This window comes from Cervus elaphus, chromosome 10, assembly GCF_910594005.1.
Source record: "Cervus elaphus chromosome 10, mCerEla1.1, whole genome shotgun sequence".
NCBI lineage: Eukaryota > Metazoa > Chordata > Mammalia > Artiodactyla > Cervidae > Cervus > Cervus elaphus.
Window position 1 is genome coordinate 41290453 of NC_057824.1, and position 112383 is coordinate 41402835.

General features: G+C 50.3%; 7 protein-coding genes and 1 pseudogene across 23 annotated transcripts; 5 read left to right on the forward strand and 3 right to left on the reverse strand.

Moving 5' to 3' along the window:
- Positions 1 to 6369: 6369 nt before the first annotated feature.
- LOC122701652 lies at positions 6370 to 14211 on the reverse strand (annotated as a pseudogene).
- A 12095-nt stretch (positions 14212 to 26306) lies between these two features.
- On the forward strand, positions 26307 to 53059 carry ITGAD (integrin subunit alpha D). Of its 2 annotated transcripts, XM_043914825.1 has the most exons (31): positions 26321 to 26454; positions 28070 to 28175; positions 29875 to 29968; positions 30294 to 30397; positions 30533 to 30603; positions 30739 to 30853; positions 35018 to 35148; positions 36053 to 36198; positions 36984 to 37137; positions 37236 to 37386; positions 37940 to 38013; positions 39482 to 39611; positions 39737 to 39879; positions 40040 to 40180; positions 40273 to 40482; positions 41318 to 41448; positions 41567 to 41724; positions 42983 to 43137; positions 43345 to 43476; positions 45467 to 45540; positions 45837 to 45978; positions 48238 to 48351; positions 48463 to 48542; positions 48649 to 48732; positions 50643 to 50721; positions 50879 to 50986; positions 51086 to 51163; positions 51354 to 51467; positions 51607 to 51708; positions 52117 to 52227; positions 52673 to 53059. In XM_043914825.1, exons 5-31 carry the CDS (start codon positions 30553 to 30555, stop codon positions 52787 to 52789), a joined length of 3225 nt encoding a protein of 1074 aa, XP_043770760.1. In that variant the 5' UTR covers positions 26321 to 26454; positions 28070 to 28175; positions 29875 to 29968; positions 30294 to 30397; positions 30533 to 30552; the 3' UTR covers positions 52790 to 53059. The 2 variants fall into 2 exon arrangements, with proteins under 2 accessions (XP_043770759.1, XP_043770760.1); XM_043914824.1 differs by lacking the exon at positions 29875 to 29968 and having other exon boundaries at positions 26307 to 26454.
- Positions 53060 to 53930: 871 nt separating this feature from the next.
- On the reverse strand, positions 53931 to 54597 carry LOC122701654 (cytochrome c oxidase subunit 6A2, mitochondrial). The gene is made up of 3 exons (XM_043914826.1): positions 54438 to 54597; positions 54157 to 54293; positions 53931 to 54059 (listed from the first exon to the last, which is right to left on the reverse strand). Exons 1-3 carry the CDS (start codon positions 54508 to 54510, stop codon positions 53976 to 53978), a joined length of 294 nt encoding a protein of 97 aa, XP_043770761.1. The 5' UTR covers positions 54511 to 54597; the 3' UTR covers positions 53931 to 53975.
- A 9069-nt stretch (positions 54598 to 63666) lies between these two features.
- ARMC5 (armadillo repeat containing 5) lies at positions 63667 to 73154 on the forward strand. The gene is made up of 6 exons (XM_043914827.1): positions 63667 to 66815; positions 68839 to 68946; positions 69062 to 69848; positions 70735 to 71231; positions 71837 to 71969; positions 72070 to 73154. Exons 1-6 carry the CDS (start codon positions 66338 to 66340, stop codon positions 72887 to 72889), a joined length of 2823 nt encoding a protein of 940 aa, XP_043770762.1. The 5' UTR covers positions 63667 to 66337; the 3' UTR covers positions 72890 to 73154.
- A 2181-nt stretch (positions 73155 to 75335) lies between these two features.
- Positions 75336 to 81525, forward strand: TGFB1I1 (transforming growth factor beta 1 induced transcript 1). 2 transcript variants are annotated; one of them, XM_043914830.1, is made up of 11 exons: positions 75336 to 75483; positions 76802 to 76902; positions 77027 to 77079; positions 77174 to 77316; positions 77590 to 77677; positions 77794 to 77899; positions 78016 to 78210; positions 79623 to 79796; positions 80061 to 80142; positions 80458 to 80606; positions 80832 to 81525. In XM_043914830.1, exons 1-11 carry the CDS (start codon positions 75471 to 75473, stop codon positions 81096 to 81098), a joined length of 1371 nt encoding a protein of 456 aa, XP_043770765.1. In that variant the 5' UTR covers positions 75336 to 75470; the 3' UTR covers positions 81099 to 81525. The 2 variants fall into 2 exon arrangements, with proteins under 2 accessions (XP_043770765.1, XP_043770763.1); XM_043914828.1 differs by lacking the exon at positions 75336 to 75483 and adding an exon at positions 75701 to 75853.
- Positions 81526 to 86198: 4673 nt separating this feature from the next.
- SLC5A2 (solute carrier family 5 member 2) lies at positions 86199 to 93040 on the forward strand. 3 transcript variants are annotated; one of them, XM_043914833.1, is made up of 14 exons: positions 86199 to 86353; positions 86905 to 86976; positions 87053 to 87157; positions 88194 to 88358; positions 88652 to 88757; positions 89484 to 89564; positions 89716 to 89945; positions 90269 to 90404; positions 90640 to 90747; positions 90875 to 91025; positions 91139 to 91307; positions 91385 to 91600; positions 92363 to 92492; positions 92580 to 93040. In XM_043914833.1, the coding sequence occupies exons 1-14, from the start codon at positions 86228 to 86230 to the stop codon at positions 92804 to 92806; spliced, it is 2022 nt and encodes a 673-aa protein (XP_043770768.1). In that variant the 5' UTR covers positions 86199 to 86227; the 3' UTR covers positions 92807 to 93040. The 3 variants fall into 3 exon arrangements, with proteins under 3 accessions (XP_043770768.1, XP_043770766.1, XP_043770767.1); XM_043914831.1 differs by having other exon boundaries at positions 92363 to 93040; XM_043914832.1 differs by lacking the exon at positions 86905 to 86976 and having other exon boundaries at positions 86210 to 86353; positions 92363 to 93040.
- RUSF1 (RUS family member 1) lies at positions 91784 to 107267 on the reverse strand. Its single transcript, XM_043914834.1, has 13 exons — positions 106934 to 107267; positions 106607 to 106721; positions 102664 to 102709; positions 101048 to 101080; positions 100861 to 100966; positions 98423 to 98524; positions 96071 to 96141; positions 95807 to 95991; positions 95668 to 95725; positions 94699 to 94769; positions 93870 to 94013; positions 93684 to 93761; positions 91784 to 93203 (listed from the first exon to the last, which is right to left on the reverse strand). The coding sequence occupies exons 1-13, from the start codon at positions 107213 to 107215 to the stop codon at positions 93106 to 93108; spliced, it is 1389 nt and encodes a 462-aa protein (XP_043770769.1). The 5' UTR covers positions 107216 to 107267; the 3' UTR covers positions 91784 to 93105.
- On the forward strand, positions 106094 to 112126 carry LOC122701659 (alpha hemoglobin stabilizing protein). 13 transcript variants are annotated; one of them, XM_043914836.1, is made up of 7 exons: positions 107418 to 107440; positions 108093 to 108205; positions 110185 to 110392; positions 110578 to 110690; positions 111156 to 111284; positions 111428 to 111505; positions 111761 to 112126. In XM_043914836.1, exons 4-7 carry the CDS (start codon positions 110619 to 110621, stop codon positions 111962 to 111964), a joined length of 483 nt encoding a protein of 160 aa, XP_043770771.1. In that variant the 5' UTR covers positions 107418 to 107440; positions 108093 to 108205; positions 110185 to 110392; positions 110578 to 110618; the 3' UTR covers positions 111965 to 112126. The 13 variants fall into 13 exon arrangements, with proteins under 13 accessions (XP_043770773.1, XP_043770770.1, XP_043770775.1 ...); XM_043914838.1 differs by lacking the exons at positions 107418 to 107440; positions 108093 to 108205 and adding an exon at positions 106094 to 106854; XM_043914835.1 differs by lacking the exon at positions 108093 to 108205 and having other exon boundaries at positions 107302 to 107440.
- Positions 112127 to 112383: the final 257 nt, after the last annotated feature.

The following is a 112383-nucleotide window of genomic DNA, read 5'->3' on the forward strand; positions in this document are numbered from 1 at the left end:
TCAAAGTTGCTGATGTAGCAAAAGCATGTGCAAGTCACATAATTTCCAAGAAGTTTATAAAACCAACCGTAAGGTTAACGTCTGTATCAGAAGGTTGCTTTTGGCTGCAAGTAACAGGAGCCCAGGAAGTACATAAAGGCATATACTGATAAAAGGCCTTAACATAAGAGGTCCAGTAGACCCCTGGCCACTGAGTCTCAAAATCAATTTGATTTCACATGGGAGGGGCAACAGTGCACCTTTCAAGTGCTCCTCAAGGCTGCCTGCACAGCCTCTGTATGTCTTTGGTAGCCCAAGATCTGTTCCTGTTCTCCTTCCCTACATTAGTAAAATGGGCTCATTACATTGATGATAGACTATCTTTTTATTATTTATTTTTAAAATTTTTGATTGCTCTAGGTCTTTATTGCTGCATATAGGCTTTCTTTAGCTGCATCTCAAGGGCTCAGTAGTTGTGGTACATGGGCTTAGTTGCCCCAAGGCATGTGGGATCTTCCCAGACTAGGGATCAAACCCATATCCCCTGCATTGGCAGGCAGATTCTTATCCACTGGACCACTAGGGAAGTCCCGATGATAGAGTATTAAGAGAGGAAGACTTGTCTCTGCTCAGGACACTCTGCAGACTCTGCTGGAACATGTTTGAGGGAGAGGATGGGTGGTGAATCCACAGAAAAGGCAAGGCCAAGCATCACCATGTAGTTTTGGGGAGTCCTATGGTCAGGTAAACTTCCCTTGTGGCTCAGCTGGTAAAGAATCCCCCTGCAGTAAACCTGGGTTTGATCCTTGGGTTGGGAAGATCCCCTGGAGGAGGGCAAGGTTACCTACTTCAGCATTCTGGCCTGGAGAATTCCATGGATTTTTATAGTCCATGGGGTGGCAAAGAGTAGGACACAAATGAGCTATTTTCACTTTCGGTAAGGTGCATACTGTCCCAGAAGCTGTGAAGGATGGGGAGCAAGCCTTTCCAACCCCTAAGAATATGAAGAAAGTGTAAGACTTTGTGGGGGGTTGAGGTTTGGAGGACTTCTATTCCCCACCTGGCCCAGTGCCTCCATCTCTTATACCACCTGCTAAAGGAAGGATTGAAGGCAGGAGGAGAAGGGGGCGACAGAGGACGAGATGGTTGGACGGCATCACCAACTCAAAGGAAGTGAATTTGAGCAAGCTCCAGGAATTGGTGATAGACAGGGAAGCCTGGCGTGCTGCAGTTCACGGGGATCAGAGTAACGAGCCACCTTTGAGAAGGCAAGACGCTAGTGAAGCAGATTAAAGCTCTGGGCATCCCCCAAGCAAGGCTTCCTGGGAGGTAGATGCCTCTGTGACTCTGGAAGGTATGAGGTGGGGACAGTCGCAGACAGCAAAAGGGAGTACCCCTAGGATTTTGGTCCCAGTTCTGAAAGGAGGCACAAATCCCATAAACCCGCAGAGAGCAGCAGTTCCTGGCACTGCACGCAGCGTTCCTCCAGGTGAAGTCTCTCACGGAGATCAGCAATCATGGTAGGACCCTCCCTTCCTATTGAGGGGCGGGTTGATAACTATGTGTCACCCACCCACGTCTGCTGTAGCACTAACTCCCACTTTGACTAAGGGGCTTACCCCTCTGCAGCAGAGGGGACCCTGTCCTCCAAAATCCCCTGCCCCTAATTCTGCCCCTGTGGTCTATAGGGAGGGAGTGGGGGAGATTCCCTCTGATGCCCCGTGTACTGGTTGGGGTGACCGGTCTACAGTCACTGTTCAGCTCAACACTGACACCATCTGGAGGGAAACAGGCATGAACCACAGCTACCAGGGGGCTGAACTCAAGAGACCTCGTGAGCTCTGGCCGTTAACACTTTGCATTGACAGTTGGACTGTTCTAACCCTACGGCTTAGAAAATGGGAAGCTGGGGGGTGGATGATCATGAATAAGCACTGATGGGATCAGGATATGTGGAAAGACATCTGGGTTTGCCTGCAAGAGCCTGAGTCAGTTCTCACTGTCCTCCATGCGCCGGCTTAGAGGATGTTGACGCCCCTGGCAACCAGGAAGCTGATGCTGTAGCCCGGATATGAGCCCTAGCAATGCACACTTCAGTTGTGGTGTCCACGTGGGATGGTGTGTTGTCAATGATGCTGGATTGCCCCTGAAATACACTGACTTGGTTAATGCAGATACAGCATGTCTTGTATGTTCTAAACAACCAAAGGATTCTAGGGCCATCCACTGGGAGGGAGCTCCCAGCAGGTGAGGAATTGGCAAATTGATTATATTGGCCTCTCCCTCTGAGTGAGGACTCTAAACATGCCTTGGTTTGTGTAGACACTGCATCTGGCCTGACCCAAGTTTTCCCCGGTGGCTGCGTAAACCAGGCATTTAGGGAATTAGAGAGGCTGGGTACCAGGGACAGATACCCTCACTGAGTAGGCAGGGATGGGGGTCACATTTCAAAGGTCATGAAATGCAAGACTGGGCGAAGGAACATGACATTGAATGAGGGTTCTGTCTCCTTTACAAACTGCAGGCAGAAGTGTTGGTAGAAGTGGAAGAATGAAATATTAAAATAGCAGATTAAATTACTAACAGGTAAAACCACCTTGGTCAGGTGGATTAAAGGACTGTCCCAGCCTTCAATACACTTGAATGACAACCAGTAGGGCCTTTCGCCCCATCTGCCAGACCGGGGAACCCTGCTGAGACACCCAATGCCTTAAATGTATGGGAGTCATGAGAGATGGACATCACCCCAATTCTCACCATGGACCATGGGGCGCTGCTGGGTATGTGGGCAGCTGCCCCTCTCAGCTTGGTCAAGACTGGCATGGTGGGGGTATCACCACTCCAGGGAGGGGATTGGAAGGCCCTAAAGCAGTACATTAAGGAAGGACAAGCCAGGACTAGTACTCTTTTATTTTCCTTTTTGTGGAAGTATATTTGATATATAACATTGTGTTAGTTTCTGATGTACAACAAAGTGATTCAGTTTTGTATGTAAGGGTATATATTGTTAGATTCTTTTCCATACAGATTATTACAAGATATTGAATATAGTTCCTTGAGTTGTACAGTACATTCTTGTTTTTTTTAATCTATTTTATAAATAGTGGTGCTTGCATGCATACTCGGTTGTGTCCAACTCTTCGTGACCCCATGGACTGTAGCCCACCAGTAACTCTGTCCATGGAATTTTCCAAACAAGGATACTGGAGTGGGTTGCCATTTCCTACTCCCGGGAATCTTCCCGACTCAGGGATTGAACCCAAGTCTCTTGCATTTCCTGCACTGGCAGGAGGGTTCTTTACCACTTGCCCCACGTGGGAAGCCTGTACAATGAGGTAGCGATGACTAACTCGTGTGTGACCTAGGAACCATATCACTTTATACTTGGATGAAGTCACTGGTGTGGAAAGTCTGAATCAGCCCTGGGCTTTTCTGCAGTGCATTTTTGGGGCAGATGTGCTTGCTAAATTTTTACCACTGAAAACCTGAGTCACTGAGAATGAGATTTGGTTGTTTGTAACTAATGTTCATCCTGTGAATTAATGTTTTCTTTGAGTGGCCGGAAAAGGGTGCTGATGGAGTGCTGGCCTGAAGAAGTTGGTCTACGTACCCTTGGTTGGCAGAGAATCGGGGGGAGGCTGGGGAGGGGGTGCAGTTAACAAGACACCTTTCGACCTTGATTTGGTGCTGAAGGAAAGAGAGAGAATTGTGAATCTGATCAAGTCATGGCCACTGTGTTCATCTTTGCAGTGCTGTGAGGAGGGATGGGTATTTCATATTAAAGGGATGTCAGGGAGAAATATAGTCATTTGAGATTTTATTTTTATTTTTGGCTGCCCTGGGTCTTCATTGCTACGAGCGGACTTTATTGCAGTGAGCTGGGGCAACTGTCTAGTCGCAATGCACGGGCTTCTCATTGCTGTGGCTTCTTTCATCGTGGAGCACGGGCTCTAGGCACGCAGGCTTCAGAGTTGTGGCACATGGACTTAGTTGCTCCTTGACCAGCAGAGTCTTCCCAGAGCAGGGGCTAAACCTGTGTCCCCTACAGCGGCAGACAGATTCTTAACCACTGGACCACCAGGGAAGTCTTGTTTTTATTTTAAATTGTAGTAAAATGCACAGAAGGTAAATTTTACCCTCTAGCTATTTTTAAATGTAAATTTCAGCAGTGTCAAGTGCTCTCTCTTTGTTGGGCAACTGTCACCACCATCCGTCTCGAGAACTCTTTTCATCTTGTAAAATCAAACCTCAATACCCATTTAACCACAACTCCTCATAACTCCCCTCTCCCCAGCCCCTGGCAACCAACATTCTGCCTTCTGTATCTGTGACTCTGACTACTCTAGGTATCTCCCATAAGTGGAGTTACAGCAGTGTTTGTCTTTTTTGTGACTGGGCTTATTTCACTTAGGATAATGTCCTTGAGCTTCACCCACGTTGTAGCAACTATCAGAATTTCCTTCCTTTTAAAGGCTGAATAATACTCCATCATATATATCACATTTTAGGGACTTCCGTAGTGGGCCAGTGGTTAAGACTCTGTGGTCCCAATGCAGGGGGCCTGGGTTCACTCCCTGATCTGGGAACTAGGTCCCACATACCCCAATTAAAAGATCCCACATGCCGCAACTAAGACCTGGTCCGACCAAATAAATAAATATTAAAAATCAACAACAACAGTAAAACAATAGTTCAGGGATAAAACAGAGTCCTTGTCTCTCCTCAAGGAATATACCTAATGATCTGACACATATCTGAGTTGTTCTGCAGAAACTAAGACACCCACTCAGGCAGAGGACGGTGACCACATGCTGACTACAAGCACGTAGATTCCAGCTGGTTGCAACCAGAAGGTTGATGATTAAGATTTCTGAAATATCACCCTGCTATCTCACAGCCAACCAATTGGAGGAAAGTTCAGGAGCTACACCCCTCACCCCAAGTGTTGCCTTTAAAACCCTTCCCTGAACGTCATTAGGGAGTTCACGTCTTTTGAGCACAAGCTGTCCATTCTCCTTGCTTGGTGCCCTGCAATAAATGCTGTACTTTCCCTCTACCACAACCCAGTGTCAGCAGACTGGCTGTGCTGTGTGGTAGATGAGCAGAGAAATCTACCCAGTGGGGACACAACTTTAGCCCCACTCATTTTTTTTTTCTATTAAAACATTTTTTTTTAATTTATTTTTTTTTATTAGTTGGAGGCTAATTACTTCACAACATTTCAGTGGGTTTTGTCATACATTGATATGAATCAGCCATAGATTTACACGTATTCCCCATCCCGATCCCCCGCTCCCACCTCCCTCTCCACCCGATTCCTCTGGGTCTTCCCAGTGCACCAGGCCTGAGCACTTGTCTCATGCATCCCATCTGGGCTGGTGATCTGTTTCACCATAGATAGTATAGATGCTGTTCTTTTGAAACATCCCACCCTCACCTTCTCCCACAGAGTTCAAAAGTCTGTTCTGTATTTCTGTGTCTCTTTTTCTGTTTTGCATATAGGGTTATTGTTACCATCTTTCTAAATTCCATATATATGTGTTAGTATGCTGTAAAGTTCTTTATCTTTCTGTTTAGCCCCACTCATAATCGTGTTGAATGTGAGTACACACTGGTGAAGGCATTTTAACTAGCTTTTCATGCCTTTATCCCCACCCTCCACTCTGCTTTGTTGTTGTTCAGTTGCTAAGTTGTGTCTGACCCTCTGTGACCCCGTGAACTACAGCATGCCAGGTTTCCCTGTCCTTCACGATCTCCCAGAGTTTCGCTCATGTCCATTGAGTCGGTGACACCATCCAAATATCTTGTCCTCTGTCGTTCCCTTCTCCTCCTGCTCTCAGTCTTTCCCAGCATCAGATCTTTTCCAACGAGTCAGTTCTTCACATCAGGTAGTCAAAGTACTGGAGCTTCAGCATCAATCCTTCCAATGAATATCCAGGGTTGATCTCCTTCAGGACTGACTGGTTTTATCTCCTTGCTATCCAAGGGACTCTCAGGAGTCTGCTCCAGCACCACAATTTGAAAGCATCAGTTCTTTGGCACTCAGCCTTCTTTATGATCCAACTGTCACATCTGTACATGACTGCTGGGAAAAGCCATAGCTTTGACTATACAGACCTTCATTGGCAAAGTGATGTCTCTGCTTTTTAATACTGTTTAGGTTTGTCATAGCTTTTCTCCCAAGGAGCAGGTGTCTTTTAATTTCATGGCTGCAATCATTGTCCACAATGAATTTGGAGCCCAAGAAGAGAAAAATCTGTCACTGCATCCACTTTTCCCCTTCTATGTGCCATGAAGTGATGAGATCAGGTGTTTTTAGACAACCAACTTTTTTTTAAAGATTTTTTTTGGATGCGGGCCATTTTAAAAGTCTTTATTGAATTTGTTACAATATTACTTCTGTTTTATATTTTGGTTTTCTGGTTGCAAGACATGTGGGATCTCAGCTCCCTGACCAGGGATTAAACCCATGCCCCCTGCATTGGAAGGCGAAGTTTTAACCACTGGTCCACCAGGAAAGTTCTGATAACCAATGTTTTAATTGCCAGCTCCAATTCTCTGTCAAACTAGCACTCCAAGGTGGGCATCTCTCCGCTCATTGTTGGACATCATAGGAGTTCCTTGGTCTGGGGAAATGACAATTAGCCATCCATATTGATGCAATATTTTCTCTTCCAGTTCTTTCATAATGCTGTAAGCATTTTCATCTACCACCGAGTTAGCAAAGCCCAATCCAGAATCAATCTATTCTTGTCAGGACACATCTGCTGCCCCCAGGGTTACCAGCATCCATCTGATTTACCAGCTATGTTTAGCACCTTCCCACCAGGGAAGCTGTCACAACACTATCTGCGGTCTCTGTCCCTCTTGCTGGCAGACAGAACAATCTTTTTGACATTTTATGCCTTAGAAGGTATGATACAAAGGAGTCCCCAAATGAGTCATCTTTGTTATGTTCCCACATCAGCAAATCAAGACTTAAAACATAACTAATTACAGTTTCAATCTTCCCCAGGAATTCAACCTTTAACCAGCCAAACGAGAATTTCCTAATCAGCGTTAGGAATAAATCTGCTGATAAACTCCTTCTGTTTCCCCTTAGAAGGATGACCTTGCCTAAAACAAGTCTTTCTTTTACGATAATTTCCTTTTTTCTGTTCCCGCTCTGATTTTGAAACCTTTTCTTATCTGCAGCTTGACGAAGAAGCTCCTTTCTATTGCTAGATGAGATGCTGACTGATTCATGAATTTTTTTCCCATTTTAACAGTTTTTAATGAAAGCTATAGACAAGATGACTTTATTCCTGCATCTTCTCAATTGTTTCTTCCTTATATTTACGCTTTTCCTTTGCTACTTGACAAGATTTGGCTTTATGTTCAAGGATCTTTGTGCGGTCTTTGCCAGTTTTAGACTGGTGATAACTGCCTTGCTGGGCTGAATGCCCGCATGGACAGTCCTGCCATTAGCCTTCTCCCACTGCACTTGTTCAGGGTAGATGATGTATTTCTTCCTGTAAGCCTGGACTACTTTGCCAATTTGCTGCCCTTTGTTGTGCCCTTATGTAGCCTGAACTTCATCATCCTTTCAGATGGGTATGGATCGAACGTTGTACTTCTGTCTCAGCTCTTAGAAAGAGAAGACATCATCTCCCTGAGAATGTGGGAAGGTGCACTGAAATGCCTTTTTCAGTTCTTACTTCTGTAAGAAGTCACGAAGGGATTGAACTTCATTTTGGCCATTTTGGTGAGGCCTTAGAAGGGGAAAGAATCATTTTATAAAGTCATTTAGATCTTTAGAATTTACTTGTTTGAATTTTTGTTACTGAACAGCTACAAAAACAGGTCTAGATTCAGCCCATCTCTGCATTGATACAGCGCCCTCACGTCCCCTCATTTCTGGACCCAATGGCCATCTCAAGAGATCACATGGGGATATCTGCTTGTCAATTACAGTCACTTTCCAAACTTGGAAAGTAGTTCTTCCAGGGCATAGACATATCCTGATTTAATGCATTCCTCCAATTTTCATAGGATCACACCCCTTATGAGCATCCCCTTAACAGGCCAGGTTTCCTTTAATCTATCACCCGACCAAACGGGCAGGCCATTGACCACTGCCTATGAGGCATTAAAAACCCAAACGATGGTCTAGTGACTGAGACTCTGTGCTCCCAGTGCAGGGGACCTGGGTTCAATCCCTGGTCAGGGAACTAGATCTCATATGCCACAACGAAGACCTGGCATAGCCAAATAAACAAATAGATAAATATTTAAGAAAACAAAACAAAAACCCAAACATAGGGACTTTTTAACATGGGTCAACTCCTCCATCACTGCCTGGAAAACAGCATGCAATTCAACATACCAGGCTGTTCTCTTACCTTCTTCAATCAGACCGGTAGCCTTCCAACAAGAATCTTGTCCATTTATCTTGGAACGGCCATCCACAAACCAAAGTGCTCTTTGTCTGTCAGTGGAGAGCTGTGTATGGGGCACTGACCAAGAGACAGTAGAATCCATCAGCTCCTCACACGGTTCCAGAGTCAATCCTGGAGCAGTGGGGGTGTGGGAAAGTCTCCCTGCTGGTGAATTTATTTCTTCTTTACATTCTCCCCCAAACTGAGACCCTAGATAAGCAATATCCATTTTACTATGAAGCTATTCTAAATTGGGAAAGGAGTACATCAAGGCTGTATATTTTCACCCTGCTTATTTAACTTATATGCAGAGTACATCATGTGAAATGTCAGGCTGGATGAAGCACAAGCTGGAATCAAGATTTCCAGAAAAAATATCAATAACCACAGATATGTAGAGACACCACCCTTATGGCAGAAAGCAGAGAGGAAGTAAAGAGCCTCTTGATGAAAGTGAAAGAGAAAAGGGAAAAAGCTGGCTTAAAACTCAACATTCTAAAAACTAAGATCATGGCATCCGGTCCCATCACTTCATGGCAAATAGATGGGGAAACAGTGGAAACAGTGACAGACTTTATATTCTTAGGCTCCAAAATCACTGCAGATAGTGACTGAAGCCATGAAATTAAAAGATGCTTGCTCCTTGGATGAAAAGCTATAACCAACCTAGACAGCATATTAAAAAGCAGAGACATTACTTTGCCAACAAAGGTCTATACAGTCAAAGCTATGGTTTTTCCAGTAGTCATGTATGGATGTGAGAGTTGGACATAAAAAAAGCTGAGTGCTGAAGAATTGATGCTTTTGAACTGTGGTGTTAGAGAAGACTCTTGAGAGTCCCTTGTACTGCGAGGAGATCAAACCAGTCCATCCTAAAGGACACCGGTCCTGAATATTCATTGGAAGGACTGAAGCTATAATACTTTGGTCACCTGATGTGAAGAACTGACTCACTGGAAAAGACCCTGATGCTGGGAAAGATTGAAGGTGGGAGGAGAAGGAACGACAGAGGACGAGATGGTTGGGTGGTATCACTGGCTCAGTGGACATGGTCCACTCAAACATGAGTTTGAGCAAGCTCTGGGAGTTGGTGATGGACAGGGAAGCCTGGCGTGCTGCAGTGCATGGGGTCACAGAGAGTCAGACACGACTGAGCGACTGAACTGAACAGAGGAAGCTATCCTGGGCATGGCCGTGTTCGTTAGATTATTTTAACTCTCTAGGCCTAAGTCCCAGTAGGCATTGCTCATAGGGTTTTTCCATAAGCCCCAGCTAGGTTCCATGTAGGGTTATCTCACACAGGGCTATCATAGGGAGAATCTGCCCCCACCAACACCCTGGCTTCTATTGTACAATGTGTGGGCTCAGGGAATCTTCCTGGTTTCCGTTTAGCATGTCCAATTAGCATTACTTGAAGGGAAGATTTATATGTCTTCTATTTTACACAATACTAGTTGGGGAAATATTCCTATGAGATTCAACATGGGAATACAACCCTGGAGGTCCAGTGGTTAAGGATCCACCTTCCAATTTGGGGGATGCTAGTTCAATCCCAGGTAGAGGAACTAAGATCCTACATGTGGGTCAACTAAACCTGCAAGCCGAAACTACAGAGCCTGTACACTCTGGAGGCCATATGCCACAACCAGAGAAGCCTGCACACTGCAATAAAGATCTCGTTTGTTGCAACTAAGACCTGATACAGCCAAATACATACTTTTGGTTTTTTTTTTAAACAAGACTTCCCTGGTGGCCCAGTGGTTAAGAATCCACCTGCTAAGGCCGGGAACATGGGTTTGATCCCTGCTCTGGGAGGATCCCACATGCTATGGAGCAACTAAGTCCATGTGTCACAACTACGGAGCCCATGCTCTAGAGCCTGTGAGCTGCAACTAGAGAGTGGCCACCCCTCACTGCAACTAGAAAAAGGCGGGGAGCAGGAACTAAGACCCATCACAGCCAAAAATTAAAAAAAAAAAGTAATCACTATAAAGACTTCAAACCCACCAGTTCTCCTACAAACTTTTACCTTACATTCCTTTTTTAAAAAATTGTACTTCACTGTGCATTGCAAATATTGAAAGGTTTTTTGTTTGTTTGTTTGTTTGTTTTTTAGCAAATTGAAGGTTTGTGGTACCCCTGTGTGTTATATATTTATCGGCACTATTTTCCCAACAGCATTTGCTCTCCTAACTGCAGCCTCCATTAGGACTTCATCCACAATTCTAGATAGGAGAAGTGTTCTACTGCCAAAGGTAATATCCAGTCCCATAGAGGGAGACACAACTTCTTTATGTAAAGCCTGTTTCAGCATTCCAACTTTCATAATCCTATCAATCATTACAAGTTTACATTCTCATCATCTAATTGCTGCCTGTGTAGGGGCTTCACCAATTGATGTGGTTTCCGTCTCAAGGAGTCCTGGAACCTTCTCCACCCTCTGACCACTTGGCCCACTCTTGTGCCAAAGGCTTTTGGTCATTGGTGAGGGATTGAAGCAAGGCCCTTTTGTCAATCTTTAAATTGATAAACCCATCTAACCACTGTACCAAGCAATGACTGGTCAGGCTTCTCATCATCATTTCTGCAATCTGACTTTTTCCTTTTTCCCTCTTTTCTCTTTTTTCATTATTTAGAGAATACTTTGTTAGTTTCTGTAATCAAATCCATGTAGATAAGACCTTCCATATTTAATACAGATTGAAAAATTTATGCTTAATGTTTCTAGGCCAGATGGTTGCCAACTTTATCAACTTCTCCAAAATCATCTTAGGATTTCCTTCTGCTGGGACGAGTCTCATGACTCTCCCCTTTCTGTTTCCTCTTCATTTGTTTCCTATCAATATTTGCTTATTCACCTTAATTCTTAATAACTGCTTAAATTTTTTCACTCTGTTGGGAAGTCCCTTGAATCTCTCCTCAGCCTCTTCTTATTCTCTTGTTAATTAATTTAATATTTTTATTACCATCTGTGAAACTGAGTCTTCCAAATTCCCTTACTGATTAATCTCTTAATGCAAAACTTTATTTCCCATTTCGTGCCCTCTAGGATTTAGTGACTAAAGAGAGAGAACCTCAATTCTGTGCTAACCGAACACGAATCAGCCAGAGTCACATGACTAAAATTTGGCTTCTGCCGATAACATTGTTAATGTACTTAAATTGTTATTATAGATAAAATCATCAATGTACAAACTCAGGTTGCTTCTCCAGGGCAAGATAAGCTAACAGACTCCCGAGTCATATGGACCTCCTGACCAGAGAATCCTACACCAGAGACATCCCAACTTCCAAAACTATGATTAAGAAATGCCACAAGGGCTCAGTGGTAAGAAACCCACCAGTGCAGGAGACACGGGTTCGATCCCTGGTCTGGGAAGATCCCACATGCCAAGGGGCAATCAGGCCAGGGCTCCACAGCTACTGAGCCTGTGCTCTAGAGCCTGAGAGCTGAAACTACGGAGCCCGTGTGCCTCAATTCTTGAAACCCGCACGCTCTAGAGCACCTGCTCCACAACAAGAGAATCCACCAAAATTCGAAGGCTTCACACACAACTAGAGAAAGTGACCGTGCAGCAGCCAAGACCCAGCACAGCCAAAAATAAATACATTTTTAAAATTATTTTTTTAAACAGAAATGTCAGAAGAAATGATTAATCCCAGCTTCTTTGTTCGTCACCTTAGGGAAAAAAAAAAACAACAACAACAAAACCAAACCCTTTAATTCAAAGACCAGGTTGGAATGGATCTGAGGCTTGTCTGCCATTCCCTCGCTTGGTGCCCTGCAATAAATCCTTACCTTGCTGCAAACACCTGTTGTCACAGCTTGACTTTCTGCGCCGTGGGTACCTGAGCCCTTTACTTGGTTGCATCTGTAAGACCTATGAAGGAAAGCTGGGACAGGAAATTCAATAAAGCTTCCTGCACTGTATTTTGGTTTTGCAACAATTGCATTATATGGGGTGCCCGTGTGAAAGGGTCTCTTCTAACCACAGCATTTACCATGACTTGGGTAATGGGCCTGTTCATCAGGTAAATATCTCAGTCATCACAAAGCCCACCTCACATGGTTTACATTCATATATATCAGCTGCTTCATTTGGGGTGTTCATTTGGCGTCCATGGGCTTCCCAAGTGGCTCTGTGGTAAAGAATCTGCCTGCCAATACAGGAGATGCGGATTCGATCCCGCCACAACTACTGAGCCTGTGCTCTAGATCCTGGGAGCCACCACTACAGAGCCTACATGCCCTAGAGCTTGTGCTCCATAATAAGAGAAGCCATCACAGTGAGAAGCCCGAGTACCACAACTAGAGAAAGCCCGGGTGCAGCGACGAAGACCCAACACAGCCAAAAATGAATAAGTAAAAAACAGTAGTCATTGATCATGTAAGTTTAAGACTGCTTTGCTGGAACTTTTTATAAGGAACCTCAAATGGACTTTAAAAAACTCTCGAGGCCAGGAAGGTCAAGCCAAAGTCCAAGCAGTCCTTCAAGCTATCGGGTCACAGCTGAGTCTGTATCGGGCCATAGCTGAGTCTATGCATCTCTCTCTCAAGTTTATTTATTTATTAGCTAAGTCTTTGGGTATCTCAGAGCCACACCAGTACCTAAAAGGATATGTCACTTGGTTGGAGATCACGCAGTAATGAACAGTTTGCCTCACTGCATAAAAATTTTCTGGACGTTTTGGCAGGTGAACTACTGTCAACCTAACTCGTTCCGTGACCAACTTATCCTGCCATATGTGACACTGGGATCTTTGAGTTAGGCGGCAGGAAACTGCTTGATCCGTTCCCACCATTTTTTTGCAACTTTTTGGCTTCTGAGATTCCCGGCAGTCTTTATCTCTTGTGCTCACTAACAGAAACCGACAGTAAGTGAGGACCTAGAACTGTGGACACCACCAGTAGTCAAAAGACTAGGGACTGGTGGAGGGGACTTTCCTGGTGGTCCAGTGGTTAAGAATCTACCTTCCAATGCAGGGAACACGGGTTCAATCCCTGATCAGGGAACTAAGATCCTACCTCCCAAGGGGCCACTAAGCCTCCTTGCTGCAACTAGAAGACCCAGTACAGCCTTTTTTTTTTTTTTTTAAACAGGCATTCTTTAAAAAAAAAAAAGCTAGGGACTGGGGAAAGGGTTGAACCAGCAGTCTTCAAAGAATGCGGACTGCAAACAGATTCCAAACAAATGGGGAACTAAAGACTAAACTGCCAGCAGTTCCCAGCGTGGAGTCTGAGGTCAGAATGAAGGGCTGAGTTTAGAAGGTACTGCAGGCTGGCCAATCTTGAGCCTCTTTTAATCTCCGGGAGACTCTGGAGCTATCTGAGCCCAAGTGGCATCAAGGCCATGCCCCTTCTTGGGGGCAGGGGCACTCAACCCTCCAACACTGACCAGTCCGTGTTCACGAGTTCCAACATGCAGACATTTCATTCCCAACTCAATTCCGGAAATCTGGACTCAGATTCTCAGCTGAACCGCTTCATTTCATCTGTAGAAATGAAGGTGACGGAGAGGCAAGATGAGCTTATGCTGTGTGCTCCAAAGCCAGACGTTTAGAAAGGGAATTGGATTCCTAACATCAAGTTGGCGAGTTCAGAAGTTACACTTCAAGTGATGGGGAGCCACCAAAGATGGATGAAGATGAGCGCCTGGCTCGGAACTGTATTTTAGAGAGGTCATCAGTGGTTAGCAGACAAACGGAGACTGGAACCTGAGGCTCTTGCCCATGGATTTCTAGGTAGAAATTCCAAGTCAGGTCCTCAGAGGGCACAACAGGGATCCTGTCCTGGGATTTCCAGTTGGAGCCTTGATAAGACCAATGCCCCCTCCCTGGCAAGGTGATTTGTGCAAACACACTGCATCCTCCCAAAGGCAGAAAGCGGTTGATCCCAGCTCCCCTCGCTTGGAATGCTTCTTCCCCATCAGGCCTGACTGGGGTGAGAGTAAGAAGGCCAGGGAACCTCTCAGCGCAGATCCAAAGGACAACAGGAGGTAGTATCTTATTGAACAACTTGGGGGTCTCCTGTTCCATTTTCTAGGACAGTCTGTCCGTTTGCTCCCTTCATTATTTCCTTGCGCTGACGTTTGAAGAAACCAAACTGCTGATGGAGGAAGGGGAAAGAAAATCACTGGGGGTCAGTGTAGGCACCCCACCTGAGGCTGCCCAGGCCCATCTGGAGACCTGGTGACCAGCCTGGCCCCTCCCTGGCTGGCTGGTCTCACTTCTGCTCCACTCACTCCCTTGCCAGCATTATCCAAATTCTAGACCCTCAGAAGGGCTCCCCCAGACACCTCAGCTTGTCCCCTGAGTGTCTCTACCCAGAAAGTCACAACTGAACAATCCCACTGAGCCGTAGACTCACAGGCATGGTGTGTCCCGCTTGTGGGTCCCCTGCAAGCAAGTGTGACAACCCCAGCATACACTCCAGCAAGCAGGCTCCCAGCTTGCACTTGCCTGGGCTGAGGGGTGTGCAGGACTGAAGGAGAGTGTGAAACCCTGGGCGGGAGGATGTCACCCAGGAGGCCTGTGGTGGGACCAGCGGTGGGGGTGGGGTGACCCGGGTTAAGCCACCTGGGCCTGTTTCATGTCACAAGTGCATAGATCTCTCAAAAGCAGGGGTTTGCGTCTGGTGTCGATGACACACAATAGGGGCCCAATATCTCTTTGTTGAATGACAAGTGAATTTATAGAAAGTCATCACAGCACCTTGCCTGGAACATAGCAGCTGCTAGGAAGGTACTTGTTGAAGGAAGGTGTCTGCTCAAGCCCCTGCCTTGACCCCTTAGCGTCACACACCATGTGCGCCCCTCCCTGGGCAGCACAGAAGCCCTTTTCCTTTCACCCAACTTTTCTCTGATCCCCAGCCTCTGCAACCAGCAGGTCATCTCCTTCTGTCCTTCCCAAAGGAGCCTGGGAAAGGAAGGAGGGATGGTTATAAATGTCCCGCCGGGTGTCAATCTGTTCTTGGGATGAGGAATCATCCTGCCCTGATGCCAAGGGTTAAGCCCAAAGCCATAGACCTGTCAATGTTTAGCTGAAGCTTCCCCACCTCCATGACAGGAGGCCCAGGGCCCCCCTCCCCACCTCCTCGGAAACTCACACAGCCTCAGGACACAGAACCTCGGGGAGGCCCCTGATGAGATTCTGCCTTGCATCAGGGTAACACTGCTCCCCCATAAGGCAGTAAGAACCTTGAAAACAAGGTCACATCTCAGGCATCTTAGGGGACCTGGGACAATCTTGAAGCTTTTTAAAAAATACTGATTTATTAATTTGGCTGAAACAGATCTAAGTTGCAGAAGGTGAACTTTTTAGTTGTGGCATGTGGGATCTAGTTTCCTGACCAGGGATCCAACCTGGGTTCCCTGCACTGGGACACAGTGTCTTAGCCACTGGACCACCAGGGAAGTCTAATCTTGAGGCTTTTTTAAGAAAGGCTTCTGAGAACTTTAGCCTCTAATAGATGTAGGATGTATTGATAATAATTTCACAATTATTATTATCATCAATAGCCCACAATAAGCACTTGATTGATGAGTAAGTGCTGCTAGTAGTGACATCTACCAATTGAGAGGGTGGCAATAAAACTTAAACTTGGCCACTGTTCAGCTCCTACAGAAAGACAGAATTCCTCCCGCCCCCACAACGTGATGGGCGAGGACCCCTTGGAGGTCGTGGTGTGGCACCTGCTGATCACGGTGTAGACGGCATACTTCACGGGCAGCTCCAGCTGGAAGGCGGCTTGGGGCTGTTATTCTCACTGGGAAAAGAGGAGAATCCCAGCTGGCAAGCTCCCCAGGGGAGGAGACTGAGAGAGAGGGGGCACTGCCCTGGGCCTGGCCCAGCTCACCTGCTTACATTGGCGGCAAGAAGCAGCTTGTCTCCCAGGGTGGCCGTGGGGGCGTCGTGAAAGCTGACCATGAAGGTGATCTGGGGAGGAGGCAGAAATGGGAGGTGGTCACCGAGGAGGGGGACCGTGTGGGGGCCGGGGAGGAGGTGTGGGCAGAAGTGAGGCTGACCTGGGTCACATTTACTTTATTTCATTACAATCTTAGCCAGTCCTGACCACACATAAAGTCCCTTTCCAAAGATTTCTTTTTCATAAATCTTTTTTTTTTTTTTTACTCAAAACACACATCCTACTTTTCTTGCATATAGAGATGTTTTCTCTATTACTTCTTTTGGCTTTAATCACATATATTAAAATTTCTAACCTTTACAAATCTTTAATTTTTACTGAAAATTAAAAAGTAAGCAATCATGAACTGTCTTCTCCATTAGCATTTTGGGGATTGGCAGACTTATAAGTACTTTTTATAATTTCTAGAAATAGGTGCTTTCTCATAGAAAAGTTCTCAGCACGGCACCCAAATATTGTAAGTTTTCATGTAAAAGGAAGCCAAAAGTATATAAACCTGCGTTCCCTAATCAATGTTTCAGTATTTTATCTTATTTGAGAATGATCTAGATAGTCAGTGACTAGCCATCACTTAGAGTTTCCCAGGTGGCACTAGTGTTAAGAACCCACCTGCCAATGCAGGAGACATAAGAACATCTTTGAACTGGGAAGATCCTTTTGAGGAAGGCAAGGCAACCCACTCCAGTAGTCTTGCCTGGAGAATCCCATAGACAGAAGAGCCTGGTGGGCTACAGTCCATAGGGTCACAAAGAGTCAGATATGACTGAAGCGATTTTGCATGCATCCATCATTTGATTTAACTTAGCATATCTTTAAGGTTTCAGGTTACCAAAAAGATTTGGAGAAACTATTTTAAAAGTTCACCCAGAAACTTTTTGTCTCACTTACAACCATTTAGTTCATTTGTTTAGTTTATCTATGTAAATATTGTCATACCAAGTTATTTTTCTTGCTGACAAATTTTGTGACAAAGAAACATGAACTGTTTTGATTAATAAACCCAGTTGAATGGAATAAAAGTTGTATGTCTACATGATACATGTTGATCACTGTTGATCACTCTAAAGACATGCTTGTTTTAATTTAACCACAAACCATAAACTAGCTTTTGTTTAGTCAAGATTAATCTCACATCAAGTAAACATGAAAGTCATTTGGGCAAGTTTCTGTTAAATTTAAACTCATGTTAGTGCTTTTTATTTTTAAACCAATTAAATAGAGCTCTTTTTACAAATTAATTTTAGTAATACCAACTGCAGGTGAAAAATAGCACATATCTACAACATATATATATATAGATACTTATGAACACACAGACATGCAAGAAGAGACCTTGCAGTTTCAGTTTAATATTTTAGTCATGAAACAGGCATAAGAATGTAAAATGTACTAGTTATAAAACAAGTTAGATCTAAGTCATTTTTCTATCAGATAGAGTAAGTTAAGATTACCAGCTCAGATGGCTAAAGCCTTTCACTAATATTTGTGGAGAAACACTTAAAAGATTTTTTTATTACCTATTTTTCATTCTGTTCTCTTTCTGATAAGAAGTTTCTCCCCACAGTTCTCATTTCAAAGAATTGACTATCTGGTCCTAGAGAAAATGGGGCCAAAAATTTATATTACAAAGGCATAGAAAAAACGTCCAAATTTTCTTCAAGAAATTTTGGGATTTATTTCCTTGTTATCAAAGTCCTAGAGTAATTATTGTTTAAACTTTCCTTCTTTTCTTAAGTGTAGGACACATTCTGTCTCCAGTGTCCCAATCTCTTACAGTATTTGTAAGCATTTAAAGATGACAGACTTCCCTGAGGGTCCAATGATTCAGACTCCACGCTTCCACTGCAAGGGGTACACGTTCAATCCCTGGTCAGCGAATTAAAATCCCACGGACCACTCAGTACTGCCAAAAGGTTTAAAAAATTAAAAATAAATAAATAAAAATGAAAAAGAAGACTTTGAGGGGGTGGTAAAGTTTTCTAGAGTTGCATTCACAGTTTTATAAAGATGTGTAAGATAAAGACAGCTTCTTTCACTTTATGCAGGATTTAGCTCAGGCAGTAAAGAGTCTGCCTGCATTGCAGGAGATCAGGGTTCGATGCCTGGGTTGGGAAGATCCCTTGGAGAAGGAAATGGTAACCCACTCCAGTATTCTTGGCTGGAGAATTCCATGCACAGAGGAGCCTGGCGGGCTATAGTCCATGGGGTTGCAAAGAGCCATATACGACTGAGTGACAAACCCTTCACTTCACTTAAACGATATCATAGCTTGATAAGCCCACCCAACTACATTATCCCCAACTTGTCTACTCCCTCTGGGTATATAGCTTTATTTTAGTTTAGGAGAGAAGGCCTAAAAAAAATTCCTATCAGCCTCTGAATATCAGCTTCTAATCTCTGGCAACTTTAAAAACTTACTACTTTTAATTTTAGTTCCCACTTGGCTGTTTAAGAGAATAATGTAGTAGTTTACCAGAAAATCTCTCAGGGTCTCATCAGCTCTGGATGGGAGCCCTCCTTCAACACCATTAGCTTGGTAGATTTTTGTTTATGGCCTTGTAGTCTCTTCAGAGTGGAAAGATAATTCAGATAGAGGATTAGAATAAGATATCAAATTAAAGGAGGAAAGGGACTCCCCTGGATGGTCCAGTGGTTAAGACTCCATGCTTCCACTGCAGGGGGCACGGGTTAAATCACTGGCCAGGGAACAAGATCCACATGCCACTTGGCCAAAAAAAATTAAAGGCAGGGAAAAGGGAGCAGTAGGATCCATCTCATAGTCTTTTAAGTACATCTTATTTCTTCAATATTTTATTAGTTTCTTGCAATGAAACTTTCAAGGAAGCTATTTGAGGATTTCAAAGTATTCTTCTGGGAATACAAATTAAAATGGGTATCATATTCTGTTTGATTTAAGAACTATTACTTTTTTTAACACAATTTTTAAAGGTTGCACTCCTTTTACAGCTATTTGACTCTATTCCCTCTGTTTTAAAATACATGCTTGCAGCCTTATAGCTGGTAGTTTACGACTCCCACTCTGCCACCCTTATATTGCCATTCCCCCGTCCCCCACACTGGTAACCACTAGTTTGCTCTCTGTATCTGGAGTTTTACCCTCATTTGCAGCTAGTCTTGTTTGAGCAGAAGGCTAGTGTGGTCAGCTGACTTGTGTGGTCAGTTGCTCAGTCATGTCCGATTCTTTGCAATCCCATGGACTGTAGCCCACCAGGCTCCTCTGTCCATGGGACTGTCTAGGCAAGAATACTGGAGTGCGTTGCTGTTTTCTCCTCCAGGGGATCTTTCCCACCCAGGGATCGAACTCATGTCTCTCAAGTCTCCTGCATTGGCAGGCGGATTCTTTACCACTGAGCCACCATCTCATTACATAGACATGATGGATTAAACCATTAGTCATTGGTGACTGAACTCAATCTCCAGCTCTTCTCCCCTCTTGAAGCTGAGGGATGGGGCTGGAAGTTCCAAACCCATAATCATGTGTTGTCTCCACTGGCTACCAGCCCCCATATTTAGTTGCTTTCCAAAAGTTGCCTCATTAACATAAATATCTTTATCTCTCACTATCTTGGCACCCACAGCATCAGGCCTGGCAGAAAGTACTTCCATGGCAACGTGTGGGTGGCAACTCAAACAAATATTTGAGTATCTTTTTGCCAGTTGCCCTAATTGTTGTTTAAAAATGAGTGAAAAACAAAAGACTTCTGCTGAGACAAGTAAGAATACAATTGAAGCAAAATTGGAAATTTTACAGTCGCTGGAGCAATTAACCTCAAGCCTTGCTTGTGAAGAGAAGTCTGAAATTAAAGGTGACATATAAAATATGATACATTCAAGAATGTTTCTAAAACATGAGGTGTGATGGAGATGGAGGAAACGAAGAGAACTTTAGATTTTTTGGATTGAGGAGGATTGTCAAAAAATCATCCCTGGACTTCCCTGGTGGTGTAGTGGTTAGGAATCTGCCTGCCCTTGCAGAGGACGCAGGTTCGATCCTTGGTCCCAGAAGACTTCACATGCTGTGCAGAGCAATTAAACTACAGTGCCTGCACATGCTCTGCAGCAAGAGAAGCCACTGCAATGAAAAGCCTGCCCAGGGCAACTAGAGAAACCCTTGAGTAGCCATGAAGACTCAGCACAGGCAAAATTAAATAAATAAATTCATTTGAAAAACTAAAAAAAAAATTTTTTAAATTATTTTTGTGGTTCCAAACACAGAGAGAAGTTCCCAGGTCTGCAGAAGTGATGACGGGGAGCTGTTTGTTACTGACCCCTCAGCACAAGAGGGAGAAGGCTATTGCTCAACTTGGCCTTGACCATCTTTGCAGGAAGTACAAAGTCAGCACTCATGATCTTCAGCCCCATTCCCTGCAAGGGCATCAGCAATGTCCTTCTTAGCATCTAATTAATTTCTTCCCACTGTTAAATGTCACCTTAAGTAAATAAAGCTAGAATTTTTGTTTAGAAAACTATTTGATATTGTCTCTACAGGATTCCTCATATCCCTGGGGGTTCTGTTCCAAGACCCTCCGTGGCTACCTGCAACCTTGTAGAGTTCTGAGCTCTCTGTATTATATGTTTTTCCTATACTTACATACTCGTTGGGCTTCCCTGGTGGCTCAGATGATAAAGAATCTGCCTGCAATGCAGGAGACCTGGGTTCTGTCCCTGGGTTGGGAAGAGTCCCTGGAGAAGAAAACGACTACCCACTCCAGTATTCTTGCCTGGAGAATCCAATGGACAGAGGAGCCTGGCAGACTATAGTCCATGGGGTGGCAAAGAGTCAGACACTGAGAGACTTTCGCTTTCACTTTACATACCTGTGATAGAGTTTAATTTATAAATTAGGCCCAGTAAGAGATTAACGATATTTCCCCCACTATATAGATAGGACCTCATTAATCTTGTGCCCCAGTGTTTATGGGGGTCTGTCCAAACATTAGATTTTTAATCTTTGATAGTATGATATTACAACAAAATTGCTTTTCTTCTGTTATTGTTCAGCTCAGGCATCTTCACATAGGCTTAAACCTCACTAGTCATTTGTGTTATTTCATTTTCTTCTGTTTTTTTTTTTTTTTTTTTTCATTTCTCTCAGAATAGCAATGTCTTTGTTACTGGTTTCTAAGAACATATTTAATTAATTATTTTTAGATTTTTTTTTATGTGGATCATTTTTTAAGTCTTTATTGCATTTGTTACAATATTACTTCTGTTTTATGCTTTGGTTTTTTGGCAGCGAGGCATGTGAGATCTTAGCTCCCCGACTGGGGATCGAACCTTCATCCCTTTCATTAGCTTAACCACTGGACCACCAGAGAAGTTCCATAAGTCCCATTTATGACTGAGGATGTTAACCATTTGTCATGCAATGCAAATGAAATACTGTATTTTATTGCCATCCAGAGATTAACAACAGTAACTAATAATAAAATAGAACAATTTTAACAGTTTACTGTAATAAAAGTTAGGTGAATATGGTCTCTCTCCCTCTCAAAATACCTTATTATTAAGATTCAATGCCTTATATCCCCAGTGATAATGTTTACTGCAATGTCATTTATCCTGCAAAAGTGAGTGTAATTTCTTTACTGTGGCTTATACTTTTCATCTTCATGATTACTTTTGTCCCATTTTGTGTGTGTGTGTGTGTGTAATAAAGTTTTATTAAAGTATAAAGGAGATAGAGAAAGCTTCTGACATAGGCATCAGAAGGGGGCAAAAGAGTACGCCCTTTGCTAGTATTAGCAATGGAGTTATATACTCTCCAATGAATCCAAAGAATGTCTGGAGGCTGCAAAGACCTCACCAGACCCACTCCCATAATTTACATTTTAAGATAACAGAGTTGGCCAGAAGGTTTAATCCAAAGATTGTCCTCAGGCAGGATACATCCTTGTAAAGACCAGACCTACTCCCATAATTTATGTTTTAAGATAACAGAATTAGCCAGAGGGTTTAATCCAAAGACTGTCCTCAGGCAGGATACATTATTGTTATATAATCCTAAGGAATGTAGAGGGAAAAAAGTAAAAGTTTGTCCTTTCTTCCTCCTTGAATATCCCAGACCTCTCTCTCCTTGGGGACCCTTAGACTTCTTATCAACCTGCCTAGGAAATGACTCTCTCATTCCCCCCTTTTCTTTTAGGAGAATTATGTTGCCTAGGGAAAAGGGGCGTCGTTCTCATTCCATAACTGCTTCCGAGCTGACAAGGGGCGTTGTCCCTAAATTGGTGAGGCAACATATTCTCCTAATCCTCATAGTGAGGATGTCTGATCCAGGGGCTCTAAGTAATAGTTGGAGGAGGCTGTGGCACTCATAGGAGCTTGGACAACTATTTGTAAATTAAAAGCTTTTAGACTGTTAGAAAACCCCATTATACAGTTACAGACGTAAGGCAAAATAGTCATTAAACCAAGTTAAAATCAAAATGAAAAGTCACATTATGTCCATAGTTACATCAGTCCATCTTAAGGTTGTTAGATGTCATCAGTTTAAGAAGAGGTATCACATGCGATTGTTGAAGTTACTTGCAGACTTGGAGAAAGTCCTTTCCTTGAAGTGGAGATGTCCACCATGGAACGCCTTCCACTGATGAAGAGGGGAGTGCTCCGCAGACCCAGCAGTTAGACCGATTGTGGAATGCAGCATAGGAGTGAGCCCAGGACAGGAAGGCATTGTCTTGAGGATCAAACGGCAGACTCAGGATTTCTGGAGTCAGCAGAAGTAGGCTCACATAGATTATCGGGCCCATCTTTTGGCTCCTCCAGACAGTCCCATTACGGAAGCGGATCGGGAAGAAAGTGGGCCAGGGGCTTCAGTAAGCACGGAGTAAGTTGCCTCAGTATCGTGGCCATGCAGTATCACATAGTAAGACCAGGTGTGTCTTCTTTAAGCCCTGGGGATCAAATCTATCCCAGTTTTTCAGGATACAGTTCAAAGGAGTGAGGCTGGAATTGTTAGCTCCCATCTTGTCCTGAAGGATCCCGGACGAGCCCCCAAGATGAAAGGTTGTTACTGAACGATGAGACGCGGGATTCTTGGCCTATGGAGGAGATGAATTCAATCCGGGGCCAGAGACGAGGCTGGATCGCTCAGAGCTTTTGTGTAATAAAGTTTTATTAAAGTATAAAGGAGATAGAGAAAGCTTCTGACATAGGCATCAGAAGGGGGCAAAAGAGTACCCCCTTTTGTCCCATTTTAAAGCTTTGTTTTGGAACTTCCCTACAGCTCACATGGTAAGTAATCTGCTTGCAATGCAGGAGACCTGGGTTCTATCCCTGGGTCAGGAAGATCCTCTGGAGAAGGGAATGGCAACCCACTCCAGTATTCTTGCTTGGAGAATCCCAGGGACAGAGAAGCCTGGTGGGCTACAGTCCTTGGGCTCACAAAGAGTTGGACATGACTGAGGGGTCAAGAACACAATGCTTTCTCTTAGGGTAACAGAACTTAAATTTTTGTTTGTCTGCACTTACCAATTTCTTTCTTATAAGTCTGTTGGAGTCATTTTATTTGAAACATAGCTTTCATAAAGAAAACATAATGGTAAAACAAATTTTTAAAATTCTTTTTATTTATTTAATTAATTTGGCTGCACCAGGTCTTTAGTTGTGGCATGTGGGATCCAGTTCCTTGACCAGGGATTGAATCTGGGCCACCTGCACTGGGGGCATTGGCGTCTTAGCCACCGGACCACCAGGGAAGCCCCTAATTGCAGAGATTTTCAAAAGCCTTGTCCATCTTAACTAGGGGCTTACCATGCACCATGGCCGTAATTTTTGCAGTTGGAGGTGCGACAACAAAACTAACACAAATTTTTTTTTCCTTTTTCACAATTTCACAGGTAGAAGAGGTGTACTTGTTGTAGGTTTTAGCAGCCTCAGCATATGATTTTTTTAATTCCTTTGCTTAGTCAAGAATGTTCACCTTTTCACTTAAAAAAGTACTTTACAGCTTCTCTTTGGCACATCTGAATTGACAGGGTCACTCCTCTTGCACAATGGGGCCATTTTTAGTAAAAAAAAAAAAAAAAAAAAAGATCACTTGAACCCAAGCACTGGGATACCTCATCAATCTGATAACTGAGCCGGCTACTATTAATAAGTGACTAATGGGCAAGATATGCTGGACCAGTGATGATTCATGTCCTTTGCGGGTTGCAGTAGATGGTAGGAGATTCCGTCACATAACTCAGAAAAGGGTGCAATTTTAAACATATGAATTATTTCTGAAATTTCTTATTTCATATTTTCTTGGAAATTGAATCAAGGGTAAGGGGTGTACTACTGTACTCGACATTTAATCTACATTTTAAGTGCTTCAAATGACTGTCACATATATACATGAGATAGTATGCCCCAGTTAGGGGTTTTTGTCACGTATTTTAACCTTCTAGGTCTCCTCCTGGGCTTTTTGAGAGATATTCATTTATTGTGGAATGTTAAAGACACACACGGGGAGTTCCCTGGTGACCTAGTGGTTAGGATTTGGTGCTTTCACTGCAGAGGCATGAGTTCAGTTCCTGGGTGGGGAACACAGCTTGGCCAAAATACAAACACACACACACGCAGATTCAGTTACCAAAGGAGAAAGGAGGGGAAGCAATAAAATTAAGACTTCAGGATTAACATATAGACCCTACTATATATAAAATAGATAACCAACAAGGACCTACTATATAGCACTATAGAGAACTATAGTCAATATTTCATAATAACTTATAAGGGAAAATAACCTGAAAAAAAAATAGATGTCTATGTATGTATAACTGAATCATTTTGCTATACCTGAAAGTAACACAACATTGTAGATCAACTATACTTCAATGGAAACACACCAGAAAGAGAGAGAAACCTACAGAGAAAATAACAACCACCCATGTATTTACCCCTCCCCAGGCAATGGCACCCCACTCCAGTACTCTTGCCTGGAAAATCCCATGGATGGAGGAACCTGGTAGGGTGCGGTCCATGGGGTCACGAAGAGTCGGACACGACTGAGCGACTTCACTTTCAGTTTTCATTTTCATGCATTGGAGAAGGAAATGGCAACCCACTCCAGCGTTCTTGCCTGGAGAATCCCAGGGACGGGGGAGCCTGATGGGCTGTCATCTATGGGGTCGCACAGAGTCGGACACGACTGAAGTGACTTAGCAGTGTAACAGATGTTAAAATATTGTGTGTTGAATGTTAAATTTAACACGTTAGACATCCCCACCCCTCGAGAGGCCATCACTCTTCTGATTTCCAGCTTCCTAGATTAATTTCACCTGTTCCTATGAAAGGATTCTTATTATGCAGTTCTGGTGTCTGTCTTCTTCCACTTATGACAAAGTTGAAATTCACCCACGTTGTTACCCATATCTTTGGTCAGCTCTCTTTTATTGCTGACTAGTAAATGCACTGTAGGAATTTACCAGTGTGGTTGTCCATTCTCCTCTTGCTGGACTCTGCTTCTTTATTCTTTACAAATGATTTTTTTTTTTAAGTATTTTTTAGCCGTGCCACCCAGCATGTGGGAATCTTGGTTCATCAACTAGGGGTCAAATCCTCACTCCCTGCATTTGAAGTGTGAAGTCTTAACCACTGGACCACAGGGAAGTCCCTGGGCTCTGATTCTTTAAACAACACCCTTAGCCATGCTCCAGCCCCTACAAGTACCCTACTCCTGGGTACCCCCAGTACCCAGGCAGTGGTCTGCTCCTCTCCAGGCTCATGTCCATGCAGAGGGCCTTCTCCGCTCTCTGTCCTGCCTCTTCCACTCATATGCAGCCTGATTCCCGAGGCCCCAGAGAGCTCCCAGGACCCTGGGCATCAAGCGAGTCTTAAGGGCGGGGGGAGAGGGTGGTCTGGGACAGCCAGGGAAGCCAACTCCCTGGAGGTAGAATGGGAAGGAGTATGGGAGCTTTTCCGCAAGGTGTCTTGGGCCCCAGCCTTTCTATAAATAACCAAGTACTTCCTCACCGAGCCTTCCTCCTGCCACGTCAAGCCCTGACTCATTATTTTAACTCCCCCCGAAACACTGAGCACCCTCCAGTGCTCTGCTGCCCGGCCTTCTTCTTTTTTTTCTGATGAGCTGCTTGGGGATGGCCTTTGCCGTTGTGCTGTTCCTGACTGGTGAGTGGGGGTCCTCGGGGCTGTGAGAAGCCTTGTTGTGGGTGGGGGGAGCAGTGGTCTCTGCCTGGCAGGGCAGGCAGGAGGAGCTGAAGGAAAAGGAGAGGACTCTGTCCAGTCTAGTGTGGTGGGAGGAATAGCCTGGAATCTGGGGAGGGGCAGGAGCCGGGCAAAGCTGAGGGAAGTGGGCTCATGGGTTATGCTTGGGTGGAAGGTGAGCTGCTCTCCAGGTTGCCCATGGCTTCCCTCTCCCTTCCTCTCCTGGGGGCCCTGGAGTGGGTGCTGGAAGTGAGGGGTGTCTGCCCCAGGGCCCCTGGGAGGGGAGGCCACACCATCCACAAGAGATGGGAAGACTTTAGTTTAGATGGCACCTCCTTGGTCCTGCACATCTCCTGAGTCTTTCCAGCTTCTCTTGAGAAATGGGAAGGTCTGGCTGCTCTGGGTACCAGAGCCTGGGAATGGCTGCCCCCTTTATCTCCTGGGGCTCAGACCCGCCCACTTCACTCTTTGATGTTACCTGCCTGGCCCCTGAGGCACCTGAGTCTGCATCCCTTGGTATCCTCTACCTGTCAGATCACAGGGGCTGCTTCCAGACTAGGAATAGAATCACCCTTTGTGAAGAAGATGTTGGATGTGAGGCTCCCTTGCATGTGGCCTCAGTAAGGACCAGCACCCTAAACATCTGGCCTCTGCCCAGAGCCCCAGGGTTCAGGTGTCTGGACCCTCCTTGTCATTGCCTGGCCTGATGCCTGGTCTCCTTAAAGCTTCCCTACTCTTGGGGTTGGAGTCAGCTCCTCCATCCAGAGACAACCAGGCTTCTAGGAGGAATGGAGAGGAAAGGTGATTGGTTGTGGGAGAAGAGGTTGGGAAAAGCTCTTGAAATGTAAAGTGTCTGCCCCTGGGGCTTTCTAGCTTAGCCTCTGGGATGAGTCAAGAATCTGGAGATTGAATTGGAATCCCAGCTGTGTCAGTGACCTGCTGCGTGGTTCAGAGTCAGTCAGTAAATGCTAAAGTCACCTGCTAAGGGCCGGGCACGGTTCCGGGCACCAAGACAAGGGAGGTGCAGTTGTCCTTGTCCCCTTAGAGCCGGGCACCAGGAATGAGGACATGGAGAATACAAAATGACAAATAACAAGTCACAGAATTCTAAGTCTGTTCCCCAAACCTAATGGAAGATGCAGCAGGACGGTTTTTAAGTGGAATGACCATACGCCCTAGTTTGCCTGGAGGTGGTACCAATGTCCCTGGTATAATTATTAATGGTGCCCCCTTCCCTCTTGGAAGGTCCCAGTTTAGACAATAAATTGTACAGTCACTTTATCTTTAAGGAATATTCCTGCTCTATCTAACCTACCAGGAGGTGACTGGCCTAATTTCAGACTGTGGGTGAGGCGTATTTCTCTGGATGGTTGCCCTCTGTATTGTGATTAGACTATTTTTAAGGGAGAAGGAGACACGGGAACCACACAGGTGGCAATAATCAGAATGCCTTTCTCCGGGGCAAATGGGGAACCAAGGCTGAGCATGGTGGGTGTCAGGACCCCGAGAAGTCAGGGGTCCAAAGGAGAAGGGGCTTCTCTGACTGTTCTCCCCAACCCCACCTCCCCGTATTCCTCAGGCCTGGCTTCTTATCATGGATTCAACTTGGATGTGGAGGAGCCCCTGGTCTTCCAAGAGGACGGAGCCAGCTTTGGCCAGAGCGTGGTCCAGTTTGACAAATCTAGGTAGGCCCCGCCCACTTTCCCCAACTCCGCCCCCTTGGCCTGCAGGCTGGCATTCTGATTGCTACCACCTGGAGGAAGGGCCGCCTGGGCTACAAACCTGTCCACAACAACTGCATGAGGCGGGCAAGGTTAGGTCTGCTGTACCTGGCTTGCCCAGCCTCTAAGGATTTATGCTGTATTCCTGGTGCATGAAGGAGTGTGACACTAAATAGCAAATAGGAAACACAATGACAGCAGAGATGGAGGGCCCGTAGAAGAAAGGGAGATAAAATCTTTTTTCCAAGAACAGGAGGCCTCATAGTTTTATTTTGCATTGGAATCGGCAAATTATGTACCCACGCTGCCTCCAGAAGGGCACATTCTCGGGTCCCAGAGACAGGGACCCAAGGAGTTGAAGCCACAATGTGAGGCGAGCATAACCAAAGTCTGGGAGCCACAGGAAGGGAGACATGAAACCCAGGAGGGAATTCCAGGAGGACTTCACAGAGGCGGTGGCACTGGCAATGAGCCTGAGAGCACAGGAATTTCAGTTAGCCAAGAAGGAGCACACGGAGGTCGTTGAGTCCTACATGTACATCCCTACTCCTTTCTCCCTCGACTGGCAGGCTGAGGACTTGGAAGCAGACGTCAGGCCCTAGAGTTTTGTTTTCTTTGTTTTGAACAGGGATTGATATGCATGAATCTAGAAGGTCCAACTCAATAAATTTTTCACATAAAATTTTCACATCCAGGTAACAACCACCTAGAACAAGATGTAGACTCTCTCCAGCACTTCCCCTCACTGGCTTCCCTTGAGCCCCACACGACCACACAACACCCAACAAATCCAGACAGCTTCTGTCCCACTTACCGTCAATTTGTGTTCAGGCCCTATTTTTTTAAAAAATGAAACTCTTGATTGTCTGCTGTTCACCAGTACTTTAGTCCATGGGGTTGCAAAGAGTCGGACACAACTGAGTGACTTTCCAATCAAGTATATAATATATATTGGATGACATTCTGATTGCTACAAAGCTACTGTTTTTCCTGGTTTCTGCTGAGTGATAATGAAAAGCTTGAGCTATCATGTAAAGAATGGGTTGGGGTATAAAAAGAAAAAAACCTGTAGGTCAATAGTTTAAGACTAAAAGTTTATTTAGCCGATTGTGCCAGAAGAAACCAAATGGCTACGTCTCCAACCACCTGATTCAGTGTCATCCTCAAATCTTAGACAAACAAGGATTTCAGGTTTCCATAAGGGAATGGTCCTCTAGAATGAATCTTTAAATGCCAATTCAACAAGTCTTGAGTGACTAATCAGTTAAAATACATTAGTACTTGTCTAGTTCCCTCATCTGAATAGCGAGATTGTTGGTAATGAGAACATTTTTCCAAATTAAAAAATTCTCTCCTCTCAAGGTGTTTTGCAAATAAACAGTTGCATTTATAAATGGATGTAAATGATATGAAGCAGTTTCTGATACAGCTGCTTTAAATTAAATTGTTTATCATATTTAAATTATTCAATTTGGGAATTTCCTTGTGGTCCAGTGACTAAGACTCCATGCTCCCAATGCAGGGGGCCCAGGTTCAACCCCTGATCGGGGAACTAGATCCCACATTGCTGCAACTAAGACCTGGAGCAGCCAAATAAATAAATAAAAGTGTAAATAAATAAAATAAATAGTCCAATAATTACAGAATTATCTATTGGCTTCAGGACATTTTTCCATTTAACTTGAGGTGACCTATTTCTTGGAACAATGGCTCTCTCAGAATGATGGCTCCAAGGAGACAAACAGCACTGACTTGAGGTTGGGAAATGCTATTTTTTGTTCTGAACAGTTTTATTCTGAGTGAATGTTAAAACACACACATACACAAACTCTCAAACTATTTGCATACACAAATACATGTATATTTATATATACGCACATGTACCCAAACAGACAAACAGAAAGCCCAGCATGGCCTTTCAGCCTCTGTGGGTTAGACTCAGGCTCTGATTTTGAATAGCCTCACACAAGCTGGGGCCAAGAGCTCCCCTCATGAAATCTCACTTCCCCATGACACTTCTTCACCCAAAGTGCCCCATACCCCCACCCCTCCCGCAACTGTCTGTCCTGGTTGTACCTCCAGACTGGTGGTGGGAGCCCCCTTGGAGGTGGTCACAGTCAACAAAACGGGACGTTTGTACGACTGCACGCCTGCCACCCGTGGGTGTCAGCCCATCTCGCTGAACAGTGAGTGACTCGCCCCAGGGATTGGGTCCTTCAACCCTCCTACACCGGACTGCCCCCTCCTCAGCCTCCAGCCCAGACTGTCCCCCCAGGTGAGGGTGTACCCGTGGGTGTGACGCTGTGTGTCTGCCCTCTCAGCCACCTCAGAGGCTGTGGACATGTCCCTGGGCCTGTCCCTGGCGGCCTCCACCCATCTCTCCCAGCTGTTGGTGAGTGTTTCTGGGTCCCTGGAGGGTCTTGAGGGAGAAACAGAGTGACGGGGCGGGCAGAGGAGGCTGGGGCTGAGGGAGAAGGAGGGGGCGTGTTCTGGGGCCCCCCTCACCCACACGGGCCTCTGCCCCCAGGCCTGCGGCCCGACTGTGCACAAAGCCTGTGGGGTGAACATGTACATAAAAGGCACTTGCCTCCTGCTGGACTCCCACCTGCAGATCATCCGGACGGTCCCCGCCGCCCTGCCGGGTATGTCCCCCAGAGGCGCCAGTTCTGGGTGGCGCGCGTGCTGGAAACACCCATGCGAACAGAGCATGAAACCTGGGTCTCCACCTCCTGAGTCTTTGTTTCCTGGGCCTCTTGTGCCCCGGGCCCCCTCCCAGAGGGCCTGGCAAGCTCAGCAGGGGCTGGGGGCACAGTCTGGCCTGACAGGAGGTGTAGTCACAGCAGGACCCCTAAGCTGGGCGAGCCATGATGACTCTGACGGGGCAGGAAGAAGCCTCAGGGTGCTGCAGGAGCCATGAGGGTCCCACATCAGCCAACAGGTGCTGGGGTGCCTCCTGGTTTCCAGAGGAAGGGCTTTGGGTGGTGAAAACGTGAGGTGAGGACCGTAGATCCAAGAATCCAAGAGGGAGGCAGTCCTGGGGCATTCTGCTAGGCTGCCAAGACACCCCCAGACTCACTCTTCCCCTTCCAAGGGCAGAAAAGGACCTGATCACAGGGAGTGTGAGGCACAGTTTTGCCAGCACTGATGTCTCCCACAGAGAATGGTGCCTAGGTGGTCCCTGCAGCAGTCTCTCTCTCTGAGAGTCAGTCTTTTTTCTTTCTTTCTTTTTTTAAATTTATGGCTGTGCTGAGTCTTTATTGCTTCACTGTGGTGGCTTCTCTTGTTTCAGAGCATGGGCTCTAGAGTGCATACACATCTCAGTAGTTGCAGCACATGGACTCAGTAGTTGCAACTCCCAGGCTCAAGAGCATACGGGCTTCAGTAGTTGTGGTGTATGGGCTTAGTTGCTCCGAGGCATGTGGAATCTTCCCAGACCAGGGATCGAACCCAAGTATCCTGTATTTCAAGGCAGATTCTTAACCATTGAGCCACCAGCAAAGTCCTCTGAGGGTCAGTCTTTACAAGTTCATCTTCTGTGTCCTTGGGCAAGTGGCTTCATTCTCTGGGCCTCAGTTTCCTCATTGGTAAAATGGAACTTAATAATTGAGGTGGTTATTAGGATTAAAAAGGTTTAATATACATGTCTAAGTGGTTAGACTCCAGCCTGGCATGTGTATGTGATTGCCGTTAGGACTGATTTTCTAACTGAAGACTATCTGTTTGGACCAGGAGGCAGGCACAGATAAACAGCCCCGTGCATGGCATCAAAGGAAACAATGGGCCCCCAGTGAGAGCCAGGGGCCACACAAGGCCCATGTTTTGTTGTTGTTGTTGCTTACTTATCCATTTATTTATGGCTGCACTGGGTCTTCACTGCTACGCAGGCTTTCTCTAGCCGCACTGAGTAGGGGGTCACTCTCTAGTTGTGGTGTGTGGGCTTCTCACTGCAGTGACTTCTCTTGTTGCAGAGCACGGGCTGTAGAGCTTGGGCTCAGGACCTGTGGCACACAGGCTTAGCTGTCCCACAGCATGCGGGTCTTACCACCCGGACCAGGGATTGAACCCATGTTCCCTGCATTGGCAGGCAGATTCTTAACCATTGGACCACCAGGAGAGTCCCAAGGCATATGTTTTGGCCCAGAGAAAACACAAACCCAGACTTTGTGGGCTTTTAGCCAAAAGTGAAGCAGCAGCAGAAATAGCCCCCAAAGTTGTGAGGGTAGAGTCTACAGAGGGGACAGAGAGAGTGGCCAAGACTCTTGTGGGTCCCAGACCCCACCAGGGATGTCTGCAACAGGGCAGGAGAGGTGGCTTTGAACACTAAGTGGTAAATGTCTTCTCTTAGATGTTTCAGGGGCTCATGAGGTGTGATGTCTGATGAAAATGGGACATACCTGTGTAAAGCTGGTGCAGACAAGGCAAGTTTGACTAGATGTGGAAGGACTGTGTGCCAGGCAGTGTTGGGTACTGGGTGCTGGGTGTGCATCACCTTCTAGGTCCTCATAAGATCCTCTTGGAGGCCAGGATGATTCCCGTTTTATAGATGAGAAGACTGAGGCTCAGAGAGATGAGTTTCCACTTTAGGAAGTGGCAGAGTCCAGAGCTTGAACCAACCTTGCCTGATTGGCTTGGTTCTTTTTCCAGAAGGCAATCAGCTACAGCCAGGTGCCTGCTGTGGGATACAATAAAAAGGGCAAGAAACAGAAGTGATGTTGCAAGGGAACTGGCCACAGGCCTGGTCTGAGAGAGCATGTGGAGGGGAGGGGGATTTTGTCATGCAGCTAAAACAGTGGGTACAAGATATGGTTGCAGAAAACACCAGCTACCCAGCTTGGGAGCACCTGACCACACATTCAGCCTGCCGTGTGGATGGCTGGATTTCCTAGTGGCTGGATTTCCTAGTCTTCAAGGAAGTGGGGAGGAAAGTGACCTTCCATTCTTCCATTTCTTCTCAGCACTGGTGATGGTTGAGCAGGCAGGGTGGGGGAGGAGTGAGGAGCTGGGAGAAGGCATTTTTGCTTCAGTGACCTGAGGCCAGCTGCCACAGCTCAGCCTCACACCTCAACGCTGTGGTGGCCTGATCTCCCAGCACCCCGAGACCAACACAGGATGTGGGGTGCTGGTAGAGGCATCAGCTGGGTTTTGCACGGAGACCACAACCCCCTACGTAAGTCTGGGGACAGCCTGAAATGTCTTATTTTCTTCATGTGCATATACTGTGTCTCTCCACTACTGTGTGGACTCCACAAGGGCAGGAATGAGATTTTTTATAAAGCTTTGGTCTGCAATCAGATTTCCCTAGAGATGGACTCTGAGGCTCCCTTGAGAATATTCTCAGGAGCAACCCCCATAAGAGTATGAGGGAAGCAGGACTGAGGAGATGGAGAGGGTAGACTGGGAGAGGCCTCAGTCTCGCCACCGGGAGCTTGGAGAATGGCTGGGTACAGGTTGCCCCCTGGAGCAGGAAGTTTAACCTTGGGCAAGACACCTCCCTTTTGAGTAGGGTGACACCTAGGAGAAACTCCACTGGGAGCCGTTGACAGCCAACTCCCTACAGCTGGGAATGAGCACCTCCATCCTGATGGGGGACAGGTCTTGGGAGCACACCTTAGCATCTGCTCCAAGTGTGTCCTTGGGCACAGAAAAATGCCTGGAATATGGTGATGATGGTCATAACAACTACCCTTGTGGGGCGCCAAGCCCTGTGTCTTAAGTACTTTATGGACATATTCATTCCTTTTTTAAACTGGAGTAGGACTCCTTTACATTGTTCTGTTAGTTTCTGCTGTAAAGTGAGTCAGCTATACCTATACATGTGTCCCCTCCCTCCCGAGCCTCCCTCCCACTCCCCCACCCCACCGCTCTAGGTCATCGCCGAGCACTGAGCAGGGATCCCTGTGCTGATTAGGACACAGCGTGGGAAGGAGAGGGTGGGACGAATGGAGAGAGTGGCACTGACATATTCTTTCTTTTTATCTTCGCGATAATCCCATGGGTGCCCAGGTGGCTACGTGCTAAAGAAACCATCTGCCAAGCAGGAGACAGGGGTTCGATCCTTGAGTCAGGAATGTCACCTGGAGGAGGAAATGGCAATGTTTAAGTATCTTGCCTGGGAAATACCATGGACAGTATTCAGTCCATAGGATCGCAAAGAGTTGGACACAACTGAAGCGACTTAGCGCACGCGCGCGCGCACACACATGCATGCTCCACAGTATCCCTGACGTGTGTAATCAATAAATATTTGTTGACTAACAGAGTGAGGGGCCCACCCGGCCCCCACACCCTACTTCTTTCTCCCGTTTTGTAAGCCTTGTGGGAGGAGGGGAGAAACAGGGACTCTGCTAAAGGGAGAAGGGGCTGAGACAACAAATTTGGACCTCCTCTGTGAATAGTGTGGGGGTTGGTCTCTGCGCCAAGAATGGCTCCCTGACTCTGTGGGGCAGAAAGGGTTTCTGGGCCCCAGGAAGTGGCTGCGACCCACACATGAGTTTCTATTTTAAAAATTTATTTATTTACTTTTGACTGAACTGGGTCTTTGTTCCTGCATGCAGGCTTTCTCTAGTTGCAGCAAGCAGGGGCTGCTCTCCAGTTGTGGTGTGCAGGCTTCTCATTGCAGTGGCTTTTCTTGTTGCAGGGCACAGGCTAGGGTGCATAGGCTTACTAGTTGTGATGCACCCCTTAGTTGCCCCGAGGCATATGGAATCTCCCCGGATCAGGGATCAAACTCATGTCCCCTGCATTGGCAGACCACCAGGGAAGTCCCCTCAAACATGTGTTTCTGATTCCTCTCTCCCTCTCTGCAGAGTGTCCAAATCAAGAGATAGACATCGCCTTCTTGATTGATGGCTCTGGCAGCATTGACCGAGCTGACTTTAAACGAATGAAGGACTTTGTCAGAGCTGTGATGGACCTGTCCAAGGGCACCGACACGCAGGTGAGGACTAGGCCCTCTGAGGCCTGGGGAGTGGGATGGGTGAGGGTCTACCTCTGGGAAGGCCAACCTGGGAGGCTGCCTGGCATCACTGGGGGCTGGATCAATAGGCCTGTGCCTTGAGGAAGCTAGGGTCCAAGGTCAAGGCATGGTCACCATGCAGGGCCAGTTGGAGACCTGACCTGAGAGGAGGTTCCCCCATCACACTTACTATTTCCCCACATGCCACAGGAAATAGGTTTTTGCTATTTAAATACATTGAAAGAAATATCAAATAATTTTGCTGTGAAATTTGACTGAAGGTAACTTGGCCAAATTCTTTATCATGTTTTCCATATAACTCATGATTTCTTTATCTTATTATTTTATTTCCCAGTAACCAGTGTGTGTGTGTGTGTGTGTGTGTGTGTGTGTGTGTGGTGTGTGTGTATAAATTCTTGTTGCCCAAATGTCCATGGGATTTCCCAGGCAATAATACTGGAATGGTTTACCATTTCCTTCTCCAGGGGATCTTCCCAACTTAGGGATCAAACCCACGTCTCCTGAGTCTCCTGCATTGGCAGGTGGATTCTTTACCATTGAGCCACCTGGGAAGCCCATAAATTCTTGAGAAACAAGGAAATATAGACTTCAAATTGATTTTGTATATTATAAAAAAATTTTTTAATCTAAATTTAACAAATATGGTAGTCAGCAAGGTTATTCTTTGTAAACTATGAAAGAAGCAGTATTTAGCTCTGATTTTCCAGTTTTCTTTTTCTGGGTTTCAATATATACTTGTCGGGCCTCAAAATCACGTGGAACATGGTTTGTAAGTGCAAAATTATTCCAAAATTTAAAACTTCCTTAAAAAAAAAAAAAAAAAAACAACTCCTGAACTCAACGGCCCTTTTCTTGGCCTTCACAGTTCTCGCTGATGCAGTATTCAAACCTTATGAAGACTCACTTCACCTTCAGCCAATTTCAGACCACTAGGAGCTCTCGGAGCCTGGTGGATCCCATCGCCCAGCTGAATGGTCTGACGTTCACAGCCACCGGTATCCAGAAAGTGGTGTAAGCTCCAACCCCCGCTGCCTGAAGATGAAAGGCTTCCCCTCCGCTATCTGGCGCTGGGTCTACCCAGCCCTTTCTAGTGTTTGAAGGAGGATCTGGAGAAAGGGCTCACGGGGAAGTGAGGGGGCCGCAGGCAGTCTTCCTGGGGTGTTTCTGGTCCCATCACTGGTTGCACCCTGAGCCAGGGTGAGGGCCGGACTCCTCTGCAGTGTGTTTCCCCTTTGCCTGGCTCTGGATTGGCTGGACTCTGAGCCCACCTGGGTTTGCTTCTCCGTTCCCATCCTGGCTCCCGGTTTGCTACCTGGGTCACCGTTGGAGTAATCGGCTTTTTCTAAGTCTTGGAAAACTGTCACATGAGGATAAATTCACAACTTGGTTGGAAGGATTAAACGAGATAACATGAGCGCAGTGCTTCTGCCCAAGAAGTGCGAGATAAACAGCTTTGGATTTTATTTTAAAAAAAAAAAAATGCAGCTCCTCTTTACCTCCCTGGAAGGGACTCAGGAATTATCGCCAAGTGTCTTCTTTGCACCTTTCTCCCCACTCAGCTCCTTTCTCTTCCTCATCCCTCATCCATTCTTGCTCTCTATATACTGCCCAACACTGGGGGCCAGGTGGCCCAGGAAGAAAATGGCTTAGGTGCTGGGGCCAGTAATTTTTGTCAGTATGAATGCCTGAGTCTCAGGGTACCAAGCCTCCCGGGTCTCTCCAGAGGAGCTTCTAGTGCTGCAAATGATTGCTTCCCAGAGCTCAGTAGAGTCACCCCCCTCTTTCTTCCTTGACAGGAGAGAACTATTTCACAGAAGGAATGGGGCCCGTACGAATGCCAGGAAAATCATCATTGTCATCACAGACGGGGAGAAATTTAAAGACCCCCTGAAATACAGCGACGTCATCCCTGAGGCAGAGAAAGCCAACATCATCCGTTACGCCATCGGGGTGCGTCCCTTCCTCTTGGCTCCCCCAGACTCAGCCTTCGCCTCCCCCAGGAAGAAGGGCTGGTGGGCCCCTCCTCCTCATGTGCTTCTCTGCCGCAGGTGGGAGATGCTTTCCAGGCACACACTGCCAGGCAGGAGCTGGACATCATTGGCTCCAAGCCTTCGGATGAGCACGTGTTCATGGTGGACAACTTTGCAGCACTCAGCAGCATCCAAAAGCAGCTTCAGGAGAAGATCTTTGCAGTTGAGGGTAAATGGGGAGTGAGTTTAGGTGTCGAAATTGAAAGAGCCAAGACCCAACTGTCCCCCACAGTCCCGAGGATCTGTCCCTACTTGTGTTGTTCTTGTTGAGTAGCTCCGTCGTGTCCGACTCTTTGCGACTCCGTGGACTGCAGCACTCCAGGCTTGCCTGTCCTTCACTATCTCCCAGAGCTTGCTCAAACTCATGTCCAGTGAGTCGGTGATGCCATGCAACCATCTCATCCTCTGTTGCCCCCTTCTTCTCCCGCCCTCAATCTTTCCCAGCATCAGGGTCTTTTCCAATGAGTTGGCTCTTCACATAGGTGGCCAAAGTATTGGAGCTTCAGCATCAGTCCTTCCAGTGCACATTCACTGTTGATTTCCTTTAGGATTGGCTGGTTCGATCTCCTTGCAGTCCAAGAGTCTTCCTTCTGGATCCCTACTCTAGCTTGCCCCAAATCATTACCCAGAACCCAAGCCCCAGACCACATTCTCCTCTCTCTGCTCTGAATCCTCACGGTCTCTAGGTCTCTGGGAGCCTGAATGACCCATTTCCCCCACAGGAACCCAGTCGACGGCAAGTAGCTCCTTCCAGCATGAGATGTCTCAAGAAGGCTTCAGTTCCATCCTCACAATGGTGGGTGGAGCGTGTGCTTGATTAAGAGTCTCAGGCACCAGCCTGGGGCTGGGAGCCGGGACTCAGAATAAACAAGAAAGTGGACTCAATCCTCAAGCTCACTGTCTAGTCTGGGAGAGAAAGGCAGGCAGCAAATATAGGTGCTAGAAGCACAGCAGAGAACTGGATTGCTGAGGTCCCTGCTCTCCTGGAGTGCATAACTAGTGGGAGGAGATGATAAAAAACAAAGAAATGAAAGACTTTCAGACAGTGCTAAGCACTGCCACAGAAAAAAAGAGGTGATCAGAGGAGGGCTAAGGAATAACCATTGAGGCTGAATGATGCGAAAGGGTGAGGCCTGGAAATATCTAGGGAGAGATTGCTCCAAGTAGAGGAAACAGCAGGTGCAAAGGTCCTGAGGCAGGAATGGGGTTACTACACTAGAGTGAGAGAAGGGCCAGCGCAGCTGGAGCAGAGGGAGCTAGTGGCAGGATGGAGAGAGGGCTGGAGAGTTAAGAAAGACCAGGTCATGAAGACCAGAGAAGTGACGGTCAGTTCAGTTCAAAATAACGATAGAGACAGACAATTGTCTGAAAGGAGGTATGTGTTCAAAATTTCCAGAAGGATATTATCCAGAATAATTTTTATTGATGTATTTATTTGCCTGCACCACATCTTAACTGTGGCATGTAGAATCTAGTTCCCTGACCAGGGAATGAACCCTGGCTCCCTGCATTTGGAGTGCAGAGTCTTAGCTCCTGGACCACCAGCGAAGCTCCTTACCCAGAATAATTTTGAGGGCAATTGAGGGGGACGGAGAAATGGAACAAAGTTTGTCATGGATTAATCAGTGATGCCAGGTCACAGGTACTAATGGGTTCATTACATGTTCCTTTTGACTTTTGTATATGTCCTAAATTAGCCATAATCAAGAGTTTGAAAAGGCAATAAACAAAGTATTCAGAGGAGGAAATGCCTAGCACTTTCTGAGGGAGCCCAGGAACATCTCACAGACGAAACTTTGAGGTTGACTCTTCTGGAGAGAGGAGCTGAGTCCCAGAAAAAGGAGAGAGGAGTGTCCAGGTCAGAGGGTTGGTGTGTTCTGGAACACAGGGTAACTCCATAGACTTGATTGCGAAGGATGCTAAATGCCACCCTCGGTGGTTTGGTGACAGGGAGTCACCTTGGTTTGCCAGCAGGGTAGTGGCTGCACATTTGGGTTTAAAAAGCTCAACTCTGGGACAGCAGATGAAGCAGAGGAGAACAAGCGAGGAGGCAGAAAGACAGTGGGTGAGAGGCGCTGGGGTGACTCTGACAGTGGCAGTGGGGATGGACTGAGAGATGTAGGAGTCAGGAACACGAGGTTGCTGATGAGAGCTAGAAATGACAAGAGAGAATTCCAGATGAGTGGGCGGAGTCAGCGGCAGGCATTTCTTCCGAATAGGCTGTCTTCTTCCCACCTGCTCACCCTGGAATCCTTTCCTCCCAGGATGGACCTGTTCTGGGGGCTGTGGGGAGCTTCAGCTGGTCTGGAGGTGCCTTCTTGTACCCCCAAAATAAGAAGCCCACCTTCATCAACATGTCCCAGGAGCACGTGGACATGAGGGATTCTTACCTGGGTGAGACAAGGCTGCGGCTGTGGGCTGGGCAGGAGATGGGCTGCCTGGGAAGGACAGGGGCCCGGGGGTGGGGGATGAGGGGACAGGGCTGGGGAAGCCTCGGTGCTGAGCCCTGGCACCTTCAGGTTACTCCACAGAGCTGGCCCTTTGGAAGGGGCAACAGAACCTGATCCTGGGGGCCCCCCGCCATCAGCACACCGGGAAGGTGGTCCTCTTCACCCAGGAGTCCAGGCAATGGAAGCAAAAGGCTGAAATCACAGGGAGCCAGGTTGAGTGTGGAGGGGGTCTCCAGGGGCAGAGGAGGAGGAGAGGAAGGGGGTGCAGGGCCTATGGGGGAGGTGTTGGTGTCTGGGAAGAGGTGGGACTTGGCCCAGGGAGCATGCCCTTGGCAGAGGGCAGACAGGCTGACTCCAGACTCTGCCCTCCAGATCGGCTCCTACTTCGGGGCCTCCCTCTGCTCCGTGGATGTGAATGGAGATAGTAGCTCTGACCTGGTCCTCATCGGGGCTCCCCATTTCTACGAGCAGACCCAGGGGGGCCAGGTGTCTGTGTGCCCCTTTCCCCGGCGGGTGAGTAGCTGATGAGACCCGGGCTGGGTGGGATCTGGGTGTGGGTGGAAGGGTCACCTGGATTGAGCCCTGACACCATTCTCATTCTGCAGAGAGCTAAGTGGAAGTGTAATGCTGTCCTGCGAGGGGAGCCCGGCCACCCCTGGAGCCGCTTTGGGGCAGCCCTGACAACGATGGGGGATGTGAATGGGGACAGGCTGGTGGATGTGGCCATTGGGGCCCCGGGAGAGCAGGAGAACCAGGGTGCTGTCTACCTGTTCCACGGAACCTCAGAACTGGGCATCAGCCCCTCTCACAGCCAGGTGAGGCCCCCCAGCCTTCAACCTCTTCTGTTCACCTCCTTTCCCATGTCTTAGGTTCACTTGATGCCACCTCTGGTCCAGTCTCAGCGGTGACCATTCCCCTGCCCCTTTTAGTGGTTTATTTCCCTGAATTGCCCCTGGCCCAGCTAAGCATAAATGCTCTCTCTTCTTCTCCTTTGACTCCAAACAGACTTCAAACTGTATGAGCCGCTTAGCGGTTAAGAGATCACAGGCCCCAGGTCAAATGCCTGACCAGCCCTGTGGGCTGTGTGGCTTTAGGCAAGTGACTGACTTGGCCTCTGTGAACCCTTGATTTCCTTTTGTGAAACATAAAAAGATGAGCAAATTCCATTGACTTCTTGTAAAGATAACTCGAGGACAGCACTAAACTGTCCATTCCTCCGATATTTGTGAATGAACGTATAGAGGATGAGTAAATGAATCTGTTATGCTCTCTTCATTATGTTTTGATTTTGTCATTAACTTGTATCCTCAAGGTCCTCATTGGACCAAAAGTGCTCTGATCTCTGTCTTGGGACCCTGGGGACCTCATTTTGTTTGCTCTCCACTCCTCTCCTCCTTTTTTTAAATTTTATTTTTATTACTACTTTATTTTTTGGCTGTACCCTGTGACATGTGGGATCTTAGTTCCCCAATCAGGGATCAAACCCATGCCCCCTTCACTGGAAGCGTGGAATCTTAACCACTGGACCACCAGGGATGTCCCCTCCACTCTCTTCAACCACTCTATTCAGTATCCTTTCCAAATCTTCCTTCTCAAACCTTTCCCATCCCCTTCCCCTGACTTGCACTTCTTTTTGCTCTCTCCGGCCAGCGGATCACAGGCTCCCAGCTCTCCCTCGGGCTCCAGTATTTCGGGCGTTCGCTGAGCGGGGGTCAGGACCTCACGAAGGATGGGCTGGTGGACCTTGCTGTGGGGGCCCGGGGACACGCACTGCTGCTCAGGTGACCACTTCCCCCTCCCCGCCACCTGTCCCCTGTGCCTGATTCACCAAGCCGCCCTCTCCCTTGTTCTCCCCACCGGAGGCCAGAGGGTGGTCCTCAGCCCCTCATGCACCCTCAGGAGCCTGCCGGTGCTGAAGGTGAATGTGACTATGAAATTCACACCCCCGGAGGTGACAAAGGCTGTGTATCAGTGCTGGGATGAGCTGACCACCACCATGGAAGCTGGGCACGCCACAGTCTGTCTCACCATCCACAAAAGCTCACAGGATCGCCTAGGTGAGCTTCCTCCTGGTAGACCAGACCCTTACCTCCCAGAGGCGCCCCCCCCCCCCCAGCCCTATCCTCAGGACAGGATGGAGCCTGGAACCCAGATCTCACCTCCACATCCACCCAACTGCCCCTCTCCCTCCCTCTTCCCACACCCAGGCCTTTAGGTTCCTTCTCCAGGATACATCGGAGGTCTGCCCTCTTTTCCACCTTCCCAGAGGACAAGGCTTCTCCCTCCCACCCACTTTGAGCTGTGTCCGTGGCTATTCTTGCTCTCCCCCACCCACTCTGCACCGGGTGTAGTTACCTTGATTGGCCCTGAACACAGTTCACCACTCCTCACCCGCTCCCACGTTGCATTTATAAAGACTAAAATTCTTGCCCACTGTGAGCCCGCTGATTTGGCCCCTCTGCCTCTCCAACCTCCCTTACTCCAAGCACTCCCCCACTTTTTCTTTTCTGGCCACACCACGGGTCTTGCTAGATCTTAGTTCTCTGACCAGGGGTCGAACTCCTGGCCCCCCGGCAGTGAAAGCATGGAGTCCTAACTACTGGTCTGCAGGGGAATTCCGTCCATACACTTAAAAAATTTTTATTTATATTTGGCTGTGCTGGGTCTTCCTTGCTGCACGGGCTTTTCTCTAGTTGCAGTGCAGAGGCTTCTCTTGGCGTGGAGCACAGGCTTTAGGGCGCAAGGGCTTCCGAAGTTGTGGCAAATGAGCTCAGTTGCTTCACAGCGTGTGGGATCTTCCAAGATCAAGAATCAAACCTGTGTATCCTGCATTGACAGGCAGATTCTTCACCATTAAACTACCCAGGAAGCCCTCCTCCATATAATTTTTAATTAATGTACTAGCCTCCCTCTCCCTTCTGGTCTTAGACACCGTTCCCCAAATATGGGATTTTCCCCTCCCTACTTTTCACCTGACCCCTGCTTATCCTCTAGGTTAAAGCTCAGACAAGGTCCATCCAGGAAGGCATCTCTGATCGCCAGATCTGAGTTAGCAAGCCCTCTCTGGTACCACTGAGGATCTGGCCCTTGCAGGGATCACGCTGTGATGTTATGTCCTTTGTGCTGGTCTCCATTTCTAGGCTGCGAGCTCAGGAGGGCAGGGACCATATTTCTCCATCTTCTCCACCTGTATCCCAGCACCTGGTACGGTCCATGGCCCACAGAAAGTGCTCAGTGAATCTCCACTGCATGAAAAAATGAAAACAGAAACTTCACGTTTCTCTCACTTTCCATCTTCCGTCCCTTCTGCTTCAGGTGACGTCCGATGCTCTGTCACATATGATCTGGCGTTGGATCCAGGTCGGCTGATTTCTCGTGCTGTTTTTGGTGAGACCAAGAACTGGACTTTGACTCGAAGAAAAACCCTAGGGCTGGGAGAGCACTGTGACTCCATGAAGCTGCTTTTACCAGTGAGGATTGAGGGTTGAGGGAGAGGGAGGAAGGAGCCCAAGGCCAGCCTCTGACACCTCCACTCCCTCCTGAATGAGGCAGGAAAGGCGGGGAGCCTGGGGCGGAGAGGGGAAAGTTGGGGCTGCGGAACCGGGTTTCTGAGGCGTGGATGTGGTGTAGCCAGTAATGAGGAGGAGAACAGGTCTTTAAAGCCCCTTCTTCTCCAGGACTGTGTGGAGGACATGGTGAACCCCATTATCCTGCGACTCAACTTCTCCCTGGTTGGGGAGCCCATCGCCTCATCTCAGAACCTCCGCCCCGTGCTGGCTGTGGGCTCCCAGGACCTCTTCACGGCCTCCGTGAGTCTTCCTAGGAAGTCCCAGGGACATTCTGACTCTCGCTGTGTCTCTGTGTGCTGCAGAACCTAGGGTGGCTCCCAGATGCCCACGAAACCACATCAAATCTAACATGCTTCCACCCCATTACCACAGCCCGGCCCAGCTTGGAGCCCTACCCACATCTCAGCTGATTATCCACTTTGCCCCAACATAAACTCTCTGGTTCTCATTCTGCAGACCCTTCAAACTTTTTATTTTTTTAAGCTCACATTTTAATTTATTTAATCTTTTTTTTATTTTGACTGTGTCACTTGGCCCATGGGATCTTGGTTCCTTGACCAGGGATCAAACCTGCACCCCCTGTAGTGGACTATGGAATCTTTTTTTTTTCTTTTGAGGTACAGTTGAATTGGGCTTTCCAGGTGGCTCTAGTGGTAAAGAACCTGCCTGCCAGTGCAGGAGATGTAGAAGACGAGGGTTCTTCCCAATCCCTGGGTTGGGAAGATCCCCTGGAGAGGGTGCATGGCAACCCACTCCAATATTCTTGCCTGGAGAATCCCATGGACAGAGGAGCCTGGAGGGCCACAGTCCATGGGGTCACAAAGGGTGGGACACAACTGAAGTGACTTAGCATGCACACACACACATAGTAGAATTACAATGTTGTGTTAATTTCTGTTGTACAGCAAAGCGACTCAAATTATCCATACATATACACGCTTTTCATATTCTTTTCCATTATGGTCTATCACAGGATATTGAGTATAGTTCCCTGTGCTACACAGTAGGACTTTGGTGTTTATCCATTCTGTATATACCAGTTTGCATCTGCTAATCCCAAACTCCCAACCCAACCCTCTCCCTTTCTCTCCCCCTTGGCAACTACCAATCTGTTCTCTATATCTTTGATTCTGTTTCTGTCTCGTAGATAGGTTCATTGGGGTCATATTTTAAACTCCACATATAAGTGATATCAGGTGGTGACTTCACAATCATTTCTAGTCAGATGCAATTTTTTAAATCGGAGGATAATTGCTTTCCAGTATTGTGTTGATTTCTGCTGTACAACACGAATCAGCTATAAATATGCATATACCGCCTCTCTCTTGAGCCTTCCTCCAGCCCTCCCATCCCACTCCCTAGGTCATCACAGAGGACCAAGCTGAGCCCCCTGTGTTATATAACAGGAAGCATGGAGTCTTGACCATCAGCCTGCTGGGGACGTCCCCCAACTTCTCTCATTTCTACCTCTGTGTCTTTGTCCATGTTGTCTGTCTTTCTTTTTCATGCTACAGCTCCTTTCTGTTTTCAAGAGGAGGCACCATCAAGTGACTACAGGTCCCTGTAATTGCTCACAGTGTTCCTAGTAAGGGCAACAGAACAAGCAGATGAAGACATGGTTTGGCAGTTGATTTCTATACCTTTCCTGCATGTCATATTTCTTATTTGGAAAAACATCTTCTCTCCACCTCAAAGATCTCCTCTCCTCCCCAGAGCCCCAGTCTTATCTCCTTCTCTTTTGAAAACCACTGCTCAGCACCTGTCACTTCTTCTCTGGCCTCTTACCGTGTCATGGTGATGCCAGGCCAAATACCAGTGCTGATAGCCATCTGCCTCTACTTCTGTGGATCCCTCGGGGCTGTAGGCTCCTTGAATGTAAGAACCACCATGTCTAATTCACCTGCAGTTGCCACCTTTCCGAGTGCAGAACCTGTCTCGTTATTGACTATTAATAATGTTTGCTGAATGCTTGTTCCAGTTGAATTTGACTCCTCAACTAAATGTTACGTTCTTTGAAGCCAAGGATCTTGTCTTCTCTTTCATATATATTCTAACTACCCCTCCCACACTGTCCACCCCACCTCCTTGCCAGAGTCTAGGACAGTGAGTGCTAGGACAGAGTCTAGCCCAGGGTAGATGCTCAGTAATGCTCAGTGCTGACGAGTGTTCCTAATGAGACTGGGGATGGATTGCGACACGGATGGGAAGAGAATGTGCTGTTTTGCTGCAGCTCCCCTTTGAGAAGAACTGTGGGCAAGATCACCTTTGTGAAGGGGACCTCAGTGTCAACCTGAGCTTCTCAGGGTGAGTGAGTGCCGTCTCCTTTCATAGCCATACACTAAAGCTTTGGGGGCCCCCATTCTCATAGGATGGGAAGTCCCTCTGTTTCCCTTTGCCTCTCCTTCTAACGAAGAAGTGCTTTTTTATTTATTACTTTACAATATTGTATTGGTTTTGCCATATATTAACATGAATCCACTTTTGATTGGAAGGTCATCAGCATGTAGCTCATGCGTTCCCACAGCCCTGCCCCTACTCCTGATTCAATTCCAACCTACTTCCTCGGAGTCTCTCTCCCAATCTTGTCTTTCCTTGTTCAGGTTGGAGATCCTGGTGGTGGGGAGCTCCCTGGAGCTCAATGTGATAGCGATGGTGTCCAATGAGGGCGAGGATTCCTATGGAACAGTGATCAGCTTCTACTACCCAGCAGGGCTGTCCTATCGACGCACGTTAGCAATCCAGGTAAACAGCTTCCTTGGCCTTCAGTGGCTGGGACCTCTCTCCTGCTCCGGGTTATAATAGGTTCCTTTAATTTTTTCTATGATGAAATATACAACACACACAAAGAGAGAAGTGCACAGGGCATATATATAGTTTAATAACTAAATATTAAGCAAACATCTATGCAATTAACATCTAGATCAAGAAATAAAGCACTCCAAAGGATTTTTTAAAATAATAATACATTTAAAAGATGGGAGGATTTTCCTGGTGGTCCAGTGGTTAAGACTCCGCACTGCCAATGCAGGGGGCGGGGGATCAATCCCTGGTTGGGGAACTAAGATCCTACATGCTGTGTGGCAAAGTCAAAATATTAATAAAAAGAAAAGAAAAGAAATAAAGCACTTCTAGAACCTCCAGAAGCCCTTTATATAACTTTCCTCATCCTAACCTCATACTCTCTGCAAAGGTAATCACTATTCTGCCTTGTAATACTCAATTCCTTGTATTTCTTTACCACCCATAAATATATCCCTAGATAATGCTGTTGAGTTTTGCCAATATTTGAACTTTATATAAATGGAACCATGTTCAGTTCAGTTCAATTCAGTCACTCAATCATGTCCAACTCTTTGCAACTCCATGGACTGCAGCACGCCAGGCTTCCCTGTCCATCACCAACTCCCAGAGTTTGCTCAAACTCATGTCCATCGAGTCAGTGATGCCATCCAACCATCTCATCCTCTGTCATCCCCTTCTCCTGCCTTCAATCTTTCCCAGTATCAGGGTTTTTTCCAATGAGTCATTTCTTCACATCAGATGACCGAAGTATTGGAGCTTCAGCATCAGTCCTTCCAATGAATATTCAGGACTGATTTCCTTTAAGATTAACTGGTTTGATCTCCTTGCAGTACAAAGGACTCTCAAGAGTCTTCTCTAACACCACAGTTTAAAACCATCAATACTTCGGCACTCAGCTTTCTTTATCGTCTAACTCTTACATCTATACATGACTACTGGAAAAAGAATAGCTTTGACTAGATGGACCTTTGTCAGCAAAATAATGTCTCTGCTTTTTAATATGCTGTCTAGGTTGGTCATAGCTTTTCTTCCAAGGAATAAGTGTCTTTTAATTTCATGGCTGCACCACCATCTGCAGTGATTTTTGAGCCCAAGAAAATAAAGTCTGTCACTGTTACCATTGTTTCCCCTTCTATTTTCCATGAAGCAATGGGACTGAATGCCATGATCTTTGTTTTTTGGAATGTTCAGTTTTAAGCCAGCCTTTTCACTCTCCTCTTTAATTTTCATCAAGAGGCTCCTCGCTTTCTGCCATAAGGAAACATATTGTATGTTCCTTTTTTCTGAAACTTTTAAAGTATCGTTGATTTACAATCTTTTATTAATTTCAGGTGTACAAGATAACAATTCAGTATTTTATAGATTACATTCAATTAAAACTTATTATAAAACATTGGTTATATTCCCTGTGCTGCATAATATATCCTTGCATCTTTTTTATTTTATAAACAGCAGTCTGCACCTCTGACACTTGATCTGTATGCTTCTCCCTTCATTCTTCTCCCCACTGGTGACCACTAGTTTGTTCTCTAGATCTCAGTCACTAAAGCATGTCTGACTCTGCGACCCCATGGACTGCAACACACCAGGCTTCTCTGTCCTCCACTATCTCTTGGGAGCTTGCCCAAATTCACGTCTGTTGAGTTGGTGATGTTATCTAACCATCTCATCCTCTTCTACCCTCTTCTCCTTTCCCAGCATCAGGGTCTTTTCCAAATGAGTCAGTTTGTCATATCAGGTGCCCAAAGTATTGGAGCTTCAGCATCAGTCCTTCCAATGAATATTCAGGGTTGGTTTCCTTTGGGATTAACTGACTTTCCTTCCCTAGATGGTCTTAATTTGATTGTGGTTGATTTTTATCCAACCTTCCCTTTGTATTTAGTATTTTATGTGTGTATCATGTTTAAGAAGTACTTCCCGACTCTATGGTTGTAAAGACCTTCCCCTCTATTATCTTCTAAGAGATTTATAATTTTGCCTTTTACATTTAAGTCTTTAATTCAGTTGGGGTTTATTCTAATGTATGGAGTGAGGTAGGGATCCAGTGTTTGTTCATTTCTTTGCTTGTTTTGTATGGGCCAATTCTCCCAGAACCATTTACTGAGAGCTTCCCCTACGACTTTGCAATGCCACCACTGTTTTGCATCAAGCCTGTATATGCATGTGGCTAAGGTTTTAAAAATTCCTTCTCCTTTGAAGCAACCTGGTCAGCGTCCCCTGCGCCTGGCATGTGAAGCAGTGCCCACCAGAAACGAGGGCCTGAAGAGCAGCAGCTGTAGCGTCAACCACCCCATCTTCCGTGAGGGCATTAAGGTCGGAGCTTCCCCCAATTCTCATTGATCTTCTCCCTCATCCTGACCCCATTTCCTTCCCTCTCTCCACCGTGGCCCTCCCTCTCCTCAACCCTTCCTTCTTCTCCCTCAGGGCACCTTCATGGTCACATTTGATGTCTCCTACAAGGCCACCCTAGGAGATAAGTTGCATCTCAGGGCCAATGTAAGCAGGTGAGCTCAGGCCAGGTAGGGTGTGTCCCTCTCTCTCCTGTTCCATGCTCCAGCCGGAGACTCTTCCTGGATTCCTTCCCAACCAGGCACCCTTCTCTCCCTCCAGTGAAAATAATAAACCTACATCCAACAAGACTACCTCCCAGCTGGAGCTCCCAGTGAAATATGCTGTCTACACAGTGATCAGCAGGTACTTAATCCCTGTCCTCCCCTTGGACCTTCCTCCAAACCTAGTACCTCCCCCTGCCAGCTAGCCTGTTCTTTTGAGGATGGGTATCTAAGCTAGCCCCTCTGATTTCTCACATAAGAATTCTTGTTGATCAGCCATATACTTGCAGCATAGCACCATAGCTTCCCTGGCGGCTCAGACGGTAAAGAATCCACCTGCAATGCATGAGACCTGGATTTGATCCCTGGGTTGGGAAGATCCCCTGGAGAAGGGAATGGCTACCCACTCCAGTATTCTTGCCTGGAGAATCTCATGGACAGAGGAGCCTGGTGGGATATAGTCCATAGGGTTGAAAAGAGTCCAACACAACTAAGCGATTAAGCACACCATGTCCCATAATTCTTTTTTTTTTTTTTTACTTATATTTATTTGTTATTTGTTTGTTTAGTTTTGGCTGCACTGGGTCTTCACTACTGCCTGTAGGCTTTCTCTAGTTTTGGACATCAGGGGCTACTCTCTAGTTGCTGTGGCTTCTCTTGTTGCAGAGCATAGGCTCCAGACAAATGGGCTTCAGTAGTTGACACACAGGGGTTCACAGGCCCTATAGCATGCAGGCTTCAGTAGCTGTGGTGCTCGGGCTTAGTTGCCCCAAAGCATGTGGGATCATCCCAGACCAGAGATTGAACCTGTGTCCCCGGCGTGGGCAGGCGGATTCTTATCCACTGCACCACCATATCCCATAATTCTCGGTTCTCCTCTGATGAATTGACCTGCTGGTGGGACACACACACCTTGCCACCCCTGTGCATCCCCTCTTCCCTCTCCAAGGTGCAGACTTCCTTTAACATGAAGCCAACTCTAGCCTTTGGGCCAAACACAAATATGCTGAGCTGAATCTACTAGATTAAGAGCTGAGGCTTTTCTGAATACTCTGAAGTGGGGAGCTTGTCTCCAACAGGATATGGTCTGTCACCACACAGATCAAAGAAAGGTCAGGTTTTCACACAACTCAGGGGAGAACAGAGACGTGAGAAACTGTTGGGATGGTTTGTACCAGCACAGGCTCAGCAGGCCACAGGAAAGGCAGGTGCAGGCCTGCTGCTCCGGTTCTGAAAGTGGGGAGGGAGCGGGGCCAGGCCAAGCTGGAAGCAAGACAAGGGGCCTCGCCTACCTGGCTAAATTCCAGAGACTTTAGAGTTGGTCAGAAGCTTATAATATTGCCATGGGGCAGAGTTCGATGCTGCTGCTGACGTACCAATTTTTAGGGGAACTAGAAAAGGGGGTCAAGCAGTGTCATTGCCCTTCCAAACTCTATGTGTGAATTTCCCCTTCTATCCATGGGAAAACACTAAAACGCACAATGAAAGCTTACAATTTATATACTTCTGACATGCCAGGCCTCGTGTTAAGTACTTTACAGATATTTACATAATTTAACCCTTCTATTAGTAGCAGTGTTAGTCACTCAGTTGTGTCTGACTCTTTGTGACCCCCAAGGACTGTAGACCACCAGGCTCCTCTGTCCATGGAATTGTCCAGGCAAGAATACTGGAGTGGGTAGCCATTCCCTTCTCCAGGGGATCTTCCTGACCCAGGGGTCGAATCTGAGTCTTCTGCATTGCCAGCAGGTTCTTTACCATCTCAGCCACCGGGGAAGCCCAACCCTCCTATTAGGTCTATGATATTGTTATACCCCCCTTTTAAATATTTATTTATTTGGCTGCACAGGGTCTTAGTGGTGGCATGCAGGATCTGTCAGTTGCACGTGTGAGATCTAGTTCCCTGACTGAGGCTAAAATTGAGGCTGCACAGGCACATGGGAACCATCATCGATCCCCTGGGTCACCCACTGGGTCCCTTCCCAGCAGACTAGGGTGCAACCAAGGATGGTCCCCGGGCTGTTTTCACCCATAAGCCCTCTCTCTCTCCAGGCAAGAAGAATCCACCAAGTACTTCAATTTTTCAACTTCTGACCAGAAGAGCACAAGAGAAGCTGAGCATCGATATCGTGTGAGAGGCCAGGGAGTATCCATGTCTGCCCCTCCTGTGGGGACAGAGGGAGCTGGTGCGGGAAGGATAGAGAAGAGCTGGGAGCAGGAGCCAGGAAAGGGGTGGGACTTGGGATGCTCCAGGGACCACAGTCATGTTTTGTCTCTGTCTTCTGCAGGTGAATAACCTGAGTCAGCGTGATCTGGCCATCAGCGTTCATTTCTGGGTCCCCGTCCTGCTGAACGGTGTGGCCGTGTGGGATGTGGCGTTGGTGGCCCCTTCACAGGTGCCTGCCTCCCTTCTGTCACTCCCCAGAGTCTGATCCCACAATGCCCATACCCTCCAACCAGCAGATCATCCTGTAGCTATTTCTCTCTTTCCCTAGAGTCTCCCCTGTGTGTCAGAGAGGGAACCTCCCCAGCAGCCGGATTTCCAGACCCAGATGCCAAGCAGTCTTGTGCTGGTGAGAAAGGTCCCACCGCAAGACCAGCTGGGCAGTAGGCTCCCGGGAAATGGATTGCTAAGCTTCAGAGCCATGTTTACATCCTCCAATGGTTTATCTATTCCCCATCCCCAAATCAGCTAGATTTCATTCTCTCTTGTGGTTCCTGCTTAAGTGAAGATCTTCAACTTCACTCCTTTCCTGTTCCCAGAACTGCTCCATCGCTGACTGCCTGAGGTTCCGCTGTGACATCCCCTCCTTCGGCATCCAGGAGGAGCTTGACTTCATCCTAAAGGGCAAACTCAGCTTCGGCTGGGCCAGCCAGGTATGTCCTTCCTCGACTCAGATGGGGCTTGAAGTGTCTGTGGCCCCCTCAAGCCAGGGTGTTTCTCTATCCCTGAGCTGCCTGCGTGCCCCCTGCCCCCTATAGAGCTAGTTCCCAGCTCTCCCCTTCTCTTTTGCAGTTGCTGCAGAAGAAGACGTTGGTCGTGAGTATGGCTGAAGTCACATTCAACAGATCTGTGTACACCCAGATTTCAGGACAGGAGGCATTTTTGAGAGCCCAGGTAGTGACCGTGTGGTAGGCAGTGGCCGGGCTGGTCAGAGGGCTCCTGATGCTAAGTCTGTGATGCTGAGTGGTTGGGGGGCGGGGCAGGGCTTGCAAGTTTGCAGAGAGGAAGGATGGATGGAGGCCCCTGGATGGGATCATCCCTAAGCCCATGAGGGCTTCTGTATGTCACCTCTTGAGGCAGAGCCTGATGAAGGAAGGAAGGGAGTTAAGGACTGGGAAACTGAGTAACTTCCCTGGTGGTCCAATGGTTAAAACTCCACACCTCCAATGCATGGATGCAGCAGGAGAGGGTTCGATCCCTGGTTGGGGAGCTAAGAGCCCCCATGCTGTATGACACAGTTTAGAAAAAAAAATGGGAATGTGGGAGGCCTGATACTTTCTGACCCCCAAATCCCCAAATCAGGTGGAGATGGTGCTAGAAGAGTATGAGGTCTACAACCCCATGCCCCTCCTTGTGAGCAGCTCCATGGGAGGACTGCTGCTCCTGGCCCTCATCACAGCCCTACTGTACAAGGTGAGTGTTTTCACCCCACTCCTGAGACCGCCAGCATCCCACCCTGCCCTCCCACAGACAGGATCGTACAGAGGGAAGAACTCAGACAATGGAGTCAGGCTGGTCTAGGTACACATTTTGGCTCTTACTCACTGTTTAATGTCAGGCAAGTTGCCCAACCTCTCTGAGCCTGTTTCTTCATTTTTGAAATGATAATAATGCCTACATCACAGAATGGCTGAAACAAGACAGAAATGAGGCCAGCATATGCAGAATCTATGAATGATGTGTACACATCAGAGCTTGGCACACAGCAAACACTCAATCGGTGATAGCTGTTGTTCACATAAGTGTTCTGACACACAAGTGCAAGGCTGCTTAGTTCCCTTCTGTCTCAGCTTCCTCCTACTCCCAACTTCCTATTCTTCCCTCTTATCCAGATTTTCTGATTTATTTCCCTTCGTAGTGTGGCTTCTTCAAACGTCAATACAAAGAAATGATGGATAACCAGCCTGAAGACACTGCTGCACTCAACGGGGAAGATATCCACAGTGAGACCCCAGATCCACCTTTGTCCGAATAATCCACTTTCCCATTTATGTCTATTCCCATTGGCTGACCTTGGCTTCACCTACCAATCCACTTCCGGGGAAATAACTTCTGCGGGGACTGGCCCAAGCATCTTACCAGGTGCCAAGTCATCTTCCCAAGGGGTCAAAGGATTTTTATATTTTTCCATATCCACCAGACTTCTTCGGTGATGACCCACTTTTCACAGAAGCAGGCATGACGCCAGTGTGAATTCTCTTATGTATAAGAACTGTCACATTAAATGAGGATGCTTATAAGATAACTATGCTGTAAGGAAGAGCTCTAATCCGGGAACCTCAGCGCTGTTCTAGGCGGGTGGGGCTGCTCGTGAATAGAGATGTTTTCTTACTCTCTCAGTTGATTGGGACCTGTGAGCATAAGCACACTGTAAGCAGTGTTAGGAGGCCAAGAGTAGTTCTGTTTGTGTGTGTGTGTGTGTGTTGGTCATGGGTTTCCGCTCAGGCTCCCTGGTAACGACAAGTGAGCTGACTGTCCCAGAAGGTGAAAGAAATATCCAGAGCTTGAACCCTTGAATGGGGTCCCCGGAAGCTAGGAGAACCACACTTCCAGAAAGGGAGCATCTAACATCCCCCAAATAATACAGAAGACCCGTGAATGATGGTGTAGAGCATGACTGAAATATTCCAAATCCAGAATTAGCTCATGAAGCCTCTCATGCAGGGCTGTAGATCTGTGTTTGAAATCACTGTTGTCTCCACACAGCGGGAACTCAGAGAGGCCCTCAGGGCGTGTCTGGCAACCGTGTGGTACTTCAGGGCCTGCAGCCCGGAGGTCCCTCCGGGCCTCTTGTGAGCTGCCTGAATTTCAGTCATTTTATCTCTGAGCATCTCAAATTCCTCCTCTGGAGAAAAGAGAATCGAAATTATACCTTGCTGCCAGGGTTATCATGAGAAATCAGTGTATGTGAAAGCCTTTTACAACCTGGAGCCCTAATTAGGAATAGGTGAAAGGGCAGGGGCTGTCTCCTACCTGTCCATCAAGGATGCTCTCTCTCGAATCCCTCGGGAGTCAGGATCTCGGGAAGAGCACGTGGAGCACCCACTGCACTGTGCGCATGCGCCCAGCTAGAACCAGCCCCGCCCTGCCCCGTGGTCCCCAAGGAGCCGCGGACACACAGCTTCCACAATTTTATTGTGTCTGGGGGCATCAGCCAAGCCTCAAGGCTTTTCATAACCCGTGGGCAGAGGGTTGACCCGGGGATTGTGGAAAAAAGTGTGGTTGCCGTCTCCCCAGGAGAAGGGCTGTGGAGAGAGAGGGAAGGGGAGCGAGATGTCAGTCTGGGGGGCCCCCCATCCCCTGGCTCAGCCACCTGCGCGCGTCCGCAAGGGGTCGGTGTACCTTGGTGCGGATCCGGAGGTGATGGTAGGGGATGAACGCCGGGCGCTCGCGGTGGCCCGAGTGGAGCCAGGAGTTGAGGGTGCAGAGGGCCACGCTCGGGAGCGCCAGCCCGAAGGTCAGGAAGCGCCAGGTGCGGGCTGCAGCGGAGGGTGGGGGAGGAAGGCAGGGGTGAGAGAGAGATAGGGGGAGGCCTGGACCCTGGAAGGCCCCAGGGGCAGGGGGTGGGGGGAACCGAGGGACAAGGTCAGGAAGCCACAGGGTCAGGCCCCAGCTGCACTCACCTCCTGTCCCGCCATGGTCTCCCTTGGCCGCACTGGCCAAGCCCCGACTCAAGGACCTCAGAGGCAAAGCCATGTCGGTGGCAGAAGCTGGGGACAAGGCCACTGTCCTTTCCTTCTCCTTCAGCGAGGCCTCGGTTCCCCTCCCCTCTGTTCCTGCCAATCACCTGTTGAGTCCCTTGCATGGGCGGCTATTTTTAGGGGGTTTCTATATTTAAAACGAGGCCTGGCTGGCAAGAGGTCTTTCTCTCCAGGCAGCTTGCTCTACTGTGCCTCTCATTTTGGTAAGGGGACATTTAAAGTACAATATGCCCTTCTTTTTATAGTTGGAGGGAATTAATTTTGCTCAATACTCTAGACCCAGTGATTGGCACACAGTAGGCCTTTAATAAATATTTGGAGAATGAATGCAGTGTCCTTTTGAATCTCAGGTTTTTTCAGGTGTATACTGTATAGTAATTTGTACCTTAAATGATCTCAGTGAAGTTTAAATAAAGTAACAAAGTTTTAGTAACTTGTTGAACAGTTAGATGTTATATATAATATTGCTAAATTATTCTGGGGCCCTCACTGAGCTATAATGGAATTCTTCCTACAGTCGCTTTTTCCCAGTTGGACTTTGGAATTGCTACTGAGAAGACGGGGCCCTATTTCAGTTACAGTTACTCGATTTCTTTGTCCACATGCAGTCCAACTCTTAAACTCCCTCCCTACTCAAGATTATGGCTCTTGGTAAAAACAAAAATGAAGAGGAGTATTTTTACCCGAAAAGGTCCGAGGTGCCTCTCTCTCCCCTCAGAGTTTTGCTGGTCATCACCAAACAATTCCCTGGGGATTCCCATCCCTTAGTCTCACCCTGCAAGATCCCACTAAGAGCTTTTCTGTCTGGTGCTTGGCCAACGGCCCAAGGGCTGCTAGCATCCTCTGCTGTTGTCGCCCTCTTGTGGCGCACATGCTCAAGTACACCTACTGCAGAAACGGATGAGACCATCCCGGCAGTTTGTGATAATCTCATTACTACAGACAGAGAAGGCAATGGCAACCCACTCCAACACTCTTGCCTGGAAAATCCCATGGACGGAGGAGCGTGGTAGGCTGCAGTCCATGGGGTCGCTAAGAGTCAGACACGACTGAGCGACTTCACTTTCACTTTTCACTTTCATGCATTGGAGAAGGAAATGGCAACCCACTCCAGTGTTCTTGCCTGGAGAATCCCAGGGACGGGGAGCCTGGTGGGCTGCGCACAGAGTCTGACACGACTGAAGCGACTTAGCAACAGCAGGAGCAGCATTACTACAGATGCTGGGCTTCCTGGATGGCCCAGTAAGTAAAGAACTTGCCTGCAGTGCAGAAGACATAGGAGACTCGGGTTTGATCCCTGGGTTGGGAATATCCCCTGGAGGAGAAAATGGCAATCCACTCCAGTATTCTTGCCTGAAAAATCCCATGGACAGAGGAGCCTAGTGGGCTACAGTCCAAAGGGTCACTAAGAGTCAGACACGACTGAACGACTAAACACAGATGTGTGGGGAAAAGGCACTGGACCCAAATAAAAAGCATTTTTTAGTTGCTTTTCTATGTTATTGCTATAGAAATTACCATGATCTCATTGACTGGCAGGCAAAGTGACTGGGAAGGCTTAAATTGCGTATGGTCACTTTGGTTAACTTTCCAAGAGTGCCCACTTTGGAAAGAAAACAAGGATAAAAGAACCTGAGTTTGGGGACTTCCCTGGTGGTCCAGTTGCTAAGACTGTGAGCTCCCAGTGCAGGGGGCTTGAGTTTGAGCCCCGACTGGGGAGCTAGATTCCACATGCCACAACTGAGAGTTCACGTGCCACAGCTAAACAGATCCTGCCTGCCGCAACTAAGACCCAGTGCAGCCAATTAAAAAGAGAGAAAGAACCCGAGTCTTAGCATAAAAAAACCCTGAGCAACCAGAAGTGATTCCTTGATTCAGTTAATATTTATTGAGCACCTACTGTGTCACACGCTAGGCCAGAGACTCTGGGGGAGTCAGACAAGTGACCTGATGTCGTGATGATTCCTAATGCCACTGAAGCAGACACCACATCGAATGTGATAGGAGAGTTTGGGAAAACTTTCAGTGGAGCTGGGGCTCATATAATTAGGACTTTAGGTGATAGAAAAGGGGGAAGGGCATTCTGGGAAGTCAGAAATAAGCACAGAAGCATGGAGGTGTGAAAGGCCATAGCCAGTAAAGCTGCAGAGGTGGGGCAAAGCTAGGGTGAGGATCTATGACGTCAGTGCTGGAGCATTTGACTCGTGCAGGCCACGCTGGGGGTGGGGCTTAGGCACAGATGCTTTGAAGCAGGGGAGTGACATCAGATTTGATGTTGGAGCCTGGGGTTTAAGGGAGCGCTGTCACTGGTGGATTATACAGATGATGAACCAGAATGCACGGACTAGATGCAGGGGAGGCTGATGAGGAGTCTTTTGCAATAATCCAGGCAGATGATGACAACAATAGGCACTTAAAGTAGTAGTGCTGGCAACAGCAAGAAAATGATGGGCTTGAGAAATCTTCCCTGAGAAGAACAAAAAGGATGGGAACTTCCCTGGTGGTCCAGTGGTCAAGAATCTGCCTGCCAATGCAGGGCACATGGGTTCGATCCCTGGTTGGAGAACTAAGATCCCACATGCTGTGGGTCAGCTAAGCCCACACCTCACCACTAGAGAAGCCCCTGAGCACTGCAACTAGAGAAAGCCCAAGCACCACAAGGAAGACCCAGTGCAGCCAAAAAAATAAGTAAATAAAAGGAAAAGGATGTGGTGCAGAGCTATGAGAGAAAGAGGAATCAAGGACTCAGGTAGTAAGCCTGGAAATGTGATGGGCAATGCTATGAGGCATTTCTGTGCAGTCTGAATTCTCACTAGCTACCTGGACTTTTTTTTTATGCTAACAGTACATTGTTAGGAAAACCAACAAATAATTTTTATGAAACACAAGGGAAGTCATTTATCACTGATGTTGAGACATCATTTAATATTATGCTTGTCCATACCAAGAAGATATGGTTTTCAGTAACTTATCTTTGCCTACCACTTCTCTAAATCCTTTTGTAAACTGTGAAGTTTGAGGGACCAGAGAGAAGTTGTTCCTTTTCAATCTCAAAATGATGTTAGACCTCGGGACTTCCATAGTGGTCCAATGGCTAAGACTTCACATTTCCCATGCAGGGGGCAGGGGCTCGATGCAGAGTGAGAGATCTAGATGCCACATGCCACAACTAAGAGTTCGTGTGCTGCAAATAAAGATTACATATGCCACAGCTAAAAAAAAAAAATAAAATATACCACACATACCACAAGTGCAACAAAGATCAAAGATCCCACGTCCCGCAACTAAGACTCAGCCCAGCCAAATAGATAAATATGTATTTTTTTAAATAATAAAATAGTTAGCACTTACAGAGTACTTACTATGGGCCAGAGGCTGTTCTGACAATTAACGGAGAGAGAGGCTTTCCCATTTTACAGATGAATAAACTGAGGCACTGAAGGGTCTTAAGCTTGCCAGTGGATCATTCATATGATAAATGGCAGAATCAGGACCCAAGGGTCTGGCGTCAAGAGAGTTTCCTCCAAATTCCTCTGTTACAAATGCCTGTCTCATTAGGACAGTTTTGAAATAGAAACTCCCTTTTGTCCATAATTCCACCAATTCTAACACTAATACCTTCACATTTTCTTCAGCACGTTTAGCACTTATACTTTCATCATGTTTATTCAGGCTTTGCCAACACACCTGCATATTTAGACTACTCTACAATCACAGATTAGCTACTGAACAAGAGAAAACTACCCCAAGCAAAAGATGAGCCTAAGTCTGCTTTCCAAAAAGAATATATGCACTCCTTTTATTTTTAATTCGGCTGTACCAGGTCTTAGTAGCAACCCTAGGAATCTTCAATCTTCCTTGCTGCATGTGGGATCTTTAGTTGTGGCCTGTGGGATCTAGTTTTCTGATCTAGGGGTCAAACCTGAGTCCTCTGCATTGGGAGCACAGAATCTTCCCCACCAGGAAAGTCCTTGCGCACTTTTTTTTTTAACTCGTGAACATTTTCTGGCTCATTCATATTCTTTCATCATGATATTTTAATGGCTACATACAATTCTTTTATTTAAAAGACCACATTTTATTCATCTCTTTTATTATTGGAATATGTCACTACTATAGAAAATGCTGGAATGAGCATCTTCACACTATGCACAGAGCTTATTTTTTGAATCTCAACATAGGAATCATCATCAGGAGCATAACTGATGCCCCATGTAGGCAAGGGCCTTTGGTCTTCATAAGGGAGAAGTTCTTATAAAAATATGAAAGGCTGCAGTTCAATTTGCTCATGTCTGAGCCTGAGCCAAGCGTGACGACCCTAGCCGGTTCATGGTCTTGGGAGCCCTAGGTAAAGCTCAGAAGCGCTGAGAATGCTCCTGAGTCAGCAGGGACATAGCCGGTGCAGTCAGCTCTTCTGACAATTAAAAGTGTCACAAGTTCGCAAGAACTTTGATCTAGTTAGCCACCTTAATCTATTACTCTGTGACTATCATAGCTGTCTCCTCCTATTGGGTTGGCCAAAAGATCATTCGGGTTTTTCCATACCAGCTTACGGAAAAACCTGATTGAACTTTTTGACGAACTCATTACATTCCCCATCTGGCCCAGGCTTTCCTTCCCCCTTGCTGGGATTAGTTTGTTTCCTACTTGGTCTTTCTCCCAATTGCCTTACATTAAGCTGTCAAATATGTTTCTTACTACAGGGCAGAGCTTCCTTTTCGCACAGCCTGGGACACATACAAAATGTGAACAGTGATTTGTGATCCACACTGGGATAAAGGATGGAGGCTGCACCCAGCTGGAGGCGCCTGGCCCAGTGCTTCTGGCCATCCCAGGCCCCACCCATCTGCCCTAGGAGATAAAGCAGGTCTCAACCCTGACCGCACAATAGAATTACCCAGAAGTTTTGCAAAATTCTCTTGCGTACATTGCACCCGGGAGTAATCACAATGACATACAGGTGGCCCAGACCGTAAAGAATCTGCCCACAGTGCAGGAGACTGTGTTCGATCCCTGGGTCGAGAAGATCCCCTGGAGAAGGAAATGGTACCCCACTCCAGTATTCTTGCCTGGGAAATCCCATGGACAGAGGAGCCTGGCGGGAGACCATGGGGTCGCAAAGAACCGGACACAACTGAGCGACTAACACACATATAAGGTTGAGAACCTTTGAACTAAAGGAGTATCTGTTTGTCCTCACTACAGTGCTTCCCTTCTGAGCCACGGGTCCAAGGGTATTAATAAACTAAGATCACGGTCCTGAACTCGGGTATGCGCAGCTCTCAGTAGCTGGATTCAATGTCACATGATGATAAAATTTAACTTCACCAAACCATCTAAGTCTAAACGGCTGTCTCCCGGCTGGGGGTACCCAGTGGCCTTGTGGAAAGTTGAGAGAGCAGGTCCTGACGGAAGGCGGGTGTTTAGGTCGGTGTGAGGTGTGTGGTGGGTGAAGGCGGTACCCGGCTGGAGACCTTAGGAACAGTAGTAGATGCCCGGTTATAAGGCGGGTGGAGCTGGAGTTGCTTGAGTGACTACTGGGAGATGAGCTAATGGAATAACGAGACTCCAGGAAGAGAATGGAGGGTGGAAAGCTGAAAAGGGCCGTAGAGGTTCTCGTCCCGCCCATGGTAACACCCATGTGCTTTCGGGGCTCACGGCGCGCCGCATCAACCGGGCTCCGCGGAGGCGAGTGTTCAGAATCGCACCCCCACCCCTCGCCCCCGCCCTGCTCTGGGAAGAGGCGGCTGCCCATCGCCAGCTCTTAACCACGGAGACCCCGCACCCACGTGTCTCCTGCATGACACCCGAGGGTGCAACGAGCCAGGGTTGCTCGCCCCCACTCTCCGGAAAGGGCCAGACCCCAGCTCAAGGAAAGCCACCCGCTGCGTGGCAAGGGGCCCCACTCCAGATGGCAGAATCCAGAGGGCAGCCGGCTGCGAAGGCTGCGAGGGACGCCGCCAACTCTCCCAGGCCGGAAACCTCCGCCGGGCCTGCTGGGAAATGTAGTCCCCGCAAACTGCCCTGAGAAAAGGAGGTGCGTTGACCTCCTAGCCCCAAAGACCCCGAGACCCGGATGAGGAGGGTCTCGGGCATCCTTACTCAGCCTCCGGCAGGGGGCGCTCCATCTACGGCCGCCCTGCTTGCTTAGCACCTCCCCCCGAACCGCCCCACCTGTCCCCCAACCTTCCCAAGACGGGCTGAAACGGTCAGAGCAATAAACGGCATCCCAGTCCCTAATTAGAATGTGAGAGGAAACGGCTAGGAGCGGTCTTTCCTCAAGCGAGAGATTTTTAGATGTCACCGCACCACGTTAAGTCAGATCACCTTGTCCAGGGCTCGCTCTCCTGGGCGTCCCAATCGCGCGCTTTTGTTTCATTTGCTATACAGTCTGTTACTGGAATCACCGGTGTAATAAGGCCCGTTCATTAAATGATAGTACTGGAGCATCGATAATTTCCTGACTTTGATAATGTCCTTGTTTCTAGAAAATATACATTATTTAGGAATATAGAGCGATGTTAGCATTTTGAACTGGGAGGAAATAAGAGACAGGGCCAGGGTATCCTGAATCCTACGGAAGAGAATCAGCAAATCACCCGGGCAGTGAACCACCCTTCCTAAAGGTGATCTGCCCCTGTCCCACGTGGGATGCGGGGACTGAGCAGACATGGAGTTCCTGTCCTCTAGCAGTGTGACTAGCGAAGGGAGGAGGGAGGGGTTGTGGCTTGGGGCTGCAGTGCTGTTCCCACATCCCCAGTGCATTCCAAAGCACTTGCCAGCCACTGTTAAGCTTCTAGGTGGGCGGGACTCTAGATGCCAGCCTATGGCACACCCAATACATAGCACCAGCCTCTGTACCACCCATCAGGCTCAGAGGTGGAACCCGGGTCCCAGGACTGAATGAGATCAGAGACAGAACTGGGTGGAGTCCAGGTTCATGTCCAGAACTAAGCAGAAGCAGAGCCAGCCCAGGGGAAATGGTATTACTGACTCCCCCTCCCTCTGAGCCCACTGGGTGTCTCCACACTTGCTTGCTTCCCAAAATGGCCCTTCCAGGGATGTCTGCCAGGGGTGATTCCCCCCCGGAGGCTCACAGGATCCAATACTTGCCCTCTGACTAAGGCACACTGGTTTGCCTTGCCTTGCTGAATCTGTAAGCTCTGTCCCTACTCCCTCACAGATACGGAAAGGAGTTTCAATATTGGAGGGTGATATCTCAGATGGGGAGACAGAGGATTCAGGGGAGGAGGGAAGAGGAGAAAAAATGACTGGGAGAGGGGGCAAGGGGTGACAGAAAAGAGAAACTGCCTCCACTGCATGAAGAGTCTTGGTCACTCATGAAAGTGTAGGGTGGGGATGGTCACCCCCAAATGCATTTCTGTAGCAGTCAGGCAATACAAATGAAACACACTAATTCAGGGATACAGCACGGAGCAGTGTGGACTGTCCATATCCCAGGCAGCCATTACCTGGCCCTGTCAATAGCTGTTGCTGGAGAGAACCAGTGTTGCTGAATTTTCTGATCCTCTCCCCTCTCCCCAAACCCCAAACCAGAAATCTAGATTGTGATGTGAAATCTCCCGATTTAAATGTTGGCTCATGGGGATTCCCTGGCGGTCCAATGATTAGGACTTCCTGCTTTCCCTGCTGAGGGCATGGGTTCAATCCCTGGTCAGGGAACTAAGATCCCTCAAGCTGCACGAGTGTGCACACGTGTACACACACATACACACAAAGTTGGTTCAATAGTTTACACACACACACAAACACACACTGAAGACCAAAACTAACGTGTTTGCCATCTCTGGCCTGAACACTGGTCACATGCCTGGGCAGTGACACTGCCTCCCTCCCAGCTCAGGGCAGTGAATGCTGAATAAACCCCAGTTCCTGTTTCCAAGGTCGGGTCTGCCTCCCTGCTCCAGGCAAAACCTGTTTCTACAACTGAAAGGAGATGGAGTGCAGGGCTCCTTACATTAAGGTGAGAACCAGCTTCAGTTGACGGAAAGGGATTTTTGCAAACAGACCCCCCTCCCATGCCCATCTCCACCGTGAACCTCACGACCATCTGCACCTACAATTCTGCAGAGAACAGAATCCAGCTTTGAGGAAGCTGAGGCCCCAAGTCACAAGTAAGAGTATAAACAGGAGCTGATCATGACATACATTTATTGAGTGCTTACTATGGATGTGCCCGGCTCAGGACTCCCGCTCAAACCCTGGCTTGTGCTCTTTGAAATGCTGTCGACAACGGGGAACATTCCAGAACCCTTCCCTTCATCACAGACCCAGATTGAGGAGACAAGTGGCATCCATTAGATGCACCTTCATGAAGCCTCTTAGACTCGCTGAAGGTGACGCCCTTTCTCCAGCATCGGCACTGGGTTAGATCCATCTCCTTCATGACACCACGCTACCCCGGGGCTGGGGCTGTCTCACTCATTTCTGTAACCTTCAGGAGGAGGCAAAAAGTGCACTGGTGTGATGCCTGCAGACTAACACCCCCAGTGACAGGGTGCTCGGCTGGAAGCAGAGCTGTCAGCGGAGTTACGTCTTTGACCCAGGTGTTTCCAAGTCGGTGATCCCATGGAAGCTTACTACCATCCTGGGAGGCAACCATCATCCTCGGTTTTACAGATGAAGAAACTGAAGCTCAGAAGAGGCAGACCTGTCCAAGGTCATGCAGTTAGGAAGAGATACTCTGTGCTAGAAGCTCACATCCCTTCCCTTTGGCCCTTATTCTCTGTGGTACAGTTCTAGATGCACCAAGCTGGTAAGAGGCAAGATTTCAGGACAAGGCACCAGAGGCGTGGGTCTCATGATTCCTTGGGGCAGGCACTAGGCCTCCCCCAACCTCAAAAGGACTATATTCTGTGCCCCTCCCAGGAACACAACCGGCTACAGGGAGAGCAGAGGCTCACAGCTTAGCCTCTGCTCTGGGCACACATTGTGCAGTGCTTCAGGAAGCCTCCCTCAGGCTCCCAGACTGTTTTTACCAACAGAAACAGGCTTGTTTACACAGGCAGCCCACCCGTGCTGGTCAGACTACAGTGCTGTGTCCAGTCCCCTGTGTCTGGGCACTCTAAATTGTCACCATTTTCTCCTCTTTGAGGGATCAGAGAAAGAACCTGGGAAACCTTCGAGGGAAAAGGCTAAAGGAGAGGAAAGGACAGATGACCAACCTCTGGTCTTTTGCCCCCGCCTAGAAATGCCACCAGGCTTCCTGGTCTGTTGCTTTGGTCCTGGGCCCCAGCAGCTTCACCTTGTAGACAGTTGTCTTTCAAAGAGATCATATACCCCAGAGTTCACCTAGTGGTCCCCAGTTCAACCTCTCTGAGCCGTGTGCTAGGACACACCTTTCCTTATAGTCCCCTCTGGAGGTGAGGCCCTCCCCGACCTCCTCCTTCTCCACTGTCTTCCTCATGGGGGTTTGCCTGGCATCTGGCCCAATTCTCCTGGGCTGAGGAAGCCACAGCTCCTGTGTAATGCACCCCCTCACTCCCTGGACCTGTGAAGGGATCTGATCAGCAGCTGCGAAAGGTGCTTTGCATCTTAAAGCAACCTGGCCAGTTTATTCCATCCCCAAACTCTCCCTCCAGCTGGAGTCCCATCTCCAGGGCCTCTGAGAACATGCCCAACCCCACTTTTCTGTCCCAATTCCTCCAGCCTGGGCTTCCCCGATTCAGCCCACAAATCATCAGCCCCAGAGGAGCAGAAGAGGCTTGCTGAGAAATTCTGGTCCCCTCAGTCTCCTGAAGAATTGCACCAAAGTCAGAGCTGAAGTTTGGGCTGCAACTTAAGCCAGGGGTGTCGGCAGTGCTAGTGCTGGCCCAGGTCGGGAGCTGGGGGCAAAGGCCTTGCCACTCTGCCGGCAGACGGCGGGCTTCTCTCCGCGGTGCGCCCCCTGGTGAATGAGCAGGTGAGAGCTCTGGCGGAAGCTCCTGTCACGCTGGCTCAAAGCCTAAGGTTTCTGGTCCGGGAGTGTTGGTGCGGCAGCAGATTTGAACTGTCTACAAAACTCTTGCTGCAGCTGAGTTTGGTGCACTTATTTTTTGCCTGTGTGCGAGCACTGTGTTTAAGAAGCTTGGAGCTGTGGGAGAAGGTTTTGTCACATTCTGGGCAGGCGTGGGGTCGTTCGCCCACGTGGACTTGCTGGTGCTTGGTGAACTGGGTGCGCTTCCTTAAAGCCATAGCCACACTCAGGACACTTGAAGGGTCACTCTCCACTGTGGGTGAGTTGGTGCTTTAGGCAGTCGGAGCTGTAGGTGAAGTTCTTGCTCCTCCACCATGTGCGATCGCTGGTGCTTGAGCAGATAAGAGCTGCACCCAAAGCGGTCACCACACCAGACACAGAGGTGGGGCTTCTCACCGGTGTGGGAGCGCTGGTGCTGCGCCAGGTTGGAGCTGAGGCTGAAGCGCTTGCCGCAGTCCCCCGCAGCTGTAGGGCTTCTCCCCCGTGCGCGTGCGCTGGTGCTGGATCAGGTTGAAGCTAACACAAGAAGTCTTGCCACACTCGGCACAAGTGTCAGGCTTCTCACCCATGTGTCCCCGCCGGTGTCCGAGCTGCGGCCAATAATAGGCTCCTCGCACTCCAGACACTTGTGAGGTCGGAGGCCTGAGTGAGAACGACGGTGTCGCGTGAGGTTAGAGCTCAGGCTGAAGCAACAGTCACACTGGGGACAGGGGGACGGTTTCTCGCCGGTGTGTACCCCGTGCTGCCTAACCAGATCTGAGCCCCGTCGGAAGTTTTTACTACACTGGGGACAGCAGTAGGGTTTGCCACCGCCGTGGCTGCTTTGGTGATGATTGAGATCGGGGAGGTAGGCTGCAGTCAATTCACACTGCTGGCACTCGAAGGCTCCAGGGACCGCAGGAGAGTTGGTCTTGGCAAGAGTTTCTCCCTCCCCAGGGCCAGAGACTGGCCTACATAGGTACCCAGGCCCAGCATCATTTCCCAGGCGGCCGACTGCTCCGGCGACACCAAGGGCCGCTTGTGTTGAAACAACTCCGCAAACAAAGGCGGGCCTTGGGATTTCCTGGGATCCAGACAACCGGTTCCCCCGCTGCTCGGCGCCGTCGGAGTCCTCCCTTGCCGTTTCTGGAGCTCGCGACTCCAGCCGGAAGAGCGTTCCGTTTCCTAGATACCAACCACTCAACTCACAAGCACAACCAGAGCTGAAGACTCTCGGGACCCAGGAATCCAGCACCGGAAACGGAAATGTCCACTAGCTCGTGCCATTCTAGGAAGTGGCAGCGAACGGTCTTTGTGGGTTTAACCCTCTCGTTCACCTGGTGGAGCAACTACTCCTATCTGCAGCCGCTATCAGGAACTTGACACTTTCCTCCGCTCGAGGTTCTGAGTCCATCAGCGGAGACTTCAATGCCCCGGCTACCGCTAGGGGGCGGCAAAGCGAGCTGTCGTTGCCAAGAACACGCTGGAGGCGGAGTAGACACGTAACCTGGAGTAGCACCCTACCGAGACTCCAAGGTCGGAGGTACCGGTCCACCTGAGGCCCTTTAGTTTCCCATCCATCCTAAGCTAGGCGTGTTAAACTTGGCGCAGACTACATATCCCAGCATGCACCGCACGCGCCTCTAGAGCTCTCACAATGATTAAATAACCACTACTCTCAACATTTTTTCTGCGACTGTGCAAGTCAGAGCACCAGGATCGAGAACTACAACTTCCGACCTGCAGAACAGCGGCGGCGCTATTTAAAAAGCGTCAGAGAGGCGGTGCTGGCCACGCCCCTCTTTTCCAGTTCCGCTCCCTTGGATGAGCTGCGAGGAGAGGGGCGGAGCCTTAGGCCTGAGCCAAGATGGCGGCTGCGAAGTCAACCCCCACGGACTCGCTCTCGTTCTGCCTCGCGCAGCTCACGGCGGCGGCCGGGGAGGGTCTAGGTGGGGGAAAGGACACAGCTACCAACGAGACACCCTTGGGCCGTGCGCTCTTAGCCCTCCGTACGCGCCACGTCAAGGCAGCCGGGGGAATAGAGCGCTTCCGGGCACGCGGCGGGCTCCGCCCCCTTCTCGCGCTGCTACGGCGAGCGGCTGCAGCGGGCCCCGCCCCGTCCCAGGCTGGCGCAGGCTCCGCCCCCTCGTCGGTCGAGTCAGCGGCTTCTTCTGGCCCCTCCCCTTCGCCGGGCTCCGCCCCCTCTGCTGCGTCGCCAGCGACACCCTCGCCACCAGCGCGCCTGCGCAAGACGCTGGACTTGGCGCTCAGCATCCTGGCCAACTGCTGTACGGAAGGGGCGTGCCGGGCTGAAGTGCGCAGACTCGGAGGCATTCTCCCGTTGGGTAAGTGCTCCGCCCTCACTTCCTAGAAGGTTTCCACCCATACCTCTGTGTGGGCCTGGGCGGAGTCTCGAGTTCTTTGTGCTGCAACCTGAAAGATTGTGTTTTAGGACGGCGCAGCGCCCTCTGTTTTCTTGTTGTCGAGACCCGTGACGTCACTTCTCTTTCTAGAAATGATATGCTAGCCCTCCTAGATCTGATAATTACAGCTAATTACCTGGGTATTGATTGAGGATCACCTCTCTCGCATCTGGGCTAGTGGAGGCCAAAGGGTTATTTGGTGACTTTGAAATGATTCTTAATCTTCATTTATGTTCATAGCAGGCACTCAGTGCCTGCAGTGTCTAGCCTTGTGCAGAGCTCTGAAATCCCATTTGATGAGCTAGATGTTAGGTGTAGTGCTTCAGAAAGTGGGCTCTGCAGTCAGCTAGACCCATCAGAGGATTGCAAAATGAGGTAATAATAACTACCTTAAAAAATTGGAATAGGGAGAAAATAAAATACAAAGAAGGAGCACAGATACTCAAAGTATGAACTGGGTACTGCCAGTTATTAAAAACTAGCAAAATAAGAACAAATTCTGGGAAATCCCTGGTGGTCTAATGGTTAGGACTTGGTGCTTTCACTGCTGGGACCCAGGTTCTATACCTGGTCAGGGAACTGCAAGCCTCCAGGCACAGCCAAAAAAACTAGAACAAACCCTAAGCCAGTGTTATAACTAAAAATGGAATGTAACCTTTAAAATTTGGGAATCACTATACTGTACATCTGTAACTTATACAGTGGTGCTTCTTAGGTGGCTCAGTGGTAAAGAATCTGCCTGCCAATGCAGGAGATGTGTGTTCAATCCCAAGGCCTGGAAGGTCCCCTGGAGGAGGAAATGGCAACCCACTCCAGTATTCTTGGCTGGAAAATCCCATGCACAGAGGAGCCTGGCAGGCTGCAGTCCCTGGGGTCACAAGGAGTCAGACATGACTGAGCAACAGAGCACGCAACTTATATAATATTGTGCATTGTCTACATTTCAGTTTTTCCAATGAGAACAAACTCAGAAGATAGCAAGCTTTTCTGTTTACTAGCTAAATTGGCGCCTTCTAGTGGCAACATTGTGAACACAGCGTTCTTCATTGCCTGCTAGCTATAAACTTAGGCCTATTTTTGTGAAATCTTTATTTTTTTGATAACATAAAACATTATTTTCAGTTTTCATAAAATGTATCTGGACCATAATGTATTTGACAAGAGGCCTGCACATTAAGTCCTCAAAATATAAGTTTTGTTGTTAGTGTATAACCCCCATCATTCATTCACTGTTCTGTACTTTAAATATCTCCTGAATCCATCCCGCTGCTTTGCCTTTTTCCATCACATGCTCAGAGACTGTGCTGGGCTGTGCTGGTATCTGGGTCAACCCATCTTCTTACTATTGTGACAGCTTCTGGGTTGCTCCCTCTGCTTTACTGTTTTCCCCTGTAATCCATTCTCCTCATGACTGCCAATTTATATCATGTCATGTCCATTCTTAGAACCCTGTATGGCTCCCAGTGCCCTCACATTCAAGTCCTCATTTCTTGACCTGATAAGGCCCTTTGTGAAGTCACAGCATAAACACTAGATCTCACTTCTGGGCCTTTGCAAGGGGTGCTACCAAACCCGAAATGCCCTATAACACTCCCATCCACCATCCACCTAGCAAACACCTACCTATTGAACCTTCCAGATCCCGCAAGTGTTAGGCCTATTCTGGAGGCCTTCCCTGACTCTCTGAGGCCACATTCATTTTTTTTTTTTTTATTTTAATTGGAGGCTCATTACTTTACAATATTGTAGTGGCTTTTGCCATACATTGACATGAATCAGCCATGGATGTACATGCGTCCCCCATCCTGAACCCACCTCCCTCCCCATCCCATCCCTCAGGGTCATCCCAGGCCCTGAGCACCCTATCCTGAGGCCACATTCTTGAGGTGATTAACAAGAGAGACAAGAAGGGGTAGAACCCTCAAGAGGCCAAACTCTCTCGCAGTGACTATTCTTCAGTGTGTGAAGACAGACAGCATCCAGAACCGAACTGCCCGTGCTCTGGGGAACTTAGCCATGGAACCTGAGAGCTGCGGGGACATCCACTCTGCTGGTGAGTGGGCTTTGAGGGTGGAGCCGGCTAGGGCTTGGGGATGAAAGAAGGGGTGGAGGGGGGCTGGGGTCTGTCCTCCCTCACCCTCCTTCCCCCCCCCACCCCCCACCCTCAGGTGCTGTTCCCCTGCTCGTGGAGAGCCTGACAGCCTGCCAGGACTCCCAGTGCCGCCAGAGTGTGGTCCGCGCCCTCCGCAACCTGGCGGACTCACCCCAGCACCGCCTGGCCCTGGCCCAGCAGGGAGCAGTGCGCCCACTGGCTGAACTTCTGGCTGCAGCGCCAGATCCCGCGCTGACCTTGGCCTTGGTCCGTGCCCTCCTGGAGCTGAGTCGAGGCTGCTCCCGGGCCTGTGCTGAGCAGCTCAGTCTGGGTGGGGGACTCGGCCCACTGGTTGGCCTGGCCTCCCATCCCAAAAGAGCCGTGCGTGAGGCCACCATCTTGATCCTCGCCAACCTGTGTGCCCAGGGCCTGGTGCGGCCTGCCCTGGGCAATGCTGGGGGCGTGGAGGTGCTGTTGGGTGAACTCCGGCGGCGCCGGGGCCTCAACGGGGCAAGCCCAGCCTCCCAGCAGCCCCTGGTGCGGGCCGTGTGTCTGCTGTGCCGGGAGGCTATCAACCGGGCCCGGCTGCGAGATGCTGGGGGCTTGGAGCTGTTGATGGGCTTGCTGCGGGATCCCCGTGCCAGCACCTGGCACCCTCGTGTGGTGGCTGCCCTCGTGGGCTTCCTGTATGATACAGGGGCCCTGGGCCGGCTTCAGGCTCTGGGATTGGTACCTCTCCTGGCCGGGCAGCTGTGTGGTGAGGCTGGCGATGAGGAAGAAGAGGGAAGAGAAGCTGCTTCCTGGGACTTCCCTGAGGAGAGGACCCCCGAGCGGGCAGAGGCCGGAAGCTTCCGAAGCCTCCAGTGAGTTCCCACCTGATGCTGTGGGGTGGGGCCTCTTCACTACCCTCACTCACCTGGCCCCCACCCATTCTGTCTTCGTAAGACTTTGATTCTGACTCCTAATTCCTTGTTCTCACTGAACATGACCGCCTTCCAGACTCCAAATACACCTCTTCTCTCTTGGAGCCACCTTTGTTTGACCTTGGCTCTTTGCTGGTGGCACAGTGGTAAACAACCCACCTGCCAATGCAAGAGATGCAAGAGACCCGGCTTCAGACCCCAGGTCAGGAAGATCCCCTGGAGGAGGGCATGGCCACCCACTCCAGTATTCTCACCTGGAGAATCCCATGGACAGAGGAACCTGGCAGGCTATGGCCCATAGTGTCGCAGAGTCAGACATGACTGAAGGGACTTAGCCTGCGTGCGTGCGTGCGTGCGTGCATGCATGCGTGCATGCGTGCGTGCGGGCAGGGCCTCTGGTTACTGTTACCTGTGCCCAGGGCACTCCTCCTCTGAGATGCCTTGATTAGATCTTACTTTCATGGGGACTTGATTTGAAATGTCAGCTCTTTCCTTACCACCTTCCCCTCCCCCACCCCTCCGTGTCTCTGTTCCCTTTTCATTTTCTCCACAAGTATCACTTCACACCGCTGAATAGAAACTCTAGAAGGTCATGACCTTTTTTTGCTGATGCTTCTCTGTAGTACCTGAAGCGCACTTAGCATGCCGGAGGCAATAGGCAGTGGGGAATTGCTGAATGGGGGTGGGTGGGTGTTGGGATTCCCTCCCTTTTTCCCCTGTCCCCCTCAGGCTGTCTCTTTTTGCCTCAGTCACCTCTGGAGGACTGATCTTTAGACCTGCTCCCTCCCCTCGGCTCCGGGTTCCAAGTCCTTTCTCACCTCTGCAGGTCCTGGCTGATCTCCGAGGGCTATGCCGCAGGCCCGGGAGACATCTCTCCCGACTGGTCCCCGGAGTGCTGTCCGCCGCCGCCAGAACCGGTCGATCTGACCAGCCCCACGTCGCTGCGGACGCCCCGCGCCCTGCGCCCACCCGGCCGCAGCCCCACCGCCTCTGCCGCCGAGGAGCCCTGGGGCCGCGAGGGGCCGGCGCTGCTGCTGCTGTCGCGCTTCTCCCAGGCTCCCGACCCCAGCGGGGCGCTGGTGACCGGCCCGGCCCTGTGCGGCCTGCTGGCCTACGTGACGGGCGCTCCGGGCCCGCCGAGCCCCCGCGCGCTGCGCATCCTGGCGCGGCTCACCTGCAACCCCGCCTGCCTCGAGGCCTTCGTGCGCAGCTACGGGGCGGCGCTGCTGCGTGCCTGGCTGGTGCTCGGCGTCGCCCCCGACGACTGGCCCGCGCTGCGCACCCGGCAGGCTCGCCGCAGCCAGCACCAGCACCGGGAGCTGGGTGGGTCCTGCGCCCCTCACCCTTCCCCTCCCACTGCACCTCGCCCACTCTCACCGCCATCCCTGCGAACAACCTCAGCCACCAGCTGGTGGCCGAGAAGGACTCCCTTCTCCTCCATTGTCCTCACACACAGCTCTTCAACCTCTGACTGTGTCTTGGGGCCCAGGGACCCCAGCACCAGGTTTGGCCTGAACAGCTTAGAATCTGCCTCTTCTTCCCCAGTCTCTTCTCATTTCCCCGTATTCCTAACTTCTGCACTGTCCTTGACTCCACTGGGCACACTGATGTGAACTGCGGCTCAGGCATCACATCCTCCCAGGCTCACGTCCTCCCAAAGCCCCCTTCCAACCCTGTCAGGGACTGACCAGTCTTCTGTACCCTGTTTTAGCCCCCAAGGGCCCAGAGTCATTCCCTAACCATCCCACTTCCTATTCTGGCCCTTAACCTTCCAGTTCCTGGTGTTGGGTTGCCATCCCTCTGGGGCCTGTGGTCGTCATCCTCTGCCTTGCCCTGAGGTCACCCCCTCCTTCCTCCCAGGGGCCTCTCTTGCCCACCCCCAGCCCCACCCCAGCTCCCAACCTGACCTGCTCTGCCCACCCCTGCAGGTGAGATGCTGCTGCAGAACCTAACAGTGCAAGCCGAGTCGCCCTTCGGAGTGGGGGCCCTCACCCACCTGCTACTCTCTGGGAGCCCGGAGGACCGTGTGGCCTGCGCCCTGACCCTGCCCTTCATCTGTCGGTGAGGGAGACATGGGTACCTCGCGGGGGCGGGCTCAAGATTGCTGTTCTCCAGCCCCGCCCTTTTCCACCTTCTGAAAGATTCTCTTTTCCCCTCAAAGGAAGCCCTCTCTGTGGCGCCGGCTCCTTCTGGACCAGGGCGGCCTCCGGCTCCTCCTCTCGGCGCTCACCCGGCCCGCTCCGCACCCGCTCTTCCTCTTTTTCGCTGCAGACTCCCTTTCCTGCCTCCAAGGCCTGGTGTCTCCCACAGGGAGCCCAGCCGTCCTACCTGCAATCCCCTTGGACCTAGACCCGCCCTCCCCTTGCCTCTATGAACCTCTGCTGGGCCCAGCCCCCATGCCAGCCCCCGACCTCCACTTCCTGCTGGACTCAGGCCTCCGGCTCCCTGCCCAGCGAGCCGCCTCAGCCACCGCCTCCCCTTTCTTCCGGGCCCTGCTGGCTGGCAGCTTTGCCGAAGCCCAGATGGACCTAGTGCCCCTCCGAGGCCTGTCGCCCAGCGCGGCCTGGCCCATCCTGCATCACCTGCATGGCTGCCGGGGCTGTGGGGCCGCCCTGGGGCCTGTCCCTCCTCCAGGCCAGCCCCTGCTGGGTTCTGAGGCTGAGGAGGCCCTGGAGGCCGCTGGCCGTTTCCTGCTGCCAGGGCTGGAGGAGGAGCTGGAAGAAGCTGTGGGCCGCATCCACCTGGGACCCCAGGGTGGCCCAGAGTCTGTGGGGGAGGTGTTCCGCTTGGGCCGGCCGCGGCTGGCTGCCCACTGCGCGCGCTGGACCCTGGGGCCGGAGCAGTGCCCCCGGAAGCGGGCCCTGGCTCTGGTGGGGCTTGTGGAAGCAGCTGGCGAGGAGGCCGGGCCCCTGACCGAGGCCTTACTGGCTGTGGTGATGGGGGTGGAGTCGGGGGGCAAGGGTCCCAGCCTAGACTGTTGATGTATCCTGGGAGGAGACCCAGGGATGAGTTAGCTAGGAGAAGGTCTCTCTCGGTGGGAGGAGGCTGAGCAGAAAGACTCACCGTCGAGGGCCCGTGAAAGGATGGACCTGGAGCCCTGGGTGATGGTCTGAAGACTCAGGAGTGAGAAGCCAAGGCCAGGGTCTGGGCATGGGGCCCTCGAGATGGAGAACAGCCCAGGGCCCCAGGAACCTGGCCTGGCCCAGCTTTATGGAGTTGGAATTAAAAGCTTTGGAGTCGGCTCCCCCTGTTGTGTGGTGTCTGCTTCCTTTCCTGTGGGAGTACCCGCACCTCTTAACCCATGCAGCAGGGTTGTGTCCAGGTGTCTATCTCAGTGGCCTTCTCTGGTGGCTCAGGGGTAAAGAACCTGCCTGCTCATGCAGGAGACACAGGTTCAATCCTGGGGTCTGGAAGATCCCCTGGAGAAGGAAATGAGAACCCACTCCAGTATTCTTGCCTGGGAAATCCCATGGACAGAGGACCCTGGTGGAGCTCGTAGAGAGGACATGATTTAGCAGTTAAACAACAACAACTGTGTCTCAGTACAGGCCAACCTTGGCGTTCAGGAGTTTAATAAGTAACAGTGTGCAGGTTCCTGGAGCCCCTGGATATGCTGCAGTTGCCAGGCTGCTCCTGAGGATGTGGTTTTGGGCCCCAAGGGAAGCCTGCTTCCTGCTCAGGCTACTTCATTGCTCAGGCAGCCACCCAGCTGGATACAGACCCTGATGCCGGCTGAGGGGATGTGTGGGTGGGGATGGATGTCCAAGACCTTGGCACTATCATTTCATCACCCATCACCCATCATGGACCTTCTATCTCGGGGTCCATTTTCATCTCTTGGACCAAGTGTCTTGCTGTTTTTCTGAGAGAAGACCTATTGTGTTCTTCAAGTCCCTGAGGCCACTGGTCACGCCCAAAGGGAGCTGGAGCCTTAGGCTGACATTGCTTTGGTTGCCCCGGCATGATCTCCATAAGCCTGGCTCCCAGATCATTGACCACTTAGGTGGCAGCCTGACTTTGAGGACAGGGCCTGGACTGGGGCCGTCCACTAACTTCTGGGAAGCCAAGGGGGCCCCTTGCTGCCTCTGAGAGTATCCAGATCTCTGTTCTCAGGATGTCCTTTACAACCATGCAGAGTTTTTTTTTTTTTTTTTAATGGAATATATAAATATTTATTTAAGGACTTACTCATTTCTCTCTCCAGCTTTTTTTCTTCCTTTTTGGCTGCATGGCATGGCTCGTGGGATCTCAGTTCCCTGACGAGGGGTCCAATCTGTGCCCCCTGCAGCGGAAGCTTGGAGTCCTAACCACTGGACCACCAGGGAATTCCCCAGAAAACTTTTTTAAAAGTACTGATGCCCGGGCCCTTTCTAACTGAATTGGACTGAGGGGAGAGTGCCTTAGGCATCAGTATTTTTTAAATTTCTTTTTAATTAGTGGATAATTGCTTTACAATGCTGTGTTGGTTTCTGCTGTATAACAATGCTTATCAGCCATAAGGATACATATGTCCTCTCCTTCCCAGCGGAGCCCCCTCCCTCTGCATCAGTATTTTTTTAAAAAGCCCCTGAGTTGCCATTCCAGTGCTCACTTCTCGACCTGTGTCTGAGTTGAGACCCACAGTCTGTCTGTAGCACTGCTGTGTCCGCCCACACCTATCTCTAGAGTTTCTCATTTCCAACTTGATTTCTCAGTCAAGGGGAAGCCTCTTGTTCCTTTGTGGCCAGAATCTGTGTCTTGCTTTCTTCTCTATATTCATCAGTATCTTGGGAAAGGGCTCTTGGGGGACAGGTCTGGGTCATCTCGGTGCAGGGGACAGTTGGCTGAGGTCTAGCTGCCTGGAAGCATTTCTCCTGAGTCTGCATGGGACTTGGGCCTCAGGTTCTGTTTACCTGTGTCTGTATGTCTGTTTCCAACTATGGCTGACAGTCTGTGGATGGGATCATCATCTCTGTCTCAGAGATTTCTTTGTATCCAGTTTGTGTGCCTTTGGGGACCTCTGTTTATGTCATTGTCACAGTCTCTTAGGGAAGATTTCTGAACCTGGGACCTGACAGATCCTTAGAACATCACCACTGCCTCCAACTCCAAAATTCTGTCTAGAGCAATCCTCCGGGAATAGTAGGGGGTGGGAGACAAGCTCTGTCTAGGACTCAAGGTACTAACTTTGGGGATGGGGGCAGGTGGGCTTGGGGGCCTCAGTCTGAGTCTAAGAGTCTCCCTGAGCAGAGGATCCCGGGCTTTTCCTGGAGGAGCCGCTTCTCTTACTCTGACTCTGGCCGCCTGGGGCTCCCTGCAGCTGAGGCCAAGGCTGGGGTGTGGCCGTCTGCGCAGCAGGCAGGCGGGCTGGGCCTGGGTGGGCCGGGGCCCTCCCTCCCTTACAGGCCCCCACCCCGGGTTCTCCCGTTCTCCCCCCCCCCCCCAACAGCCTTATCCCAGCGGGTCCCGGCTTCCTTACATGGTCACGGCTGGGCCTCCAGCTCCCGGACGTCCCCCGCCCCCCGCCCCCACCGGACACGGCCCCCGCCCTGCTCGCCCCGCGCGGTCTGCCCGCGCCCCGTCATGGAGGACCTGGGTGAGTGGGGTCCGGGTCCCCTTGTCCCCAAGCCCCTCACCACTGCCTGGACCCGCTTCCCCATCCTGGGGCCCCCTCGCACTCCCGGCATCGCTCCATCCCTGCCTCCCGGTCTTCTCGCTTCTGGTCTCTGCCGGCGCCTCCTTTCCGACTCCACGTCCCCCTTCCTGCCGCTCCCTTCCTGCCTTTGCCAGACTGGTCGCTCCCTCCCTTCTTCCTTCACTTCGCTCCCCCGTCGCTGGCTGCAAACGGATGGGCAGGGAGGTGCAGCGCCCGCGGACGCCTGGGCTCAGGAGCTCTGGGAAGGGAGGAGTTAAAAGGACCTTGGGTCCAGGGACTGGGAAAGTAGTCGGGAAGGGAGACTATGACAGTAAGTTCTGGAGAAGAAAATGGGCTTGCCTTAGGGTTTGGGGAAGGAAAGAGTTAAGGGCCTTTTAGTATGGTAGGGTCAGGTCCTTGGGGCAGAAAGTAAAGATAATAGATGGGTGCTGAGATGCCAGGGAGAGGCCAAGGGTTCCATCAAGGCGCTCAGGGATGCAGAGTAAAGGGGCAGGGACTTTAAATCTGGAAGGTAAAGAGTTCAAAGGTTCTGGATCTGGGGATGGAGAGGGGGGAAGTTGGGTTGTGTGTTTTTGGGGGTGGTGCTGTCTGTCCCTCCGACTTGGGGCAGAGAGGAGGACCCACGCATCTCATCCTCCCTGTCCCGTGGAACTGGGGCACGAAGGCTGTGCGCTCTGTGGGAGAGAAGGCGTTCCAGCACCCTGCAGTAGGGGGTGCTGCTCAGAATGAGTAACGGGCTCGGGTACTGAAGAATAAACCAATCAGAAAGCAGGTCCCACCAGACTCACCAATGAGGTGCATAGGGCGGAGCCCAGTGGCATCTGGAGGTGGGCCAGGGCTGGGAGGGGCCTGTTTAGGTGTAGGGGGTGTGGCAGAAAGAGGGTCCAATCAGAAAGCAGGTGTCAGGAATACAGCCAATTGAGCAATTTGGGGTGGAGCCAAATTTGCCTCCAGTGAAGAGCCAATTTTGACTGCATTACCGAAGATTCAGAGAATTAAAGAGTCAGGTAGATGAGTTTGTAAATGACTCTTAGGAAGAGCCACGTGGGATGTTGTGACCGTAAATAGTCCTTGCTGCCCTTCCACATCTCTGCCATGGTCTGCCTTGTATTTCTTGATTCTTGACCTCTACTCTTAATAGTGGCTTCTGTCCTCAGGTACTGCCCACCTAGAACGCTTATTCTCTGATCTCTTAAGGCCCTGTCTCTGCCTTAACCTTGACTTCTCAACCTCTCACCTTGACGGCCTCTCCCTGCAGATGCCCTGCTTTCTGACCTGGAGACCACAACCTCACACATGCCAAGGTCAGGGGCTCTAAAAGAGCGGCCCCCAGAGCCCCTCACGTCTCCTCTGACACAGGTGAGCTCAGATGCTGGGGAGAGGGACAACCACTCGGGCCAGGTTTGGTGAGAGGAAAGGAAACCCAGGCCTGAGTAGGGCAGAGTACAGGCGTATCATCCCACACACATGTCCTTCTCTATAGATGGGGCCTGGGGAATCTTCAGGAGCCTCTGGGGACAAGGACCATCTGTATAGGTGAGAAGACTGGGTATGGGGGGATGGGGTGGCCAATTGAGACTCGGGCTTGTATTCCCCACCCCTGAACCCAAGCTCCCACCCTCTTTCCCAGCACGGTATGCAAGCCTCGGTCCCCGAAGCCTGCAGCCCCTGCCACCCCTCCATTCTCCTCTTCCTGCGGCGTCTTGGGCACGGGGCTCTGTGAGCTAGACAGGTTGCTTCAGGAACTTAATGCTACTCAGTTCAACATAACAGGTACCAGGGTTACTGGGACAGGCCTTGATGGGATGGGGGGCAGGGCAGAGCTGGGCAGAGACTAAGGGGGGTAGCCATTCCCTTCTCCCAGGGGATATTCCCAACCCAAGGATTGAACCGGGGTCTCCTGCCTTGCAGGCGGATTCTTTACTGTCCAAGTCACCAAGGAAGCCCATAGACTTCCCAGGGTAGCAGCTAAAGGGATGTGAGTCTTAACTGGGAAGGAGGCTAGAGCATGGCCCCAGGCCCAGTGCCCTTCTCTCCTCTCTGCAGATGAAATAATGTCTCAGTTCCCATCTAGCAAGGAGACAGCAGGGGAGCAGAAGGAGGACCAGTCTGAGGACAAGAAAAGGCCCAGCCCGTGAGTCTGGCATTGCTGGTAGGGTTGGGAAAAAGGTGGTCAGTTCTGGACACTGGAGTTATTGGAGGAAGCATTACCCTGAGACTCTGAGCTGACACAAGTTGTGTTCTTCACAGCCCTCCCAGCCCCTCCCCTGTTCTCCCAAAGCCTTCAGCCACCTCAGCCACCCTGGAGCTAGATAGACTGATGGCCTCACTCTCTGACTTCCGTGTCCAGAACCATGTGAGTCACTCAGGGAGTGGGGGTGGACCACTGTGGATTTATGGCTCTCAACCCATCTGAGACCTTCTCACCTGTGCTGCCTTGCTGACTCAACTCTCCTGTCCTCATTACTGCAGCTTCCAGCCTCGGGGCCCACCCCACCACCATTGCCAAGCTCCGTGAATGAGGACATCCCCTCCCCAACAGGGCCCACCAGCAAAGGCAGCCTGGACACCATGCTGGGGCTACTTCAGTCTGACCTCAGCCGCCGTGGCGTTCCCACCCAGGCCAAGGGCCTCTGTGGCTCCTGCAATAAACCCATTGCTGGGCAAGTAAGTGAAGCTCTGCGAGTAAGGGGGCAGAGACCCATGCGTGCCAAGTCACTTCAGTCATGTCCAACTCTTAGCGATCCTATGGACTGTAGCCCACTAGGCTCCTCTGTCCATGGGATTCTCCAAGCAAGTGTACTGGAGTGAGTTGCCATGCCCTCCTCCAGGGGATCTTCCCCACCCAGGAATTGAACCTGCATCTCTTATATCTCCTGCTTTGGCAGACAAGTTCTTTACCACTAGCGCCACCTGGGAAGCCCAGAGACCTATAGACCCATTTCACTTGGAGCCAGTGGGTATTATTGTTATTCATATTTTGTGGACGAGGAAACTGAAGCTCCGAGTCAGACAGCAAGTGAGTGGCAGAGTAAGAATTCCAACCCAGGTTTTATTTATTCTAGTCCTACTGTGTGCCAGCCATTATGCTAGCTCCTTTACAAACCCCCATGTAATTTTTTTAATTAATCAATTTATTTCATTTCTGGTTGTACTGGGTCTTCATTGCTGTGTGTGGGCTTTCTCTCCTTGCAGAGATTCGGGCTACTGTCTAGTTGTGGTGCGCAAGCTTCTTATTGCGGTAGCTTCTCTTGTTGCAGAACTCTAGGCACAAGAACTGCAGTAGTTGCAGCCCATGGGCTCAGTAGTTGAGGCTCATAGGCTTTAAAGTATGTGCTCAGTCGTTGTGGTGCTCAGGCTTAGTTGCTCCGAGGTATGTGGGATCTTCCTGGAGCAGGGATCAAACCTGTGTCCCCTACATTGGCAGGCAGATTCTTATCCACAGCACCACCGAGGAAGTCCCCTATCTCATTTAATCTTCACAAAAGCCTCATTGGCTCCACCCACCATCTCTTCGGGACCCACAAAGACTGTTTCTCCTCCACCAGTCTGGTTTGGGAGCTCCAGTTCTTGGCTTATTGACTGAGCAGATGTTATCAGCAACTGTGCCCAGTGGTTGATCTAGATCCTCCTGCTAGATAAAGTGCCCTACCGCCATCCATTTTGCTGAGAATTTCCAATCTCAGCAAAACAGGGTGACATTATGAATTTTCTAAGCACTTTCACCTTCATGGGCCCCTTCCTCCATTAAAAAATATATAAATTGCATTTTATGACTGTTGGAGTGAAGATGAATACATTAATATATTAAGTCATTTTCTTCTAGCTCATTTTTTTCTTCTAATTTTAAAAGAAATTATAACATGTTTGTGACCTACAAAACGTATGGTGGGCCCAAGGTACTGTGCTGGAAGCCGGCTTAAATCTCCATCGCTTTGGGATTGAGTGACTTGGACATTCGATACTTCATCCTGACTTCTCAGAGATAAGATGTGAAAAGTGCCACATAAACCTTGGCTCACTGGGCATCTGGCAGCCCAACGGCCACTCTGACTCACGCCTCAACCCCCAACTCACAGGTCGTGACGGCGCTTGGCCGTGCTTGGCATCCTGAGCACTTCGTTTGCGGCGGCTGTTCCACCGCCCTGGGAGGCAGCAGCTTCTTCGAGAAGGATGGAGCTCCCTTCTGTCCTGAGTGCTACTTCGAGCGCTTCTCTCCGCGATGTGGCCTCTGCAATCAACCCATCCGACACGTGAGCCCCGCCTGGACCACAAGCCCCGCCTCTGTTTCACCTGAGGAGCTTCATCCACTTAGGCATTTCCCATCCCCATCCCAGCCGCTTCCAGCGTTCTCTTCCTCATCTCTTCGGACTCTGCGCTCTTTGATTCCCAAGTTCCTGCTTGGGTCTCCCGCAGCTTCAAGTCATACTTCAAGCCACTCATTTATTGGTTCAGGGTGGAAGGGGAGAGGAAATGGGCGGGGAGGCACGCTGAGTGTTCCCTTTCATTCCCCGCAGAAGATGGTTACTGCCTTGGGCACCCACTGGCACCCGGAGCATTTCTGCTGCGTTAGTTGCGGGGAGCCCTTCGGAGATGAAGGTGAGAGCTTGACTCCCATCTTGAAAGTCGCGGGTCCGCTCGAGATCCAGCCCCGCTCCCTTTGGGCCCGCCCACTAGGACTTCCGAAATCCTCAGAGGCCTGAATTTTCTCCTGCTCTCTCCTGGCCCCGGCCTATCCCACCTGTGGATTCCCATCCCACTCGCTCCCGCTCTGCCCCCACCCAGACCCTGTCCCTCTCCACCGACTGCGTCCTCTCACTGCGCCGCTTCCGGCCCCCCAGTCTCCGATCTTTGTGGGCTCCCGGTACCACCTCGCACCCTTTTCCTTCCTCCTTACTCTGTTCCCGCTCCTAGGTTTCCACGAGCGGGAGGGCCGCCCCTACTGCCGCCGGGACTTCCTGCAGCTGTTCGCGCCGCGCTGCCAGGGTTGCCAAGGCCCCATTCTGGACAACTACATCTCGGCGCTCAGCGCGCTCTGGCACCCGGACTGTTTCGTCTGCCGGGTGCGCAAATGTGGGGGGCGGGGCCTTGGAGGCAGGGGCCGATGGGGGCGGGACTAGGAGTCGGGGCGGGACTTTTCAGAGCGGGACCCCTGGGGAGGCGGAGTTTCATGCTTGTTGGCGGTGCGAGGGGCTGCGGAAGTCTCTGGGGGTTATTCAACTCCAAAAGGGAGTTATTTTGTCTGGAGGTTGGCGCTGACCCATCCTTTCGCGGTTGCCCTTCCCCAGGAATGTTTCGCGCCCTTCTCGGGAGGCAGCTTTTTCGAGCACGAGGGCCGTCCGCTCTGCGAGAACCATTTCCACGCGCGGCGCGGGTCTCTGTGCGCCACGTGTGGCCTCCCGGTGACCGGCCGATGCGTGTCGGCCCTGGGCCGCCGCTTCCACCCGGACCACTTCACCTGCACCTTCTGCCTGCGCCCGCTCACCAAGGGCTCCTTCCAGGAGCGCGCGGGCAAGCCCTATTGCCAGCCCTGCTTCCTCAAGCTCTTCGGCTGACCCCCTGCCGGGGTCGCCCCTCCGGGAGAGCGCAGCCCCAAAGACCTCGCCCTCCCCCCCCCCCTCAAAAGATCGGGCTCTCCAGACCTCAAGGCCTTGCTGTTGGAGCTTGGGGCTCCACCAGCCCGACTTCTTGAGGCCCCACCCCACTGGAGGAACCGGCCCCGAAGGTACTGTACGTTCTTCGTGGGCGAGTTCAGAAAAGGCCCTGCGAACCCTTACGGCCACACGCCTCCCGAAGTGGGTCCGTACACTGACCGATCCCACGTGAGCCCCTCACTTTGTTCCCAGCCTTGAGGGAGCCCCCCGACTGGAGGAGGGCCCTTGCAATTCCCACGAATCCGAGACCAGGCCAAGACGTCCCTCTCCCCGCCCCTCACTGTTCTGTGCACTTTTTTCTACCTACATAAACACACATTCCACGTCACGTCGGTGCTGTGTCTCTGCGCGGGAGTGGCTGGCTTCGCGATGTCCCGCCCGTTGTCCTGCTATGGCCGCCGTGGGCTCTAGGCCGCCGCCTTGTGGCGGGAGCCGGGCCTGCAGCCTCAGCCCTTCAGATGAGCCTGAGGCTGGAAAGGCCGGCCACGTGCGTAGGATTGTATAGATGGCGGCCAGCCAGCCGGGACGGGAATTCAAGCAGAGCCCCAACAAACCTTCCTGTTGCCAACCCCCAACCCATCAGTTCCTTATATTCTCGAACTAAGCGCTTAATCTGTACGCACTCCCTTCACCCTTGCCACCTGTCTGGTCTCCAGATTTCCCCCTCTAATAATTTTTTAAAATCTTTTACTTTTTGGCCACACTGCACAGCATGTGGAGTCTTAGCTTCCCCACCGGGGATCGAACTTGCACCCCCTGCATTGGAAGTGCCGTTTTAATCACCTGACCACCAAGGCAGTCCCACCCCCTTTCTTAAAAGACCCTCAGAGATGGGGCTCCATTCGAAAGTGCCAATTTATTCCCACCCTTTGGATCTGAGCATTAAATTTCAGCTTCTCTCATGCTAGTATTGACTTATAACATCTCCTTTAGGCAGAAGATGGCACTTAGGGTGGTCAGGGCACTGACTGAGGGAAACTGGGAGCTGTACGAACTAGAAAGAGGCTTCTAACTCAGCTTGGAAGTCAAGGAGGGCTTCCTGGAGGAGGTGACACAGGAGCCAAGCCCCTGCGAGAAGGGTGAGACCACGGGTTCTTAGGTGCAGAGAGGTTCAGGCTGCATCTGAATCCCCAAACCCCAGGGGTCTTTGTAAGCCCAGTTCCCTAGGAAGGGGGCCTAGATTCCTGCTCTAACTACAGGGTTAGTTAGGGTTTGAGGCTGGAAACAATGGATCCCCAAAGGCCCTTCCAGCTCAAAGAGGGGCTAACAGCCAAGGAGAACAGCTGTGGTGAGGGCAAGAGCCAAAGGTGAGGTTTTTGCCTTGGCTTTGGACAAACCACCTTCCCCAGATTCTTTCCTCTCTGAAGCTCCCCTCCTGGGTCTTCCTAAGCCTCTGGCTCTTCCTCTTTCACAAATCCTCCCTGGAGAGTGCTATCCATCCCTTGGCTTGTAACTGCCTCCCAGTCTTGAGCCATTCATTTCCCAAGAGTTCATTGACCACATATTGTGCTAGGTCCATGCTGGGTGCTGAGAAACATGTTCCTTGGACTCCTGGCCTTGTAGGAGAGACAGATGGGAAAAAAAAAAAAAAAAAAACAAGAAACAAAACTGCAATGACAAGTGTGGTAAAGTAACAGAAACTCCCCTGATGGCCTAGGTAAAGCTGGTTCTTCTCCCTAGTTTCCACCCATAGCACCTCCCTAGTCCCTCACGTATCACTTTTGCAAACAGGTATTTGTTGCTTGTTCATTTATTTATTTATGTATTTTACTGGCCTCTGTAGTTGCGGCAAGTGGGCTTAGGTGCTCCTAGGCATGTGGGCTCTTAGTTCCCCGACCAGGGATCGAATCCTTGTCCCCTGACTTGGAAGGTGGATTCTCAAGCACTGAGCCACCAGAGAAGTCCATGCTTGTTTATTTCTGAAATGAAGGCAAGCTCTTGGGAGCTTGTCTGTCAAACGACACATTTGTTTTGCTGTTATCTGTCCGGTGTCCAAGTTGCTGTCTAGCAGGTGGTAAGTGCTCCAAAAATGTTTGCTAATGAAGGAAGGAATGAAGAAGGAAGGGAAGGAGGAAAGGCGAGAAGGAAAAAAAATAAGAGAACTGAGAGAAAGTGGGGAAGGAGGTACGTGAACCAGAGCATCAGAGAAAGCCTCTGTGAATATGTAATATCTCCATTGAGACTGAAGGCTGAGGGAAGAGCCTGAGGAGAGCACCCCGGGCAGAGGAAAGAGCAAGTGCAAAGGCCAGGTGGTAGGAACGAGCTTGGTGTGTTGGAAGAAAGGAAAGAAGGCCGATGTGGTTGATTAGAGCGAGCAGGGGAGAGTCGTAGGAGCTGCAGTCAAAGAGGAACAAGGTGCCGCATCACACAGCACTCTGCAGGCTCTGATGAGGGCAGGTGTATGCATGCTAAGTCACTTCAGTCGTGTGTGACTCTGCGACCCCATGGACTGTAGCCTTCCAGGCTCCTCTGTCCATGGGGTTCTCCTGGCAAGAATCCTGGCGTGGGTTGCCATGCCCTCCTCCAGGGGATCTTCCCTACCCAGGGACCAAACTCACATCTCCAGCAGCTCCTGCATTGCTGGTGGATTCTTTACCGCTGAGCCACCAGGGAAGCCACAGAGATCTGATTTTAAGTGCCTACAACCCCAATGTGTCCTCTGATACTTGCCTCTAGATTTTTTCCTGACCCTTGATTTTTAAAAATTATTTTATTTGGCTGTGTCGGGTCACCCGACACAGTTGGGGCGCATGAGCTTCTCTCTAGTTGTGCTGCTCTGGCTTTGGTGTCCCACGGCATGTGGGATCTTATGCCACCTGACCAGGTGGGATCTTGACCAGGAATGGAACTGAGTCCTCTGCATTGCAAGGTGGATTCTTAACCACTGGACCACTCAGCCAGACACTTCAAATTCATCACCCGCTGAAGCAGATGCTGTGGGTGCCCTGCCTGTATCCACCTGACCCATCTGGGAAGTCATATGCAGACACTTCCCAGACCCTCAGTGTCCCTAGATGCTCCCTGAGTTTCTGTCTGGAGGAGGGCCTGGGTGGATGGGTGGGATTCTGTAACCTCGGAACCTCCAACCAGTTAGAGATAGGGATTGGTGAATAACTATCCTAGCTCTCTGGTTCCTGGGGATCAATTCTGAGGTGAGTGTCTCAGAGGGTCCCCACTGGGATTGTCAAAGTGGTAACTTCTTTAAAAAATATTTTATTTATTAATTATTTATTTATTTGGCTGCACTGGGTCTTAGTTGTGGCATGCGGGATCTAGTTCCCTGACCAGGAATCAAACCCCAGGTCCTCTGCATTAGGAGCTCAGAGTCTTGGCCACTGGACCACCGGGGAAGTCCCACAGTGGTAACCTTTTCATCAACGCACTGTTTATTGGCTTTTCTCCTTTCTTTGTCTCTCTTCCTCATTCCTTCCCAGACCTGACTGTGATCAGCTCCCCAATACAGTTCTTGCACCCCAATTCCCATCTTAGAGTCTGTTTTTGAAGGGACCATAATGAAGGCATTCCTTAAACAACTCATCACCTTCCCCTAAAATATTGTTCTCTGTTCTCATTTCCACCATGAAGCCGACTACTATAATCAGACACCCAAGTCTGGTCAGTTCTTCTAGAAAGATAGAGGAGCTGGTATCTATTTATCAAGCTGTTCCCTTCTCACGTCCAGCCCTGTGCTGAGCAATGGGACTCCAGGGATGAATCCAGTCATCCCCTGCTCTTGGGGGAGTCGCTGGTCTACTGGGGAGGCAGATCTGGACCCAGGCAAGGTCCACACAATGTACTCAGAACTGTGTCAGTAAAGTCAGAGAAGTCTTTCCCGAAGAGATGCCATGGGCTGAGCACTGAAGGCTGAGTAGGAGCTGGCCATTTGGGAGGCAGGGGGGTGTTCCAGGCAGAAGGCACAGTTTATAGAAAAGTTCGGAGGGTGTGAGAATCCAGGGGCTGGGGAGGGCACGGGCATGGGAAGGAAATGTGATTTCATCCTTGGTTTGGTATGGAGGAGCAAGGGGAAGGGTGGGCAGGGGTCGGGGCATGGCAGGCCTTAAACCTCAGGATGAGAGGCTCCTGCCTCCTCCTGGGTGTGATGGAGAGCTCTGGAGGTTTCCTGAGCAGAGGAGTGACACTGTCAGATTTGAGTCCAAAAACAATTCCTTGGGACTTCCTTCACAGTCCAGTGGGGCAGGACTCGGCTTTCGGGTTTGATCCCTGGTCAAGGAACTAGATCCCGAATGCTGTAACTGAAGATCCTACATGCCTCAAGGAAGATCGAAGATCCCACGACACAACCAAATAAATAAATATTCCAAAAAGAAAGAAAAAGTCTCAGTGGTAAAGAATCTGCCTGCCAATGCAGGAGACACAGGTTCGATCCCTGGTCCAGGAAGATCCCACATCCCACAAGTTGCCACAGAGCAACTAAGCCTGTGCGCCACCATTACTGAGCCTGCGCTCTAGAGCCTGGGAGCTGCAATTAGTGAGCTCACACACCGCAACTACCAAAGCTCAGGTACCCTGGATCCCATGCTCTGCAACAAGAGAAGCCGCCAGAAGGCGAAGGCTGCAACAAAGAGAAGCCCTTGCTCGCTGCAACTAGAGAAGAGCCTGCACAGCAACGAAGACCCAGCACAGCTAAAAATAAATAAAATTATTTTTAAACAATTTAAAAAAAAAGAAAGAAAATTATTCCTCTGGATTAGTTTGAACTGGGGGCTAGCTCAGCCAGGTTCCTTAGGTTAAAGCTGAAGGATAGGCATTTTTAGCTGGTGAAAGAAATCATTTTGAGCCCAAGTGTCTAGAGAATAGATGGGTCCTAAGGCCCAGGAAGGGGAATACCCTTGAATTTGAAAGTGTCCAGCTCCCCAGGACCACAGCCTTCAGCCTCTGTGAGGCCTGATTCAGCTAAACAAAGCCGGGGAGTGGGGGAACTTGTTGGCTCACTGCCCCTGGGGTAACCATTAATCCTTACCAGGGGGGAATCCAGGGGCTAGTGCCCTGAGGGGCAGATCGTGGGCAGAATGGAGGAGCACACAGAGACAGGCTCAGCACCAGTGCTGGGGGAACAGAAGGCTCTAATTGACAATCCTGCTGATATCCTAGTCATCGCGGCTTATTTCCTGCTGGTCATTGGTGTCGGCTTGTGGGTGAGAAGCTGGGAGATGCTGCTAGGGCCCTGCTTCTGGAACCTGGGGGGCAGTCTCAGGGAGCCCTATGTGTGGTAGGGGAAGGATGCCTGGATCTTTGAGGGAGAAACCCAGTGTGGGACAAGTAATTCTTCTTTTGATAGTTTCAGGGCGGCCCAGCCCACATTCATTCACGCCTTGTCTGCCCACTTTGGGGCTGGACTAGTTTTAAGGGGTCGGTGGCTTTTCATCGGGACAGCATTCTAAATGAGGTCTCTGTTCCCCTGTCTGCATAACAGCTAGCTGAGCAGAAACCCATATCCAGAGCCCACAGGAAAGTCAGGCCCCATCTAGCCACTTTCGGGTTTGGGAAGCTGGATGCTGGGTTAGGGCCTGGGTGGAATTGTGTCTTGGGAGGAGACTGGGGATGGAGTCCGGTGGGGGAAATCATCAGGGGAGCCGCATGCTGGTTAATATTCAGCCTGGAACAAGGCTGAGGAATGTGTTGAGGAGGCTAATGAGGTCCAAAGATGTGCCCCGAACCCAGGCCTCTCCCCACTCCCATCCCCCAGTCCATGTGCAGAACCAACAGAGGCACCGTCGGCGGCTACTTCCTGGCGGGACGGAGCATGGTGTGGTGGCCGGTGAGAGAGGCAAGGCTGTGGTGCGGGAGGAGGCCTGGAGAAACAGTCTGGCTCACCCCCACCTCTGGCCACCCAGGTCGGGGCCTCTCTCTTCGCCAGTAACATCGGCAGTGGCCACTTCGTGGGCCTGGCAGGGACCGGTGCGGCGAGCGGCCTGGCGGTGGCTGGATTTGAGTGGAATGTGAGTCCCTCCTTTTGGCTAATAACCCCCACCACCCCCTGGAAGGGTCACACCTGGAGAGGCTCCAGGTGGGGGTGTGAGACCAGAGTTGGGACTTCCCAACTGTGCTGTGAGGCTGGGCTTCGAGTGATGCTCAGGCAGCCAGCTTGGAGGCAGAAGCGGGTGGGAGATCCCAGGATCAGGGCAAGGGTAGGTCCAAAGGAGGAGGTCCAGTGCTGATCATATCAGCATTGGGGGTAAGATGCTTGAATTCATAGGAAGGAGTCTGTTAGTAAGCAGTGTTTTAATAACAAAGTTAATCATAGTATGGCTGTAAAGAAAACTGATCACACAAATAATAGTGTTCGATACTGTGATATGGCAGGTGGTCTGATTCACTATTGCTATGTGAGCCTAAACTAGCCACACCCTCATTGGGCTCGATTTACTCCTCTCTGAAATGGGGTGAACAGTCTCAAAGTTGGTACAGTGCTTCTTCTGATGCTCTTGGAAGTGGTGGCCTATGAGCACCTTTAGGCCAAATGAAAGCCCCTCACAGAAAAGGGCAGGAGAGGAAGCTCTGGGACTGAGGCTTGCCTCGGACACTTGGGGAGATCAGGGCTTTGAGCTCAGGGCTGCCTGGAGGAGGAGGCCTCTGAGCTGAGCCTTGAAGGATGGAAGGTTTGGGTGGGTAGAGAGGAGAGGGGAGGCAGAGGCTGGGGTTGGGCTGAAGGGTCTGTACTTGGATTCAGGTGCTGGGGGTGGGAGGAGGAGGAGTCTAGGGGTCATCTTGGGAGAGATGGCCAGGGGTCATGGCCTAGGAAGGCAAGAAGGGCTGTAGTTAAGGGCCCAGCAAAGTATCAAGACCTTGTCTAGAAAGCCCAGAGCCCAAGGTCATCGTCTGCATTTGTGTCCTCTGGGGCCCTGGTGCAACCTTGCCTTGGAGTAGCATGTTCCCCAAGAGAGGAAGGTTCTTCAGACCCCGTGGGGGTGAGGACGAGCTCAGAGCAGGATCTGGGGCGGGGAGTCACCCTCCAATGTCGCGCTGTGTCCGCAGGCGTTGTTCGTGGTCCTGCTACTTGGCTGGCTCTTCGTGCCGGTGTACCTGACCGCGGGCGTCATCACCATGCCGCAGTACCTGCGCAAGCGCTTCGGCGGCCGTCGTATCCGCCTCTACTTGTCCGTGCTCTCGCTTTTTCTGTACATCTTCACCAAGATTTCGGTAAGCACGCGTGACGGGCGGAACGGGCCCCTGGAAGAGTGGGACCACCCAGTGGCGGTCTCTAGAAAGCCCCTGAGGGGGCACAACTAAGGAACCGTCGCTGTAACAACCCTCATGGAGGCAGGGCCTGGAAGGAATCGGTTTCTGGGGCTACAGCCATAGTGGGAGGTATCAAAAAATGAGCGCACTTTTGAGGTGTGGCCACGTTGGGTCGTGATTCTGGGCAGGAGGTGGACCTGGGTTCCCACCCTGGCCCCTGGATCCTGACCTGCGCGCTCGCTCCTTCCCCCAAGGTGGACATGTTCTCCGGGGCAGTATTCATTCAACAGGCTCTGGGCTGGAACATCTATGCCTCCGTCATCGCGCTCCTGGTCATCACCATGATCTACACTGTGACAGGTGGCGGGGGCGGGGTCTTAGGGAAGGGAGCCGTGCTAGCGGCATGGACTGTAGGCGGGGCTTAGGGGTGTGGAGTGTGGGCGGGGCTTAGAGGAGTCACCAAAGGTAAAGAGGGCTGGAGAAGTTAAGTGTGATGTGAGCAGAAGGATCTAATTCTTTGGAAAGCAGGTTGGTCCGGAAATTCATAGCTCCGAGCCCCTCTTGGGCTGGACAACAAGGAAGACTTAAGTTTTTATTAACGTCTGGTAGGGGAGAGTGGACTTGGCCAGACTCCAGGATAGCTCACCAATCCCAGTGCAGGTCCGGGGGGAACGGGGTGGGGTCTGAGGCCTGACGCCGGACCAGAGTGGGTGGGGCCTGATGCCAAGGCCTGTTGTACGGCCCGGCCCCTAGGGATGGGATGGAACTGAGAACTGGATCTTACAGGATCACCTCCTTCTGTTACACAGACGAGAAAACCTGGACTTAGAGAAGGGCCTGTAGTGGAGGTCCTACACGGGGGGCATCTGGCATCCGTGGAGCCCCAAACTCAGCCCCACTGTGCTCACCCAGCCCTGCCTCCTGATGCCGGAGTGCAGGAGCTCGGAGAATGGGCCATCATTCTGAAATTTGCCCTCCAGGAAAATTAATTGGAAAAGGGGAACCCTTTTCCAATTCGCGCAAAGACAATCTATGTACTAGAGGCAGCCTGTCTGGGCTGTGCCCTCTGACCTAGGCCCGTTGCAGGAGGGCTGGCGGCGCTGATGTACACGGACACGGTGCAGACCTTCGTCATTCTCGCGGGGGCCTTCGTCCTCATGGGTTACGGTACGGGCTCAGCCCATGGGGGAGGGGCGCGGAGGTCGCAGGTCGCAGAGCTCCCCACCTGGGAGCAGGGACATCGCGCGTCTGGGGCGGGGTGGTCCGAGGGAGGGCCTTGTCGCGGGCGCCGGGTCCCCTGACAGCCTTGCCCTCACAGCCTTCCACGAGGTGGGCGGGTATTCGGGGCTTTTCGACAAATACTTGCGGGCAGTGACGTCCCTGACGGTATCCGAGGATCCGGCCGTGGGCAACATCTCCAGCTCCTGCTATCGACCCCGGCCGGACTCCTACCACCTGCTCCGGGACCCTGTGACGGGGGACCTGCCATGGCCCGCGCTGCTTCTGGGGCTTACTATCGTGTCCAGCTGGTACTGGTGCAGCGACCAGGTGAGGGGTCGGGGCTGCGGCGGGATGCGAGGCCGGGGTAGAACCTGCGGGGGTGCGGAGCTGAGATGGGTGAAGCCTGAACCCACCTGGGAAGCCAGGTGGAAGGCGTGGTCCGGGCGGGGGGGGGCGGGCGAGAGGCCTGCCAAATAGACCTACCCAGATGGAGGCGGTTCCAAGGGGCGAGGTCTGCTCTTGGAACTGAATTGTCCGCCTCAAGGGGCCAGCGGCGGGGCCCGGATTAGAGAGGCGACTTGGGGTGAGGCCAGAGAGACGGCGAGTTACCCGGGACTGGACGCAGGTAGTTCGAAAGCACCTCGTCGCAGGTCATCGTGCAGCGCTGCCTGGCTGGGAAAAACCTCACCCACATCAAGGCAGGCTGCATCCTGTGCGGCTACTTGAAGCTGATGCCCATGTTCCTCATGGTCATGCCGGGCATGATCAGCCGCGTTCTTTACCCGGGTAACGGTAAACCCCGCCCCGACCCCGAATCCTGAGCCCCATCCAGCCCCTTTCTCAGTGGAGGATACAAGTGCCCGTCTCCCATTTCCGTTCCCGTTTGGAAGATGTGGGCCACCCAGTCCCGCCTCCCCCCTGGGGATCCCATTTCTCCACTGGGATTCCCGGTCCCCACTTCGGCGATCCGAAGTTCCAGACCCGGCCCCGCCCTAGCCGCGTGGCGCCCTCCTTCCCGCAGACGAGGTGGCGTGCGTGGTGCCCGAGGTGTGTAAGCGCGTGTGCGGCACCGAGGTGGGCTGCTCCAACATCGCCTACCCGCGGCTCGTCGTGAAGCTCATGCCCAATGGTGAGGGCGGTCCCCGGGTTGCCCCCCATGCCCACAGGCGCCAGTGCGAGGCGTCACCCCTCGCCCGGCCCGCACCCTTCGGGCGCCCCCTCGCGGCCGCAGACTCACGGCTGCAGTCCGCCCGCAGGTCTGCGCGGACTCATGCTGGCGGTCATGCTGGCGGCGCTCATGTCCTCGCTGGCCTCCATCTTCAACAGCAGCAGCACACTCTTCACCATGGACATCTACACGCGCCTGCGGCCCCGCGCGGGCGACCGCGAGCTGCTGCTAGTAGGACGGTGGGCCTGGGTTTTCCATCTCCGGCCCTACGACTCGGCCCCGAGGGAAGGGGCAGTAGGGACAGGGGGAGACAGGGTCCTGGGTGAAACCTCCCGTTGGCCGCCCACCGCAGGCTCTGGGTGGTGTTCATCGTGGCCGTGTCGGTGGCCTGGCTGCCCGTGGTGCAGGCGGCGCAGGGCGGGCAGCTCTTCGATTACATCCAGTCGGTCTCCAGTTACCTGGCGCCGCCGGTGTCTGCCGTCTTCGTGTTGGCGCTCTTCGTGCCCCGAGTCAACGAGAAGGTGAGCGTGTGTGCACATTGGGCGCTGGGGCCGGACTTGGACGCCCGAGGAGGCCGACACGCTCTTGGACCCCGCAGGGCGCCTTCTGGGGACTGATCGGGGGCCTGCTGATGGGTCTGGCACGCCTGGTTCCCGAGTTCTCCTTTGGCTCCGGCAGCTGCGTGCGCCCCTCGGCGTGCCCCGAGCTTCTCTGCCGCGTCCACTACCTCTACTTCGCCATCCTGCTCTTCGTCTGCTCCGGCCTCCTCACCCTCGTGGTCTCGCTGTGCACACCGCCCATCCCGCGCAAGCACGTAAGTGCAGGCCTCCCGTGGGGGCACTAAACGTGGGCGGGTGTGGCCCCTCTCCACCCCGGAGGCTGCAGTCTGCTTCCCATGACTCCCAGTGGGGAGGACCTGAATGTCTGTAAGGTTTGGTGAGGGCAGACCAAGGAGTCCAGTTTGAAGCTTCATTTGCAAAGCAACCACAATGTTTTTATTTAAATCATATTTATTTGCGGTGGTTTGGAGGTGGCCTGAAGATCATGGGGGAGGTGAAAGCCCCCCAGAGCCTTGGCCTGAGTGGTGGCCAGGAAGGACCTGGTACTATCCCAAAAGCCCCCAGAGGGCTTGGTCTTGTGCTGCGGGAAGGTGGGTGCCCCAGGACAGAGCTGATTGGGGGGCAGGACAAAAGAGCTGGGGCTCAGAAGGAGGGGCAGGACCCCACAGGTGCAGAAGGGGCAAAGGCAGCAAGAGGAAGCCCTCGTAGCAAACACCCACAGGGAGGAACACCGCATTGGCAGGACTGGAAGACTAAAGTACTAGAATTGAATTGTGAGTGTAGACCGGGGACATGGGGGTGATGAAGCTGAGGGCAGAGCATGGCGAAGAGTTTTTAAACACTCAGTTGAGGAGCTCGGGTTTAGCCTGAGGGCAGCCATGGAAGGTGGTCCTGGGCTGCTGTGCAGGCTGGACAAAGAGACGTGAGGAAGTGCTGGTGTGGACGGGAGACCTCCTGCTCTGGGGCGAGGTGGGGGGATGGCACTCCCACTCGGCCTGTGCTCCCCCCTTCCCCAGCTCCACCGCCTGGTTTTCAGTCTCCGGCACAGCAAGGAGGAGAGGGAGGACCTGGATGCTGAGGAGCTAGAAGGTCCGACCGCAGCCCCCGTGCAGAACGGGTGCCCTGAGCACGCAGTGGAGATGGAGGGTAAGGCACTGCCCCCGGGACCTGGGGCCGGGGAGCTGGGGGAGCCGAGTGTCCTCAGACTCACTGTCAGGCCTCAATTTCTCCCAGCACCCCCGCCCCCAAGGCCAGGCCTGTTGCGGCAGTGCCTGCTCTGGTTCTGTGGTGTGAGCAGGGGTGGGGCGGGCAGCCCCCCACGCCCTACCCAGGAGGAGACAGCTGCCGCAGCCAGGCAGCTGGAGGACATCAGTGAGGACCCACACTGGGCCCGCGTCGTCAACCTCAACGCCCTGCTCATGATGGCCGTGGCCACGTTCCTCTGGGGCTTTTATGCCTGAGGCCCACTGTGTTGGACACCCTGAGCCACAGCCTTGAAATGAGTCGGGGTGGGGAGCCCGCAGCGGTGAGAAGGGCCTGGGGCCGGAGAGTAGCGGGGAGGCCCCGGGATCCCTACTGTCTGCCTTGTTTCTGCCCGGGGCCCAGTCCATTTGACTAGTAGCCACATCCTGTGAGGCCTTGGCCAGCTGGCCACTGTGGTTGCCCTAAGAACAAATAAAGCTGCCTTGCCTAGGTCCTGCTGCGGCCAGTGTCCTTGTTCCAGGCCCCTGTCTGAGACCTGGGCCTCCGGCGGGGCTGCTCACAAGACCTTCTTTTCTGGGCTCAGGAGCCACGTGGCCCTCCACTCATCCACCTCTAGCTGGTGCTTCTCAGTGCTCCAGCCCGCATCCTGTAGACCTGGGGAGAGGGCAGAGGGGTGGTGCTGTGGGGGAGACTCTGGGCTAACCCTGGGGAGAGGGGTAAGGCGCAGCACGGGCTGGGTGTACTGCTCAGGCTCCCCTTGCCTCTGCGGGGTGATCTCTGGTGTAAAATGAGGCTAAAACCTCATCTGGTTGCCGTATGAATTCATTAAGCAGCACAGGGAAAAGGGCTAGAATGGAGTAGGGGCTAAATGAAAGATCATCATCAGTAATTTGTGAGCCACCCCCCACCCCACTCCTCTTCTCCAGTGCCAACTGGGCTTCCATAGTCTGTCAACACTGAGTGCCTCACAGACCATCCTAACCTCCCCATCCTGCAGACAGGGAAACTGAGACCCAGACTTGAGATCACAGAGAGAAATCCAGGTCTTCCACCTCCCAGATAGAGGGGTAGGGATGGGGCTAGGCAGGGCCTCTGGGGAGAAGGTCCAGGAGCCGTGGAACAGAAGGATGTTACCTTTCAAGAACTTCGGGAAGAGCCTGTCCAGCACTTGGTGTGTCTCCCTGACAACGACCCAGCTCTCTTTCTCAGGACCTGGACGGGGTGAAGAACCAGAAGCTCCCAGGTGTCCCAAGCCAAACAGGCTCCTTCCCCTCTCCACCCTGCTTTGGTCAGCAGCAGCCTAGACTGTGAGGCATTTACCTGCCCGTACTCGGTTCCTCAGTTCCTCCAGCTCTCCTGGGAGGGGTCCATCTCCCCGCAGGGCTCCAAGCACCAGCCCGTGAGTGGCAGCCCTTAGAATGGCCTCAGGTCCTGCCATCTGACTCAGGACAACCTGTACCTGGTCTGGAGAGACCCACGGACAGACTGGTACCAGGGAAGGGCCAACTCTGAAACTCTCTCAGGCCTACCAGTCTGCTTCATCCCTGTCTGGCCCAAAGGCCTTGGCCTGGCATGAAAGGCCAGCTCCCACCCTTTCCTTTCCAACTTCATCTCCTGTTGCTCCCCAATGCTCTGGCCAAGCTAAAATGCCCAATTTCCAAGATACAACTTCAAAGCAGCTCCCTGAGGTGGGCTTATTTTGCATGTCTTTAATAGATAGTAAGAATAAGCATCTTTTAACACACAACCAGCAGACCATTAAACTTTAGTGCCTATTTCCTCAAGAGGTGACCTGAAAAGGAGACAAAAGTGGTTCCTCAGGGAGAACCAGAGGCCACAATCTCATTTGTGTGTGCTACAATGTAAAAGTGCTTTTACATAATCACCTTTTTTGATCCTCACAAAAACCCTGCAGATAATAAGGCAGGTATTATTAGCTCCACTTTACAGAGTGGTCAAGGGAACTTTACAGGGGCATGCAGCTATTTAATTTGAATGAATTTGATCTCAGCTTCAAGCTCCCCTGAAGACAGCAGGCAGACTCCAAACTGTCCAGTGTGTATCCTGAGCTTGGGGCCCTGGGGCTGGAGGAATGAGAGGCTGAGCCCAGGAGGGTGAGTCTAAAGCTGGGAGAACACGGCACACTTACTTCGTGACTGGTCCCAGCGAAGGAGGTAGGGTTCCCGGTGCCCCTCAACCAGCTGCTGAAGCTCAGAGACACTGAAGGAAACAAGAGTGTGCAGTCGGTCGGGGGCGGGGAGAAGAGAAGGCAGGCGTGACCATGCAGTCACTGCACAGCCACCTAATCGTTAACCCGAGCTGTCCTGCACCTCTTTCCCATCCGCCCCTCAGCTGTTACCCTCCCCCACATCCAACAAACACATCAACAAACATGTCTTCTTTGTCTTACAATAGTCACTTGAGTAGCCCTACACTCAGGCAAGTAAACATCCACAGAATAGAACTACTTTATTTGGTGGTTCAGAAAGGCCAATCTGGGATTTCTCTAGCGCTCCTACTACAAGGAGCATGGGTTCAATCCCTGGTCAGGGATCTAAGATCCCACATATTCATGGTGTACACCGCCTGCCCTCAAGCACCCACAGTGACATCTCCCCTACCCCCCACCGGCAGTGGAAATGAAGAACCAGAGAGGCAGGGCTTGGTCAGGGGAGGCCAGTGACAATCAGAACAAGGAGCGCGGGCTTCCCTGGTGGCTCAGTGGTAAAGAATCCACCTGCCAATGCAGGAGACATGGGTTCGATCCCTGATCCAGGAAGATCCCACATGCCACGGGGCCGCTAAGCCTGTGCACCACAGCTATTGAGCCTGTACTCTGGGAGCAGCAACTGCTGAGCCCAAGTGATGCAACTACTGATGCCCTCAAATCTTAGAGTCCGTGCTCTGCAACAAGAGAAGCCACCACAAGGAGAAGCCCCTGCACTGCAACTAGAGAGTAGTCCCTGCTCTCCGCAACTAGGGAAAAGCCCTTGCAGCAACGACCAAAAAACCCAAAAATAAATAAATAAATAAACTTATTAAAAAAAAAAAAGAACAAGGAGCACATGGTGGGGGGCGGGTGAGAGCGGTGATGGGCGGGAGACGTTGGGCCACTCACCTGGACGTCACGCAGTGTAGGGGGGCCCCCAAGGATAGAGACGCAGATGACCAGAAACCTGTGGGAAGCTGGAGTCAGGATGCCCAGGCAGAGGAAGGAGCTAGGAGACATAAGGCTTGAGCCCAAGGGGTTGGGTCACCTGTCCACAGTGGCTCCATCTGATTGGCTGATGTGGGGCCAAGTACCTCTCCCCGCTGGAGGAAGTGCCTCAGGACCAGCCAGAGCCGCTGTTCATTCAAGGTCTCTATGACAAGGGCCCGGACGGCTCGGTAGTTGGCGTAGACGTGGAGGGTAGTGAGGAAGAAGAAACAGCCGAGGCTTAAGCTGGGGCAAGAGAGTGAGCGGGTCCGTGGGACCAGAGGCCCAGCTAGGCGCCTCCTCCCTGCCTTGGATCCCGGCTTACCTGGGGCTATCGGACACCAGGGGCAGCATCAAGAGGCTGACCAGGAGCCCTGCCAGGTTTACCAGCGTCTCCTGGAAAACGGCAGAGGGGTTGGGAGCTGGAGGCTCCCCTCCAGGCCAGACTGAACATCCCTGAGTGCCTTTCACCACAGTCCTCCCTGCCCCAGATGCTCCCTACACCGATATGGGTGCCTAGGAAATTTTTAATGTTTTTGATGAGTGAGCCATCATGTAAGATACATCTGCTTCTCTGCCCAGCTAGATGCAATGCCTATGGAACATTTCTTTGTTTTGCAAGCATCACCTGTGTAGCCCTACACTCAGGCAAGTAAGTGTCCACAGAGTAGAACAACTTTACTTGGTGGTTTAAAAAGGCCAATCTGGGACTTCCCTGGCAGTCCAGTGTTTAGGACCCCATGCTTAACACTGCAGGGGCCATGGGTTCAATCCCTGGTCAGGGAACTAAGAATCTACATGCTGCATGGTGTGGCCAACAAAAAAAGAGGCCGATCCCTCCAGCCCCTTGGTATGCAATAACAGGCAGATACTTCTGCAAAGGGGTCAACGAACCACCTAGGAAGAAATGCACAAAAATTCCAACTTCCCCAGAGAATCAATGTTATCAGACCCCATTGATGGCCCAAGACGGCCTGACTGAGCCTACCTTAGGGGAAAAGACCCATGGCCACGACCCCTGACTCATCAGGAGGGAGAAGAAGTCTGAACTGGGGCCCCTGACTACGGGGGTCCCTGGGATAGGTGGTCCTGGTGCAGAGGGGTAGGCTGTGAGTGTAAACTGGGGGTCAGGGGCCTTGGGAGCTCAGGAACAGAGGGCCCTCCCCGGGGTGGAAACAGTCATCTCCAGCAGCCGCATGGAGTGGCAGCAAAGCAACAGTTTCAGAAAGCAGCGGCCTGGTCCCGGGCTGAGCACCGGTCTCGGGTGCCCCAGTGGCCTTACCGCCTCTGTGAACTGAGGAAGCCCCGGGGCCCTGGAAAATGGGCCTGGAGATTAGAAAGAGAGCAGGCGAGACAGCAAGCATGGGGCTGGGAGATCCTAAAGAGCAGGGCCTGGTGTACTCACTCCCTAACAACCTTGGAAGAGACAATGGGGAAGAACTCGTCCAACCATTTCTTGAGAGAAGGGACAAGCCCGGGGGACCCAAGGAGAATCAACCTTTCTGTGTCTTTTTTGCCTCAGCTGTAGAGAGGCGACAATGACACCCTGCATGAATCCACTGTAAGGATTTCATGAGTTCAGACAATGAAATACTCGGCACATGGTTAATGCTTAAAAAATATTAGATTGTGTTGGGACTTCCCTGGTGGTCCAGTAGTTAAGATTCTGCTCCCAGTGTAGGGGGCACAGGTTCAATTCTTGGTCAGGGAACTAAGATCCCAAATGATGCACAGCATGGCCAAAAAAAAAAAAGAACTTGTGTTAATATTATTGAAAAGAGTTAGTTTTAATTTTTTTAAAATGAAGTTCTATTTCACAGGATCATATAAGAGAAGGTCAGAAAGCAGGATTGGAAAGAACAGAGGTTTGTTGGGTTTTTTTTTTGGCCATGCTCCCCACTCCACCACGCACCCCCCACTTCCACCCCAGCATGTGGGAGCTGAGTTCTCTGACCAGGGATCAAACCCACGCCCCCTGTACTGGTGTGGAGTCTTAACCACTGGACCACCAGGGAAGCCCCCAGAATAAATGTTTCTAAATAGCTTCAATGTCAAAGAAAACGATGTCACACTTGTGACCTCCCTGGGCCTCAGTTTCCACATCTGTAAAATGGAGATAATAATAGTATCTATCTTAGAGGCTTGGTGTGAGTTAAACAATTCACATAAGCACTTAGCATGCGGGGTACAGAGGGATCCCATTCCTTAAGGGTTTGGCCCTCGGAATGTCCCCACCCCCACTCCAGGCTCCTCTGGTCAGGCGAGCGGCTGGGCGGGAAGGGCCTGCTTAACTGCCAAGGGGGAGCCTCTGGCCAGTGACTCCAGCCACCTCACTTTCTAACCTGCCAGGAGCTTTAACATGTGGGGCCTCACCTGATCAGAATACGTACCTCACAGGGTGAGGTTCTGCTTAAAGAGGACGAGGTCCAGGGCAGGGGCTCACTCCTGGCCACAGGGGCGGCGGGCAGAGCCTGAGATGACCAGCCTGGCCTTGATGCCACGGAGTCCGAGCCCTCACACCTGATGACCTGTCCGCAGACTCACCGACACTTCCTCCCGCCTGTCTCCCAGCGCTCCCCCCAGGAGCCCTCAGCCGGTCGCTTCACATTCCCACACTGTGCCCCCACCCCCGTATTCCCCGTGCGCCCGCTCCTTCCCTCCAATCCCGGCTGCTCACCTGGCTGCCGTCCTTGGCTGACACGTCCGCCATGTTGTTTCTCCGGGCCTGATGCATGGTCAGTGCGGCCCGAGTGGCCCCGCCAGCCACACCCACGAGGCACTGGGTGGGGAGGGGGACAGTGAACGTCAGAGGGGCTGTGAGCTGCGGCAACGCGAGCGTTTCTGGGGGTGAGCAAGCAAATGGCTCAAACCAGTTTGGAAAAAGTAGGCCTCAGGCCACCCCACACTGAAAGCCTGAACGCTGTCCCTGGCCTCCCATTCTCACCCTGCGTTTCCACTAGGCCCACCTCCCATGTCTTGTTCCAGGAGAAAACTAAAGGTGTGCCGGCCATGCCACCCTGTGGACCCAGTTCCAAGAAACTCGCTTTCTTCCCCCAAGGTGAAGACCCGAAGGCCATTCTTAACCCAGAACTTCCCCAGCCTCCAACGTCTGCTCTAGCTGCCTCTTCCCCTGGCGGAGCTCCCAGACCCAGTGTGGCTTGCAACTTGGCGCTTACATTCTCCCTGCCTGGAACTAATTCCATTCTCTTCCTGCCCCAGTCGAGGCCTAGCCAAGCCTTCCAGGCCAGTTCAAAACCCACACCAGTGGCCCTGACCTCCTAGGGCTCTCCCTCTGAGATGGGAACTCATTGATTAGGGCCACTGAAGGCTTTCACTCATTTATCACATCTCTCAGATGTCAGATACACATTTCGGTGCTGTGGTAGACTTCAGATACAACTGCTGCCCTCCTGAAACTTAGAAATCATCAGATAGTAAACAAATAAACCAGTGATGACATGATCAGCATCTGTTCAAAGGTAAGAGGAATGCGGCATGAAAGGAGGCTGCAGTGATGGGTAGGGACCTGATCACACAGAACCGAAAGAGCCTGGTTGAGGTCTTTATACCAACAGGCAGGGCAGTGACCTGATTTAATTTCCACTCTAATAAGGACTATGGGGTTGCTCTGAGGACTGAAGAGGGGCGAGAATAGATTCAGGGAGATGACCTCGGAAAATTACTTTTTTTTAAGCAACAAGGACCCACCAGGTGACATGGGGATGCAGTCATTAAAGGACTGGAGAGATTTTAGAGGGGAAAATACAGTCTTGAATGGAGGCTTAGGTGAGGGTGACAGGCGACAGGGGGAGGAGGCGAAGGCATGGATGACAACCAGGCTTCTGGTTGTTGCATCTGGGGGATGGAGGTGCTGGTCACCGGAGACTAGAACTCTGGAGAGGGGTGGGAAGTGGGGAGGGGGAGTTCACAGCCATGTTGGAGTCCCTTATTTGACAGATGAAGAGACTGAGGCCCTCAGAGCAGAGCTCAGTGCAGTATTTTGGCAGAGGTCACAATCTTTTTTTCCTCCAGGGTTTCCTGCCCTCGAGGGGGAGGGGTGCTCACAGCATTCAGTTCTGGGCCAGGGAGCTCAGCGGCCTCCACCATAAAGAGCTGTTGGCTCCTAAATGTCAGTTGTGCCGCGTGGAATAACACACAAGATTTTGAAGGGATGGTTGGGCCTTTGCGATAGGTCTTAGGTCTTCTTTTTTTTTTTTTTTGCCACACCACAAGGCATGTAGAACTTCCCTAACCAGGGATTGAACACCAAGCCTGCTGTGGAAGCATGGAATCTTAACCACTGGATTGTCAGGGAGATCAATTACGTGTCTTCTGGACTCTTTACTCTGTGCCAGGTACTTAATCCTGTAGGGAAGACAGGCTGGGCCTCAGGTTCGGTCTTCGGATGAGGCCAACCTGAAGGAACCACCAGGGTGAGCAGCCTGGCAGAGAGGAGGAGCCCAGATTCACCCCACTTGCCCCTCCAGCCCCGCTGTCTGGTCTGCACTCCGTCTTGCCACTGGACCATGACCCGCAATGCTCTTTCTGCCCACAACACCCACCCTGCAGCTCACACTCATTCTTCAGGGCCCACTCTCAGGCAAGACCTTCCAACATCCCCTGAGCAGGCCAGAGTCCCTGCTGACCCTTCCTGCAGTCCTGTACTTCTCATCTGAAATACCTATAGCTATCATTCAATAAACATTTAATTACGTGTAGCTTTCTTTCAAAGATGGGAGGGCCTGTATTCTGCGCCAAACATGCAGCAGGCACTCTAAATATTTTATGGAAAGAATGAAAGGTGGCCAGAGGGCTGGTCCCATGATGTTGACAATGGATCTCCCCTTCTATCTCTTACTCAGAGGTCTCTCACCCTCTCACCCATCCCCCGGCTCCAGATACCACCTTAGACCATCGCAGGTAGAGGGCGTCTGGCTGGGGAGGAGGATCAGAATACACTGCTGGGTCCGAGAAGAGACATCTGAACTTTCTCACTCTTCTAGAAGTGCCTTGAACACAGGGCCCAGGCTGGGCTGCCCTCGGGGCTCCAAGTGAGCCCCACAAAGCACCACCAGGGCAGAAATCTTGGGTATGGGGGTGCCCCAAGATGGGTACCTTGGCCAGGTTGCTGATGCAGACGGTTATGGTGAAACAGAAGGGCAAGATGGGAGCCATTATCTCGAGGAACATGGCGATGTCGTTGAGGACGTCAGCAAAAAGCCTGGGGAAGGGATAAGGGGTCAGAGGTCAAAGACCTTCATGCTAGAAGACTCCCCTCTCCTCGGTTCCAGCCCTTTCTCACCTCCACTGCTTGGCATTACAGTCCATCTTGCTCCTGTGGAGGAGAAGACACTGGTCAACAATTTGGATTTAAGGGGAAAACACATCCTGTGGGCAGTGCGCGCCATCCTCAGGACTTGGGAAGGTCTAAAGGGCTCAGAAGAAGAACCCACACCCTAGCCAGACTTTTGTCCCCACACTGTCACTGCTGCCTGAAATGCTGCCATCAGCAGGGAGGACCTTCAGTGGTCACTCACATTTCCCCCTTACTAACCCATGAGGCACCGAAGGAAAAACTGATTGTCCTGTGGCTGCTCCCCATCCCGACCCTCCTGGGAGAGAGGCCATCCCTTGGTTCCTCTGCCATCTGCCCTCCTCTCTTCCTCCTACTTCAGAGGGTACCCAGCAAGAAGCCCGCATATCCTGTAAGCACTACATTTAGTGTAAATGCTGCCCTGCGTGTTACAGACAGCCAGCCTGGAGAGGGGTACAACTGCCCTCGGATCACGTGGAGGATGGGGATGGAATTGCCAAGAGAAAGAGCCAGGCTCTGACACCCAGCCTAGGACATCTCTATTTCGCGACACCATGGATGGTTCCCTCCTCTGAAGGTGGAGTGACTCCTGGACCCTTGTACAAACCCCCAGAGACCCCCTTCTCCAAGATCCCAGTGGCAGGAGACACTATAGCCCTTGGGCGAGCTCAGACTTTGCAGCATGAACACTCACCCTGAATGTGAAATCTTCTGGACAGAAAGAGAGCATTCCTGGGTGGGGCACGGGGTGCACATGGGGAACTCCTGAGGGAACTAATACACAACAAAGGCAGGACTAGAACATGGGGGCTCCGATGCCAGAAAGAGCATAGGCTTTAGGTTCAAATCCCGTCTCACCAGTTACAAGCTCTGTGACCTGGCCTATTTTACATCTGGACGAGGTACCCATTCGATCCTACTCTACATAGGTGTTAGAAGGATTAGAGAGGATACACAGAGAGCTGGTGAGGCCCAGTTTGGGTTGGTAATCACAGCTGGCGTTTACTGAGCACTTATTACGTGCTAAGCACTTTGTATACACTAGCTCACTGCACCTCACAACCACGATTGATGGCAGATATTAAATCATTCCTGAGATGCTCCAGTACTGACCAGAAGAGGAAGCAGGCAGCACAAGGCCCTCAGTCCCTTCTGGGTAGATGGTGACATGTATCCCATGTGGGACAGGGATTCCGATGACCTCCCCAAGCCCACTCTCCACAATTCAACTACGTGTCTAAGCCACCACACTGCAGGAGGGTCATTCCTTTTGAGCTGAGCACTGTCCCACCCAGGCATCTCTTTTAACAAGCCAGCAAAGGATGCTCAGAGCATCCTGGCTCCCTCTGTTTTTTCCCATGATGGGCATCAGAGGGGCCAATCAGTGCTCTTAAAGGCAGATCTCATCCTGGCAGTGGCTCTATGGCTTCACTGCTTGGTGACCCCAGGAAGTCACCTGTACTGGGTGCTCATTAAAGACTCCTTAGCTCTGATGTACCTGCTAAATTTCCCCTCCCTTGGAGATGGGTAGGAAAGAGGGGGAGCTGAAAACACAGCCAGGGATAAGACAGACATGACTCTGTGGATCAGGAAGAAAAACTCACCCCATCCACCAGGCAAAGACGATGCGGCCCAGCATGCCAGTTGAATCTGGGGGAAAGAGGCATTGGTAAGGAACAAGCCAGAGCCTTGGGTGCTGTGGGGCCTGGCACCAAGATGGCTTTCCATCTTGGGTCACTGCCTTTGGGAGCTTAGTCCAGTTGAGTAAGTTCTAGCTACACGATGGGGCCAGAAGTGCCTAGACTTAGTAGTCCCTCAGTACGTACCCCAGATAACTAGGTACCCACACACACCAAGAGACATGGACCAGAAGGAATCTTTGCAGCACTGTTTATAACAGCAAAAAACTGGGACACCGAATGCTCACCAACAGGAGAATGCATAAATGAATTCTGGCTCATTTACTCAGGGGCATATTAGACAGCTATGAAAATCCAATGGACCACAACTACTCACATCAGCATGGATGGATCCTAGTATCATCATCCTATATGAAAAAGTCAGTCATGAAGACTACATACAGCACAATATGCTGTTCGTAAAAGAAAAAAAATCCCTGATGCTTTCATAAAAGAAAAGACCCTGATGCTGGGAAAGACTGAAGACAGGAGAAGGGGGCAACAGAGGATGAGATGGTTAGATGGCATCACTGACTCAATGGACATGAGTCTGAGCAAACTCTGGGAGATGGTGAAGGACAGGGAGGCCTGGCGTGCTGCAGTCTACGGGATCTCAAAGAGCCAGACACGACTTAGTGACTGAACTACAAATGCTCTTCATAAAGCTTGAAGACAACTGAAACTACACACCATAGTGTCGAGGTATATACATCAATATGGTAAAACTTTTTTTAATAAAAGCAGGAAACCCTCTGTGGAAAATTCAGAGGTTATTGTTGATATTCTAGCTATTAGGCTGGAAAGTGGGTTCACAGACGGTCATTAGAGTATAAATAAATGAAAAGGATTTGAACTGCAGGTTGGGGACAAGAGAGCTGGGAGTATAGGGCAGAAGGAGAGGCTTCCTCAGGCTGGGGTGAGTCAGAGAAATTTCTGGAATCCACTAGACTTTCATTTGCACAAGTGCTTACTGGCTGCCCACTGTATGACAGGTAATGAGGGTCTGGCTGGGAGGTGTATGTGTGGCAGGGTGTAGCGGACCACAGTGATTCAGAGAGTCATGGTTCCAGGCTCAAAAGCAGAGAGCAACCATGATGAAGGACATACATACGTGACAAGGGGACTATTCTACTGGAGGCCATCTGCAAAGCCCTTGTCAGATGTGGAGGCTGGCACTAGGATACAATAATGACACACATCCTCCCTACTGCCTTTGAAAGTCTACACTGTACACCACTCTAGGAAACTTAACTCCTACCTGGTTCTCTTTGCCTCACTTACAATTGGCTGAACTGCAAGATCTAAAAACTTTCGAATCCTAGTAAGGGATCAGCTGTCCACAAATTGTACTTGGCTCCCTCTGAAAACTCTAATTGGCAAAAGAGTGTGGCAGTTAAGAGTGGGACACAGGGGCTTCCCTGGTGGCTCAGTGGCAAAGAAACCACCTCCCAATGCAGGAGACATAGGTTTGATCCCCAGTCTGGAAAGATCCCATTACTGAGCCTGTGTGTCTAGAGTCCATGTTCTGCAACAAGAGAACTCCATGCAACGGAAGTAGAGAGTAGCCCCCGTTTGCCACAACCAGAGAAAAGTCTGCACAGCAGCAAAGGCCCAGCACAGCCAAAAATGAAAAATTCAAAAAAAAAATTTTTTTAAACAGTTGCTAAAAAAAAAAAAAGTAGGAGGGGACATATGTATACCTATGGCTGATTCATATTGATGTTCAACAGAAGACAACAAAATTCCACAAAACAATTATCCTTCAATCAAAAAATAAATTTTAAAAAAATGTAGGACACAGGAGTCAGTCAGTGTGGGTCCAAATCTTGGCCCTGTGACCACAGGCAAACTGCTAAACCTCTCTGTGCCTCAGCTTCCCCTCTGGAAAAGGAATTCATAACAGCATCTACCCAGTATGGCTGTTGCAGAGATTAAGCTATATACTACACGTCAGTGTGCAAAAATGCCTGGCACACAGCAGGCTGTCAAAATACTGGCTGCTCGTAGTATTAATATCACTAGTTATGACAGTTAACACCATGTTCCATAAAGAGACCTGTAACTAAAAATGACCACATCAAAAAATTCCAAGGGAGTTTTTTATGTAAAGCTCTGCATGCAAATTTCTCATGTTTGAAAGAAACAAGTATGTAACATCCTTTCTAATGAATGGGGCTTCTTTTAATGTCAACAACAGTCTTTATAGTAAGTGGATATTTTTTCGTCTTAAAATGGTCTTGTTTTTTTCTTAATAACCTGCCTGAGCTGAAGACATATATAAATATGTTGGTGATTAGACTAGAGTGCTTAGAAATGACACGAAACTACTGACCCCGGCTCCCACTGCATTCCAAACACTTAAGCAACAGGAGTGCAATAGAAAAGATCCAAATTAAACAGTGTGGAGGTACGAAAATGTACCCTACAACTAAAACTCCTGGGTTCAAATCCAAGCCCCACCACTTACTGGCTGTGACCCTGGGCAAGTTACTGTTCTATGTCTCAGTTTCCCCATCTACAAATTGGACACAATGACAACACCCATCTCAGAGCTATTGTGAATGCTCAATCAATACATTTAAAGACTGGTATACTGAGACATCCCTGGTGGTCCAGCAGTTAAGATTCTGCCTTCAAATGCAGGGGACACAAATTTGATTCCTGGTCAGGGAACTGGTATCCCACATACCTAAGCCCGTGAGCTGCAACTACTGAACCCTCAAGCTCTGGAGCCTGTGCTCTGCAACTAGAGAAAGGCTTCATGCTCAATGAAGAGTCAGCACAGCCAAAATTACAAAAAAAAAAAAAAAAAAACAAAGACTGGTACATAATAAGTACTGTGCAGGAACTATTATTATTAAAAGAAGAGACAACTCAAGAGTCACAGATCACCACTTTTCCACTGACATATACTCTCAGAGGAAGAGCTTCTTTCCAGAGGTGACTCATATTTGGACAGTTTGGTTAATGCTAAGGGTACAAGCAGGAGTCCCAGATTCTTCAAAAGATCCAGGGAGGCTCACCAGAGCTGTGGCCAGGCTGACAGTAGGAGCAATGAGCTTTGGGTCTGATTTAAATCCCCACTGGGAACAAATGTGAAAGACAAAGAATGCAAGAGGCAACCAAGGGCCCTCCTGATGGAAAACAGTTCCCCCTTTCTTTTCTGCTTCACTCTCTACAGGGCATGGTACCAAACTGTATCTCTGTGCACTCTCCACCCCCCCTAATGGTTTTTCAAAAAGCAGTATACATTCAACAGATGGTTACTATTATTATTTATAGATCATCTACTTTCCCAGAGGACCCAAAACACCTTTCATTCTTCCCCAAACTTCCTCTCTGCCACTCAGGACCTATTACAAAATTGTTTTTGTCTAGAATTCACTAATTTCCCACACCCCAGGCAGTTGGCAGTTTTATTCAATTACTGAACTCGCAGGCAGTCCTCCACAGATGAGGAGTAAAGGGAAGGGGAACGTTTTGCTTAGGGATCTGGGCTCCAGATGATTAAGGGACACTGGACAGCATGTATGGGGAACAGAGTGCAGCTGCAAGGCTGGTGGGCGTGATAAGGCTATTCTTGCCCTGTGTTATTCACCAGTTGTCAATAAAGACAACACAAATGTTTTACTCAGTTGAATTTTGCTTTTTAACGGTACAAGGCACTCTTCGAGGAACCGGGGAGACTTGGCTCCTGGATTTAATCAGACAGGAATGCATAAACATACTCATCACAGCTCAGTTAGATGTCAAAACACTGGGAGAAGGGAAAAGGAGGGGTTGGGCTTCCCCGTCGAAGGAAAAAGAGGACAGAGACGATGACAGGGCTGAGAGGAGCGATGGGTGAGACTTCAGGGGCCCAGCTCACCTTTCACGAGCCAGGTGGCCGTGGCAGCTGAAACAGAGGCTTTTGCGTCCCCTACCCCTATGCCCAGCAAGACTGCGTGGGTGGCCAGGGAGCCGGAGAGGCTGGAAGCAAAGGCCTGGAGAAGAAAAGAAGTGGGGTGAGGAGTAAACGCCGGTGCATGGAGGTCTGAGATCTATCATCAGCGACCTCAACGGGGTGTGTGGCCTGGGACGTGTCACAGCTCTTCTCTGGGTCTCAGTGTCCAGTCTGTAAGTGGGAAGGGACGGGTGGCGCTGTCTCCCCTGCCCCGGCTACGTGTCTCTCCCTTCCCCAGTCGGCCAGGCTGACCTGCACGGAATCCCACAGCTGGTAGGGCAGGTAGTCCGGGCTGACGCTATCGGGGAAGCCCTGAGGCAGGAACACGGCCAACAGCCGGGAGAGAGGTGGGGTGGCAGTCCCGGGAGCCACCCCTCCGCCCCCATCTCGTCCTCCGGGTTTCGCTGTGAAGGCCCCGGAAAATCCCCACCAGCTGCGCCCCCAGGCCTCCCACTGCAGGCTCCCGTCGGGGGCAGCGCGGCAGCCCCGGGCCGCCCCAGAGCCGAACTGCTCGGAGCACAAGACATCAGCCATCCTGAAACCCTTCCTTCAGTCCTGCAACAAGGGAAACGTGGCCACAAGACACTTCCGGCTCCACTACGGCGGCTGCAGAGGGACAATCTTCCTCCGCCAAAGGGCCCCCTGCTTCTGGCCTCCCAGCCCTGCCTCGACCTCCCGGGGCTGGTCGTTTCTCGCCCTAGTTCATTATAGCATCTTGTCTGGGGCCGCGGGAGCCCTTTGACTCGCCAGACCCTGGAGGTACTGGCTTTGCAGTGACCCGCGACTTCCGGTTATGGGGACAAGGGAAGGGGGCGTCCCTAGGGAATTGCGTTGCGACCCAGTGCAGTCACAGAATTTTTAGCTGTGTGGCCTTGGGCAAGTCAGTGTCCCCTCTGGGCCTCAGGCGCCTTCTCTGCTGTGAGGTCAGAGACTATATTTTACTCCTATTCCTAGTACCCAACACATAGTAGGCGTCTGAACGATATTTATGAATGAATAAATGCATGCATGTTGAGAACTTGAACCAAATGATCACTGAGGCCTCCTTAAGCTTCCCTCTTGGTTGGTTTGTGAGTTTTTTGTTTGTTAGTTTTCCTTCTGGTGTCTCTGACCCTCCACTGGAAATTTTCTGCCCTTCAGCCTTCCAAATAAATAGATAAAATAAAATATGCACTTCTTGTCATGGCCCACAGAGCTCTGTAGATTGGGCCCTGCTCCATTGCTCAGACTTTACCCTTTACTGATTCATCCTCTCACTGCCCCTGCTAGAACATAGAGTCCCAGGGGAGAAGAAGTTTGTCTTTGTCCCGGGGCCTGACACAGGTCAGGTGCCAACTACCTTTTTGTGAAATGAATTAATTTATTTTCTCAGTAGCCCTTGTAGGTATTATTTTATTTCTCATTTGAACAGGAAACTGGAGTTTGCATACCCAAACTGGAGTTTGATGGGACTTCATCAAACAGATGAAGACAGAGCTGAAAAGCTGCAAGTGTTCATTGACCCAGTCATTCAACAGTTATTTAGTGAGAAGCTGCTATACTTCTGGGCTCTGAGGCGGGAGTCCAACTGGAGGCTAATAGTTCCAGAACTACATCATCTTTTTTCTTTTTTGGCTGGCCACGTAGCTTATGGGATCATAGTTCCCCAACCAGGGACGGAACCTGGGCTTTTTGCAGTAAAAGTGCAGAGTCCTAACCTCTGGACTGCCAAGGAATTCCCTATTTTGTATTCTTTTTAAGTATTATAAAAATGGAATGATACATTCTTACTGTAAAATAATTCAAACGATAATGTAGATGGAGAAGGTCAAATTCTCCCTTGACATTTATCCCTCTTTCCATTTTCAACAAATGCCAGTCAATGCCCAGAAGTAAACATTGTTTGCCATTTGACAGAGAGAGAAATATATTTGAATGTTTAATGCCCACTGCCATACTTTCGGCCTGAGGTAGCCTGCTCTAACTGTAGTTAATTTAACATCTTTGATACCTTTTCATATCAGCACATGTGTAGCTATCTCATTATTTTAATAGTTGCAAGTATGCCTTGGTATGAATGTGCCACTTTCTATGTCCCCATAATTACTTTACAACGTTGCGTTAGTTTCTGCTGAACAACAACGTGAATCAGCTATAGGTATACATATATCCCCTCCCTCTTGAGTCTCCCTCCCACCCCCCATCCCACTCTTCTAAGCCGTCACAGAGCATTCAGCTGGGCACCCTGTGCTATATTGCAGCTTCCCACTAGCTATCTATTTTACAAATGGTAGTGTGTATATGTCAATGATACCCTTTCAATTCGTCTCACTCTCCCCTCCCCACCCTATGTGCTTTTTAATTTGAACAAGCATTGTTAAATCATCCCTCTAAAAAAGCCAAACTGGAGCTTCCCTGGTGGCTCAGTGGTAAAGAATCTGCTGCCAATGCGGGAGACATTTTGATCCCTGATCCAGAAAGATCCCACATGCCTTGGAGCTACTAAGCCCATGTGCATAAACGAAAAGAAAAAGAAAAAAAGCCTTACCAACTTACACTCCTACTAACAGTGTATGAGAATGCTCATCATAGTCAAGATACGTATTTCTATCTAAAAAAGTTCCCTTTGGCACGTTTGCATTTTAAGCTCCACTCTTGTATTCTGGCCACAGATAACCACTGACAGTGCTTTCTGCCACTGTAGATTACTTTTGCTTATTCTAGAATTTTCTAGAAATGGAATTCCACTGTATATGTCTTCTATGCTTGGCTTCTTTTGCTCAGCCTAATGATTTTGAGATTCATCCATGATGTCATGAGTACAACACGTTTCTTTTATTGCTGAGTAGTCTGTTGATTAGTCTGTTTCTTTTTCTTGCTGAGACCCGACCCTGGTCTCCTGCATTGACGTCCTCAAAAACACTGAACTGTAGTGATGGCAAACAGATCGGTGGCTGGCAGGGTTTAGGGATAAGAGGGGACAACCACATAGCTCAGTCAGTAAAGAATCTGCCTGCAATGCAGGAGACCTGGGTTCAATGCCTGGGTTGGGAAGATCCCCTGGAGAAGGAAATGGCAACCCACTCCAGTATTCTTGCCTGAAAAATCCCATGGACAGAGGAGCCTGGTGGGCTACAGTCCATGGGGTCGCAAGAATCGGACATGACCTAGCGACTAAACCACCACCAGGGATCAGGGTGGGGGTAGCACGAAGGAGTTTTGGGGGTGATGGAAATGTTCTGTATCCTGATTGTGGTAGTAGTTACATGAATCTGCATATTAAAATCCATACATTGTATACCTAAAGGAAGTTAATTTTGCTGTATGTTAATTAGGATAATGGAATAAACAAAAAGCATATCAACAAACTGAGTGCACAAGTGCCAGTGAACATTGGTTTTTGTTTTTAAGATTAAAAAAAAAAAGATTTTTTTTAAAGATGTGGACTATTTTTTAAATCTTTATTGAATTTGTTATTGTTTTTGAATTGCTTCTATTTTATGTTTTCATTTTTTGGCCTCCAGACATATGGGATGTTAGCTCCCCCACCAAAAATTGAACCAGAGATGAAGCTCACAACCCCTGCATTGGAAGAAAAAGTCTTAACCACTGGACCACCAGGGAAGTCCCTGAATGTTGGTTTTTGAATGGAGAAAGATGTGACTGAAAATACATATCTCTTTAATGCTGGCTACTTTGTCGGGGGAAGGAGAAAAATGATCCACTTTTTCAGTGTGTATTTTTATAATGTTTCATTTATTTCAATTAGTATATGGTGATTTAGAAATTTGAAAAAAATCTATTAAAATGGAAAACATTAGGAAAATATTTTTAAAGATGACAAAAGTTACTTTTGCTTTGTCAAGTATCTGATGATATATATGGTAGAGAGTAAGACAAATGTGTGTCCATTCCAGTGGAACTCAGCCTGGAAGTGTCCAGTCCTCCCATCTTATAAATGGCTCATCTGAAAAATTATGACTGTTATTGGAACTGGCCTAATGGAAGCATTTATAAGAATACATACTTTGTGAGTTGTTGTTTTTTTTTTTTAATGCCATGCTGTGTGGCTTGCAGAATCTCAGTTCCCTGACCAGGGATTGAACCTGGGCCACAGCACTGAAAGCCCTGAATCCCAACCACTAGGCCTCCAGGGAACTCCCAAGAATAAATACCTTAATACTTGTTTGAAATAATGCCTCGCACAAATCATAACTGTAATGTTAGCTGCTATGAATATGTCATCTATGAATTGGAAGAATAATTGCCATCACTTGTAGGCGGATGATTTTTAAAGTGCTTGTCTTGCAATGGGGGATCAGTCACTGTTAATTTTGTGATCCTTTCTGGGATGTGGCAGGGAGGGCAAGGCGGTCCCTGGTGTGGTTTTCTGGGTCTCTCCACTTATCTGTTCTCTTGGCTTTGCTATCTTCCTAATTTCAGGGGAACCTCTCCCTCCGTCCCCTCCCCTGGTTGACATATCACCCTCCCTCAGGACCTAAATGCAGGGCGTTTCCCTCTTTGGCTGACACTGGACCCCTTGTCTACATCTAGCTTGGCACAGAGGGACAGCCAGAGACTGAAAAGTGTGGCTGAGACCTACACAGCACCGCTGGACCCGAAGGTGAGAAATGTGATCTCAGGGCAGTTCAGGGTCAGAAGGCTGGTGCAGGGGAGGTGACCCTGCAGGGCACCGGGGATCCTCAGAGGGGAGGGAGGAGACTGGGAGAAAAGGATGCTTAAATTTCATCTCTTTCTCTAACCAAGCAGATGGCCCTTATTCAGACCAATAAGGATCTCATTTCTAAAGGAATAAAGGAATTCAACGCCCTGCTGAATCAGCAGGTAAGCCTGGTGCTCTGTTTCAGAGGACAGGCCAGAAGTGTTGGGAGGTGGGCAAGGACAGAGAAAGGAGAATAACTTGGAGCGGGGAGGGTAATGGTGGAGCTGATGGAAACCATGAGAGACAAGGAATACAAATCAGAGAAAAATGGATGTCAGAGTTTGTGGATATTCCTGAACCACATGTCTGAGCCGGGTCTCCTTTGCCAAATTCTGATCGCCCCCCCACCCCGATCCCACCCCACACCGCCCCCCCAGGTCTTCACTGATCCTGCCGTCTCTGAAGAAGCCATGGTGACTGTGGTGAACGACTGGGTGAGCTTCTACATCAACTATTACAAGAAGCAGATGTCGGGGGAGCAAGCGGAGCAGGACAAGGCTCTGCAGGAGTTCCGGCAAGAGCTCGATACCCTGTCTGCCTCTTTCCTGGACAAATATAGGGACTTCCTGAAGTCCTCATGAGCACCCCCCACACGCTGCCTTTCTCCTGGCCCAGACACCCAGGCTGCAAGTCTAAGAAAACACTTAAATGCTGCCTCTGTGCTCTAGTCCTCGGGCTCTGCTCCTTCATGGTGTTGCTGCACCCTGACACCTCAATAAAGACCAGTTCTGGTTGTGATGGTCTTCCTGGTTCGTTGGCTATTCTTTGGTTCCGATCTCTGAATCATGGAGACAGTTGGTCCCTTTTCCCTCAGCCCTGCTTCCTAAATATGGTCTTGAAGATCAAACCTCTTAGAGCAGAGGTTTGCAGCCTTAAGTAACCACTGGGCAGTACTAAAATAGCCTGAAGGAGGGGCCAGCCGAGAGTCTAAAGAGTAAGTGCCGAGGGACAGGGAAGGGGACAAAAAGGGGGAGATAGCGGCTCACCAAGAAGCATGGTC

Coding starts and splice junctions, on each gene's coding strand:
- ITGAD (XM_043914824.1), top strand. CDS start 26,409: ATGAGCTGCTTGGGGATGGCCTTTGCCGTTGTGCTGTTCCTGACTG. Junction 41,725..42,982: donor AAGCTCACAGGATCGCCTAG/GTGAGCTTCCTC, acceptor CTTCTGCTTCAG/GTGACGTCCGATGCTCTGTC. Junction 50,722..50,878: donor AAGCTGAGCATCGATATCGT/GTGAGAGGCCAG, acceptor TGTCTTCTGCAG/GTGAATAACCTGAGTCAGCG.
- LOC122701654 (XM_043914826.1), bottom strand. CDS start 54,510: ATGGCTTTGCCTCTGAGGTCCTTGAGTCGGGGCTTGGCCAGTGCGGCC. Junction 54,294..54,437: donor AGACCATGGCGGGACAGGAG/GTGAGTGCAGCT, acceptor CCTCCGCTGCAG/CCCGCACCTGGCGCTTCCTG. Junction 54,060..54,156: donor ACCTCCGGATCCGCACCAAG/GTACACCGACCC, acceptor CTCTCTCCACAG/CCCTTCTCCTGGGGAGACGG.
- ARMC5 (XM_043914827.1), top strand. CDS start 66,338: ATGGCGGCTGCGAAGTCAACCCCCACGGACTCGCTCTCGTTCTGCCTC. Junction 69,849..70,734: donor GGAAGCTTCCGAAGCCTCCA/GTGAGTTCCCAC, acceptor TCACCTCTGCAG/GTCCTGGCTGATCTCCGAGG. Junction 71,970..72,069: donor ACCCTGCCCTTCATCTGTCG/GTGAGGGAGACA, acceptor TTCCCCTCAAAG/GAAGCCCTCTCTGTGGCGCC.
- TGFB1I1 (XM_043914828.1), top strand. CDS start 75,736: ATGGGCAGGGAGGTGCAGCGCCCGCGGACGCCTGGGCTCAGGAGCTCT. Junction 79,797..80,060: donor GCAATCAACCCATCCGACAC/GTGAGCCCCGCC, acceptor CATTCCCCGCAG/AAGATGGTTACTGCCTTGGG. Junction 80,607..80,831: donor CGGACTGTTTCGTCTGCCGG/GTGCGCAAATGT, acceptor GCCCTTCCCCAG/GAATGTTTCGCGCCCTTCTC.
- SLC5A2 (XM_043914831.1), top strand. CDS start 86,228: ATGGAGGAGCACACAGAGACAGGCTCAGCACCAGTGCTGGGGGAACAG. Junction 86,977..87,052: donor GGAGCATGGTGTGGTGGCCG/GTGAGAGAGGCA, acceptor CTGGCCACCCAG/GTCGGGGCCTCTCTCTTCGC. Junction 88,758..89,483: donor CATGATCTACACTGTGACAG/GTGGCGGGGGCG, acceptor GGCCCGTTGCAG/GAGGGCTGGCGGCGCTGATG.
- RUSF1 (XM_043914834.1), bottom strand. CDS start 107,215: ATGGCTGATGTCTTGTGCTCCGAGCAGTTCGGCTCTGGGGCGGCCCGG. Junction 106,722..106,933: donor AGCTGTGGGATTCCGTGCAG/GTCAGCCTGGCC, acceptor TTTCTTCTCCAG/GCCTTTGCTTCCAGCCTCTC. Junction 98,525..100,860: donor GCATCAGCAACCTGGCCAAG/GTACCCATCTTG, acceptor CTCCCCACCCAG/TGCCTCGTGGGTGTGGCTGG.
- LOC122701659 (XM_043914838.1), top strand. CDS start 110,619: ATGGCTCATCTGAAAAATTATGACTGTTATTGGAACTGGCCTAATGGA. Junction 110,691..111,155: donor TTTATAAGAATACATACTTT/GTGAGTTGTTGT, acceptor ACCCTCCCTCAG/GACCTAAATGCAGGGCGTTT. Junction 111,285..111,427: donor CAGCACCGCTGGACCCGAAG/GTGAGAAATGTG, acceptor TCTCTAACCAAG/CAGATGGCCCTTATTCAGAC.